General features: G+C 42.6%; 11 protein-coding genes across 15 annotated transcripts in view; 6 read left to right on the top strand and 5 right to left on the bottom strand.

Annotated features, from left to right (window-relative positions):
- The window catches only part of asic1b (acid sensing ion channel subunit 1b), a 66,383-nt gene extending 50,178 nt beyond the window's left edge, over positions 1–16,205 (bottom strand). The window contains exons 1-2 of one of the 2 annotated variants that reach the window (XM_089011232.1): positions 15,573–16,205; positions 11,176–11,371 (exon numbers count right to left, since the gene is read on the bottom strand). In XM_089011232.1, coding sequence (XP_088867358.1) covers positions 11,176–11,371; positions 15,573–15,934 — 558 coding nt within the window. In that variant the 5' untranslated portion in view covers positions 15,935–16,205. The remainder of the gene's footprint in view (positions 1–11,175; positions 11,372–15,572) is intronic. The other variant, XM_089011233.1, reaches the window with a different exon arrangement.
- Positions 16,206–33,355: 17,150 nt separating this feature from the next.
- On the bottom strand, positions 33,356–36,099 carry LOC148889830 (uncharacterized). Its single transcript, XM_089011240.1, has 3 exons — positions 35,978–36,099; positions 35,729–35,811; positions 33,356–35,007 (listed from the first exon to the last, which is right to left on the bottom strand). Exons 1-3 carry the CDS (start codon positions 36,061–36,063, stop codon positions 33,695–33,697), a joined length of 1,482 nt encoding a protein of 493 aa, XP_088867366.1. The 5' UTR covers positions 36,064–36,099; the 3' UTR covers positions 33,356–33,694.
- A 493-nt stretch (positions 36,100–36,592) lies between these two features.
- On the top strand, positions 36,593–42,714 carry LOC148889829 (uncharacterized). The gene is made up of 3 exons (XM_089011220.1): positions 36,593–36,940; positions 37,355–37,627; positions 38,774–42,714. The coding sequence occupies exons 1-3, from the start codon at positions 36,910–36,912 to the stop codon at positions 40,651–40,653; spliced, it is 2,184 nt and encodes a 727-aa protein (XP_088867346.1). The 5' UTR covers positions 36,593–36,909; the 3' UTR covers positions 40,654–42,714.
- A 946-nt stretch (positions 42,715–43,660) lies between these two features.
- LOC148889828 (elastase-1-like) lies at positions 43,661–47,461 on the top strand. The gene is made up of 8 exons (XM_089011244.1): positions 43,661–43,782; positions 44,464–44,561; positions 44,649–44,749; positions 45,363–45,488; positions 46,082–46,218; positions 46,293–46,435; positions 47,124–47,273; positions 47,350–47,461. Exons 1-8 carry the CDS (start codon positions 43,743–43,745, stop codon positions 47,359–47,361), a joined length of 807 nt encoding a protein of 268 aa, XP_088867370.1. The 5' UTR covers positions 43,661–43,742; the 3' UTR covers positions 47,362–47,461.
- Positions 47,462–50,629: 3,168 nt separating this feature from the next.
- LOC148889827 (elastase-1-like) lies at positions 50,630–58,056 on the top strand. The gene is made up of 8 exons (XM_089011243.1): positions 50,630–50,681; positions 51,023–51,126; positions 53,846–53,946; positions 55,171–55,296; positions 55,894–56,030; positions 56,942–57,084; positions 57,670–57,819; positions 57,960–58,056. Exons 1-8 carry the CDS (start codon positions 50,642–50,644, stop codon positions 57,969–57,971), a joined length of 813 nt encoding a protein of 270 aa, XP_088867369.1. The 5' UTR covers positions 50,630–50,641; the 3' UTR covers positions 57,972–58,056.
- A 114-nt stretch (positions 58,057–58,170) lies between these two features.
- On the bottom strand, positions 58,171–65,858 carry rdh5 (retinol dehydrogenase 5 (11-cis/9-cis)). The gene is made up of 6 exons (XM_089011242.1): positions 65,724–65,858; positions 64,566–64,636; positions 63,183–63,505; positions 61,920–62,178; positions 61,011–61,174; positions 58,171–59,732 (listed from the first exon to the last, which is right to left on the bottom strand). The coding sequence occupies exons 2-6, from the start codon at positions 64,589–64,591 to the stop codon at positions 59,512–59,514; spliced, it is 993 nt and encodes a 330-aa protein (XP_088867368.1). The 5' UTR covers positions 64,592–64,636; positions 65,724–65,858; the 3' UTR covers positions 58,171–59,511.
- A 323-nt stretch (positions 65,859–66,181) lies between these two features.
- On the bottom strand, positions 66,182–69,266 carry bloc1s1 (biogenesis of lysosomal organelles complex 1 subunit 1). Of its 2 annotated transcripts, XM_089011253.1 has the most exons (5): positions 69,132–69,266; positions 68,629–68,699; positions 68,350–68,422; positions 67,662–67,794; positions 66,182–66,857 (listed from the first exon to the last, which is right to left on the bottom strand). In XM_089011253.1, the coding sequence occupies exons 2-5, from the start codon at positions 68,687–68,689 to the stop codon at positions 66,747–66,749; spliced, it is 378 nt and encodes a 125-aa protein (XP_088867379.1). In that variant the 5' UTR covers positions 68,690–68,699; positions 69,132–69,266; the 3' UTR covers positions 66,182–66,746. The 2 variants fall into 2 exon arrangements, with proteins under 2 accessions (XP_088867379.1, XP_088867377.1); XM_089011251.1 differs by lacking the exon at positions 69,132–69,266 and having other exon boundaries at positions 68,629–68,780.
- itcha (itchy E3 ubiquitin protein ligase a) lies at positions 69,174–88,565 on the top strand. The gene is made up of 24 exons (XM_089011219.1): positions 69,174–69,314; positions 71,793–71,849; positions 72,271–72,412; positions 72,501–72,625; positions 73,437–73,568; positions 74,242–74,290; positions 74,376–74,521; positions 75,762–75,957; positions 77,008–77,103; positions 77,672–77,846; positions 77,932–78,001; positions 79,069–79,153; positions 79,719–79,847; positions 79,925–79,997; positions 80,589–80,660; positions 81,282–81,370; positions 81,456–81,615; positions 82,647–82,780; positions 82,985–83,125; positions 83,230–83,350; positions 84,213–84,317; positions 85,362–85,458; positions 85,547–85,619; positions 85,965–88,565. The coding sequence occupies exons 2-24, from the start codon at positions 71,825–71,827 to the stop codon at positions 86,062–86,064; spliced, it is 2,535 nt and encodes an 844-aa protein (XP_088867345.1). The 5' UTR covers positions 69,174–69,314; positions 71,793–71,824; the 3' UTR covers positions 86,065–88,565.
- A 331-nt stretch (positions 88,566–88,896) lies between these two features.
- pxmp4 (peroxisomal membrane protein 4) lies at positions 88,897–91,755 on the top strand. Its single transcript, XM_089011245.1, has 4 exons — positions 88,897–89,065; positions 89,225–89,287; positions 89,843–90,041; positions 90,632–91,755. The coding sequence occupies exons 1-4, from the start codon at positions 88,953–88,955 to the stop codon at positions 90,899–90,901; spliced, it is 645 nt and encodes a 214-aa protein (XP_088867371.1). The 5' UTR covers positions 88,897–88,952; the 3' UTR covers positions 90,902–91,755.
- On the top strand, positions 89,905–103,835 carry tgm5l (transglutaminase 5, like). Of its 3 annotated transcripts, XM_089011226.1 has the most exons (14): positions 89,905–90,041; positions 93,382–93,564; positions 94,197–94,430; positions 95,075–95,193; positions 95,268–95,396; positions 96,504–96,681; positions 96,769–96,904; positions 97,509–97,612; positions 98,537–98,776; positions 99,657–99,725; positions 99,811–100,011; positions 101,069–101,226; positions 101,291–101,427; positions 102,349–103,835. In XM_089011226.1, exons 2-14 carry the CDS (start codon positions 93,390–93,392, stop codon positions 102,497–102,499), a joined length of 2,031 nt encoding a protein of 676 aa, XP_088867352.1. In that variant the 5' UTR covers positions 89,905–90,041; positions 93,382–93,389; the 3' UTR covers positions 102,500–103,835. The 3 variants fall into 3 exon arrangements, with proteins under 3 accessions (XP_088867352.1, XP_088867351.1, XP_088867353.1); XM_089011225.1 differs by lacking the exon at positions 89,905–90,041 and having other exon boundaries at positions 93,194–93,564; positions 102,349–103,834; XM_089011227.1 differs by lacking the exon at positions 89,905–90,041 and having other exon boundaries at positions 93,195–93,512; positions 102,349–103,833.
- A 1,223-nt stretch (positions 103,836–105,058) lies between these two features.
- eya2 (EYA transcriptional coactivator and phosphatase 2) lies at positions 105,059–132,251 on the bottom strand. Its single transcript, XM_089011241.1, has 15 exons — positions 132,039–132,251; positions 123,859–123,922; positions 122,831–122,948; positions 121,914–122,030; positions 119,605–119,681; positions 119,013–119,205; positions 118,682–118,830; positions 117,439–117,522; positions 114,032–114,121; positions 111,568–111,626; positions 110,753–110,913; positions 109,540–109,654; positions 108,676–108,797; positions 107,971–108,071; positions 105,059–106,536 (listed from the first exon to the last, which is right to left on the bottom strand). The coding sequence occupies exons 3-15, from the start codon at positions 122,937–122,939 to the stop codon at positions 106,456–106,458; spliced, it is 1,458 nt and encodes a 485-aa protein (XP_088867367.1). The 5' UTR covers positions 122,940–122,948; positions 123,859–123,922; positions 132,039–132,251; the 3' UTR covers positions 105,059–106,455.
- Between the last annotated feature and the right edge of the window lie 8,469 nt (positions 132,252–140,720).

Below are 140,720 nucleotides of genomic sequence, written 5' to 3'. Positions count from 1 at the left end.
CACACTTTTCAAGAAAACTAAGAAGACATTGATTTTTGAAGACCACCAAGTCCTGAATGATGACACTGACGGAACTGCGAGAGTGATGTTGTCTAATAAAAACATTTTTCACTGTATGCAGGTGTACCCCAACATCGTTAGCAACACGTGGCGTTGAATGGCGGAAGCATTTTCTGACAAAGCTGGATCCTACTGGACCCTCTGCATCCTGCCCACCACCTTTTCCAGCGACTCCCCTCAGGCAGGCGCTACTGATCCACGCGCACCAAATCCGGTAGACATTTAAACAGCTTCTTCCTCCAAGCCATTAACTCTCTAAAGAGTAACCCAAACCTAACTGGATAGTGCCACCATTTTACTATTTTTTTTGATGATACTAGTGCATTGTGTTCCACTGTAGAAAAATTCCTTGTGTGTTCTACATACTTGGCCAATAAAGATGACTGCTTCTGATTCTGAAACTGCCCATTCCAGTGTTTTTGTCATTGTCACTTGAATTCCAGGACCCACCAAATATTGAGTTTTAGGACGACATCAACATTCAGTAAAGCGTTCGAAAATTTAGACTCTCTTCTTTCATCGAAAAAAAAAAAAAAAAATTCCTAAATGCTATGGATCTGGAGTTATCTGAGCTTGAAATGAGGGTGGCTGTCCAAATTACAATGCAATACATACATATTAGTTCATGTTGCGCTTTAACAAATGCTAAAACTGGAAGAAAGCTCTAAATGGAAAAAGGGAAATGCTGCCCCCTCATGGAAGGGACAAAACATTGCCAGAATGAATGGCAGTGAATGAGTTGATTGTATTCATTAAGAACACGAGCAGTTGAAACGTATCCATGTACTTTTGACCCGAAGAAGCTTAAAGTGGCAACGGAAAAGTGTTTTGGAGTGCTAAGCGTGTGCCCTTCTTGTTGGTATGCTTCACAGCAGCGTCGATGGGGGTGTTGAGGCGCTTGGGCCACCATCTTGCCTGCAGCAAGAACATTTGCTATTCACCCTCTGAGGGTTGTGTCAGCAAACTCTCAGAGGTCAGCAGAAGAATCCAAGGCCACTCCCCCCACTTGAACATGAAACCAAATTGAACAAATACATCATTTTTTTTGGTGGTCTTTTTTTAAAATCACACCATGAGAAATGGGTGCCACGGTTGCATCAGCATATTGGGAACTAAAAATAAGGGCTTGAGGTTTGGTTGATTTCGCATCACTGTTGTCCTGAAGCGCAGCTAAAAGTAAAGGCATGTTGTTTGCTAGTGCGTGTGGTTTAGAAGGAAATGTTGTGGTAGACGATTGCTGCTCATTTAACATGCTGGTACAGTGATACCTCAGCTGACCAACTTAATTGGTTCCCAGAAAGTGTGTGTAAGGCGAAAGGTTCGTCCTCCAAACATTTATTTCCCATAAGAAACCATTACAAATGAGAATAATCCGTTCCCAAGTCCCCGTAAAACATAATTTTCTACTAAATAAGCCTTAAAACTACACAAAATATACCTTATTTTATGTAGAATAAATGAGCTATTGGATTGTATTGTATTGACCTTTGTGACGGTCGTTGATGTAGTTGCCTCCTGAGAATATCCGAGTAAAGTTGCCGTGCTTTCTCTGCAATCATACCCTCACTCACTGTCCCCTGCTAGCTGCTTTTCGTTCATCCAAATCAACAGAAGTTTTTCAACATCTTCTATTGCCTGAGATCGTTGCTTAGACAACACAGAAACACCCTTAGCTACACGTAGCAATGGTCGACTTAGCGTACTGCTACTGGGACGCTAAATCACAAAAACGCACACCTTGTTGGTGTTTTTCGATGATCTCCCTCTTCTGCTCGAACGTCATTATCTTTTGTGTCCTCTTTGGCTTAACACAAGCCTGTGGCGGGGTCTTTTTTGCTCCCATAATAGCAAAAGTACTCCACTCGATAACAAACCACATCCGCACTCAAAGAAAGGGAGCGACGATAACTAGACCGCCAGCCACCATGGCGCCGTGTGGTTTGGTTCGTCCACCGAAAACTAGTTTGTATGCCAAGATTATCTTCTTGCGAATTTAATATTCGTAAGGCGAAAAGTTTGTAAACTAAATCGTTCGTAAGCTGAGGTATCACTGTCGTCCTTTTTGGGTTGCCTTTTTATTTATTTATTGGCATTATGAACAACAACAAAGTCTAACCATAATACATTAAGTGCCATTCCAAAATGTATTCTGGAATTGAAAATATGACCTCGAGCGCCATCCCCAAATTTGTTTGGGAAATAGTAGTTAGTGTATCAACCTCACATTGCAGAGGTGTGTGCCTGCAAATGATGCCTCTTTCAAAAACAAATCCCCATTGCTATATTGGTCTCCTTATTTGCGATATAGGACAATGATAAGGTTAAATAAGTGATGGAATGGGACGAGATGTCTTATTCCCTTTACTTGACGCCCCTTTTCAAAGTAAAATCCGCCTCATTCCTTTTCTTAAAGAATGAGCAAAAGTGAGAGTGGGAAAAGAAGGCGCAGTACATTCTCACGAATGAGATCTCATTTTGCTTTGATCGCGCCCGTAAGCTAATTAACATGAACGCTGTCTCCTCTTTCTTCAAATTGCTATCTCACAGTCTGGCCACCTGACACAATGGGATGTAAAAAGCCACGGGTTTTTCGCACTGGTGCGCTTCTCACATCGTATCGGAGAGAGAGAGACGTTATAAAGAAAAAGGCAGCAGGCGGCCCGGACGCAATTATTCGTCGCCGGTCATAAGAGAAGTCATCGGGAGGTGGAATGGCTTTTAGATTTGCACCTCATCATCAGGCCCGAATGCAAATTACAGTACATGTGTCAAAGACTGTGTCGGTCTTTCTGCATTTACATACGCTGGACACATCCAAACGCAGAAGGTCCAAAGTTTAGGCAGAGGCTCCAACAGATGATGTTCTCAGAGAATGGCGAACAGAGGTGCTGGAGGATGGGCCATCATGGGAGGAAAAGCCCTTACACGGGAGGTACCACCAAACCATGAGCCACCAAACCATCCTAGTAGTAGTAGTAGTAGTAGTAGTAGTAGTAGTAGGAGTTCTCAAGAAGTCCTATCAGTGGCTGGAGAGGGCTGGCCTAAAGGACAGCACAGAGGCACTCATCCTGGCTTCTCAAATTACGGCTGTGTACTGCAAATTTCCCCATTGTTGGGAGTGACCAGGTTGGATAGGATCAGAAATGAGTACATTAGAGGGACAACTCATATTAGAGGATTTGGAGAGAAAGTCAAACTGAGATGGTTTGGACATGTCCAGAGGAAAGGAGAGTGACTCTATCAGGAGAAGGATGCTGAGCCTTAAACTGCAGGGCAGTAGACCGAGAGGAAGACCAAAGAGGAGGTCTATGGATGTGGTCCAAGAGGCCATGAAGGTAGCTGGTGTGAGAGAAGAAGATGCACAAAACCGGGTTAGATGGAGGGCATTGATTTGCTGTGGCGACCCCTGAAGGGAAAAGCCCAAAGGAAAAGAAGAAGAAGACAAGACCCAAGGTGTAGGTTGTGCAAAGATCCAACTCATAACTGCAGGGTGGAAGATGTATACATGGAGCACCATCACCAGGTGACTGGAGTAGTCTACCGAAACATCTGTACGGAGTATGGACTGGCAACCCCAAGGTCAAAATGGGAAACACCTCCAAAGGTGGTCGAGAATGACCGAGCAAAGATCCTGGGAGCCTCAACAGAAATAACGCCGGTGGAGCCAATTGTCGTGCCCAAACAAAAGCAGGTTGCGAGAACAAAATGGCCACAACAAAAAGGACCAAGGACATTTGCGGCTCACTGCTTCATTAGGCGGCCGGTTCATTAAGGGCCCTTTTCACTGCGAGAAAATGATGCTTTTCTGTTATCGGACATTTTCATCATATGACGCTAATGGGCTGGCAGATCCTCTTCAAGTCTGTAATCAGTAATCATAAAAAGGCAGTGATTGCGGCGCAGCTCCAGACTGTGAAGGTGCATCGTAATAACTGTTTACTAGATTTCGCCACGCTGCTGCCGCTACTGCTAAATGCGCCAGGCCTCGTAGTCTTGTTGAAATGACAGCGGGGGGTGGGGATGATGAGGGGAATCGCCAGCCTCTAAGTACATGTGCTCTCACGTGCACAGTGAGTATGCTGAAAACTTTGGTTGAGCTTCTTTTACACAGCAACATTAGGATAAATTGCACAAAGCAAAACGTGTACGTGCACATGTACATGTACATGTATATGCTTTTGTTGGTACAATATGCCTTGTTGAATTGTCTGGATACATTATACAGATTGTACGTCGTGAAATGCAAAAACAAAAAGGAAAAAAAAAAGACTTGAAGCGGCAGTTTTGCTCAGGCTCTTCAGATACAGCTGCCTTTCCAGCAGCTCATGTATTTTGTTTTTCTACTTTCATTCCTTTCGTCACTTTGCTACTGTGAAATGCAAATTTCTCCACTGCAAGACTAATAAAGGCAAATCAAATCCAATCCAATCCAGATGATGTCACTGGCAGACTTCAGGGTCAGCGCCTTTCTTTGTCAACTATTTTGTTTTGTAAACTAAGCTAACCTCCAACTTTTAAACAGCTTCTTTAGATGGTGCAAAAGCAATAACAAATGTCATTGTTGTTTTTATAGCATCATAATCCCAGTGGTGTTACACTTCCTCTTGCACTGTATCCGCATCATAACTTTCCTAAGAAGAAATAAACTATTGATTTCATATTTCAAGGAAACGCAAAGACCCAAGTTTTTGTTGTGCAATATTGATTTTTTTTTTCAATTCTAGGCCGCTTGTTCACAGTCACCTAGTCTGATTTTTGGAGACTCTATCCACCCTTTACCGAGCCGCTGTTCCAATGATCTTTTTGAAAAGACACAACAAGTGCGTCTGGGAAAAATATCATCCTCAACACGCACCATTAGCACTGGAGCCCCACAGGGATGCGTCCTCTCTCCACTGCTCTTCTCCCTCTGCACAAACGACTGCACCGCAACGCACCCCAGGTGTCAAATTCATAAAGTTCGCAGACGACACCACAGTCATCGGTCTCATCAAACGAGTCTGCGTACCGACAGCAAGTGGAGCCGCTGGAGTTCTGGGACTGCCGACACAACCAAGAGCTGAACGCGCTCAAGACGGTAGAGATGATAGTAGAATTTTCCCAAGTGTGAACTAAAATGTGTACCAAGGTCCGTAGCTGGATAGTCTGTTTCAAAACAACAGACTTAATTCCAAACTATTTTATATCGTGCAACCACTAGTTGCAATATAAGTGACTAAATTCAACAATAAACTTTTTCACTTTAGGAACCTATTTTTTACGTTTTAAGACTGAACGCTGAATATTCAGGAAGTCTTGTTTTCGAGTTGATGACGATCCCCACGTGACGTCACGTTTAGAACGCCCCTGACCGAGAAAGCGACACACAATGCATTTTGCGGTACTTTGTTTGGTCTGAAAATTAGACAATTAGCGAAATTAGAAGGAAAACATAAATGACGCGATGGTGAATCGTTGTGTGTTGCACCAAGACTACTATTTGATATTCTCGGACACAAATTCCCAGCAGAACTAGAGATTGGGCGCCATCTTTTGCATTTTCTGGGACACTACATTTCAGTCCAGATGCCATTGACGTCTCGAATTGATACGGAAGGACTCCTTTAATCGATTGCAAACATGTTTGCCTTCCTCTTCACAACTATTTGAATCATATTCATCACTGGATGAGTAACAAGAAAGCCTCTTCTCCCAATCTGAAGCCATTGTTTTGATTCTCAAGCAAGGCAAGACGTCTTGGCGGGACCTTCTGAAACTGGCCATTTCCGGTTTCATTTTGAAGTGGTTTTTGGACACTTTAAGTCATTTTTATTTCTGTTTTTCATTTCACTAAAATATCAGCCTGCGTGTTTTGGCTATTTTAGATGCTATTAAACGTTTTTCTGATGTCAGTTAGGAAAGAAAAAAATGCCGTCGGTTGTCTTTTAAGTGCTTCCTTGCATTTCACCAAACGAAAAAGAAAAACACCTGCCAGGGTATGTTCAAAGTGAAGAATGCACCAATGGGACATAGATTAAGAGAGAAAATCAAGACATGGCTGTTCAGATGACAACTCCACTTCCTCGTGGGAGATAGGGTGTTCCTGCTTTTCTTTTTTTTTTCTCAATACAGCATTCCTCCCGAGACGCCAACATGACAGCACATGTCCCCCTCCTGCCTTACGCGAAGTAAAATCTCTTTTCATGAATAATGCATCTTTCTGCCAAACTATCGTAGCAAGTCGCTCTTGCAGTCATCAATCAGTCGTGTAATTATCGGAACCAAGTTTTAAATGCCACAACCATTCATCATGTTTCATTTTTCATTTTTTTCCTTTAATGAATTCTAAAACATTGATAAACGACAAGGGCAGAATTACATAAGTTTGGACATTCAAACAAAACAAAAAAAAACAGGTAAAACATTCAGTTTCGTTTCAAAGCAAATTGCACTCATTTCCAGACCACCATGTTCTTGATTTAGCCAAAGTGGCTTGCTTGCGTTCTTCATGCAGCACAGACACTCGACTTGTCTTTTTAATTGACAATGTCTGACGAAAGGTAAAGCAGCTGGGCTGCTTCGCAGGGTATTGTTCAGTTTGTAGAACATGACAGTGGAACAACCACTTCCCTGATCGCAATATTGCATCGGCATTGTCTGCTGAAAAATGTTGAAAAGGCGGTGGTCTCATGTTGCGGATGGAAATGGCTGAATACAAAAACAAAGTCTTAGTTTGACAAAGAAAATGTCTTGTTTTGACTAGAACCACATTCATAACTCAGAAACTGCTTGGATGGATTGTTGTATACTAGTTGTACGGTAATAGCAAACGGATTGATGAAAGCAGCTGTGAGCTATTAGAGGAGAATAAAAACAATAGAACACAGGGCGCACCGAGTCAGTGAGGTCGTTTTAAATTTCCTTCTCAAATGTCATTGAATTCAATAACTAATACATTTAACCGGCAATTGATCTGAGAAGTCGCTTCTGCGAGTGTACAAAACTTCCTGATTCTGAAAATATGACCCCAGCTAATCACTCGATCATTCGCAAAGTTACTCCACAAGTTGAAAGAATTCAATTAAGGGTCGAGTTTAAAAACACCTCAAAGGCAAACATGATCATTTGAAAAGCTTGTGCAACAAGATCCGAGATGAAACATCATTTTTTTAATTGATTGCCTCTCATAAGTAGCGCTTCTCGCTCCCACCGATGACTGACAGAGGGCAACGGCATGAGGGGTGCACTCTAAGGATCAATAAACAGTTGAAGCAAAGACAATAGTTTAAATGGAATGATCACAGTATTTACACAAGTCTGATTTACACCAGATCCCTGATCTGGTGTTGGAGGGGGAGCCGAAATGGCCTGAAGGGAAGAAGTGATTAAACAATCGCACATTATTATGTTGAGATGGGGTGGTGGGGGGGGGGGGGGGGGGATCATCAGTCACAATGGGACAATGGAAGAAAATGAAGGTCTTCTGTATATAACTCAACTCAACTCTTGCTCTGTATTTACAGACCACTTTCAACCATCTAATGCTACATACAAAGTGCTATTCATGGAGCAACGATCATAAACAAGCAATAAATCAGTCACAAAGATAGCAGAAATCACCAGGGAGTACAACAGGCTCGATCCCCTCTGAGACTCCGTTTAGTTCTTGGTACTTCTAGTAATGTCTGTTCAGCAGACCCAAAGCGCCGGAAAGGTGTGTAGAGGTGGACGAGATTGGAGAGGCAAGGTGGCGCGAGGTCACTTAAAGATTTGAAAATAAATAATTGGATCTTGTAAAGAACTCTAAAATGTATAGGGAGCCAGTGAATGGGTAGGAGTTATGTGCTCCCTCTTACGAGCATCAGCATTCTGGAACAGCTATAGACCCTGAATGGAGAATGGCTTACTCCAAAGTAAAGTGCGTGACAGTGCTTTATTTTCCGATGTATAAGGTGCACCGCCAATGAATGACATGTTTGAAAATGTTTTTCACGTGGAAGGCACGCCACATTATAATGCACTACAACAGAGGCTGGGGTTACACACATTTTTCTACAGAGGGAAATGGAGTCATTGGCTGCTTTTGTGAGACCTCAATATGACTTCACATATAAAGCATCCCGACATATAAGGCGCATAGTCGTCTTTTGAAGAAAATCAAGACTTTTGGATGCGCCTTATACACCGGAAAATACGATAAACAAGCCGGGATGTGACAAAGGCATGAATTACTGCCTCAAGGTGCTCATTAGTCTCGGTATGGTGAATGGGAGATTGTGGAGTGCAACACTACAATTGTATACACTAATTGTATGCTATCACATTCTGGGTGAGGCAACAGTCGTTTTTCCAAGGAAAATGTCTTACTGGCACTAAAACTAACTATTTACAGAGTACCTTTGATATCGCCCGTCGGCCGCCGAGTAAGACCTCATGTCGGGCGCGGAGCGCTGGGTAAGGTATGCGCTTGGTGGTGACATGTTCCCAGAACCACAATTTAATGAGCCATTCGCAGTTTCACTGTCCACCCTTCATTCCGGGGGACTCTACGCCTCCATTCTGGGGGATTCACGCAACCATTTCGGGGGCTTCACTGTGTCTTAATCCCCTTCCCGTCTGGTATAAAAAGAGGTTTTTATCTTATAAATCAGTTCTTCAATGAGACGGATACAACGGCGGGATTTCTTTGCGCCCATGGCGCCCGCCTGTAGAGAGAGTGACTGGACTGCTTCCTGGCGGCGTTCCATTTCCGTCGAGACATAGGGGATCGTAAAGCGGACGTTACCGCTCACTCCGGTGTAGTCGTCGGTACGACGGCGTCTTTAGAAAGCCCTCCGGAGTATAGAACCGCCGCCCCGCGTCCCTTGTGATTCTGGATTCAAATGTGGCGATTCAAATGTGCCTATGAACAAAACGTGAGCCTTGTTTAGGGCGCCGTTGCATTTGGTTGCGTCGCGTGGTGGAATAATATTTTATGAGCATAGCAGATTTGTGCTTCTCCTGTCACCTTGTGACAAATTCCCCCATTGATCCGAGATAAGTGATGTTACGCAGACAACACATAGCGCCTGATGGATTTATGGCCAGGTGGCAGATCGAGCGAAAGCACTTCTTCTTCATCCTTCCATCAACAACTTGTATTGAAGAGCCGCATTTGATTATGTTTGCGCATCAAAAGAAAAAAAAACACGAGCAATGGCAGATGCACAGTAACTGCCTGCTTGGAAAATGAGTGTCGACTCAATATCCTTTGCTCAATGCAGCGCTTCTTTTCATCCCAAGATTTTTCTGCAGTCTGTAAATCTCGCTCTTCGATAGGTTCCACTTCTTGGTTCCGTTTGTAAGATAGCAAGGACATTTCTCTGTTGTGACGGTTCAAGTAACAGTCGCTTAGTGTAAAGAGGCTATCGGAGGAAGCAGTCACTGAGAACGGATCACAATCACGACGTCTCCTGCTCGGAGGAATTGAAATCTGGTCAAACGTCACTGCGCCATGTCATGAATGTCAAGCGGTGACATGCTATCATCCCGCTCTACCAGGAGGCAACCAGTTCAGCTCATCCTAGTGCGGCAACATGAGTCGACGACGTCTAGGGTTGTGGTTTCTATTTATCAAAGTGTCCTTTTCACCAGTGGATCAGAGACGTCATGGGTGAAATGTGCTCGTCTGCTACAAGCTAAGTTTTGAAATCAAACACACAGCTGTAGCATCCGTTGACGAAAAGAGACTGTCTTACATCTCCTGTCCCACGTAAATCCGCTTCAATTCCAACCACGCCCCATTTCCGCTGAAAAAAAAAAAAAAAGCCCAATCACGCCATAACTGTCTTTTTATTATCTTCTCATGCAGTCGTGACACCGTTTATTGAGAGCTTTCTGCTTTTCTCGACAAATAAGATGCCATTCTCAGATAGCCTGATATGTTCATGTGCGAACCTGGACTCCTTCTACCCAGCGGCGGACTTAGACCAGATGAAATGAACGGCGCTGGCGACTGATGGACGAGCGAAATAGCCAAGCACGATTTACCAGGAACCTGAAAGGTCATCTGAATGTGTAGGCAGTCCAAGGGGGAAACAAATGCTTCTTTACCAGGACTCGGCTCACCTCGAAATGGCATCAGTGCGACAAACACAAACAAATTGCAGCCGAGTGTGCAGCTCAGTTGCTGTGCAGTGCGACCGGCCACGTGTGTACAACACACACACACACACACAAAAATCGACTGTGTAGCCAGTCTCCACAATGACTCCGTTAGCTGCCTTTCCAGTAGCTGTAAGCAGCTTTCGGAGGAGTGAACGCAGTCTGCTGGAAATGCTCTCTTTTTTTGTGCCTTCAAATTGCAGCTACTTAGATGGAAGTCAATCATCCCAAGGTCCATAATATCCTGGGGACTCTTTTGCTTCGCTGCACAGATCCATTTGGAAGCACATTTTGGACATGTTTCCTTATATTTTGGACTTCCCAGTTAGCTTGTTGGTGTACAAGGTGTCCCAAAGGTCCCACATTGCTTTTTTCCCCCCTTTTCTATTTCATTTTAGGTAACTGATGACTGAGAATAGACAGAATAGAACTTATCATAATTAAAAGTTTCATGCTTAGTTGGCCGAACGTGTGTGGCGACAAGGCCAGTTGTATACACGATGGGGCCAGAAAATCTGGGGTCAATCTGAGGTGAACAGGCACAGCCTGTTAAACTGTCATCATCATGTAGGAGATCTGGTCTTGGGAGGGATTTGGGACTTGGTCAACTCCTTCACAGGAAGAGCTCATTAGCCAGGTTACAAATCTTTCAGTTCATGGAAAGAAAACCCATTAAAATGTCTTTGTTCTGTTGGTTTATGGATGTTGGTGCTTGGGACGTCCAGCGGTGTGGTATTCAAATCAAGAAGACTGTGTTTTATTCATGTATCACTTCAATTTGCATATACTCAATACTGTACTAAATGCACTGCACATGGGAAATGGCAACCAAGCACACAAAACTACGACTCAAAGGCCATTTTCAAACCTCACATTCAACCTTTCAAGACAGCGTTGCTCAACCATGAAGAAACAGCCAAGTATCACACGAAAGGCAGCAGAATTCTACGAGGTGCACGTCTGCGTACGCTCTCTTGGCAGTGGCTGACTCACCACTTTGAAGTATTCAGCGCTGCATTCCATGCCGCGGTAGTAGCAGGACAGCAGCATGTCCTTGATGTCGTGGCCCGTCCGATCGTAGAACTCACGCATGTTGAATGGGCGGGGCTTGTAGTTGTCAAAGTCCGCCCTCTCCTTGAGGACCTCCAGAACGTGTTCCTCCACCAAGTGCGGGTCCCGAATCTCATACCTGCACCAGAAAGGTCATAGGTCACCAGAAAAGTCTGTTAGCTAAAGCGTCCCGAGGTATTATTAAAGTGCCTTCATTTCTAATTGAGAACATTACAAAAATATGTGTTGCGATTTATGAGCTTAACTCAATTCAATTCTGAAAAGAATTGCATAATATGATCGCTGAATTCATTTTGTGTGCCTTTTCCAAGACAAGGTAATGCTCGTACAAATGTCAGGTCAAAGCAAAGTGCTCCAATTATTTCCTTTGTGCACGTCGCTGGCCAGCTCGCCGGGCAACGTTAGCCCGCCGCCGAGGTGGCCAAACATCATTAGAAACACCGCACGGCCTCCCTTGACGGGGTTCTCCTTTACGTCAATGAATTGCATCCGCAGCTGCTGCTTTAGAAGCAACGCAGAGCTGCCAGGAGAGCACTTAAGCCACCACTTTCAAAAACACAACCAGCGGCCACAATTAAAGTACACGCGGCCTCCGGAATAATATGGCGGGCGGGAGGTTTTTTTTTTTTTTTTAATATTGCCCTTCGTCTGCTCCCGAAAGAAACGATGTCGAGAAACAGAGAAAGGTGGGAGTCCTTCAATTGGATTTCACTTGGATTTTCTTTCTAGGGATACAAACGAATGAAAGCAGATCTGCATCCGTTCAGGAGACCATTTTCAAGGTACAGATCAGAAAATTCTGCATACGCGCACGGCTGTCATCCAATCAATCACATGTTCTTCCATCATGGTTAATAATAATAAGAAGAAGAACAAGAAGAACAAGAAGAACGAGAAGAACAAGAACAAGAAGAACAAGAAGAGGACGAACAAGACGAAGAAGAACGAGAAGAAGAAGAACAAGAAGAAGAAGAACAAGAAGAAAAACCAGCAACATTTTTGTGATCTGACCAAGCCACTTGGATGAGAAGCGAAACGTCCGACACCTTCAAAGAAGTCCAGCTGAAGAAATTCTTTTCATTGTCTTGTGTGGTTATTATTGTGGTAACAATGTGACATTTTCATCACATCTCCTGTCACTGCCTTGTATTGTTTTATTTTTTTTCGCCCCCGACAATAAAAAAACGAAGAAAAATAGCCAGGGTTACGAGCGCTTTTGTTGGGAGCAAAAGGGTTCGGCCGAGATGCCAGAGAGAGCCTTAAAAGGTTTGGCGTGTTTTTGTGCCGTGTTGTTGACGTCTTCTCCGAGTGGGCCGGCAGCAAGTGAGACAGGTGTCAAAACATTGCTTTGCACTCAGCGTGCCACTCGCGCCATTTTACAGTCATCGCCTTCATTGCTTCCTTTTCTCCAAAACAAACACGGCTTATAAAATATAGAAATGGAGCTCACACCAAGCAAAATACCTCTTTTCCGAGATGCTCCTGTCATGCAAATGTTAACAAACAACAAACAAACAACGACTGCCGTGTTAGCATGGTACCTTCACATCAATGACAAATGCAGGATGTCCGTACATATTTTATCTGATTCCATTTTATTGATTGTGACCACAATTGTCACCTTGTGTCTGTTTACAGGCATAAAATGGAAGTCAACTTTTGCTCCAAATTGACATACAGTGATAACTTGGCTTACCAACTTAATTGGTTCCCAGAAATTGTGGTAAGGCAAAAGGTGTGTCTTCCAAACATTAATTTCCCATAGCAAACCATTAAAATGAGAATAAAATGTTCCCAGGTCCCCATAAAACATCATTTTCTAATTTTCTAAGCCTTAAAACTACACAAAATAAACCTTATTTTATGTATAATAAATGTGCTATGGTATTATAATTAAAGAAATAAACGGTACAGTATAATAAAGTCGTTTTATTGACCTTTGTGATGGTCGTTGATGGCTTGATGGAATGGAGAGGCCGCTTTCATCAGCATTAAACACTTGAGGAACGTAGCCACCTCCTTCCATCATCTTAAGGAATGATTCATTGTAAGCATTGGCAGCTTAATGTCAGAAGCAGCTGCCTCACCATGACGAATGACACCATGAATCCCTGTACGACGCTTAAAGTTCTCGAACCATCCGTGGCTAGCCTTGAAATCGTTAATGGATGACGAACTTCCAGGTTGCCTCTTGACGATATCCGAGTGAAGTCGCCGTGCTTTCTCTGCGATAATTTGACCTAGTTCCTCATCAATTGTGTTTTGTTTAGCTGGGTTGATAGCTTTTTGCATCAAGTGTACAGATGACTTGTGCGGGTTATTTGTGGAGTCTGATTGATGGGATATTTTAACCTTGCAGTCTGCCTTTGAACTATCAATAAAGTTGAAACGAGTCCAAATTTCACTGTTTTCTATCCATTTTCTCACTCACTCTCTGTCGTCTGCCTATCTATTTATTATTTGCAGCTTTGTGTTTCTGTAAACACCCCCACTGCTGCGTTCTTGACCAATCACGTGCGGCTTTAACTGAAGACTGGGGGCGGGGAAAAGAGGACAAAAACAAGTCGGCTGCCATTTCCTTTTTAGGAGAACGGGCTCGGTCGCGAACGACAATTCACTCATTGTGGCGCTCCGTGTGTATCCTGAAAAATAGTTTGTATGCCAAGATTAAATCCTTGTGAATTTAACGTTCATCAGCCGAAAGGTTCGTTGGGTATCGCTGTATTTACATATTTCCTTCTCTTCTCATGTGTAACGTATCCTTTCATCTGTTTGTCCTCCCGCGTCAGTTGACATCACGTTTCATGTCAACCTCTGCAGCCATGCAGCATGTCAACATTTGTTTGCCCACCAAATGTTTCAACACCTCGTCAATCACACACACAGGCATAAGAGCCCAGCGGCCATGCATGCATCGCAGTCTTCTGTCCTTCCTTCTTCCCAGTGCACCTGCAGCCATTTGTCCGGTACTGAGCAGATCAAAACAAATCTGAGGGAGACACGAAGCCCATCTGGGAAAAGTGTCTTTTTTAAGCAGCAAATCATAACAAAAGGAGATCTCGGGACACATTTTTGCCGCTCATCTCAAGACTTCTTATTCGGTGGGAGGCAGAAGGTTTTATCCAACTGACCGTCAGATGGAATCAAAGCAGGGGCGGCTGACTGAAGCGCCATTCGACCTCAAACAACAGAGTGACAGCCAGACTAACACATTTTCCGGCGTATTTGGCGGAGGGTTGCCCATGCCAAGCAATCCAATTTGGATGGCCTCCAAACTGTACACGGAAATACATCTCTTCTGCGTTCTGTGCAAGCCCTCAGTCGTACAGGAGTGGTCCATCGATGAAAAGGTTTCTTCAGACGACATCTGGACTTCTTTCAAGGTGTCGGACGTTTCGCTTCTTATTCAAGACACTTTGTCAGCAAACTAAAGTCTTACTGGTAGTATCGGCCCTATATGTATATATCCCTACTGTCCAGACATGGCGTGTTGCCGGACTCTGCTATGATAGGTCCCTGCTCTCAGGTTGGGGGGAGCAGAGGACGACTCCCTGCAGCTGCTCCACTGATAGTTCCTGTCGTTCTGACTAACGACTGGCCTGATTGCCCCACTTCCTTCCACCGGTATCACCTCGTCAACATTACTAATCCTATGTTCCCTAAAAAGGCTGTTGTGAGACTAATAAAGGCACATCCAATCCAATCCAATCCATATCGGTTTCGTGAAGGATTTAGCTGTTTTATAAAAATGGCTTCTTTGACTGCCCTTTCAAACCATCTATGTTCTTCTTAACCTCATTGTCGTCAAATGAGCGGTTGCTAGCTTTTAGGTGCATATGTACTGCCGATTGAGGACCACTAGAATTATGCCTGCGATGTAGATGGAGTCTTTTTTGGAGAATTTGTCCCTCCTGTATTTGCTGACATTTTTCATCAACATCCATGCAAGTTCAGTGGGGACTACGCCGACTTTACAGTGCAGAAGTAGTAGGTTCTATTCCAGTTTGGCCGCCCGGTGTGCTTACTTTCAACGTTTAGCTTGTAGCAGACGTGCACATTTCACCTTGACGTCCCTGAATCACTGGTGAAAAGAACGCTTTGATTTTCTCCTCTTTCATCTAGAACTGCTTCACACAACAAAGCGGGTGCAGGAAGTGCTGAAGATTGAATGATTGTGTTTTTGTCTTATCCTATTATTTTGTTACCCAAAGAGAGCCATTAAAGCTTTGATGGCTCTCTTTGGGTAGCGCCTCCAAACGCCGCCCAGCATATGGAAAAAGTGGCGCAAGAACCGGTGTCCACAAGCTCACGACGCTCACCTGCCGTTGAGCAAGGCCAGCAGCTCCCCGGCGTGGTACAGGTCGTTGCGCGTCACCCGACTGAAGCGGAAGGCGTTCAGGTTGCAGAAGGTGACCGCGGGGAAGTCCATGAGCGGAGCGGCGACCTCGTCCAGCTTGGTGATGTGCGGGTACTGGAAGTACAAGTGCACGCGGTCCACGCACACCAGAGCCAGCACTCCCACGGAGCCCAGAAAGAAAAGGATCCACAGGCTGCGCTTGACGCACATGCGCTCGTACGTGAACATGTGTGAGATGCCGTGCAGCGTGGAACGGCTCGCAAACACCTCGATGGGAGCCGGTCTCGTGTAGTCCAGGTCCTCCGAGTCCGCTTTCGCTTCCATTCCGTATGAGTGAAGCCTGCTTCGTTCGATATGATGTATGTGAAATTTCGATGAAAACAATCGTCTCGAAGGATCAATCGCGTGTGAACGCGAGCTTCTTTTCCGCGTGGCTGACTTGGCGTGTCACGGTTCCGAGTCTGCCAGTTCACGCCCTGATCGGAACGCGCGGAAGCCGTCGTTCCGCGTTCGACGAGCTCAAGTGCCGATCTCCACCGCGGTCGCAGCCTTCACTCGCAAAATTGAGCCGCCGCTTCGTAGACAATGCGGTGCATTACGGTAGTGTGCCGCCAGCCGGCGGCGAATGCCGCCTTCAAAATAAAAGCGTCTCAAATAATTTCGGATGTGAAAACAAAACGTTTCAAAGGCAATTCCTGGCTGTCGAAGAACACATAAGATTACCCGTAGGGAGAATAAGAACTCTCTAAACAGTGCGAAGAAACGTTCCGACATGATGACGTGATTCTTGATCATTTCGCCCGTTTTTAAAAAGTATCAGGGTTATATAGCTGGAGTGATCTAGTTTCCTTGAGTGTTGGTCTAGTTGAGGGATAACTAGGATTCCTCCTTTAAGCCTGTTTGAAAAATTGACGGAAAATGTTAGAATGCAGGTCAATGTGTACGAAATGAAGTCATTTTCACTTATCGGAGAGCCAGGGTGCGGGATTTAACCCAAGTGTTAGGCTCGTTGAGAGATAACAAAACATCACTTTTAATAATCTTTTGAAATAAGGATGGGGTCAAAATGCGATTTTTTTCGTGATTTTTTCCCCCCCAAAAAATATCGAATCAAAGTGATGTAGAATCACCATTTACTTTTTCGATCTTCGCTTGAAAAATCTTCTTGGCACTGTTCTGAGAGTTCTTATTCTTCCTTGGGTGAAGGTGATCCTTTCCCGACAACCACGAAACCACTTCTTTTACTTTTCTTTTTAAATCCACGCTACTGCCGTGCATATACTGCGTGTCTTGCTTTTATTTTGAAGGTAGCCGACACCGCTCGCTGGCGGCAGACGACCGTAATGTACGTAGTGTAGTCGGCTCACGACTTCAATTTTGCGAGTGGAAATTGGCTTTACCGCAGTCGCAACTAAGCCAAGAATCATGAACGAAAGATGTTATTGTCCAAGAAAGAAATGATGGACTTACTGCGTGGAGGCTTCAGTGCGTTCAGTTGTAATGAATAAAAGAGTATGATATTTTAAAGGTTTCTTTTTTTCCAAGAAGCGCAGATAGGTATATTATTCTGCTGTTTTACAGGCCGTGGCACCAGGAGACGATTTTGTGGTCAAGTGAGCCGCCACTGCGATCATCAATAAGATGCATTACGGTAATTGGCCGAGGTGAGTGGGGTGCGCCACCTTCAAAATAAAAACCCTTAAACTGCAGAACTCTCCTCTCGTCTGTGGCGGGTCTGACTGAATGTGTGTCAATGTACAATATGCATAAAACTACCGTAGGACATCTTAAGTGTGCAAACTCGCTCACCGACAGTGATGGTGGCGAGCATCACGGTTTGCACTGGGAAGGTAAAAATTAAGTTCACAATTCCACACGTGATTAGCGGTTTAGACTCTAAACTAAATTCACGCTCCCTCTAAACTTTAGCGGGAGCACGAATCTCATCGATATTGTGCCGGGTGAGATGAAGACTCGGCTGACACAAGGTTGTTTTTTTTAGCAACGAGCACTTTATTAGCAACCGGGCCACACAAAAACAACTATGCAGATGGCTACATCATACATTTCACAACAAAATGGAAAAGGTCCATTTGACTCTGGATCGCATCCAATAAAAGACAATCGATATGTGTGGGGCTACGGTCCGGCACGGTCCAGATTGGGGGAAAAAAACAACCCAAAAATAAAAAAAAATACAAATAATCAAACTTCCTCTGAAAACAAACTACATTAAAAAGTGCTATTCCAAGTCAAATCCAAAATATCTATGACAAATCCCAAAGTATTATAACCCCGTTGACAATGCGCAATATTTCTGATTCATTCCCAAAAATAACTCAGTGATTTTCACACCAACATTAAACACAACATTTTATGCTCATGATCTCTCTTGATCAACACATTGCAGATGATCACCTCATTGTTAAGGCATGCACGTCACTGGTTTGGACTGTTATAAACCGAGCTCCGGATAAGAAAGATTTTGAAAGAAGAAAATGTCAGATCTTAATGTGATTTTGATTATTGAAAGCATTATGGTTGGATACCTGTGGTGGCCTAGTGTGCCTTGGGGCATCACTAAAATGATTGACTAAATAAAAGTCATTGATGACTGCTCATTTCGCTCCTAATACCTCCGCAAAACAACTTTGGTGACAAATTGAGCAGGAAAAGCTTTTTTCAGCAATGTGAAAGGTTTATCGCCAGCGTGGGTTCTGATGTGACTTGATGACTGCTCATTTCGCTCACACAATTGTGATTCCTAACCTGATACCTCCACAAAAAACTTTGGTGACAAATTGAGCAGGAAAAGCTTTTTTCAGCCATGTGTCTTTTTTTGTGACGCTTTAAAGATTTCTCATAAGAGAATCTTTTGTTACAGACAGAGCAGGAAAAATGTTTCTGACCAGTGTGGGCTCTGGTGTGTATTTTTAAGCTTGCCATCAGAGAGAATCTTTTGTCACAAATTGTGCAGGCGAAAGGTTTATCGCCAGTGTGGGTTCTGATGTGACTTTTTAAGCTTTCCTTCTCAGAGAACCTTTGACCGCAAACTCTGCAGGAAAAAGGCTTCTCATCAGGGTGTGTTCTTGTGTGCTCAGTCAATTGTTCCTCTGTCAAGTACCTTTTGTTACAAACAGAGCAGACAAAAGACTTCTCATCGGTGTGTGTTCTGAGATGAGCTGTCAAATATCCCTTTGAGGAGAAATTTTGGCCACAAACTGAGCAGGCAAAGGGTTTCTCGCCAGTGTGTATTCTTGTGTGGATTGTTAAACCTCCCTTCTGCGAGAATCGATGGCCACAAATTGAGCAGGCAAAAGGTTTCTCGCCAGTGTGTGTTCTGGTGTGTAATTTTAAGGTGCCGCTCTGGGAGAATCTTTGTCCGCAAACTGAGCAGGAAAAAGGTCTCTCACCAGTGTGTGTTCTTCCGTGTAATTTTAAAGTTCCCTTCTCGGAAAATCGTTGTCCGCAAACTGAGCAGGGAAATGGTTTCTCACCAGTGTGGCTACTGATGTGCGCTCTGACGTGAGACTTGCGAGAGAATCTTTGGCCACAAACAGAACAGGCAAAAGGTTTCCCTCTGTGGTGGGTTATGTTGTGTATTTTTAAAAGTCTCTCATCAAAAAATATTTGATTGCAAACTGAACACGGAAAAGGATTCTCACTGGTGTGTGTTTTTGTGTGTATTTTTAAGGTTTGCTTCTCCGAGAATCTTTGGCCACATACTGAGCAGGGAAAAGGTTTCTCACCAGTGTGTGTTTTCGTGTGTATTTTCAAGGCTTGCTTCGCCGAGAATCTTTGGCCACATACTGAGCAGGGAAAAGGTTTCTCACCAGTGTGTCTATTCATGTGTCTTTTTAAGTGGCCCTTGTTGGAGAAACCCAGGCCACACAACGAACAGGCAAAAGGTTTCTCACCAGAGTGTGTTCTTATGTGACATTTTAAGATTTCTTTCCGGAAGAATCTTTGCTCACAAATAGAACATGAAAATGGTTTCTCATCACTATGGCAAATCATATGCCTCTTCAAACTGCTGGCATAAACGTACATTTTCCCACATTGTGAACATTCCCAGCCTTTGTCCGTTTCACATGTCACAAGACCTTCAAAGGTGTTATCATCAGGCCCGGTAGAGCGCGGAGTCGTGTCATCACCACCCAATGGTGGAGCGAAGACGCGGTCTGTTTGTGATCCTCCATCACTTGCTGATGTCACATGTTGACATCTGCTTCTGCCCGGAGGCTCCACCTCTCTGCTCGGCTCACCTTGGCCTGCATCTTCACTTTTTAAAGGCTCACCAGTCAATGAGAACTGGTAGATATTCTGCTCTTCTTCCTCATCTTTGATGGAGAGAGGCTTTCTTTCACCCCCCGTGATTTGGAGGTGCTCTTCCTCCTCCTCTTTGATATGAGTATTCCCTTTGTCCCCGTCTTTATTTTCAGGAGGGTCTGGCTTCTGCTTTTCTTGAAAGTGGGGGCCACTCTTCACTTCTTCCTTAATGTCGGAGGACTCCTGCTCCGCCGGATCAACATCTTCACTGTCATCTTCAAGACCCATGAAGATAAAAATAAAAGGTTTGGCAAAGTGAATTATTACGGTTTAAATTAACATGACAGGTTATTGTTTTGAGTTATACTAGCGGTTTATTGTCATTTAGTTATTACAATGAAAAAGGATAATAAGGCTTGTAACATTCATTTACCATCCACCCATCCACAATGCAGCAGCTATTTCGGCGTTGTTTTCTATTCATAGTGCTTGATGCTATTGTATCGGAGTCTCAACTGATTTATAATTATTTTTATGTACTATATATATATATATATATATATATATTATAATTGGCTTGGTCGATGAAAAGTTTTTTTCTGCCGTCATCTATACTTCTTTGAAGGTGTCGGACGTTTCACTTCTCATCCAAGAGGCTTCGTCAGCTAACTAAAATGTTTCTGGTAGCTCTGGCCCTATACATATCGATCCCAGAAGCCCCCAACCCTTGGGCCGTGGGTCATTTGGTACCGGGCCGCGCAGAAAGAATAAATAATTTACATAATTTACGTTTTATTTATTATCTGAGTCCGAACTATGTTTTATTTTGAAATATGAAATCAAAGCACACTCCCTTAACTCGCGCCTGTTCGAGCCGCTTTGTGAGGAGATGGACGCGGAACACAGACGCCTTCTCTTACACACCGAAATGAGACGGTTATCCCGAGATCGCATTTCAGTGACGTCGCAAAGCTCGCTTACTTGTGCGACATATTCAACCTGCTCAACGAACTCAATCTGTCACTTCAGGGGAAAATGACAAGTGGCTCTTCAAGTTGGCTGATAAGTAGTCACCCATTGGCGGAAGAATACCAAAGCACACGACCGAACAGGGCCCCAGCCGGCCTACCTTTCCACACGGCCTATATCTGAATGGCACACATCGATCGCCTTCACTGATTTTTTTACAGATACTTTTGCTATTATGGGACCGAAAAAGACCACACCACAGGCTCTTTGACCGATTTCATGCGGCTCATCAAGGGCTTTCACGTGACAAGCGTCAAAAATATTTGGCGCCGGCGCTTCCATTTGTCACGTACGGATAGACGGCAGGGGCGGGGCCACGCCTCCCCGCTTCCACACTTGCTGTCAATCCCCTCATCGACAGATACTGCGTATTTATGCCATTATTATACTACTATTACTATTATTATTATTATTATTATTACTATTATGTTGACAACGATACTAGTGCAGCGTGTTCTACCGGAAACAAATTCCTTGTGTGTCCTACATACTTGGCAATAAAGATGATTCTGATTCTGATTTATACGGGTCGCGGTCATCTCGTTAGTGTCGGATTATTGATGTTCACCTCGTATCTCTTCCTGTCTTTCTCAGCTTCGGTGCGTGTGTTGATCCGATCCCAGTTTTTCCCCCCCGCGTACTGTAAATGTCTGCCTTCTTTCGGGATTGTGCCTATTTTTGCACCACCGCCGGTTAGTTTATTTCTTACGATTCCGCTGGTTTACCTGTTTTTGGACCAGCACCATTTGTTACATTAATAAACACCTTGCAATGATCTTCTGTCTCTGTCGCCTGCTTGGGGATCCAAAAATCCCATTTCGTTTTGACGTGTCGGTTACTTTCTGCCTCGTTTGGAACGTGACACCATTCATTCACTATGTATCGTATTTTCATGACCGTAGGTCATCTCATCTCATCTCATCTCTGACTGGTTGGCCACCCCTGGTCTGGGGCAATAGAAGAGGTTGATTCTGTCTGAAGTCTGATGCCCATTCCATCGAGCCATCAACGACCAACACAAAGGTAAATAAAACGACTTCATTTTACAGTACAGTGTATTTCTTTAATTACAGTCCTTATGGAATGTGACTCCTTTCAAACAGCAATTCTCTCCGACCTGACACTCCATTCCATCAAGCCATCAACGACCATCACAAAGGTAAATAAAACGACTTTATTGTACAGCGCAGTGTATTTCTTTCATTACAATAAAAAAGCACATTTATTATACATAGAATAACGTATATTGTTTGTAGTTTCAAGGCTTATTTATTGAAAATTATATTTTATGGAGACCTGGGAACGGATTATTCTCATTTTAATTTTTGGGATACACACTTTTCACCTTTGTGTTGATTTAAGATTCCACTGCTTGAGGAAGCCGCCCCACTGCTGGGTTCACTTTGCACCTCAGCTTCACTTTTTAAAGCGTTACCAGTTGACAGCAACTTACAAATGTACTTTTCCTCCTCCTCCACCTTTTTGATGAGTGGGGGCTCTGGCTCCGCCTCTTCTTGACCGCAGGGGTCCTCTCCATCCACCACTTCCTCCTTAATGCAGTGGAGCTGTGGCTTCTCATCTTCAAGACACATGAAGATAAACACAAAAAGTCATTTTTCATGTTTCAAAAACACATGTCAAACCATGCTAACGTAATCCGACATTTTTTGTCCAAAATTGCTGAACAATCGTTCCACTTGCAAAATTCAAGCACACACACAAAAAAGTAAAAACCAAACACCCGCCCTGCCCCAATACACTGGGAATAAATTATCTAATAAATAAAATGATTGCAGTCAATCCAATGTTGCTGGCTTTCAAGGGCATGTGATGCACAGTGCTCAAATTATTAAAATAAATAAACAGCCTAAAGCAATCCTTCAAATTGTTGCTCTACTTTCTTTTTAAGTTTAAAACCTCTCAATGTCCTTGAAATACAAATTATTTTCGTGATATTGGTCGGATTGGAAGAGATCCGTTCCACACATCAATAAAGCAGAACAAATCCGAAACCTCAACAAGTGTGTTATTTCAGAATTGTTGACAAAACCCAAGAAGTAGCTCTCAGTTTCAAAACCGAGTGACAGAACGACAAGTGGCCAAACCTGCTCTGGGCGAACCAACTCGGGCGTACTCCAAAACAGCGTCGTCTTCTTTTGCTCCATTTTCTCCGAAGAAATCATCCTGGTCGTCTGCTGTCCTTCTGTAGAACATGTTCACGCGGTTGATTACAACAATTCACAATCAGACTTTAACTCCCGCCGGACGACGAAACTTGTTTTGTTATTGTGGTTAGCAGGATAGGCTAAATAAATACATCACATTTGTTGACAAAATAAAAAGCTTGAGCGAATGATTTACAGGACATTAAGAAATGAGGGATTACTGCATCGAGGCGTTCGCTTGTAAATAAGAAAAGAGGATCGGATTTCCAATTATTTGTATATTTTGTTGGTGTAGGATGCGTATCTTGTACGTATTTACAGGCCGCGGCACCGTTCGACGGCAAATTATTACGGACAAAGTCGGTCATACATCAATGATGTGTACAACATGTTCACACAATTTACAATCAAATTTTAACTCCCGCTGGACGACGAAACGTGTATTGTTATGTGGTTAGCAGGCTAGGCTAAATAAGTAGATACAAAACTACATTTGTCAACAAAATAAACTAAGCCGAATAATTTAACAGGACATGAAGAAATGAGGGATTACTGCATCGAGGCGTTCGGTTGTATTTAAGAATAGAAGATCGAATTTCCAATGATTTATATATATTGTTGTTGTAGAATGCTATCTTGTACGAATTTCCAGGCCGCAACACCGTCCTACGGAAATTCATTACGGACAAACTTTGTCACGTATCAATTACGTTCAGGACATGACTACACTGGTATATGTGGATTTAAATGGTGCCTGTTTGGGTTGGCGATTAATTAATTATAATTCCTGGTACCGAAAAAATCGCTCCAATTTATAATCGCTTGTGTTCATGGCAATTCGCGTTGCAAATAAATATGTCCAAATGGTATAGCCGTACTCATTCGCTAAGCTCTCGCACAGCAGCAAACACGAGCTGCACAACATTTCCTGATTTTTATGGTTGTTGTCAAATATACTCAAATGCCCATCACGAATTTTCAGTGATACCTCAGCTCACGAACATAATTGATTTCTAGAAAGTGTGTGTAAGGCGAAAAGTTCAACCATTAATTTCCCATAAGAAACGATTAAAGTGAGAATAATCCGTTCCCAGGTCCCCATAAAACATCATTTTCGACGAATTAAGCCTTACAACTTGACAAAAATATAAAATATTTTCTGTATAATAAATGTTATTGTATTGTAAATAAAGAAATAAACGAAGACCAAAGTCGTTTTATTTACCTTTGTGACGGTAGCTCCGGTGTGTCTTCTCTTCTTTGCTTCTTAGCGGGAGGATCCTTAATCTTTTTTCTGACTAAAATCCTCTTCATTGACACCTCCTGCTTTCTGAGTTGTAAGGTCTTATGAAACTGAGGCATCACATTATCGTTCATCATGTTGATGATTCTCATCGCCACAGTCTTGTCTGAATGGTACTCTTCGATAAAAGCCTGCACATCACTCCACTTAGCTAACATGGTCTGGATGCTCTCGCTTGATGCTGCAGCCATCTTCTCCGCCTCTTTTGACAACTCCTGAATGGCTTCCTTCTGCTGCTTGTCCTCTTGAAGGCGAATTAAATCCTCTGTGCTGAGGACCTCATGATAGTCAGCGACAAGCTTCTTGATGTCACCCGCATCCACTTGGAGTCCCATGATCTGTCCCATGGAAACAATGTCGTTCACAACAACGGTGTCTCGAGGATCAAATCCTTGAAAGTCCCCGTCGAGGACGCATGCGGGCCACAACTTCCTCCATGCTGCTTTCAACGTTTGAATGGTAACATCATGCCAAGCCTGTTCTATCATTTGAACACAATGATACACATTGAAATGGTCCTTCAAATAATCCCAAAGGGTTAGGTCGCTGTCAACGGTCATGAAAAAGCACCGAGTAAACAACGCCTTGGTGTAAAGCTTCTTAAAGCTTGCGATCACTTCCTGGCCCATGGGCTGCAGGAGGGAGGTTGTGTTGGGAGGCAGGAATTTGACCTGGATGAATTCAAGATCACCTTGAAGTTCCTCCTCCAAACTTGGTGGGTGCGCTGGGGCTTTGTCAAGGAGAAGAAGACACTTGACAGGGAGTCCTTTCTCCTCAAGATATTTCCTCACTGAAGGAGCGAAAACATCACGCATCCACTCAATAAACAGGAGACGAGTCACCCAAGCTTTGGTGTTGGACTTCCACATTACAGGGAGCTTGGATTTAACCACCTGGTCTTTCTCGAAGGCCTCTGGGTTTTCTGTGTGATAAACCAACATTGGTTTTATTTTACAGTCGCCACTGGCATTGGCGCACATCAGGAGGGTTAGCCTATCTTTCATTGGTTGATGGCCAGGGACGGAATTCTCTTCCTGAGAAATGAAAGTCCGGTTTGGCATCTTTTTCCAAAAGAGGAGGGTTTCATCAGCGTTAAACACTTGATGAGGGACGTAGCCGTCTTCTTCCACCATCTTGAGGAATGATTCCTTGTAAGCATCGGCAGCTTTATCGTCCGAATTGGCTGCCTCGCCATGACGAATGACACCACGAATGCCTGTACGACGCTTAAAGTTCTCCAACCATCCGTTGCTAGCCTTGAAATCATTGATGGATGACGAACTCCCAGGTTGCCTATTGATGAGATCCGAGTGTAGTGTCCGTGCTTTCTCAACGATCATTCGATCAGTCACGTGGGCCCCTGCTAGCTGCTTTTCATTAATCCAAATTAACAGAAGCTTTTCAACCTCTTCTATTACCTGAGACCGTAGCCTAGACAGCATGGCAACACCCTTAGCCACAGACGCACCCTTAATAGCTTTCTTGTTCCTAAGGATGGTAGCAATGGTCGACTTAGCATACTGGTACTGGGATGCTAAGTCACACAAACGCACACCTCGTTCGTGTTTTTCGATGATCTCCTTCTTGTGCTCGATCATAATTTTACGCTGTGTCCTCTTTGGCTTATCACTAGCCTGTGGTGGGGTCTTTTTCGGTCCCATAATAGCAAAAGTATGGTCCAAAATGTCGATCAAGCAAAAAAAACACGGTCGTACTCAAAGGAAGGGGGTGTTGAAATGGGAGGCCGTGAGCGAGCGTCGGCTTATCGTGACCGCCACCGTGGCGCTGTTCGACCGCGTGCTTTGGTTCCTAGGCCGAAAACTAGTTCTTTACAGAGACTACATGCTTGCGAATGTAATGTTATTGGGGCAAAAAGTTCGTGAGCTTAAGCGTTCGTCTTTAATCGTTATTATTTATTTTATTCTTGTGTTGTAGTACGCGTACAATGAGATATTGTACGAAATTACAGGCTTTAGCACTGCTCTACGGCAATCCATTTCGTACAAACTTAGTAACAAATTAATCACGTTTAAATAATTGATGAAATTTACGCGTGGGCTTAAATGGTGCCTGTTTGGGCTGGCAATTAAAATATTAAAATTAGTAAAGATCGTGGAGAGGGAAGAAGCGGTTCAAAATAATTCGCCGCTAATTTTCAGGCAATTCGCGTTGTACATAAATTTGTCCAAATGTTTTCGCCGTAAATTTGAGACAAATTTAGTCGAACAACAAACGCGGTTAGATAATGAATACACGGGTATGTCTGGGCTAAACTGTTGCCTGTGTATTTTGGAATGGCAATTGAATGTTATTTGTGTGGGGAGTGAATGATCACTCCAAATAGACCATTGTCACCTCTGTTCGTGGTAATTCGCGCTGGAAATGAGTTAGTCCAAGTGGAATTGCCGTACGCATTCCGCTAATCTCTCGCTAACCAGCAAACACCCGCGGCATATTTTCTGATTTCTATTTGTTGTTGTCAAATGTACTCAAATGGCCATCATGAATTTTCTACACACGTACAAAGTTACATAACACATTTCATTCCCGGAATGAAACCGCCCCCCATTGTATTCTGGGTCATCAATGCACTTTTTAGCATTTTTCTCAGCAGCCTATTTTACTAAGTGCTAAAAAATATTGGTGGTGGCTCTGCGGTCCACTGGTTAGGCGATCCTCCGCAGTACAGAGGTCCAGAAGTACAGTTGAGCCCTTCCCGTGTGCAGTTGGTCTGTTGTCAGCCTCACGGACACTCAGTTTTTCTTTCACATTCCAAAAACACGCGTGGTAGGTAGTAATTGGAACACACAATCATTGCAATAGGTTAATAACTTTATTTACACTCACTTGAACAATAATTCAGAAAATAGTTGATTGATTCAAAATCAAGCGATCCATCAATTTGTGACAATTATGTTGATAAATGCTTATCTGAAGTTGGTCATAGATCCACAACGAACAGGCAAACCGTTTCTCACCGGTGTGTGTTCCTGTGTTTTTTTCAAAGTGACCTGAGAGAATGTTCGGGCACAAACAGAGCATGAAAATGGTTTCTCAACACTGGCAAATCATATGCCTCTTCAAACTGCTGGCATAAGCGTATGTTTTCCCACATTGTGAACATTTCCAATCATTGTCCGTTTCACATGTCACATGACCTTCAATGGTGTTATCATCGGACTGGGTCGAGCCTGAAGTCATGTCATCACCACCCAACGGTGGGGCGAAAAGACGGTCTGTTTGTCACCCTCCGTGACTTTGATGTCACATGTTGACATCTGCTTCTGCCTGGAGGCTCCACCTCCCTGCTTGGATCACTTTGGACTGCATCTTCACTTTTTAAAGAGATACCAGTTGAGAGCAACGTGCAAATATACTCTTCTTCCTCCTCCTTTTAGATGTGAGTGTGACCTTCATCCTCCTTTTTGATGAGAGGGGGCTCTGGCTCTGCCTTTTCTTGAAGACAGGGGTGCTCTTCATCCTCCACTTCCTACTTAATGCGGCAGAGCTGTGGCTTCTTATCTTCAAGACACATGAAGATAATCACAAAAGGTTGGGTCAATTCATTTTTCATGTTTCAACTTTGAATTTGTGAATGATTGTTGATATTTATAGCTATGGTTGCAATCAATCTAAAAAAAAAAACACTTTTCCAACCACCGTAATGTAATCTGACATTTATTTTGTCCGAAATTGCTGAACAATCTTTCCACTTGCAAAACTCTAACACACATGCACACACACAAAAGTAAAAACAGATCTCCCCCCCCCCCTCCCATACAGTGGGAATAAAAATGTGGTTTTGCCGTGATTGCAGTCAATCCAATGTTGCAGGTTGTCAAGGGCACATGATGCACAGTGCTCAAATTATTAAAATAAACAGCCTGAAGCAATCCTGCAAATTGTTGCTCTACTTTCTTTTTAAAGGACAACCGACACCTCCGGACAAGTTGCGTCCATCATTTGTAAAATCACTTCAAATGACTTCTACTGAGCGCATTTGACAAAGATTCCACCGCATATAGCTAGATTTTACGTTTTAAGACTCGTGCTGAATATTCATGAAGTCTTGTTTTTGAGTTGACGACGATGCCCTAAGAGAGAGCTTACACAGATGATGCCCTAAGTGACGTCACGGAGGGAACCGGAAAGTGACACACAATGCATTTTGGGTACTTTTTTTTCATCTGAAACACTGTGTTGATCGCGAAATTAAAAGGAAAACGACATCAATAACGCGATGGTGAATTGTGTGTGGCAGCCAATGGCGGTAACACGCATAAAGAAGGTGTAACTTGACACAAATTCCCAGCGGACAAATCAGCCCATTTCCAACGGAGCTTGTGCGCCATCTTGTGCTTTTTCTGGGCGCTATATTGGAGTCCAGACGGCTCAAATTGATACGGAAGGACTTCTTTAATGGATTGCAAACATTTATGCTTTCCTCTTCAGAACTATGTGAATCATATTAATAACTCCGAATCTGAACTCTCTGAAGCTATTGTTTTGATTCTGGAGCAAGGCAGTTTGTGAAGGAGTATCCTGGCGTGACGTCACAGACAAGGGGGCGGGACTTTCTGAATCTGCCCATTTCCGATCTCATTTTGTGACAGTTTTGGGACACTTGAAGTCATTTTTATTGGTGTTTTGCATTTGACAAAAAATATCAGCCTGCGTGTTTTGAGTATTTTAGATGCGATAAAACGCTTTTCTGATGTCAGTTAGGGAACAAAAAAAAATGGTGTCGGTTGTCCTTTAAGTTAAACAAACTCTCAAGATTCTTGAAAGAAATTCTTTTCATGATATTGGTGGGAAGAGCTAGCATCACACGGTCTACTCTAAACACGCCCCATCTTGGTTACATTGTAGGTACGAAGAGACATCAATGAAACGGAAGAAAACCGAAATCTGAGCAAATATGTTCTTTCAGAATTGTTGACAAAACCCAAGAAGTAGTTCTCAGTTTCAAAACCGAGTGAAAGTACGACAAGTGGCCAAACCTGCTCTGATCGAGCCAACTCGGGTCTTCTCCAAAGCAGCGTCGTCTTCTTCTTTTGCTCCGATGAAATTATCCTGGTCATCTGCTGCCCTCCTGGAGAACATGTTCACACCATTGGTTACAACATTCACAATCAGTCTTGAACTCCTGCTGGACGACGAAACACTTTTTTTTTTTTGTTATTGTGGTTAGCAGGCTAGGCTAAATAAACTACATTTGTCAACAAAATAAAAAGCAAGAGCGAATGATTTTACAGAACATTAATAAATGAGGGACCTACTGCATCAAGGCGTTCGGTTGTAATTAAGTAGAGAGGATCGGATTTCCAATGATTGATTTATTTTGTTGTAGAATGGGTATCTTGTACGGATTTACAGGCTGCAGCACCGTTCTACGGCAAAACATTTTGGACAAACTTGGTCACATAGCAAACATGTTCAGGTCATGACTATGGTTCGTGTGGTCTTAAATGGTGCATGTTTGGACTGGCGATTGAAATATTTTGTCCAAATGGTATTGCCGTACTCATTAGTGATGGGAATTGCGGGTCTTTTGGCTCAGCTCACTAAAAAGATCTGGCTCTTTTGGCTCCTCAGTTTTTTTTTTTTTTGTTGCTTAAATTAAGTAACTACCAAAAAGCTCCCATCCCGCGTCTACCACGGATCTTGACCAATCACGTGCGGCTTTAACCAAAGACTGGGGGGGGGGCACAGGGGAAAAAAAAGTCAGCTCCCGTTTCCGGCTCCTGGTTAGATCTCTTTGTTCACTTCAGCGATCCGGCTCTAAGAACCGGCTTGGTCACCAACGACACATCACTCGTACTCATTTGCTAACCTCTCGCCCAGCAGCACCACATTTCCTGATTTTTGTTGTTGTCAAATGTACTTCTTAAAACTACACAAACATACCTTATTTTATGCATAATAAACATGCTATTGTATTGTAAATAAAGAAATAAACGAAGACCAAAGTCGTTTTATTTACCTTTGCGATGGTAGCTCCGGTGTGTCTTCTCTTCTTTGCTTCTTAGAGGGAGACTCCTTCTCCTTTTTTCTGACTAAAATCCTCTTCGTTGGCACCTTCTGCTTTCTGAGTCTTAAGATCTTACGAAACTGAGGCATCACAGTATCGTTCATCATGTCGATGATTCTCATCGCCACAGTCTTGTCTGAATGGTACTGTTCGATAAAAGCCTGCACATCATTCCACTTTGCCAACATTGCCTTGATGCTCTCATTTGATGCTGCAGCCATCTCCTCCGCCTCTTCCTCCTCTTCCTCAGATGACAACTCCTGAATGGCTTCCTTCTGCTGCTTGTCCTCTTGAAGGCAAATCAAATCCTCTGTGCTGAGGACCTCATGATAGTCAGCGACAAGCTCCTCGATGTCATCCGCATCCACTTGGAGTCCCATGTTCTGTCCCATGCAAACAATGTCGTTCACAACAACAGTGTCGTGAGGATCAAATCCTTGAAAGTCCCCGTCGAGGATGCACGCGGGCCACAAATTCCTCCATGCTGCTTTCAACGTTTGAAAGGTAACATCATGCCAAGCCTGTTCTATCAGTTGAACACAATGATACACATTGAAATGGTCCTTCAAATAATCGCTAAGGGTTAGGTCGGTGTCAATGGTCATGAAAAAGCACCGAGTAAACAACGCCTTGGTGTAAAGCTTCTTAAAGCTTGCGATCACTTCCTGGCCCATGGGCTGCAGGAGGGAGGTTGTGTTGGGAGGCAGGAATTTGACCTGGATGAATTCAAGATCACCTTGAAGTTCCTCCTCCAAACTTGGTGGGTGCGCTGGGGCTTTGTCAAGGAGAAGAAGACACTTGACAGGGAGTCCTTTCTCCTCGAGATATTTCCTCACTGAAGGAGCGAAAACATCACGCATCCACTCAATAAACAGGAGACGAGTCACCCAAGCTTTGGTGTTGGACTTCCACATTACAGGAAGCTTGGATTTAACCACCTGGTTTTTCTCAAAGGCCGCTGGGTTTTCTGTGTGATAAACCAACATTGGTTTTATCTTACAGTCGCCACTGGCATTGGCGCACATCAGGAGGGTTAGCCTATCTTTCATTGGTTGATGGCCAGGGACGGAATTCTCTTCCTGAGAAATGAAAGTCCGGTTAGGCATCTTTTTCCAAAAGAGGCCGGTTTCATCAGCGTTAAACACTTGATGAGGAACGTAGCCTTCCACCATCTTGAGGAACGATTCCTTGTAAGCTTCGGCAGCTTTATCGTCCGAATTGTCTGCCTTACCATGACGAATGACACCATGAATCCCTGTACGACGCTTAAAGTTCTCGAACCATCCGTGGCTAGCCTTGAAATCATCGATGGATGACGAACTTCCAGGTTGCCTCTTGACGATATCCGAGTGAAGTTGCCGTGCTTTGTCGGCGATCATACGCTCAGTCACACGGTCCCCAGTTAGCTGCTTTTCATTAATCCAAATTAACAGAAGGTTTTCAACCACTTCTATTGCCTGAGACCGTTGCTTAGACAACACGGTAACACCTTTAGCCACGCACGCACCCTTAATAGCTTTCTTGTTCTTGAGGATGGCAGCAATGGTCGACTTAGCATACTGGTACTGGAACGCTAAATCACGCAAACGCACACCTCGTTCGTGTTTTTCGATGATCTCCTTCTTCTGCTCGATCGTAATTATATTTTGTGTCTTCTTAGGCTTAAAACTAGCCTGTGGCGGGGTCTTTTTCGGTCCCATAATAGCAAAAGTACACCAATCTGGTCCAAAAAGTCGATCAAACAAAAATCACGTTCGTACTCAAAGGAAGGGGGTGACGAACTGGGAGGCCGTTAGCGTGCGTCGGCTTATCGTGACCGCCACTTGGCGCAGTTCGATAGCGTGCTTTGGTTCCTCCGTCGAAAACTAGTTCTTTACAGAGACAATATGCTCGCGAATGTAATGATATTGAGGCGAAAAGTTCATGAGTTTAAGCGTTCGTTTTTAATACTAATTATTTATTTTATATTTTGTTGTCGTAGTAAGCGTATCTCATTGTTCGAATTTACAGGCCGCAGTACTACTCTACGGCAATTCGTTTCCGACTTAGTTATAAATCATAAACGTTCAGGTCATTATTACACTGAACGCGTGGGCCTAAATGGTGCCTGTTTGGACTGGTGATTGAATTATTTCATTTCGTAGAGAAGGGAGTATTGCTAGAATCGCCCTTTGTTCATGGCATTTCGCGTTGAACATGAATTTTGTCCATATGGTACTGCCGTACATATGACACAATTTTCGCCGAACAACAAAATCGTTCAGATCATGAATACACCGGTATGTCTGGGCTACTTTGGTGGCTGTGTATGTTGGAATAGCCATTTAATTTTATTTTTCGTGGTGAGGAATGAATCACTCCCATCAACCGTTTATCGCTTTTGTTCGTGGGTATTCGCTTTGGACATAAGTTTGTCCAAGTGGTAGTACCGTACCCATTCCGCTAACTTCTCGCTCACCAGCTAACATCCGCGGCACCACATTTTCTCCTTTTTTGTTGTTGTCTACACAATCTACTCAAATGCCCGTCATTAATTTTCTACACATGTACAAAGTTGCATAACACATTTCATTCGCAAAATGAAACCGCCCCCCATTTTATTCTGGGTCATAAATGCACGTTTCAGCATTTTTCTCAGCAGTCTATTTTAATACGTGCTAAAAATACTGGTGGTGCCCCTGCGGCCCACTAGTTCGGCGATCTTCCTCAGTACAGAGGTCCAGAAGTACAGTTGTGCCCTTCCTGTGTGCAGTTGGTCTGTTGTCACCCTCACGGGTACTCCGTTATCCTTCCACATTCATTCCAAAGACATGCATGGTAGGTCATTGGAACACACAATCATTGCAATAGGTGCGAATCAAAGCTCTAAAGATAGAGGACACCGATTTGCTGTGGCGACCCCTTGAAGGGAAAAGCCGAAAGGAAAAGATTTCATAGCAATAGGTTTATGACTTTATTTACACTCACTTGAACTTTCAGCAAATAGTTGATTGATTCAAAATCAAGCGATCCATGAATTTGTGACAAATATGTTGATAAATGTGCATCAAAAGTTGGCCATAGATCCTTATCGGTGGCCAATTCTGTCAGCCCAAGTTCAGAGAAATCTGTATCAGAGCCTAATCCAATCGTGGGAAAGTCTGATGAAGCTCTTGGCCGTCATTTGGATGAGTAGATGACAATAATTTCAACACAAAACATAAAAACAAACATTTCACTCTTTAAGGAAGCTTGTAAAAAAACGTGGCTGAGAATTCTGTTATCCTTGGAGTGTGATGTGATGAAGTCTAATCAGATGATAAATCAATGTTTGATTGATGAGTGCGCATTGCACCAACACACTGGTGGTTCTGAGCCTGATACTTCCACAAAAAGCTTTGGCCACAAATTGAGCAGGAAAAAGGTTTCTCACCCGTATGGATTCTTGTGTGTATTTTTAAGCCCTCATTATGGGAGAATCTTTTTCCGCAGAGTGGGCAGGCAAAAGGTTTATCACCAGAGTGTGTTCTTGTGTGCTTTGTTAAGGTTCCTTTCTCAGAGAAACTTTTCCCACACACTGAGCAAGAAAATGGCTTCTCACCGGTGTGGCTTCTTGTGTGTAATTTTAAGGTTCCCTTCTGAGAGAATCTTTGACCGCAAACTGAGCAGGAAAAGGGTTTCTCACCAGTGTGTGTTCTTGTGTGTAATTTTAAGCTTCCCTTCTCAGAGAATTTTTTGCCACAAACTGAGCAGAGAAAGGGTTTCTCACCAGTGTGGATTCTTGTGTGCGCTTTTAAGTGTCCCTTATGAGAGAATCTCTGTCCACAAAGTAAACAGGCAAAAGGTTTCTCACCGGTGTGGGTTCTCATGTGTTTTTTTAAGCTCCCCTTCTCAGAGAATTGTTTTCCACAATTTGAGCAGACAAAAGGTTTCTCGCCAGTGTGGGTTCTCGTGTGTGTTTTTAAATGTCCCTTCTGAGAGAATCTTTTACCACAAACTATGCAGGAGAAAGGCTTCAGAATTCTTGTGTGTTCCGTCATATCTTCCTTCGGAGGGTATCTTTTGTCGGAATGTGAGCAGCCACCAGTGTGGGTCCTCAGGTGTGCTGTCAAATATCCCTTTAAGGAATATCTCCTACCACAGACTGAACAGGCATAAGGTTTCTCACCAGTGTGTGCGCTTCTGTGCCTTCTTAATTCTACCTCGCAAGAGAATCTTTTGCCACAAACCGAGCAGGCAAAACGTTTCTGGTCAGTAGGCGTCCTTTTATGACCTTTTAAGTGACCCTTCTGAGAAATTCTTTGGTCACAAACAAAGGGTTTCTCACCTCTGCTCGGTTCACTTTGTTCTTCATCTTCACTTTTCAAAGGGGCACAATTCGAAGGCAACTCGCAGATATAGCTCTCTTCCTCCAGATTCTTGATGAAGGCGGGCTTCTCTTCATCTTCCGGCGTGTGAAAAGAAATTTCCTCATCCTCTTTGATATGAATGTTCCATTCGTCCTCCTTTTTAATGACAAGGGCCTCTGGCTCCTCCTTTCCTTGAATGCAGGAGTGCTCTTCATCCTCCACTTCCTCATTAATGTTGGAGGACTCCGGCTCGTGCCGCCCAGGACAAATATCTTCAAGATGCAAAACAATAGAGAACAAAGGTTTGGCAAAGTTAATTGCGATGGTGTAACTTTACATGGAAGATATTCTTTATATGTGGTTGATTTTAATTTTATGACTATTACAATACAAAGGTCACAAGGCTCAAACCATTTATTCGTCAGATGGCGTGATTGAGGCTGGCCCCATTTAGGCAAAGAAATGGTCGTGAAAGACCATGGACAAAACGTGATCAGTCCGCCCGCACGCACGGCACACATTGAAAAATAACCATCCAAAATGTGGGAGGAAACCGGAGGACCCATACAGGCAAGGAGGGAGGGGCGGGGGTGTAACCTACACACAAGGTTTGTGCAGGTATCAAACCTTGCACTTCTGAATTGTGAGGCGGATGTTTTACAGTCGTCCACCGTCATGCCACAAAACGCCATCAAAATGACAAATGTGTCGAGTGAATATTATCATACTTGAAATTTACCTTTGTGTGTTTTTGTTGTGGTAATGATGACATCATGTATAATTTGTGTTGTGGCCAATTTCACCATCCTCCCCATCGGTGCCGTGTGATGTGGTGGAAGTATTTTCCGCTGTATTAGGCGCACCCCCAAAGATCTGAGCAAATTCGTTAATTTAGAACTGTGTCTGAAAGTGGTAGTCCATCGCATTAATTAGCGACAAGGAAAGAGTTTTGCCACCCCTCCAATCGAGCGAAAGAACGATTGGTGGTCTAACCTATTCTGGTCGAGTCATCTCTGAACTTCTCGAAAACAGATTCGTTTGCTCCGATGAAATCCTCCTCGCCATCTGTTGTCCTCCTGTACACATTTTCGCACAGTTCATTACGATACATTACAGTTAAACATAACTGCTGGGTGACGAAAGGTGTCTCTTTGTTAAGCGGTTAGCAAGCTAGACTAAGTAAGCGAAAATTTTGAAAAAAATATCGATTTTAAAGTCCCGGAGGAAATGATTGTGACCTACTGCATCGAGGCTTCTGTCCGTTCACTTGTAATTGCGAAGAGGGGATTAGATTTAAACGGGTGCAATTTGTTTATTGAAGTGGACATGAAGCAAAGAACGTATCCGCTGCAACGTCATACGGCAACTCTTTTGGGACAAACATCGTCGAAAAACAAACCTCAGATTACTGCATTTGGCAGTGGTTGTATGAAAGTTGCATGATAAACACTGTAGAGTAGATTCTGAATTATTATTGTCAAATTGTTTTGCAACTAATTGATCATAAACATGCACTAAACACCTGTAATCACCTGTAAACAAAAAATGGCGAATTATATTTTGATTGAGTTGAATAGGAATTGCATGTACAGGTCGCGGTGAAAATAAATCTACGGCAACGTCACTGGAACAAACTTCATTTTAACACAACCTAATTAAAGGTAATAAAATAACAAAACATGAACCATTTGATTGCTCGCGTATATCTAACAAACTGATTCAAGACTGTAAAAAAACGTAAGCGAATTAATTAAATCAAAACATGCTATAAACCATGCACTCGTAATTTTTAACGTTTGTCCAAATAAGTTTGCCGTACCACATCATCGACTGCACTTCAAATTTGACCTTTTCGTTTATGTGCACGTACACGTTGGAATACGCGCTATGACTCGCCAATCACTACTTTGCTGGACAAAACAACGCCCATTAAATAGTCGCTTCTGGTTAAAGTCATCCTGTCTTGGTGCATGTTGAAGTTTTCTCGGCCTATGGTTATCTTCTTTTAGCTTAATTTGCTAGCCGCTCACAAAGAGACGCAGTGTGTGATCTTAAAGTGTTATTTGTGCAGCGAACGTGGCAAGAAGGACAGTCGAGTCCCAGAAGGCATTTTGTTGTGCAAAACAGGACAACGAAAGACAACGTCGACTATTTTATTGGGCGCCGTTTGCAAGATGAAGCCAAGAACCGTACTTCACACAGCAGGTTAGGCCACTTGTTCCTCTCTCAAAGGAAAATAATTAAAAGATATGAAACGATATTCTTGTGATTACCAACGACACATTGACAACAGCCAGGGCCGCGTATATTCATATTGCTGTTATTCTCAAAGGGCCCCATAGGTTGACGCTCCACCTTAGCAAGCGTAAAGCAAGGTCAAAACGGCGAATCTAAATGATTGGAAGTCATCCAAATATCACAATTAAGTGACTTTTCTATCATCTTTGAACCCTATTTGATCATCGATTAGGCGTCAATTAATCATGGCTTGCAGTGAGCCACAAAATGTGTTTTTTTTTTTTTTGCCTCACAAATTGTAATGCTCGTTTGCATCGTTCGAATCTCATTACAGAACACAAGATGAGAATTGCATTGAACAAATCCTCATGTGTCTTGCAGACGTCGCCACAGAATTTTGTCAGGAGCAGCAGGGGCTTCAGGCCCCGTACAGCGGACGCGAGTCCTTCACAATAAAAAAAGAGGAGCATGAACAGAATCCTCACGGCGAAGAGGAGGGAAATGAGCACCCTGACATCAAAGAGGAAAAGGCGGACATCGCCAAGTCATTCTCCACCGGCGTCTCTTTGAAGAGTGAAGATGAAGCTCAAAGCGAGAAAAGTAATGCAGCAACGCCTCCAAGCAGCAGGTTAAGCCAATGCTATAAAACCGAAGGTAAGGCTGGGAAATTCATTGAAGTGTAATCAGGATTTATTTCGATATTGGCTTCTCCACATCCGAATTTACTAAAAAAGGAATACAAATAAAAAGCAAAATGGGCATTTGGTTGTAGTCTGGACCAATTGACAGGTCAAGTTGTTGAAAGAAATCGAGAGAGGTCGCGGGAAAGGAAAAAAAAATGAAGCAAACCCCAGAGACAAGTTCTCCGTGGTAAGCCTGACCCATGTCCTAAGTAGGCCAGCTTCAAAATAAACATTACTCAGCAAATAATAGTTTTGCACTTTTACTTTGAAGTGGTTCCCGGCAGTGCATCCGCGAGCGTGATTCCTCACTAGATTTCCCGAGCTCATAGTCACATCACAAACTGGTGCCATCGATGTCAACAACATGCCCTGAAATAAAATCGTTAAATCACAAATAGGACTCATCTCAATTCCGTCACAATTTATATTCTGCTCACTGTTTGTCTCAACAAGTCAGAGGTCGTGGGGATATGCTGCTACAACTACAACTCAAGATGATCTTTTTTGGATGCATACATGTTTAATTTTCACATTTATCATGATGACAAACTTTTTTTGTCATCAACTTTCAAGAATATTATTTTTTTCTTTTATTTTGTGTGTAAATGGTGGCAGAAAAACCACACCAGCCTATTTTCTATTCTTTAGTCTAGTCTATAGTCTATTATCTATCTAACGAGCCGGATAGCCTGCTAGCTAGCTAGCTATGTGGTGTCTATTAGCTATCCAACTAACTAGCTGGCTATCTATCTAGCTAGCTATTTTCTGTCTATTTGCTATTTAACTAACTAGCTGGCTATCTATCTAGCTAGCTATCTATTAACTAGCTATTAGCTAGCTAGCTTTCTATCTATTTGAGTTATTCCCGGATGAGTGAACGCTGGTGCGTGTGGCTGCCGCTGCTCACCCACAGAAAAAAAACTTATCCTGTGACTATAAAGTGACCTTGAGAGTTTTGAAAGGCGCTTATAAATGAAATGTACTATTATTATTATTATGATTATAAAGTTCCAATTGCCCATAAGTATAAATATAAACCACCATGCGCAAATCCAAAGTTTCAAGTGGGTAAGTGAAATAAGTCAACCTTTTATTTGTGTGCTATTGTGTCTTGAAGATGTCAGTGATGATGTTGGTCCTGGACGGCAGGAACCAGAGTCCGCCCACACGAAGGAGGAAGAGCATCCCTGCATTCAAGAAGAGGAGGAGTCGGACCGTCCTTTCAATCAAAAAGAAGAGGAACCACATTCTGATATCAAGGAGGAGGAGGAAAAGCATCTTCATCCCGAGGAGGAGGAAAAAAAGCCTCCTTACATCAAGGATGAGGAGAAAGAATATATTTTCAAGTTGCTGTCGACTGATGTCCCTTTGAAAAGTGAAGATGAATGTCAAAATGGAGCGATCGCCATCTCAAGTGAACACGTGACAACAGAAGTTGACGGAGGCTCACTGGTGGACAGTTTTGTAGCTCTCCGATCAGATAGCAACGGCACAACGCCACAGTCTCATCATGATGCCAAACCGCCTGAAGGTGATATGACAAAGGAACCGGACAACAAACGTTGGAAATGTTTTCAGTGCCGGAAAACGTACATTTATAAGAGCCGTTTAAAAAGTCATATGATGAGCCACACTGGTGAGAAGCCCTTTTCCTGCTCCGATTGTGGCCAAAGATTCTCTCACATGGTCACTTTAAAGAGTCACCAAAGAACACACGCTGAAGAGAAACCATTTTTGTGTTCAGTTTGTGGTCAGAGATTCGCTCTGAAGGCACAATTGATCGAACACGCAACAACACACAGTCGCGAGGAAGCTTTTCCCTGCTCAGTTTGCAACAAAAGATTCTCCGATAGGAAAACGGTAAACATACACATGAGAACTCACACGGGTGAGAAACCGTATGCCTGCTCACTTTGTGGGCAAAGATTTTCTCAGAAGGGAAGTTTGGGTAGGCACGCAAAAACTCACACTGGTGAGAAACTGTTTTCCTGCTCACTTTGTGGCAAAACATTCCCTCAGAAGCAAAGCTTGAAAATTCACAAAAGACTCCACAAGGATGACAAGCAATTTGTCTGTTCAATTTGCGGCCAAATATACTCTGTTAAGGGAGACTTAAAAATACACCTAAAAACACACACCAGTAAAAAAACTTATGCCTGCTTAGTTTGTTGCCAAAGATTCTCTCTGAAGAGACACTTGACAGAACATGCAAGAACACACCCTAGAGAGAAACCTTTTCCCTGCTCAGTTTGTGGCAAAGGTTTTTCTGAAAAGACACACTTGAGAAAACACACAAGAACGCACACTCTTGAGAAGCCGGCCATTTGCTCCATTTGTGGCAAAAGACTCTCGAATCAGACGACTTTAAAAATTCACACCAGAACCCACACTGGTGAGAAACCATTTGTCTGCGCGGTTTGTGGCCAAAGATTCTCCATTAAAGGACACTTGACGGAGCACACAAGAACACACACGAGAGAGAAACCTTTTGTCTGCTCATTTTGTGGCAAAGCATTCGCTCGGAGGCAAACCTTAAAGCATCACGCGATAACGCACACAGGTGAGAAACTATACGTCTGCTCATTTTGTGGCAAAAGTTTCTCCCGAAAGGAAAGCTTAAAACGTCACACAAGAACCCATACTGGTGAGAAACCGTACTCCTGCTCAATTTGTGGACAAAGATTCTCTATCAAGGGACAATTGACGGAACATACAACTCAACACTCTGGTGAGAAACCTTTTACCTGTTCAGTTTGTGGTCAGAGATTCTCCCGTAGAACAGACTTAACTACACACACAAGAAAGCACACTGGTGAGAAACCTTTTTCCTGTTCAGTTTGCGATAAAAGATTCTCGCGGAAAGGAACCCTATTACGACACACAAGAATGCACTCTGGTGAGAAACCCTTTCGCTGTTCTATTTGTGCTCAAAAATTCTCGTGGAAGTATCAAGTGGAGAATCATAAATGTGTTGGTGAGACAAGCAGTCATCAATGAAGCTTTCTCCTTTCATCTGAGCAGGCGACATCTCTTGATGCTCTATGGATGACTGAATGCTGTTTACTTTCTTTGTGGAACGATAGCTAAAATGTTCTTCTTTTATTACTGCAGTGGACAACTGTGAGTTTATTTTTTAAATATTGTGAGTTGTCATCAGTGTACTATTCGTTTTGTGTTTTCATTTTAGTTCATCAAAATGTCTTTTGGCAAATGTGAGATAAGCCTTTCCCGTATGTTCTTTTGGACAGCAGTGGTTTTCACCCGGGAGCTCTTCCATAAATGCCATTTTTGGCCAGTGCCTTTCTTGTACAATATAAATATATATCAATATCTCTCAAAGTGTCAGGGGACAAGCATTTGTTTTCAGACACATCACATGCAGTTTGTATATTTCTCAAAATGTCTTACATAAAGATGAAGGGGTCACTTTTTAATCCATTCAGGGACAGTTGTTACTACAGTGATTATTATTATTATTATTATTACTGAGGACAGTGAGGACAGACAAATGAAAAATGTTTGATTTTCTAAAAGCCTTTTTGCATGATAAACCTTAGGTTGTCTTTTACAGTTCCCTAGTGTGACGACCTTCTGTTTGTACCTCATCCCTACACAATGTCACAGTGGAGACCCCACCCCGAAAGCCCCGGCTCTATTTTTTCCATATCTGGAATATACAGAGGCAGAATGGCTTTCTTTGAAAGTACAAAAAAAAATGACAGAACAAAAGAAAGCCAGTGAAGGGAAGAGGATTAGAGGGGGGCGGAGGTGAGAGGGAAGCCTTTGTGTAAATAGTTAATTAATTTTATGCAATAAGAGAGGTAATTAAGATTCATTTCTCCTGGAGTCAGATATTAAAAGGGTTAAGGCTTGGCTGGGGAACATTTCGACAACATTCAGACAAATGGAACAACAAAATGTGTTATTACTGCATAAGAGAGTATTTGATTTGGTGAAATCATGTACAAATTGGTGCTTTATGTTGCACAATCGAATGGATGGGTAAGGTACACAGCGAGAAGCTTTGTACAGGAACCGGGTGGCGAGGGGGCTTGGTTGATGCATGGACAAGATGTCCCCCGCCGGCGACAAAATGGCGCAACGTTTAATCCCCCACCTTCTCAGGGCCCCCTCAATTAACACACAGGCCCGATATCGCCGTCATGGCCTGATAAGGAAGTCATTCCAAAGACTTTTAATGACTTCCGGTCTAATTCTGAGTCTTCTGTTCAACACACACACTTTGGAGAGTTTTCCCACTCATCAGCCACCCATTGTTGGGATTATGTGCATCATGATTTTGCTTTAAAGAGAACAAATACATCTTTTAGTTTGAGAACCGCAGTGGAAAAATGATCTGTTCATCTGGCCAGCATTCCAAAGCATCCATTTGGCGTGGGAGGAAATTTTGGACGATTTCCACTTCTCACGCTGGACTTAATGACTGAGGAAACGGGGACACATTATGGACAATGGACTTTTTTAATTGCCCTTATTCACTGATGTATTCGGGAATTGAAAATATGATGTAGAGCGCCATTCCCGAATTTGTTCGGGTTTTGTTTTTTTCTTCTCGTTTGGGTGCCGATAAAGTGCTGGTCAGACCTCTTGCAATGTTTTTTCTTTTCTATTTGTCCATGTTAGCTCTTTGTTCCAGCTTCAGTTGTTGTTAAAGCGCTATATTCATCAATATGTTTGTATTGCATTGCATTTTGGACATCTGCCCTCATTTAAAGCTCAGATAACTCCAGACCCACTATCATTTAGGAATGAACTTTTTTTTTCTGATGAAAGAAGAGAGTCTAAGGTTTCTAACACTGTACTGAATGTTTATGTAGTCCTAAAACTCCATATTCTGTGGGTCCTGGAATTGGAGTGACAATGACAAAAACCCTGGCACTGGACTGGACACATTTTTGCACATTGTCTGCCAGTGAATGAGTTAAATGTGTTACATGCTCACATTATATGATTTATAATACTGGAATTAAAGATGATTGCGCTTTCTAATTCTGTGCTTTTTGTGCATGAGAGATGACACCAAGGCTACGTTTTCCCACGCTTATCTCCTCATGCTCGTCAGTTTCAAGTGGAACTCAGGAGGGCTGTGATGTAATCATTAACCAAGAGTTTGCACGCCGTTTCATCATTTTAAGAAAAAAGGGATCTTGATTGAAAAAAATTGGGCCAGGGTGAAGTTGAGGATAAAATAGGACGATTTGTTTCATTCTACCGTGCTTCCTTCACCCACAATATGTTCCCATATTTTCCATTAGCACGAACGCATCAAGATTGTTCCGACAGCGTGGCTTCGATTTTCCACACGACATTTTAGAAACACGTCAAAGAGGCCCCATTTTCACAGCAAGAGAAAAATAATCAATTAATGGAGTTTTCTTTGTTAGAGGACAGAGATCCGACAGTCATCCGCATAGCAGTGCAAAGGAAATATCATGTTTCCTTAGGATGGAACCCAATGGGAGCAGGTCTAGTGAGAACAACATAGGCCCCAAAATTGAGCCCTGCGGAACACCACATGACAGAGGGGCTTAAGATTGAATGACTATGTCTTTGTCTTGTCTTATATTTTGTTTTCTTTGTTGTTGTTTTGACTTCAAGACGGCGCCGCGAGAGTAGCTGCCTTTCCAGCAGCTCCTGTATTTTGTTTTTCTACTTCTTTCTTTCCTTTCCGATTGCTTCCATCACTTTGCTGCTGTGAAATGTAAATATCTCCACTGCGAGGCTAATCAAGGCAACTTGGATAATAAGTCGATGCAACCATCCATCCATTTTCAACATCCAGGGGAAATCATGCAAACTACGTTTTGTGCCGATATTTTTCTCCTTTCCTCAACTTTCTGGAAAAACAGCTGTGTGACTCATGTCATGACTCCGATACCGTCTACGTGCCTTGGCCATAACCAAATGTGATAAGGCACCGCGGGAAAGGCAACAGGTGCAAAAGCTGGACAGCGCAAGCACATACCCGCATAAATGAATACCCAAAAAAGTGAAGGTTGAGCTGAAGTATAAAAGAGGCGGAAAAACGTTTGTGCCTCTTCAGAAACGTTGGTGACGCTTCAGACATGTTGAGGTTTTTGCTCGTGGCCACTTTGGCAGCCCTGGGTAAGAGAGCGACAACACACACACACGCACCCACACACACATTTGCATATGCTCATCCTCTCACTTTTTCTCTCCATCATTCTGTCACCTTGTCAGTCATTTTAAGCTGATTGAAGTAGAAGGAAGTGCAGCGAATTTGTCATGATTTGCAAGCTGCTGGTGGTGGTGGACCCCAAAAAAGCAGGCAGGAGTAAGGAAGCTGTATTTGCCAAATTGTATCAAATAAAATGGACAGGAAAAAAAATTCAAACAATAAAGCTATCAGAACAAAGGTTCAAAGTAGCAAACAAAACCAGGAGTTAACCTGACAGGGTGGCAGTGGTGGTGGAGGTGTACCCCAAAAAAAGCAAGCAGAAGGGATGAGTCGGATGTATTTGCCAAATTGTATTAAATAAAATGGGCAAGAACAAAATCTCAAACAATAAAGACATCAGAACACAAAGGTCCAAAGTAGCAAACAAAACAAGGAGTTAACCTGACAAGATGAAACAAACAATGATCCGACACTGAATGGTCATGCCGGGAGTCCTTTTAACTGCCACTGATTAAATTGACCCCCCACCGAAATGTGACAGAATTATTCACCCCCCCGCTCCCTCTCTCTCTCTCGCTCTCTCTCTCGTGCAGTCTTCCAGACAAAATGAAAACCAAAATGTCTCCCATGTTATTTATCTTCAACAGTGCTGGCTGAGCTGGAGCCCCAGCCCAGGTACCTGGAGGACGTTTCAGAGAGGGTGGTGGGAGGCGAGGTGGCTCAGCCCAACTCTTGGCCCTGGCAGGTAAATGAAGCTCAAATCGACGCGCATTTCTGCAGATGAGGGTTACAGTATACGTCTACACATAAATTGTATCCCCTTTCCTATTAGATCTCTCTTCAGTACAAATCTGGATCCAGATTCCACCACACATGCGGAGGAACCCTGATTGAGAGAGAGTGGGTCATGACTGCTGCCCACTGTGTGGACAGGTAGCAAGATCAGTTGATATTAGGCACCATAACTTAAGTCATTGGTACATTAGATGTACTTTTTTCTATTTTACTCCTCTAGCACCGTTGTTTTAAATCTCACAAACCACTCGATTGGATTGGTATTATTTGGAATCAATTATTTTGTATTTTTATGTACCGTCTAAGGCGCATCCAAAAGCCTTGATTTTCTTCAAAAGTTGACCCTGCGCCTTATACGCAGGTGCGCCTTATATGTGGAGTCATATCAAGCCACGAGAGGTCTCACAAATCTACGAGAAATCTCCTGTCTAGCTTTAAAAACGTGGCAGCACTAGAAAAGCTATGCTAGCATAAGCACTGTAGACGAGCCAATGGTAGCCTATTGTCGCAGAAGTGGACAATTCACAACATTTGCAAGTCTCAAATGTGTCTGTCAACGACCTGTCCGTCCTTCATCCGTCAATCCTTAATTCAAGGCCAACCCAACTGTCATCAGTTAGTCAGTCTGAAGCTAAATCGGTGCGCCACTGCCATCTTTCATCAGTTTGTCACTCCGAGTTGGTCAAACTCTCGAGCAGAGTTGCTCTCGACTGACTGATTTTTTTTTCTCCATCCATTTGTCCCTGATCAGCCGTAGGACGTGGCGTGTGGTTCTTGGCGAGCACGACCTGAACAGCAACAGCGGCAGGGAGCAGGTGATGAGCGTTAGCCGCGTTTATATCCACCCAAGATGGAATTCCAACAGCGTTGGCGCTGGGTGAATATCATTTTTGCCTTCCATGTTTATATTTGCCAGTGGCGGGCCGCGCACGACACTCCTAGGCCTTCAGTAGTGCTATGTCTGAATCATTCCACAGCTGTGAGTGTGGTGTGATTTACTACACGTCCACTCGAGGGTGCCGTTGGCCAGGAAATAACGTGTGAATAAACTTAAGAAACACTGTCATTAAACTGTTCGAATGTTTACTGTGAACGTGCGAATTCATGATAACCTCATTAAATTGCAATATTATTTGATATTTTTGCTTGCTTCGAAACTCTCCAACCTTTCTTAATGATGTCAGTCTTGAATATCTGCAACCAAATCCATTTCTTCTCCTCCTTCAACCATTGTGGCTTGGCAAAACCGCAATTAAATCAACACAAAAATATATTTGCTTAATATAATATATTTTGATTCAAGTTTAAAAACAGTCCTCGAGTATTAAATACTGAAATAAAAAGATAAATACAACTAAACTGGTTTGGGATCGTATTTTCTTCACATACCAATCGAGACAGCCTACATGGACAAAGATGTACTTTCGGAGTTCTTATGTTCATTTTTTGGACTGGATGTGGTTTGCGCAGCTATGACATCGCCCTGCTGCGTCTGTCTGGAGAGGCCACTCTGAACTCTTACGTGAAGTTGGGCTCTCTTCTCCCCGCTGGCGAGATCCTGCCCCACAACAACCGTTGCTACATCACCGGATGGGGACGCACCTCCAGTGAGTGAGCCGTTTGTTCACCTTCTCACTTTTTCGGCGCTTCGGTGACCACGCCGATTGATTTTTCTGTCCAGCCGGCGGAAACCTGTCCTATCAACTGAAACAGGCCTATCTTCCCGTGGTGGGTCACAAGACCTGCACTAGTTCTAGTTGGTGGGGCGGTGGCATCAAGACCACCATGGTGTGCGCCGGTGGTGGCTCAGAGTCTGGATGCAACGTGAGTGCCCTTAAGAAGAATAAGAATCAATCATCGCAGAAATCGCATCGCATGCTAGCATTAGCACTGCAGACAAGCCAATGTGAGCCGTGGCTGCTATTGTAGCAGAAGTGGACAATTCACAACATTTGCTAGGCCCAAATGTGTCTGTCGGCGACTTGCCCATCATCGGTCAATCTTTAATTCAAGGTCAACCAAACCGTCACCAATCAGTCAGTCTTAAGTTAAATGGGTCCGCGACTTTCATCCGTCTGTCACTCCGAGGTAATTTACCTTCAATTGTCAGAAATAAACTAGCGTCCTTTAGCGACGTAAAGATGAGCCTTACAACCACAATTCAGGCTGTTAGCATGATGTATTTTCTGGTGTATAAGGCATATCCAAAAGCCTTCATTTTCTTCAAAAGATGACTCTGCGCCTTATACTCAGTTGAGCCACAACAGGTCTTACAACTACCATCAGAAGCCGCATACTCCATTTTCCCTGTAGAAGAAGTGGTACGTAACCGCAGCCTCTACCGTAGCACCTTATAAAGTTCCATCAGAGACATCCAAAAGATGCGCCTATTGCTGACTTTGATTGCAAAAGAGGGAAAAATGCGAAAAAATGGCAGCTGATAATTCTGAGCGTATGCCAAAGTCTTGGTCTAATGATTGACCAGCATTTGTCATTTTTGGCCCCGTTTCAGGGTGATTCTGGCGGCCCCCTCAACTGCCTGGTGAACGGAAAGTACTACGTGCACGGTATTGCCAGCTTCGTCTCCGGCTTGGGATGCAACGCTCCCAGGAGGCCCACCGTCTTCACCCGCGTTTCCGCCTACAACGAATGGATGGATTCGGTGGGTGACCGTCAGTGACTTTCACAATTGAGTTGAGATTATCTACAGTTGAACGCAATATTTCTCTTGTTCGCAGATCATGATGTAAACAAAGGCAGCCGTCCAAGAAACAGAACATCCACTCTTGTTTGTTTCGTCCATCGTTGGTCTTCCATAGGAGTCACTCAAAATAAAGCTCATATACGGAACTTTGCCTGATGACTCCATTGTTCACATAAACTCGTTCACTGCCATTCCCGAATGTATTTGTGAATTGAAAACATGAGGTGGAGCACCATTCCTGAATTTGTTCGGGTTTGGGTTTTTCTCACGGAGGTGCAGATAAAGCGCTGGTCAGACCTCTGGCAATGTTTTTTTTTCCTTCCATGAGGGGGTAGCACTTCCATTTTTTCCATGTTAGCGCTTTGTTCCAGCTTCAGCTGTTGTTAAAGCGCTATATAACCCAATATGGATTGTTTTGTCCAGCCGCCCCCATTTGAAGCTCATATAACCCCAGACCCACATCATTTAGGAATGAACTCTTTTTTTCTGATGAAAGACGAGCGTCTAAGGTTTCTTACGCTGCATTGAATGTTTATGTCGTCCTAAAACTCAATATTCTGTGGGTCCTGGAATTCGAGTGACAATGACAAAAACCCTGGCACTATAGGGTGGACACATTTTTGCACATTGTCTGGCAGTCAATGAGTTGAAAATAAGAGAATTTTGCAAACGATCTTCCAACAATAATGTTCTGTCGCTGTTTCTCCAAAAACGCTTTCTTTTTCTTTTTTTTGGGGGGGGGAGCCTTCATCAGAGAATGTTTACCTTTTTAGTACAGTATTTTATACATTATTTTATGCATGAAATTGCACATTAAAATGCTGACCAACACATAAAAAGCAATGTATATCTCAGAAAATGTTAAGCAAAATGGCAAAGACACAAATAACATAAACATAAATGTAACCCAGGCTAATTGTACGTTCGTAAAGAAAAGAATTATGAATAGGATGTTTTACCTTTGTGGTGGTCAGCAGAAGGTGCAGGTGGACGGAGGAAAGAAATGTATTGTTTGGAAGGAGAGTCCCCTTCCATAAAAACTTGATGACTGGGCTACAGGATGTTCTTTTCTCTTCAAATATCTATCCAATGACACTTGCTCTCACTCCCACAGTCACATCACTAGATTTCACAGCCTCCTCATTCTTTAATGTCGTACTTGATCGTAGATTTCGCCTTGCTGTATTCCCTACCAGGGGTGCTCAATAAGTCCATCGTGATCGAGCAATCGATCTCCAAGGTGCTATTGGTAGATCCCAAGACAAGGTGATGTGACATTTTCAGGAAGTGACGCTTAACAAATCAAGTGGAGTTATTTTGAGAAAAAAAACTCGACGTCAGCCAATCAGCCATCCATTTATTTGATTGCTACACCGGAGAACCAATCAAATGACATCTCATTGAGCGACTCACAGCGAGCTCAAACAACGGCCCTTCGTTGCAAAGTGAACAAGGATGTCGTTAGTTACACCCTAATTTTTCGCTCGGGGTTCCCCCCTCAACGTATGATAGAGTATACACAAGTGGAAGAGCTGGACCAAGTAAGAAGAAAAAGCGTATCACTTTCATACGGAATGAGAGGATGACGTTTTTTCACGATGACATTTTCAGTGCGGTTGTCTCGTCTGCCAGTTATCAGAGTAAACGCAGGTAATGACAAACAATTGACATGATTATATTGCGTTGTGCAACATATGCCGATATACATCAACATACATTGCAATAATCTTCACTATATTTCTCAATAAATATAATGAGTAGATCATTTTGACTTGGTCATTTCAAAAGTAACTCCCTTGATGAAAAAAGTGTGAGCACAGAGCCAGATCAGACAGACACTCGCGCACCTCCTTCATAATTTGCGATTATTTCTTTCTTGAATGCAATAGTTGTACGCACTAGTTTTCTTTTTTAACTTGTAGCAGCACTTACTTTCTTTGGAGGCATGATAAGGCGCTCAAACTCTTCGTACATCTATATTAAACGCGAGAGCAAAACGCAGCAAGTCCGCAGGCGACAACAGTTGGTCACGAAGAGAGCGATCTACACCCGTCCGCCGCTCAGCATCCCACCCTACGCACTCACTCACGCGGCGTACCGGCGTTCGAAATCCGATTGGTGTTCGAACTACGAAGCATATTTTGTTCGGACTCCGATTTGTTGGAACTGTGAGTCGTTCGAAAACCGAGGTACCACTGTATATGTTTGTAAAAGTTTGGAAAGGCACCATTCAGTGTGGTTGCGCTTCATACTCCGGTGCACCTTATACACCGGAAAATACAATTCTCTTTATTTGAGCATAGTATTTGCAAGTAAATGGAGGTAAACTCCATGTACGATTATTCATTTGTCATTTATAACACAACTAAAATGGAACTGCAACACTTGCCGGATTTTCCGCACCCAAAAGCCTTGATTTTTTTTTTCTCCTAAAATGACCCTGTGCCTTATACGCAGGTGCGCCTTATATGTAAAGTCATATTAAGGTCTTGCATCTACTGTCAAAAGCCACAGACTCAATTTCCCCCTTTAGAAGTAGTAGTGCATATCCCCAAAATCTACTGTAGCACCTTATAATGTGGTGTGCCTTATACGTATTTGAAAAACATTTTCATATTTACGTCTGTGTAAGCTCTCAGTCGTACAGGAGTGGTCCATCGATGAAAATGTTTCTTCAGCCGTCATCTGTACAAATTTGAAAGGTTTCGGCCGTTTCGCCTCCTATCCAAGAGGCTTCGTCAGCGAACTAAAGTCTGACTGGTCGTATTGGCCCTTCCGACACCTTCAAAAAAGTACAGATGACGGCTGAAGAAACCTTTTCATCGATTTTCATATTTAGATATTATTTTTGCTACTTTTTTCATTCGTTGAAGGTGAGCCTCATCATCCGGTGCGCCGAGCCAATTACAATTCGGTGCTATCTTGTAGCATAGCAGAAAAAAAGCTAGTAGACAGTGGGTTACTGAATACAACCGCACGCAAGTACCACATAACTATTTCAGATATTGTCATCACATATTAATATCTTGAACGGGAGACTTTATCATGGAGATCTTGGATTGAACAGATGTTCAAAGTCTGGCCCATGTGAAGCTTAATTCAGTCCAGTTAAGACCTCATGATAAAAAAAAGCAGGAAAAACGGAAACCAGATTAAAGCGATTAAGTCAGCACTTCTACAAATGAAACGTTCTGCCCACATGGCGATAAGTGTGAGATCCGCACAGGTGGCGTTGAACAAGTCACGTTGAAGACAAGCCGTCCCGTCAATATAAAAGGCACAAAAAAAAGCAAGCGCATTACGTGTTTTTTCAGGCAACTGCAGACATGTTGAGGTTTCTCTTGCTGACCACTCTCGCCGCTCTGGGTAAGAATCTTTCTGATTTATTCTATAGATTTTTATACATACATGTATAGGAGTCGGTCAACGACCATCACAAAGGTAAATAAAATGACATTTCTTTAATTACAATAAAATAGCACATTTATTATACATAAAATGAGGTCTATTTTGTGTAATTTTGAAGCTAATTTAGTAGAAAAGTATTTTTTATGGGGACCTGGGAACGGATTATTCTCATTTTAATGGTTTCCTATTGGGAATTAATATTTGGAAGACACACTTTTCGCCACCAATGAAGTTTGTAAACTGAGGTCTGACTGTATATTGATCTTTCTCCCCAATTCAACACTTTTTGATGGGCTTAGTACTCGCTGAGCTGGAGCCTCAGCCGAGGTTCTTGGAGGACGATGAAGCTGAAGAGAGAGTTGTCGGAGGCGAGGTGGCAAGACCAAACTCTTGGCCCTGGCAGGTAATGGACACAATCTATGCCAGGCATGGGCAAACTACGGCCCGCGGGCCACATACGGCCCGTTAGGCTTTTCAATCCGGCCCGCCGAACTTGCCCAAATTATAGTACAAACAGTGTCTAAAACTCATGACAAAAAGCTAGCGAACAACAGGGCAGATAACTGAAAAGTTGCCTGCCCCATTTTTCCCAACTTGAAGCAAAATGAGACCAATCCCAATAAGAAACATTGTCACAAAGTATAAAGTTTTTTTTTTAAATCAAGAATGCACCAACTTCAAATGCTACCTTGCTTAATTTACATCAAATGCGCATGGCTGTAAATTTTGCTACAGTAGTCGATTGTCATTGTGGTGCACAATGCAACGTTTGCATTGATTCCTACGAGCCATTAAGCCCCTTTCATAAGTCTCACGTACACTTTACAGTCACGGTTTAATGTAAATTTACGTTTTGTAGCGTCACATATGTTGTTAGCTTATTTTGAATCTTTCTTCTAGTTTGAGGTTCTGTGCATCTATTTTGGAAAATGACATGCAATTGCACGACTTTGTAACGCTTGCGAAAGTCCGGAAGAAAGAAGCAGGCTTCTGATTGGCTGCCGAGCCGAGTATGCAAATTTCAACTGCAGGTAGTCGATGTTTGTGTGCTCGGCGACGGTACACGTGTATTGTTTGCGCGTGACGGCGAGAGCGTCAGTGAGGAGTTTGTTGAGCGCGCGGTCAGGACAAACCATCTATGATTTGGCGGAATTTAACACAAGTAGGTATTATTGAGCTTGAATATTTCGTTGTGTAATAATATGTTTTGAATGTTGAAAGTGATTCCATTTTTCAATAAATGTTGATTTCTTTGCCCCTTCGATGGAAACTTGTTAAAAACAGACGCAATCTTGATAAATCACAGTGCATATGTTATTTTAATCTATTTCCATTTCCTCCTCCAAGTATCTGCGAAATAGTCTGTAAATGCCATATCTTGCATATTCCTTGAGACAAATTTATTAACTGATCAGGGATATTTTTCACATTTGAAAGACAGTTAATAAATTGGGTTGTAGTGTTTTTACTGTGCTATGAGGTTTGTACATACTACATTTAAAGGACAACCGGCACCATTTTTTGTTTTTGTTTCCCACTGACATCAGAAAAACGTTTTATAGCATCTAAAATACCCAAATCAGGCAGGCTGATATTTTTAGTTAAATGAAAAACACCAATAAAAATGACTTCAAAATGAATCCGGAAATGGTCAGTTTCAGAAGGTCCCACCCCTCTGTTCGTGACGTCACGCCAAGACGTCTTGCCTTGCTCGAGAATCAAAACAATGGCTTCAGATTCGGAGAAGATGTTTTCTTGTTCTTGTTCTTCTGAAGAGGAAAGCATAAATGTTTGCAATTGATTCTAGGAGTCCTCCCATATCAATTCGAGCCGTCAATGACAGCAATGTAGCACCCAGAAAAAGCAGAAGATTGCGCCCAAGCTCCGTTGGAAATGGGCTGATTTGTCAGCTGGGAATTTGTGTCAGCGAATATCAAATAGTAGTCTTGGTGCAACACACAACGATTCACCATCGCTTTATTTATGTGTTTTCCTTCTAATTTCGCCATCAACACAGATCAACACGAAGTTTTCAGACCAAACAAAGTACCCAAAATGCATTGTATGTCGCTTTCTCGGTCAGGGGCGGTCCAAACGTGACGTCACATGGGGATCGTCATCAACTCGAAAACAAGACTTCATATATTCAGCGCAAGTCTTAAAACGTAAACTATAGCTATATGCTGTGGAATCTTTGTAAAATACGCTCAGTCGAAGTCATTTGAAGTGATTTTATAAATTATGGACATAACTTGTTCGGAGTATTTCCGGCCCAAACACTCCCTCCAAATGCTCCTGGCCCGGCCCCTCTGTCAAATTTTAGAACCCAATGCGGCCCGCGAGTCAAAAAGTTTGCCCACCCCTGATCTATGCTATCCTCTCCACATTTCCATCCAGATCAAACATGTCAAAAGTGGGTGAAATATCCATTTTCCTTCGATTTGCTTTGCTGTGTAACGTACCACAGGGTTCAATGCCAAGCCCATATTGGATTGGATTGGATGAGCCTTTATTCGTCTGGTAGTGGAGAAATTGACATTTCACAGCAGCAAAGTGATGAAAGGAACAGGAACAGGAAGGAGTAGAACAAATAAATACAGGAGCTGCTGTAGAGGCAGCCACTCTCGTGGCGCCGTCTTGAAGTCAAAACAACAAGAAAAAAACAAAATAATATGACAACACAAAGACACAGAGAGTCATTCAACCTCAAGCACTTTCTGCAATTTCTTTGTTGCATTAACCAGTTGTAGATGAAATGCGAGAGGATCAACGCGTCCTTTTCACCAGTGGATCAGGGACATCATGGTGAAATGTGCATGTCTGCTCCAAGCTAAATGTTGAAAGCAAAGACAAAGTTGTAGCATCCATTGACGAAAAAGAGATTGTCTCCAATCTCCTGTCCCACGTCAATCCGCTTCAATTCCAAGACGCGACATTTCCACACACCTTCCATGCAACATTTCCATGCATCCATCCACCTGCAGACTGTCTAACAGCACCGACTTTGCGAGATAAATGCAACAATAAAATAAGAAGAAATAATCACACGTACCTTTGGTGATTTTCATGTCCATGTAAAAAAAAACGAAACGTTTTGTAACACTTGATTCTATTTTGTGCAGATTTCTCTTCAGTACAAATCTGGCAGCAATTTCTACCACACCTGTGGCGGAACTCTCATCAAGAGAGGCTGGGTGATGACCGCTGCTCACTGCGTTGACCGGTGAGGAACCAAATATGGCTTTTAATTCTCTCATGTTTTTTTCAAGTGTACTTGTAGTTTATGCACTACTTTTCATGAACTCATTCACTGGCAGATAATTTGCCAACATGTGTTCACCCTATAGTGCCAGGGTTTTTGTCATTGTCACTCCAATTCCAGGACCCATAGAATATTGAGTTTTAGGACAACATAAACATTCAATGCATCGTAAGAAACCTTAGGCTCTCTTTTTCATCAGAACAAAAAAGTTAATTCCGAAATGATATGGGTCTGGAGTTATATGAGCTTGAAATGAGGGTGGCGGTCCAAAATACAATGCAAGACATATTTGGTTATACAGACGCTCGCCAATTTACGAACAAGATACGTTCTCAACTGTCGTTCGCCAGGTGAATTTGTTTGTAAGTTGCTTCAGTGCTATATTTTGGATGGAATAATAAATAAAAATAATACATTTCATTTCTAACTCTCAAGGACACTTTACACTCACAGGATTTTTTTTTTTTGTGCGGGTGAGCAGCGGCAGCCATTTGCGCCAGAGTTCACTCTACCCGAAAGTAACACAGCAGCAAAGTTATGAAAGCACAACAGTGATGCATCGGTTTTCGATCCTAATCTGTTCCAGAAACGTGTTTGAAAACTGATTTGTTCAAAAACCGAAACATAAATTCCCACTATAATCGATGTAAAAAAAAATCTGTTCCAGTTCTAAAAACAAGTTTTTAAAAGAACGTTTTAACTATTGTACAGCATAAACTGGATAAACATGTAATAAGGTATGAATATGTTTAAGATTTATACAAGTATGTGTCCGGATTGTATGAGTAACCTGTATTTGTTTGTACTGAAAAATAAAAATGTATACTCTGTAAAGATATGTACTTGTAAAACTGGAGAGAATACGACATATGTTACTACAAAAATGTGATATATGTACCGTTGTTCATAACTCGAATGTTCGTAAATAGGGGAGCATCTGCATAGCGCTTGAAAGGCGCTTATAAATAACATTTATTGAAGCTGGAACAAAGTGCTAACATGGAAAAAAGTGAAATACTACCCCCTTGTGGAAAAGAAAAAAACATGGCTAGAGGCCATAGCCAATGCTTTATCAGCACCCAAGCATGAAAAACCAAAACCCCAACAAATTCGGAAATGGCGCAATTCCCGAATCAATTTGTGAATGGCAGTGAATGAGTTAATCTAAAGTGCGTACGGCTACAGTTCCAGGACTTGGCGTGTGGTTCTGGGAGACCACAATATCAACAGCCACGAGGGCAGAGAGCAGTACATGAGCGTGAGTCGCGTCTACCTCCACCCGAGATGGAACTCCAACAACGTTGCCGGAGGGTGAGTGATAGACATTAAATGGTAGAGATTAGAGAATAAGAAGTGATCCTATTTAAAAGGTGCATGCTGTTGTATGCGTAGTCAACACTTGTGACTCAATACACAAGTGTAGCACGGGCAACCTGGGGACAATCAGGTCAACGGACACAGCAATTTAACAGGAGTCATTTACGACTTGGGGAAGTCCTTACCACAGGGGTAATTTAGGACTTCAAACTCCTTTTCACAGGAAGAGCTCATTAGCCAGGTTACAAACTTATCAGTTCATGGGAAACACAATGTTTTACTGCTTACATCTGTTGGTGCTCAGAACGTCCAGAGGCGTGGTATTCTAATCAAGAAAACTATGTTTTACTAAAGTATCACTTTAATTTGCATGTATTCTCAATAAATAGCTTGGCAGAGGGACGAAGAATTCAGACGTATGTCATAGATGACTGCGTTTCCTGCCGGCAGTAGGGACAATCTTTCTGGTTCCGAGTCTCTGTCCACAGTGTCTGATATCTCTGCCAGTGAGCGACGCTCAGTTCTCCCACATCCCGAAACGCATCCTGAAGCTTCCCATCCAAAATGTTTCTGTCCTGCATTCTGCGTTAGGTATGACATTGCTCTGCTGCGTCTGTCCTCTGAGGCTTCCCTGAACAACTACGTCCAGCTGGGTTCCATCCCTCCCTCTGGCCATGTTTTGCCCCACAACAACCCCTGTTACATCACAGGATGGGGACGCACTAAGAGTGAGTACAGTCATCCCTGGCTACTTCGCTGTTTGATGATGGCGATCACCATTAAAAAAGTGCTAATTCCTAAATGATATGAGTCTGGAGTTATATGAGCTTGACACGAGGGCGGCTGTACAAAATACAATGCAATACATCCATATTGGTTGATATAGCGCTTTAACAACAGCTGAAGCTGGAACAAAGCACTAGCAGAAGAAAAAAATGGGAAATGATGCCTCCTGCTGGATGGGAAAATATTTGCTATCTTTTATCTAGCTACCGAGCTGTCTATCTCTTTGTTATCCATTTGCTATCTTTTTGCTCTATTAGCTATCTGGCTAGCTGTCTAGCTATGTAGCTGGCTATTTATTAGCTCTATGAGTATCTAGCTGGTCAGCTGGCTGTCTGGCCGGCTATCTATTGGCTCTCTGTTAGCTGGCTAGCTAGTTTTCTATCTATTTGAGTTACTTCCGGGTTGAGTGAACGCTGGCACATGCGGCTGCTGCTGCTCACCCGCAGAAAAATTGATGCTGTGACTGTAAAGTGATCTTCAGAGTTTTGAAAGGCGCTTATAAATGAAAAAATGTATTATTATTTTATTATTAAAAAACATTGCCAGAGGTCTGACCAGCGCTTTATCGACGACCCTCCGCAAGAAAAAGTAAAACCTGAACAACAAATCTATTTTGAAATGGCAAGCAATGAGTTCACATTCATTTGGTAATAGTTAGCATTTTCTCATTTTCAGCAGAGTTATAGTTTGAGGGTTAGTGACAAAGTGCTTCTATGGGAACGTTCAGAGTCATGTTTACATATTTTTGTTTTACATTTTTTTTAATTTTTTTTTATGGTAGTTTGGTTTACTTCGAAATGTCCTCCTCTGTTTGGTAATAATCCATCATTTATGTTCCCTGTGCGTGGTCCAGCCGGAGGTCAGTTGTCGTCCCAGCTGAAGCAGGCCTACCTCCCAGTGGTGGACCATCGGACGTGCTCCAGCTACGGATGGTGGGGCAGCTCGGTCAAGAACTCCATGGTGTGCGCCGGCGGCGCCAGCGAATCCGGTTGCCAGGTGACAAGCATCTGCAAATACATTCACAACACACATAAACACCCAAAAAATGGAAGCCTGGCTTTTGTCAGATGATGTGGCTGGGTACAAATATCGACCTTCGCTTGACCTAAGCATCAGTATTAATAATAATAATCGTCATCATCATCATCATCATAATACATTTCATTTTAAGATCCATTCAAAGCTCTCAAGGACATTTTACAGTCACAGGCAAGTATAGGTACGAGAATAAATAAAATACAATCACAAAATAGAATACAATAAATTTAATACAATTAAAAATAGAAACAAGAGATGAATGCAATTTTAAATAGGTGTGTTTTGAGATGGGATTTGAAGGTGGCAAGAGAATTGATGTTATGAATGTTGGGAGGAAGTGAGTTCCAAAGTTTGGTGGCAGAGCAGCTGAAAGCTCTGTCCCCCATCGTACTGAGACGGGCAGGGGGCACACAGAAGTGGAGGGATGATGATGATGATGATAACTTGATGAGGTAAATATTGTAGAATGCCATTTTCTTTTAAATGAACCCAACATTTTAAGTGGGCTTATGTTAGTTGTCTTAACGTGCTCAATTGATTTAGGGTGACTCCGGCGGCCCCCTGAACTGCAAAGTGAACGGCATGTGGGTGGTCCACGGCGTGACCAGCTTCGTGTCGTCGTCTGGCTGCAACGCCTACAGGAAGCCCACCGTCTTCACGCGCGTGTCTGACTACATCAGCTGGATGAACGGCGTAAGTATTCAACTCCTCCATATTATCTTCAGTCAACTAGACCTCGTCGACTTGCGACCATGCTGTTTGTCACACTAGGTTTTTTGGGGAAAGTCGTTTTCAACATAATGATTCACCCTTCTTTCCTTTTTTTTCTCTAGATAATGGGTTGAAAGCAAAAGACAACTGGAGACTGAAGAACGCTCATGGCTGACCTGATATGTTATTCCTTTAGAATAAAATGTTGAACACTTTTAATTTAGCTTGGTCTCATTTTTGGCATTAACATTAATCACTATTTGTTTCTTAAAAAACAGAAAACCAAAAGCCATTCATTTCAGAACGTGATTGCACTTTAGTTGATATATGAATGATTGTTTACTATTGAGTTCAGTTAATTTTTTTGACAGGCGTACAGCCCCACCTAGCGGATGCTCATAAAACATCAACAACACTGGTCAAGTCTCACACTTGAAAACAAAACAAACAAAAAATCACATGAAAACAATCGTCGACTGTCTATCGAAACATGAGCGTTAATAAGTTTTAAAACATCACATTCATAACAGATTAATCCAAATTTGGACCATTGGGGAAACAGAAAGTAATAATAATAATAATAAGAAGAAGAAGAAGAAGATGACATTTGTAAATACAGTAAAGTCTCGTTATATCGATATTCAAGGGAGTCCAAAAAAATATCGATATAACCGGGACTATCGATATATCCGACCCTGTTTGCATGTAATTTTCTCCATGCGTGCATAGAAATAGTATCGATATAAACGGGACTATCGATATATCCGATATCGATATAACGAGACTTTACTGTAATATATCCGTCCATTGTACAAACTGTTTATCCTTATGAGGGTTGTCCTAAAAATATAAAAAGTTTTTTTTAAATTCTTAGGAGTGTGTGTGGCAGTACTAATATCATGAATTAAAAACAAGAGTATTCCTAAATGTATGATGATGGTTATTATTATTATTATTATTAGTAATAGTAGTAGTACTAGTAGTAGTCGTCGCCGTCGTAGTCGCCGTCGTAGTAGTAGTATCCAAATGATTGTGAATGCTGTTTGGGGAAAGAAATTTTTTTCCACCCTAAAAAACCCACATCAAAGTCATGGTCTGTCAGTCGTCGTCTCTCACGTCGTATCAAATGGCAAAAAATGCTGCATGATTTGTTTTTGTGAGCGGACGGAACCTGAGCAGACATCTTAAGAGGGAGGGCAACTCAATACAGCATTAATAATGCAACGCACCCACCGAGTGACAATTTGAGCACTCTCCGAAATCCAAATTTCATTTGTGGTGCATTTGATGTTCAAATTAGTGACATTATGCACCTAACGGATAAATATACAGGTAACATCCGACATGCGACCGAGTTCCGTTCCGACCAAACGGTCGTAAGGCAAAATGGTCGTAAGTCGAAATCCGTTCAAAATGTTGAAGAGAAGAGAGACTCCTCCCCTCTGGTGCTATCACACAGTCGATTGCTGTGCAAGAGTGGGATGCTGGCTGGCCAAAATGGTCGCACAATTTTTCAAAATAGGGTCTGGAGGTCATGCTCGTAAGTACGGGTGGTCATAAGTCGAGCCGGTCGTAAGTCGGATGTTACCTGTATTTGCAATTCTAGACTAGTTCATTAGCATTTCAGATAAGTATCACTCTCTTCACAGCAGGCTCTGCGCCAGGTGTCAGCCATTACACACTCTTGGAGGGACGGGGCAGAACCAGTTTGAGTCCGATATCCACCACGCACGACGGCATGTAGGACAAGGGGATCCACAAGAGTTTGGCGTCCCACCCGGCGCTGTAGCGGGTCCGCGGGTACACGGCGGTCAAGGCGTGCTCCATGCAGCTTGTCACCTTGGTCAAGTCCGAATCGCAGATGGCGTTCATGATCAAGCGCTGGATCCGAATGTCTGCAATTCATCCGTCATTGACTGGTGAGTCGTTTGACTTTATTTTACCTGTAATGCATATTCACATGAGGCTAAGCCCCCCACACACCCTTATCTATCATCAACACACATAATTATAATAATAATAATAATAATAATAATAATCCATTTCATTGATAAGCGCCTTTCAAGGTCACTGTCAAGGTCACTTTACAGTCACAGGGTAACTTTTTCTGTGGGTGAGCAGCAGCAGCCACACGTGCCAGCGTTCACTCAACCTGAAATAACTCAAATAAATAGAAAGTTAGCCAGCTAGCTAATGAATAGCTTTATAAATAGCTAATAGATAGCCAGATTGCCAACAGCTAGCCAGCTAGATAGCCAGCAGATATGATCTTATTTTGCTATTTGTAGCAATTCACATCAACATAACACCACGCCAAAATTATGCGGGGAATATAAGTAAATAATGCTTGTCAAGACAGCGGTGGACCCAGGGCCTGCAGGGCCTTCTCTGCTGGCCTAAAAATATCTGAATCACAGACTGATGTGAATTATATTTTGTCTTTCAATTCTTATTAAATAATTCCAAATTGTCTTTCAGCTTCCTTTTGTTACTTTTGCAAAGCGCTAACATGGAAAAAGGGAAATGCTGCCCCGTTGTGGAAAGGAAAAACATTGCAAGAGGTCTGACCAGCACTTTATTGCCACCCAAACAAGAAAAACAAATTCAGGAATGGCGCTCTACTTGATATTTTCAATTCCCAAAGAAGTTTGGGAATGGCAGTGAATGTCATGATGGCACCTGTGCTGGACGACCAGCACAGGTGCTGGTCGTCCTGATAAGTGTCAGATTGCCACGTTCGGATTGGCGACCAACGGGTAGCGCTGTCAGCCATGCCTGCAGCCTCGCAGGTGTTGGTCGTTACAATCACTTTGCTGCTGTGAAATGTAAATTTCTCCACTGTGAGACTAATAAAGGCATATCCAATCCAATCCAATCAGTGCCGGTCAAAAGGACTGCCGGCACGACCATTCGGCGTCGGGTCATGCTACGCAATTGTATGCATTGTATGCCGTTGTTTCATCTTGGCAGATTTTACTCTTGGTTTTTCTTTTGATACTTTGCATTTTTCTGTTCAGATGATTTTGACGTTTTAGATTTTGATCCCGTTGACTTAATTTCAAGACAATTTCTCAAATCCAACCTGCTTGCCTGCTTTTTGGCATCCACAACTGCCATCACCACCTTGCAAACCGTGACAGTGAATGAGTGAAAGAGGCGAGCGAGCGACTCACACTTGTCCAAGTATTTGTCGCCGTAGCTGGCTTGCACTTCAGGGCTGAGCTGCTTCCACAAACGGTGCAATTCCTTCTCGATGGGCTCCAGGTTAGTCACGGCTGTCTTGAAGAAGCCCGGCTCAATGATGCACACCTTCACGCCAAAATAATTCAGATCTCTCCTGTGGACCCAGTCATCAATCACATGCTATTATTTTGCCTTTGCCAGTTTTGGAGAAAGACAAATAATAAAAATGTGTGCTTTTAAAATAAATAGCCGGAACAAATCTTTATGTTTAGAAAGAAATATTGTGCTAAGTCAATTCGCTTTTTTTTTTTCTGTAATATCGTATAAGAGCTATCTGGCTGGCTAGCTCAAATTGCAGGACCCACACAATATTGAGTTTTAGGACGACGTAAACATTCAATACGAGTGTTACAAACATTAGAATATCTTCTTTTATCCAAAAAAAGAGTTAATTCCGAAGTTATATACCACCACTGTACAAAATACAATACATACATTCATATTAGCTATCTAGCTAGCTTGCTATCTATTAGCTAAATAGCTAGCTACCTAGCCATTTGAGTTAGGAAACATATTAGCTATCTGGCTATCTATTAGCTGTCTAGCTATCTATTAGCTAGCTAGCTAGTTTTCTATCTTTTTGGGTTATTCTGGGTTGACTGAACGCTGCTCAACCACAGAAAAACTGATCCTGTGACTGTAAAGTGACCTTGAGTTTTGAAAGGCGCTTAGAAATGAAATGGATTATTATTATTATTATTATTATTATTATTATGATTAAAAGTTTCTCAGTTAGCAAAACCAAAAAAAAAACCCATAAAATAAGCTAGTAAGAAAAGAAATGAGCTACAATGTCATGTTGAGCTTTTCTATGGCGGATCCAAGAAAAAGGTCGTGACCTGAGACAGTCGGAGAAAGACTCGACGGCAAACTTGGAGATGCAGTAGCCGCCTCCGTTGGCCGCCACCCGGCCGAGGACGGACGCCACGTTGACCACGCGTCCTCGCGCTTTCTTCACCAAAGGAAGGAAAGTGACGGTCATGCCGATCACGCCGTTCATGTTGACCTTCAGCGTGCTGTGGAAGTCTTCCACTTTCATCCACTCGGTGGGACCCATCGGCAGAGAGCGGCCGGCGTTGTTCACCATACCCCACAGCCCTTAAAGGACAACCGACATCACTTTTTTCTTTCCTAACTGACATCAGAAAAACGTTTGATAGCATCTCAAATAGCCAAAACACGCTGTATGATATTTTTAGTCCAATGCAAAACACCAATCAAAATGACTTCAAGTGTCCAACATCTGCCAAAAAAAGTGAGCTGCGAATTGGGCATTTTCAGAAAGTCCCGCCCCCAGTTCGTGATGTCACGCCAAGACGTCTTGCATTGTTGGAGAATCAAAACAATGGCTTCAGATTCGGAGAATATGGAAAGCTTTGTCGCCCTCTGGCGGCTTTTTGGTGCAACACAAAGTTCTCAGACCAAACAAGTACAGCAAAATGCATTGACGTGATGGAAGGATTGCTACAATGTGTCCTTTTTTTTCGGTCAGGGGCGTTTCTTCAGTGACGTAACGTATCATCATCAGAAAAATGGAGGCACCATGCACTTCTATTTGGGTTACTGTTTGGAGAGTTCATGGCGACAAGGGAAGAAGCTGTTTAAATGTCTGCTGGATTGGGTGCGCATGGATCGGTAGCGCCTGCTTGTGGGGAGTTGCTGGAAAAGGTGGTGGGCAGGGTGCGGAGGGTCCAGTAGGATTTTCCGCACCCTTGTTTGGATTCTTGCAGTGTGCAAGTCCTCCAGAGTGGCTAGGGCGGTGACAATGATTTTTTTCCGCCGTCCCAAGTGTCCGTTGAAGTGGGATTTTGTCCATTTTTGTGACGGCCCCGAACCAAACGGTGATGGCAGAACACAGGATGGATTTGATGACATAAGATATGAATACAAATATCAATAAAGAGGTTGAAATGGTTAAACTACATATAAATAAAGTGCTCAGTAAAGGCAGCCATGTACGTATTTCACAATCCTGAAAATACTAAATATGCCGAGGTGCAGGGTTCAATCCCAGCTCCGGCTTTCCTGTCTGGAGTTTGCCTGTTCTCTCCAGCTCGATATCACGGTCTTCCTGTACGGATTATTGTTAACAAGTCGCTCACCATTGTCGCCAACCTCCTTCTTGGTCCACTCCATAGCTTTCTGGATGCTATCCTGACTGGTCACGTCCAGTAGTACCGTCTTCAAGTAGGGCCCCGTCATCTTCTTCAGCTCCTCGGCTCCTCTTTGGGTGAGGCAGCCAGCCAGCACGCGGAAGCCCTTTCGTTCAAGCTTCTTGCACAGAAGGTTTCCGAAGCCTGAGTCGCAGCCGCTCACAAAGACGTATTTGTCGGACACGTCTTCCATTTCGAGACTGTCTCTGTACAACCACGCGGCCGTCCACAACGCGGCAAAGGTGGCGCAGAGGTACAGCCAAGCGTTATCCCTGCACACAGTCAAGATGTACATTTGCATTGTAGACTCTGCATCTTTGGTCAATTAGTTGTTGCTAGGCAGAATTCTTTGGGCATAATCCACCCCAAAATAGAAGTTATCATGTTCAAAAGTGTCATCCTGTTGTATGCACTTTGATATGAACAGACGCAGCCTGTTCAATTGTCATCCTGGGGTAAGAAATCTCGCCTCGGGCGGAATTTAGGACTTGGTCAACCACTTCACAGGAAGAGCTCATTAGCCAGGTTCCAAATCTAGCAGTTTGTGGAAAGGCCACCCGTTAAAATGTCTACCTTCGGTTGGTGCTTGTACAAGGGGAGGACTCGGAGGCGTGTCCATGGGTCGTTCAGGGGTGTGGTATTCAAATCAGGGAGGCTGTTTTGTTTTTTACAAATGTATAACTTATCCACTGGAAAATAGGGGACGTATTTTTATGCATACATATTAACATACAAAATTGTCTACCTCATTGTTAAAACTTCTCTTTCCAATTGTTCGTGGCATCTGCCTATCTATTCGCTACTTATTAGCTATCCATTAGCAAGCTGGCTAGCTATTGGCTGCCGAGCTGTCTAGCTGTTGGCTATCTGGCTATGTAATAGCTATCTATTTGCTATCCATTATCTGGCTAGCTATATTTCTATCTATTTGAGTTACTTTGGGGTTGAGTGAACGCTGGCGCATGTGGCTGTCGCTGCTCACCCACAGAAAAACTTTATCCAGTGACTGTAAAGTGACCTTGAGAGTTTTGCTTATAAATGTAATGTATTATTATTATTATTATTATTATTGAGTGGCTGCCTTTCCAGCAGCTCATGTATTTTGTTTTTCTACTTTCATTCCTTTCATCACTTTGCTGCTGTGAAATGTAAATTTCTCCACTGCGAGACTAATAAAGGCAAATCCAATCCAAATCTTATTATTATTATTATTATTATTATTATTATTATCGGAGGTTTCACATGGAAAAGCTACATTTAGAAAAATGAAAAGGTTAAATGGATGAATTGATGCCAAAACATAACAGTACAGGCCAGCTAAACATGTCTTACCCTAAAAGCTGGTAAACAAAGTCCATGCTTCCTCTGCCTCTCGGCTCTCAATTGGCTTTGTGGTCGGTCACCTGGAGGATAAGCGTAGGAAAAACAATACAATATGTATTATGTCCATTGAAAACTGTCAAATGAAACAAAAATGTCTCGTGTGCAAAGCTTGGCTTTTTTCCATCGACGTGGACGCCGGTGAGTTTATTCTGGCTTGGTGCCACATGAGAAATCTTTGCGTAATGCTCTTATGAAGGACAAAAAGGCATTTGTGAGGTTTGCTGAGGCAACCGCATTGTTTGGAAGTGAACATGTAATGCCCGTGACGGAGCTGCTTACAAGGTTCTCGTAACCAATTACTTTCCAGCCTGATTACTGGGGAAATAAATACAATAAAAGAACACATACCTTCTATATTCGTAACTAAACTGTCTTCCAAAGAAGTTGGGACGTTATGGCAAACACAGATAAACACACAACACAATGACTTGTAAATCATTTTCAATTTAACATACAATATTTCATATTTAAAGGACAACCGACGTCTCCGGACAAGTTGTGTCCATAATTTGTAAAATGGCTTCTACTGAGCGTATTTGACAAAGATTCCAGCGCATATAGTTAGCTAGATTTGACCTTTTAAGACTGGCGCTGAATATTCCGAAAGTCTTGATTTTGATTTAAAGCAGATTCTTTACTTACAGACATTGTCGCTGTTCAAATACCTGACATGTTCCGGCGTTAAAATAACAATTGAATCGCAAACAAAAAGAACAACACATTGAATGATTGTACTGTCTATCAAACATGACAGACAGTGTCCATGAATTGCCAGAAGATAGATACGTATTTCAAATCTCTTACATTGGCACACCACCAATGTGGCAAAAAGTGAACACACTATAATTGTGGAAAAGCATGAAATCATTTAGCTCGTCAAGAAATTTCACAAGCATCAAGAGATGAAAAAAAATATGTTGCACATTATTTGTAGTGGGTCAAAAGTTTTGGACCAGTGAAGTGAAATTGGACAATTTTCTGCAACAATGGGAGCAGCAGTGTCTGGGAATTTAAAGTCATTATTTTTGGGGGGAAAATACATCAAAGAAATACTTTGCAAAATAATATATTAGACATATAATCATTGAAAAAAGACTTCCCTCCTACCTTTTTCCTTGTTTGAAGGAGTGACGGACGTGCCGAAGTGTATCGTTGCGCCCGTGTTTCTGCTCACGTTGCAACCCAAGGAGGCCGCTCAAAAGGGAGGCTTTCACTCGTGCTGCCGTTGCCGCTTTATTATCCCTTAAGACAAGTCCGCCATTGCTAATCCCAAATCCAGCCAGGCATTTGCTTTGTGCACATTTCAGGAAAAATACGGCAAAATGGAACCATTGGGTTCAAGTCATTTAGATTAGCCAACTGCTCATTGCTGGATGTACATTTCATTTCTTTTCTTTCACATTACTTTGGGATCAGTCAAGTGTTCTTTTATTGTGCACAAACACAATTAGGTTTTTATATAAAGGACAGCCGACATCACTTTTTTGTTTCCTAACTGACATCAGAAAAAAACGCTTCATAGCATCTAAAATGCCCAAAACATGCAGTATGATATTTTTAGTCAATTTCATTCATTTTCATCTTTATTTAAAAAATGGCACACACATCATACAGTTAATACTGCCAGACAGAGATAAATCTGTTTTATAAAAATGGACAAACATGTTCCTCCTCTTGATGCACAATACAATATTTATATAGCGCTTTAGCAACAGCTGAAGCTGCAACGAACCGCTTACCACGGACAGGTAATATATGCAGGAAATAAAGTAGTCAAAAAGTTAGTAGAAATGACCAGGGAGTGAAACCAGTGATGCGCTCCTTCTTACGAGTACCGGTCAAGAGGCGAGCGGCAGTATTCTGGACAAGCTGGAGACGCTCCATGGAGGATTGGCTGACTCCAAAGTAAAGCGCATGACAGTCATGGAGCCGAGATGTGAAAAAAGGCATGAATGACTGCTTCAAGGTGCTCATTATAAATAAGACAACATCCTTGTGAGCGGACACATTTTAGATTGCTCCAAAAATCTCACAGTAAGATACCAAACTGAACCTTTTACAATTAAAAAAACATCAACGTCATCTTCTATTATTTGATATTGCTTTGTGACACTTCTATGATGGAAGCGATTATGAGGGAGCTGACTGAAGATGACCCTTGTGTACGTACTCCAGAGCTGTCGCGACGGTCCTCATGTCCATCTCGATGCTGCGGGCCCAGTTCTCCACATCTCCAATTTCCTGTTTAAAAAAAAAAGTGTTCAGTTCCTCCAAATTTGGCCACAGCTCACAATGAAAGCTTTCCATTTTCCCAAGGTGAAAGTTATTATTATCAAAGGAAGATGGCGCTGGACTGGCCCTGTTCCATATCAGATTAGTCACTCCCGATCATCGATAGTCTACCAGATCACGCCGAATATAGCCCACATCGCAGGGTAATCAGTCACTCACTCAGTTAATCTTCTCGAGAAATCCAACAATCAGGCTTTGATCGGAAAAGGGGAGGCGGTGTATAATCTGGTCAAAATTTCAGTGTGTATGTACACTGCTTAAGAATGCTTGCACAACTCCGGTCAAAACTCGTATTCAAATAAGTGCGGTATGCCAACATCGATCATTCGTGCTCACGATACCATCCAGCAAATTTTCCAGCATTCAGGTTGCAGTACTTACTCTAGAATGCCTTATCCGTCTGTCGAAATAAAAGCAGTATTTCAATTATTCCCACTGTATTTCTATGAGTGTTGCATTGATTGTTCCATAGCGGTCGGTAGTGAGGTATTTTATGGAGTCTGCTACTAAATAGTTTAGATCCATGACAGCACACATGTTTACACTCTTGCATTTGTTTATACCACATCTACGATGAAACAAGTCTGTCACACAGTCTCAGCCGCTGACATTTGGGGATTTTCTTTCATAGACAGATACATTTGCACTATCCGTAAAAAAAAATAAAAATGGACCGATTTGACACTTTTGGGTTAGATACTGTGAATAAATTCAACTGACTTATTTATAGGCACATCTGTTTGGACACGTTACCTTCAGGGCCTGATTGAAGCCTTCCACCATGCTGATCCATTGTGCAGTCTGTTTGGAAAACTGACCGGCCTGCACTTGAAGTGTTTTCACCTCGTGGTCGAGCTTGCGCTGGTTGACATATGCCTGGGCCACACTGAAAAAGAGAAGCACATTTGCTCAAAAAAGAGCACAAAAACCTCTGCTAAACTGTCATTGATATCCCTGTCATGATCGGAAGCAGTAAATGAGAACCCTATTGAACCAGAAATGCAAACAGTTGCTCTGTATCAGCTACAATATGACCATAGGAAAGGTTTCATGAACATGTTTGATAAAATGCCATATTACACCATTTGCCCATATCAATGATAATAATTTGGTCAATTATTGTTCGAGTTCTGCATAATCTCTGTTATGTACCACGATGTTCTTCATCACACATGACAGTTTGCCTTTTTTGTATACATTTTGTCAAGTTGACACACATGATTTGCTCTCGTTGGGCACATGCAATATGGCGGACCGGATCTGGCCCCTGGTCCTTCAGCTCTTTCCAAACACTTCTTAACCACATTGTCCCAGTTATGTCCGAAAGTATCAACTCAATTTAAAGCCATCACACCAAACCACCTCATATAAGAGAAGTCACTACTTCTAGATAGATGAATAGTAAAAATATTTCAGGCGGAAAAACATGAGTACTTCCTACCCGACGTTGAGATGGTCCACCAGGGCTTCCGTAAGGCAGGTGGCTGCAGAGATGGCTTCACGTCGATGTCGTTCTGTGAAACGAACAGTTTTACGCAAAGAAAACGTGAAAAGAAAATACCACCATTAGTGGCGAGGTTAGAACGAGGCGTGGTGGGTTATCCCGGTGGAATTTCTTTTTTCGTTCTCAAATATTTTGCATTCACTTTGTCGTGTTTCCAATCAGTTAGCGTCGTGGTCAATCTACTAAATAATGACCGGTCAAGATAGCCCTGCTTACCCTGCAGCTCTTTCCGCTCGTTTTGCTTCGCCTGGTGCTCCTTCAGCAAACGGGACAACATGGCGATTCAACTGGAATTGTATTCAAAGATTGAAACACCGATTGCCAAACAGGCAGGACTGTGCAGGATACCAACAGCTGACAAACAAAGTCACGAGACCATTGCGGTGACGTCACAAACAGGAACTTCCGCGTTGCCCCTGGGAGGAATGTCGCTTTATTTGGATTTGAAAAAATACAAAATATATCGACAATGTAAAACACGTCAAGATGATAGAGAATACACATATCCGCGGTTGGGGTTTTTTTTTTGTATTCGTCTTTAGCGAAACCAGAAAACCCTTCAAAATAAATGTTCTCCGTTACAAACGACGTTCTTCTAAGTTTCCGTGATCATCGAATCAATTTCAAAATCATAAAACCTCTTTTCTTATGTTCGCAAGTTAACATTTTCCGAGTCTTGGATCCATGCACATCTATGGCGTAATACGATCACTTATTACCGTGATTGTGAAAATCTTTCCACCGGAAAATATCCATCGGCTCTTGCTAGCGAGTAGCTATGAGATCTCCGGACCGTGCGTAATAATGGCAAACAGACGGCAACCATAAGGTGACAATTGTAAACTGGAAACGACATTAGGAGGGAGCAGCCCCGTGCCCCCCTCATCGCCTGCCCATGTCAGGTATGCCGTGATGCCGCTTGGGGCTCCAGGCACCATCGATGAAAGTCCCAAGCGCCGGTCGTCGCTAGCACAAATGCCGCGTTTAATGATTGTTGAAACGCAACTTTGTGGGCAATGGAACATTCACGAGCCAGGCTCGGAACTTTGTTTTTGTACGTTTAGGTTGTTTGTCATACATTTCAGAATATACATATAATAATAAAAATAATCGCCATGATTTGTTGTTATGGACGTCAACGTTTACGTCTCTAATAACATGCTAGTCAATTTTGCCAATCGGCAGCAAGCCTCTAGGGGCGAATTGTAATATCTTTGTAGCTAATCGCCATCGCTCACATTTGATCTTGATCAAAATCGACTATTCTGTGAGAACCATTAGCATGCTAGCTTTAGCCCAGGGTGGGATTTTCTATGCAGCTCAAGCAACTCACTCACTCCTCAAAATAGCCAAGCTTAACCCACCCCGTCATTGCATAACCTGTCGTAAAGGCATTATCGCAGTACTCAATGTTGTTTAATATACTGTACGGGACATGAAAAACACACTTTTCACACATTCATGATATTCAATACAACAGTCGAATCACACGCTTTCCGTGCGTAATTTAACGATGCGCCGGTTCCGCCGGCTCCAGTCTCCTTATTTTTTATTGAGACGCCAAAACTGATCACTTATCAATATTTTTGAGTAATACATAAATGTCAACATTTCAAGCCCCTAGGTGAAAAGTTAAGATAAAAACAAACATTCATAATCGGAGTTCACTTCAGGGTTTAAGGTCTAAACCCCTTATATAACTATCTAAATTTTAAACACTGTTAGATGCTTTTCATTCATGACTTTTTAGCTTTGTATGCATCCACCATGTAAGTAAACCGTTCCTGGTCTTTGCCAAATAGTGCTCCACAACGTGTTTGTTATCTATTGTAGCACCTCATCAACATTTGCCACATGGCAATGGGACTTTTATATGATGTAATTGATAACCTAATAGTAATAGGTAGAGAAAAGGAGTCAAAACATATCAGGAGAGCACTCACTAACTGTGGGTACCCTCAGTGGTCATTCAACAAATGTCAGAAAGAAAGAATAGCGAACGAAACTAATAATTCTCAAGATTCTAAAAGGAGAGGAGTAGCAGTACCGTACATTGCAGGAGTTTCTGAAAAATTACAAAGAGTCCTTTGGCAACATAAAATTCCTACTTATTTCAAACCGATAAACACGTTAAGGCAAAAATTAGTGCATCCAAAAGATAGGCTACCAAATGAAAAACAAAGTAATGTAGTTTATTCCATACATTGTAAGAATGAAAATTGTAAAGAGCAGTACATTGGGGAGACTCAACAAATTCTCAAAAAAAGACTTTATCAACATCGCAGGGATAATACTAGTGGGCCTCAATCGGCAGTACATTTGCACCTAAAAGCTAGCAACCACTCATTTGACGACAATGAGGTTAAAATCTTAGCGAAAGAACATAGATGGTTTGAAAGGGGGGTGAAAGAGGCGATTCTTATAAAACAACAAAATCCTTCATTAAACCGGTCTGGTGGTGTGAGGTTCAATTTGGATCGTTCATACAATAGCCTGCTCAGGCAAAACAGGTTAGGCAACTTTCGCAATGCTGATGAGGGTCGTTATGCTGATGAGGTGATACCGGGGGGAGTGGGTGTAATAGGCCAATCGTTAGTCAGGAATGTAGGAACAATCAGTGGGGCCACAAGGGGGGGGTCCCGCGCCCCCCCAACCTGAGGGACCTATCATAGCTGTGTCCGGCGCCACCAGGTCTGGACATTAGGGATATATAAATGGGGCCGATACGACCAGTCAGACTTTAGTTCGCTGACGAAGTCTCTTGGATAGGAGGCGAAACGTCCGAAACCTTCACTTTTGTACAGATGACGGCTGAAGAAACCTTCTCATCGATAACCTAATAGTTGTAAAAGGTTGTGAAAATAGTTTCAAGCAGTGATGACAGAGTTGTTGACACGTTACATAATCTGTTGACACGAGATTGACATTGAGTGGTCATTCACTAGTGACCTCTGCTGTACATTTAAGATCGTTGCAGGTATACAAAATGGAAAGAACGGAAAAACTTGCATGCTGAAAGTCAAGTTGTTCGAGAGTTCAACGTTTGCTTTTTTTTTTGTGTGTGAATGAGCAAAAGAGTTGTATTCAGAATATAGCAAATGTATCTATAGTAACATTCATAGTTAAAACGTTCAATTTATGTTTGGGATTTAATGTACCAAAGTGTTCAATTATATGCAAAAACCCAAAATTTGATTAATTCCTACATTTTTGTTGAGGAATGACGTTTTTTGAAGGGCCTGTTTGTTCCAAGTCAATTTTTCTCTCTTGAACACCAGTTCCCTTGCTTTACTTTCAAAATCGGAGTGTTTGGTCCACGCCTGTCGCCATGTTTAGGTTTATTGTTTATAATAATGTTGCATTTCCATCTCATGTTCCAGTTACTGGTTCTTCGCAGTGTTATGGATGAACGATGAAGGCCCAATTACAAGTCACAGGTATGCTTTTCTTTCACTTATTTTTTTGTATCCGTCATAAAATCAATCGCATCTGGCCCGCTTGTAGAATTAATACATTTATATGAATGTTTCAAATGAACCAAAATACATGCTTAAGGTAGCTTAAATTACCGAATGACCTCCCAGTGCAGAGGCACCAGGTTCAATTACAGTTGGTTCAGGGTGTCCCCCACCTACTGCCTGAAGACAGCTGTGATTGGCTCAATCAGCCCCACGACCCTTGTGAGGATAAGCAGATCGGAAAATGGATGGCTGGATATGGCCTAAAGCTAAAAAAAAAAAAAAAAAAAAAGTTGTTGCATTATTTAGCCCCTTTCAAGATAGAAACTGTGAAAAATAAGCTTTAACTTCAGCTCTTTTGAACAATGATTACAAGATGATGTTTGGTATCCCTTCCCAGTTCTTTCTGCCAAACTCAAGGAAAACAAAAAGAACTGGTTCGGCCCCAGTCCGTACGTCGAGGTAGCAGTGGACGGCCAATCAAAACGGACAGAGAAGTGCAACAATACACACAGTCCAAAATGGAAGCAGGCTCTCACAGTGTAAGTCAGTCTTACGTATTTTTTCAACCTCTGCCTTCATTTTTCAAAGCTTTCACCTTGTCTAAACACGTCTTTGCTTTGCTTGTAGAATCGTGACACCTTTCAGCGAGCTGATATTCCGCGTGTGGAGCCATCAGACGCTGAAGGCGGACATCTTGTTGGGAATGGCCACGCTCCAGATCTGCGACATCCTGAAGGCCAACGAGCTGAAATGTGAGTTTGTTGCCATTGACGACTGTCCGTCAGAAGTTGACCTTTCGCTCTTTGCTAGATTTTTTTTTTTGCCCCCACTCATAACACAAGAGGAACCCAAGTTGCTTGGCCGATGAGTTTTCATAATGTTTTTAATTAACATCAGATACTGGCGCTAGATAACATACTGTGACGCATTCTTTTATTCAATTGGCATTAGCAGCAAAGCTTTTAACTGTAAAATCATAAATTGCTGAAGACACAATCATCGCATCAATATACGTGTGCTTTTCAAACAAATAAGATTGTGTGTTTGTGTTCAAATGTAACACTAGTTCTTCTCTAAACGTATCAGAAAGGGTGGTGGTCATCACACCTTATCTAGAGTTACCGGGACCTCCCAAAAATTCAAACAGGAATGTGTGTGTGTGTGTGTGTGTGTGTGTGTGTGTGTGTGTGTGTGTGTGTGTGTGTGTGTGTGTACTTTCTCTGTTTACTGTATTCCGGTTCTTCCCACATTACAATTTCCATAAAATATACAAAACTACAAAGCATTTTAATTGTTCAGAGGTGTGAATGAATGCGAGTTTGAATGAATGCCTTGGGTCCAAAATCATCTGTCACCTGACCCCGACACGAATGCTGAATTAAATAAGTAAAAAAAAAAAACATAGATGTAAGACTGTACAAACTGTCATCCTTTTACTAAAGCATCTATAAGCATACCAAAATAGCTTGATAATGAAATGTTATGCTGTAACACGTATGGTAAGATCTGAATCTCAAGTTGCATTTTGATAGCGTTTGTTTTTGTCTGTGGTTGTGTCCTCAGTGTGTGAGGTGGTCCAGACGTTGCAGCTGGCCTCTGACAGAGATTCCCGGGATATCGTCGGCGACCTGTCCGTCTGTCTGGACGGCATGCACGTGGACCCGCAAGCCTTTTCCGCAGCAGAGAGAGACCACGGTCAAAAAGATTCTTCCATATAACAACTTCAAAATACAGAAGATTTTTCATGCATTCACTGCCATTCACAAATTTATTCGGGCATTGAAAATATGACGCAGAGCGCCATTCCCGAATTTGTTTTTTTTTCTTCTTGCTTTGGTGCCGATAAAGCACTGGCCAGACCTCTGGCAATGTTTTTTTCCCTTCCACAAGCGGGGCAGAATTTCCCTTTTATTCCATGCTCGCGCTTTGTTCCAGCTTCAGCTGTTCAAGCGCTATACAAACCAATATGGATGGATTGCAGTGTATTTTGGCCACCCTCATTTCATGCTCATATAACTCCAGATCCATATAATTTAGGAATTAACTCTTTATTTGTGATGAAAGAAGAGAGTCTAAGGCTTCTTACGGTGCATGAAATGTTGATGTCGTCCTAAAAGTCAATATTCTGTGGGTCCTGGAACTCGAGTGACAATGCCAATAACTCCAGCAGTCTGGCAGTGAATGAGTTAATAGTCCCGCTGTGGAGAAATTTGCAATCTACAGCCACAAAATCTAAAGATTCAAGATGCTTGTGGAACTAAATTGATTGACTCGAATGTTAAACAACACTAATGCAGTCCAATTTTAGGCCAATGCGAAGAAAAAATAAGTAGTTGACCAAAAATGTCCTTCTTTCTTTTCATTGCAGCCTCTGCCCTAAAAGATGGCGCGAGACCAAATGGAAATATTGGCTACAGGTGGGCATTTTTCTTTTTGAAATACCCTCAGGTCCGTAATATGAAGCATAACCCCGATGACAACCTTATATGGAAACTTTTTTAGGGCCAGCAGAGATGCTTCACCCTCCAGCGACTTGGATGAGTGGGTCATCGTACCTGATGCTCGCACCGTCAATGGCGCCAGCTCCCCTTCCCATTGTCCAGGGGGCATCGGTGACCCTCGATCGGCCCGGCCTTCTTCCGCACCTGGTAAACCACAGAAAAACTGATCCAGTGACTGTAAAGTGACCTTGAGAGTTTCAAAAGGCGCTTAGAAATCAAATGCATTATTATTATTATTATTATTATTATTATGAAGTACAGTGATACCTTGGCTCACAAACTTTTCGGCTTACGAACGTTAAATTCCCGAGAATTCAATCTTGGCATACGAACGTGAACGAGCCCGTTCTGCAAACAAGGAAATGTCAGCGGACTTTTTTTGTCCTCTATGCCCCGCCCCCAGTCTCGGTTAAAGCCGCACGTGATTGGTCAATGGTGGTGGGGGGGGGTTACTGAATTCAGAGCTGCAAATTAAAATAGATAGGCAGACGACAGAGTGAGAAAATGGAAAGAAAGAAAGAGTGAAATTTGGACTCATTTCAACTTTATTGATAGTTCAAAGGCAGACTGTAGACAGGAAGGTTAAAATATCGCATCAATTAGGCTCCACAAATAACCCGCACTTGATACAAAAAGCTATCAACCCAGCTAAATAAAACACAATTGATGAGGAACTAGGTAAAATGATCGCAGAGAAAGCACCGGAACTTCCCTCGGATATCGTCAAGAGGCATGCTGGAAGTTCGACATCCATTGATGATTTCAAGGCTAGCCACGGATGGTTTGAGAACTTTAAGCGTCGTACAGGGATTCATAGTGTCATTTGTCATGGTGAAGCCAAAGCTTTCATGGAATCATTCCTCAAGATGTTGGAAGAGGAAGGCTCGGTTCCTCATCAAGTGTTTAATGCTAATGAAAGCGGCCACTCCATTCCATCAAGCCATCAACGACCATCACAAAGGTCAATAAACCGGCTTTATTATATAGTACGGTTTATTTCTTTCATTACAATACCATAGCACATTTATTGTACATCAAATAAGGTCTATTTTGTGTAGTTTTAAGGCTTAGAAAATTAGAAAGGAGAAAATTGGGTTTTTGAGGACCTGGGAATGGATTATTCTCATTTTAATGGTTTCTTATGGGAAATTAATGTTTGAGATACACACTTTTCACCTTATACACTCTGTCTGGGAACCAATTAAGTTCGTAAGACAAGGTACCACTGTATATATACATACACATTATATATATACACACACATTGACTCCCGCACTTGTAGTCCCGCTGATTCCTAACACTGTATTACCGTCACGTGATTAAGCTATGACTTTTGTTTCTACATTTTTCTCAACCAGTTCTAATCGTACGCTGCTGATCCTTCCAGTTTCCTCCAGCAGTTCGTCTCCAAGCGAGTTAAGCGAGGGTCCAACAACCGATGCGTCCTCTCAGGCATCCATCAGCGGCGGTTCGGATCAGCACCTGAACTCGGGGGCAGCGCAAGTGTCGGCGAGTGGGGCAAAAACACCTGCCGCGGCTGTTCCCAGAGTCTCGGCCATCAGCGGCGGCCCTTTGCCGCAAGGGTACACGCAACTCTCGCTTACACTCGTCACTAATCCCAATCAACCTAATACAGTACCGTGAGAGCTCAGCTTATGAACTTAATTGCCTCCCAGAAAGTGTGTGTGTAAGGCGAAAAGCTCATCTGCCGAACATTTATTTCTCATAAGAAACCATTAAAAATGAGAATCATCCGTTCCCAGGTAGCTAAAAGTACACAAAATATACCTTATTTTATGTATAATAAATGTGCTATTGTATTATAATTAAATAAATAAACTGTACTGTATAGTAAAGTTATTTTATTGACCTTTGTGATGGTCGTTGATGTAGTTACCTCTTGATGATATCCAAGTGAAGTTGCCGTGCTTTCTCGGCGATAATACCCTCACTCACACTGTTACCTGCTAGCTGCTTTTCGTTCATCCAAATCAACGGAAGTTTTTCAACCTCTTCTGTTGCCTGAGACCTTTACTTGGACAACACAGAAAAGCCCTTGGCCACACGTAGCAATGGTCGACTTAGCATACTGGTACTGGGGCGCTAAGTCACACAAACGCACACCTCGTTTGTGTTTTTCGATGATCTCCTTCTTCTGCTCGACTGTCATTTTCTTTTATGTCCTCTTTGGCTTAACACGAGCCTGCGGTGGTGTCTTTTTCGCTCCCATAATAGCAAAAGTATCCCTGATAACAAACCACGTATGCACTCAAGGAAAGGGGTGATGAAAACTGGTCCGCCAGCCACCGTGGCGCTGTGGTTTGGTGTTCTTCCGCCAAAAAGTAGTCCGCCAGCCATTCTGGCGCTACGTGTGCTTCCCGAAAACTCGTTCATATGCCAAGATAATATTCTCGCGAATTTAATGTTCGTAAGGCAAAAAGTTTGTTAGCTAAAGCGTTCGTAAGCTGAGGTATCACTGTATAGCCTTCACGGGTGAACGGAATTTTAATGACTATTAATTTTTGAATGCACGTCCAACTGTTGAGTGTTCCATGACTTTTTTTGAGTGTCATGCATGTTCTGCTTTGGGCTTTGACGGCAGTCACTGACGTGTCTTGTTTTGTCCAGTGCAGTTGGGAGCAGCGAGTAGACCAGAATGGACGCATGTACTTTGTGGATCACATTGAGAAGAGGACAACATGGGAACGACCCGAGTCACTGCCTACGGGGTAAAATGTGCTAAAACAACATTGACAGAGGTCTGGCCAGTGCTTCATTGGCACCCAAGCATGAAAACAAACCCAAAACAAACCCAAACTAATTCGGGAATGGCGCTCCGCATCATATTTTCAATTCCCAAATAAATTTGGGAATGGCAGTGAATGAGTAAAAAAAAATAGCACACTTATGTAGAGAGGGGGAAACATTTTGTCGGTACAGGTTCTGAATATCACACTGAAGGTGTGTTGGATTGGATTGGATGTACCTTTATTTGTCTCGCAGTGGAGAAATGGACATTTCACAGCAGCAAAGTTATGAAAGGAAGAGGAAAGGGAAGAAAGAAGTAGAAAAAAGTAGAAAAACAAAATACAGGAACTGCTGGAAAGCCATCTCATAGTAAAAAAAAAACGAAATAACAAATATGACAACACAAAGACACAGAAAGTCATTCATTCTTCAGCACTTGCAGTACCTTCTTTGTGACATGAAGCAGTTCTTGATGAAAGGTGTTTTAGTTGTAGCACTGTTATTCAAGAAATTGTAGTCAATATCTGATTCAAGCTAACTTGTGCACAGTTGGGAGCGCAGGGTGGACCCCATGGGCCGCGTGTACTTTGTGGATCACATCACCAGGACCACCACATGGCAGCGCCCCACGCAGGAGTCGGTGCGCAACTACGAGGAATGGCAGCACCAGCGCAGCCAGCTGCAGGGAGCCATGCAGCAGTTCAACCAGAGATTCATCTACGGGGTGAGAAGAGGTGCACCCGGAAAAACAAATTGAAGGACTTGAGATGTTGGAAGTAGATTGTGTGTTTGTTTTGTTTTTCTTTTAGCTCCAGGACCAATTGGCTGCCACGTCCAACAAAGAATTTGATCCAATGGGCCCTCTGCCGCATGGATGGGGTAAATACTCGCCATTTCACGTCTTCATCAATTGCAATAAATGTTGAAATGTGTCACAGATGTTTCATCGGACACTGTGGACAAAGGCTCGAACACAGGAAGATTGTCTTTTACTGCCGGCAGGGGACGTAGCCATTCAAGACAGACGCCCAAATTTTACAGCCCTCTGCCAAGCTATTTTATTTATTGAAATCAAATTAAAGTGATACATTAGTAAAACATAGTTGTCTTGATTAGAATACCGCACCCCTGTATGTCCCAAGCACCGACAACTATAAACAACAGAAGGTAGAATGAACTGATCGATTTGTAACCTGGCGAATGAGCTCTTCCTGTGTGGAAGTTTCAAGTCCTAAATTCTGTCGAAGGAAGGAGTTAACCAAGTACTAAATTATGTCCAAGGCTAGATCTCCTAGATGAAGATGACAGGTTAACAGGCTGTGTCTGTTCAAGTTAGTTTGACCCATGCTTTCATTGTGACCTCGAGTCACACATGTTCACTAAGCATATAACATGAAACTTTTAAAGGACAACCGACACCATTTTTTTGTTTCCTAACTGACATCAGAAAAACGTTTGATGGCATCTAAAATACCCAAAACACGCAGTGTGATATTTTGAGTCAAATGCAAAACACCAATAAAAATGACTTCAAGTGTTCAGTGAATATCAAATAGTTATCTTGGTGAAACACACAAGGATTCACCATCACATTATTTGTGTGTTTTCCTTCTAATTTCGCCATCAACACAGATGAACACAAAGTTTTCAGACCAAACAAAGTACCGCAAAATGCATTGTGTGTCCTTTTCTCGGTCAGGGGCGTTCCTTCCGTGACGTGACGTCATGAATCGTCACCAACTCAAAAACAAGACTTCCTGAATATTCAGCGCGAGTCTTAAAACGTGAAATATAGCTATGTGCGGAGTAGAAGTCATTTGAAGTGATTTTACAAATTATGGACACAACTTGTCTTGAGGCGTCGGTTGTCCTTTAAATATGATAACTTCTATTCTGTCTAATTTCTTATCAAAATGTGTTTCTCCTTTTTTTTCTCTCTGTCACAGAAAAGCGGACAGACACAAATGGCAGAGTGTATTTTGTCCATCACCCGACTCGGACAACTCAATGGGAAGACCCCAGGACACAAGGGTGGGTGTGCACGGGGGTTTTACTAATCTTACAAATTATTATTTATTATATTTATTCTAGTATATAACATTTTTATTTATAACATTACAGTACAGTGAGACCTCATCTTACGAACGTAATTGGTTCCCAGAAAGTGTGTGAAGCGAAAAGTTTGTCTGCCAAACATTTATTTCCCATAAGAAGCCATTAAAAATGAGAATAATCCGTTCCCAGGCCCCCATAAAACATCATTTTCGACGAAATAAGGATTAATATTACACAAAATAGACTTTTTTATGTCTAATAAATGTGCTATTGTATGATTTTCCAGATTGTGTTCCACCTTTCTCCTCATTGATAGTCCCGAACACTTACCGAATCCTCCACATTTAGTCTCAGCAATGTTTGCACATTTTTAAATGTTATTTCTGTTTGCGTTTTGTTTGATATGCTTTACACTACTTACATTTCATGTCGTGAAGTGAAGTACAACATTATTGCCGATAAAGTTTCATTTAAAGTCAATGACAGAATGTTAACCATTCGCCACAGTTTGAAGTATGGTATCCCGTCCGGTACTTGTTAGGCTGCTGAATGACAAGCCTCTGCCCGAGGGCTGGGAAATGAGATTCACCGTGGATGGCAACCCTTACTTTGTGGATCACAACAGGCGAACCACCACCTACATCGACCCTCGCACAGGCAAATCCTCACTGTGAGTTGCCCGTTATGCATTCTTGATCTCTGATGTCTTTCACGGCCTAAAATAATTGTCCCATTATTCCACAACAGTGAAAACGGACCGCAGATTACCTACGTCAGGGACTTTAAGGCCAAAGTGCAATACTTTCGATTCTGGTGTCAGGTAAGAAAGGCAAGTCATTAAGCAAGTCCGGGCAAGACGGTTTTATCTAGCATACTTCATTTACAAGGCAACTCAAGCAAAGACACCTCCCATAAAAAAAAAAAAAAAAACATTTTGTAAACATACTGTAATCTCCGGACTGTAAGCCTCACCCAGTACATTTCTCAAGGAAAAAAACATTTTGTACATACATAAGCCGCACCAGTCTATAAGCCGCATCTGCACAAATTGAACTTGAGATATTTATAAAGAAAGACGGCACACAGAAAATGTTTTCAACGTTTCAATAAAATACCTTACCTTTTCTTTCAAAACTGTGCCTGTTACGCGGCAGCAACACAACAAGCATTATGGTAGCAACACAGCCCAAACAGGGCTAATTAAAAAAAACATTCCGGTATAAGTCACTGAGACACGGCAGTAACACAGCAGCAACATATTAGCGCTCGCTAGCAGATCTGGGTACAAAAACATCCCAAGTTACCGAGAGACGGAAGAAACACATTAGCACTCACTAACATGGCTGGTTAAACGTTTTTTTTCCTTTAAGTGGAACCTAATGAGAATATTTGTGTATTTATCCTCACCCAGCAACTGTCAATGCCGCAGCACATTAAGATTTCCGTCACCAGGAAAACCCTGTTTGAGGACTCATTCCAGCAGGTAATGAAAGTCATCCCTCACCACTTCTTCTAATTAACACGAGCCAATGGCAAAATGTAACAGTAGCATTAATAATATATATATATATATATATATATATATATATATATCATAGTATCATAGCAAAGTACAGTACAATATCCGATTGTCTCGTCGAAAGTCAAATAAATCAGGAGGGTGGTGGTATGAAATCAGCATTCATTGTGAATATTTCCTGCTTTATTTATCTAGCTATTTAGCTAGCCATCTCACTAGCTAGCTATTTGCTACCAAGATGATTATTTCTTCTTCTTCTTTTCTTCTTTTTCTCATTATTATTATTATTATTATTATTATCATCTAGATACTGTAGCTATCTATTAGCTATATAGCTATCTAGCTGGCTGGCTACCTATCCAGCTAGCTAGCTATTAGTTATCTATTGGCTAGCTAGCTAGCTTTCTATCTATCTACCTGAGTTACTTCCAAGTTGAGTGAACGCTGGCATGCGTGGCTGCCGCTGCTCACCCGCAGACAAAACCTATCCTGTGACTGTAAAGTGACCTTGAGAGTTTTGAACAGCGCTTATCAATGCAATGTATTCTTCTTCTTATTTGATAATTGATCTGTTTCTTTTGCAAGATCATGAGCTTCCATCCTCAAGATCTGAGACGGAGATTGTGGATCATTTTTCCCGGGGAGGAAGGTTTGGACTACGGCGGCGTCGCCAGGTAATTTCCACTCGGGTCGTGTATCAGTGGGCAACCAATCACAGAGCACGTTTATTCTTCCATTTTATTTGATCTCCGCCTTTAGGGAATGGTTCTTCTTGCTCTCTCACGAAGTGCTCAACCCCATGTACTGCTTGTTCGAATACGCCGGCAAGGACAATTACTGTCTGCAGATCAACCCCGCCTCCTACATCAACCCCGACCACCTCAAGTACTTCAAGTTCATCGGGCGCTTCATCGCCATGGTAACTGCATCGCTCTGAAGTAGAGACAGGCAGTATTTGATGAAAATGAAAAACCATAACATACATTTGGGTCATTTTCAGTTTTTATTAACTCGTTCACTGCCAGACCGTGTGCAAAAATGTGTGCACTCCAGTGCCAGGGTTTTTGTCATTTTCACTCAAATTCCAAGACCCACAGAATATTGGGTTTTAGGACTACCGTGAATAGACTGTTACCGCCTAATTTTGATCCATTTAGGGTTCTATTTTTGTACACAGTACACAGTGTGCTTGGCTGGTTTAGTCTGGTTTAGCGTGTTTGAGAATTTGGCAGACCGCACTGTGTCTTTAAGGCGGACTTTTTTGTTCCACACACCCCAGACATACCTGACAATTTGATGACATGAAAATAGACTAGATGTTAGACTTAGTGGTGCATGTAATACACTGTATACATATCATACATATAATACACTGTATACATAAAGGGAAAAAGACATTGCCAGAGGCCATTGCCAGTGCTTTATCAGCACCCAAACAAAACCCAAACAAATTTGGGAATGGGGCACTGTCATATTTTCAATTCCAGAATACATTTGGGAATGGTAGTCATATCTAGCTGGCTAGATATGGACTGAGAGGCTATCTAGCTGGCTATCTTGCTGGCTAGCTATTAGCTAACTAGCTAATGAGCTGGTGGCTGGTAGAAAGCTAGCTAGCTGGCTGTTGGCTGGGTGGCTATCTAGCTGACTATCTATTAGCTATCTATTAGCTAGCTGGCTAGCTTTCTATCTATTTGAGTTACTTCCGGGTTGAGTGAACGCTGGCGCGTGTGCCTGTCGCTGGTCACCCACAGAAAAACGTATCCTGTGACTGTAAAGTGACCTTGAGAGTTTTGAATGGTGCTTAGAAATTAAACAAATTATTATTATTATTATGATGATGATGATGATGATGATGATGATTATTATTCTTCAATTGGTCTTGCAAATATATTTGCTTGCCCATGTCATGAATAAAATGGCTTTTGCCCTTATCTGTTGTCATCTTAGGCTTTGTTCCATGGCAAATTTATCGACACAGGTTTCTCGCTGCCCTTCTACAAGCGCATCCTGAACAAGCCTCTGGCCCTTAAAGACCTGGAGTCCGTGGACCCCGAATTTTACAACTCTCTCATATGGATCAAGTAGGTCGGAGGATGGGGGGGGGGGGTCTCTGACTTTGAATGCTTATCAATGGCTTGCTTGACGGCCGATCAAAATGAATGGAATATTACACAATCCTTCATTGTTTAGTTTGCATCTATAATTCTATTTACATTGGATGAATTTCTGTCATCTATGATCGTATCGCTTCAACAAGCTAATGCGATGAACGCTGGCTTTCCTAGGGATAACAACATCGAAGAGTGCGGCCTGGAGATGTTCTTCTCTGTCGACAAAGAAATCTTGGGTGAGGTCACCACGCACGAGCTCAAACCGGATGGCGGGAATGTTCAAGTGAGCGAGGAAAACAAGGAGGAGTACATCAGGTGCCATGGTCACACTCCATACGTACAACTTGAAATCTGACGCTAAAAGGTCAAAGGTTAAGGTCAAGGCGGCAGCTCATCCTTATTTTGCGTGCTGATGTCAGGTTGGTGGCCGAGTGGAGGCTGTCCAGAGGTGTGGAAGAGCAGACCCAGGCCTTCTTTGAGGGTTTCAACGAAGTTCTGCCGCAGCAGTACCTTCAATACTTTGACGCTAAGGAACTAGAGGTATTGAGGAATATTGAAAGGACAACCAACACCATTTTCTCATCAGAAAAATGTTTGATAGCATCTAAAATACCCAAAACACGCAGGCCAAAACACCAATAAAAATGCCTAAAAGTGTCCCAAAAGTGCCACAAAATGAGCTCGGAACTGGGCAGATTCAGAAAGTCCTGCCCCCTCTTTTGTGACGTCACGTCAGGATACTCCTTCACAAACTGCCTCGCTCCAGAATCAAACAATGGCTTCAGAGAGTTCAGATTCGGAAAAGATGCTTTCGTGTTACTCATCCAGTTATGAATAGGATTCAACTAGTTCTGAAGAGGAAAGCATAAATGTTAGCAATCGATGAAAGAAGTCCTTCCGTATCAATAAAAGCCATCTGGACTCCAATGTAGCGCCCATAAAATGCACAAGGTGGCGCACAAGCTCCGTTGGAAACGGCCTGATTTGTCCGCTGGGAATTTGTGTCAACTTACACCTTCTTTATGCGTATTACTGCCATTGGCTGCGACCTACAACGATTCACCATGGCGTTATTGATGTCGTTTTCCTTCTAATTTGGCCATCAACACAGTGTTTCCAGACAAAAAAAGGACCCAAAATGCATTGTGTGTGGCTTTCTGGGTCAGCGGCGTTCCTGACGTGACGTCACCTCGGGCATCGTCATCAACTGGAAAACAAGACTTGCTGAATATTCAGCGCGAGTCTTAAAACGTAAAATATGCGGTGGAATCGTTGTCAAATGCGCTCAGTCGACGTCATTTGACAAATGATGGACGCAACTTGTCCGGAGGTGTCGGTTGTCCTTTAAGACTTAACTCCAAATAGCTTTTGCTCACTTTCTCCGCTTGCTGTCTGTCTTGAGGTGATGCTTTGTGGAATGCAAGAGATCGACCTTGTGGACTGGCAGAGAAACACCATCTACAGGCATTACGCTCGAACCAGCAAGCAAATTTATTGGTTCTGGCAGGTTGGTACTGAAATACTTTCTACTCAAAAAAAAAAAAAAAAAAAAAAAGGTAGCAGGGCTACTGAAAAAAACCCTTGTGAGTTGCCCATAAATCTGTTCTAAAAATAGCTCACGAGTGATTTTGATTTCATTTTGACTTGCTAAAAAGAATCAAAATAGGAGATGAATGTTACATTTGTTTATGTATTTAAACTTAAAGGACAACCGACGTCTCCGGACAAGTTGTGTCCATAATTTGTAAAATGGCTTCAAATGACTTCTACTGAGCGTATTTGACAAAGATTCCAGCGCATATAGCTAGCTATATTTTACGTTTTAAGACTCGCGCTGAATATTCCGGAAGTCTTGTTTTTGAGTTGGTGACGATGCCTTAAGTGACGTCACGGAGGGAACGCCCCTGACCGAAAAAAGGACACATTGTAGCAGTCCTTCCATCACGTCAATGCATTTGGCTGTACTTGGTTGGTCTGACAACCTCGTGTAGGACCAAAAAAGAAGCAGAAGAGGGCGACAAAGCTCTGTGTAAGGAATTTATCAGCCTGTGGAAACGGGCTGATTCATTCCTTACACGGAGCTTTGTCGCCATTTTCTGCCTCCTTTTTGGTGCTACATTTCCCGCCCCCAGATACCTCAAAATGGCACGGAAGAAATTCTTGAATCGATTGCAAACATGTAAGCTTTCCTCTTCAAAACGATTTGAATCATATTCATAACTGGATTGCAAACAAGAAAGCATCTTCTCCCAATCTGAAGCCATTGTTTTGATTCTCCAGCAATGCAAGACGTCTTGGCGTGACGTCACGAACAAGGGGGCGGGACCTTCTGAAACTCGCCATCTCCGGGTTCATTTTGAAGTCGTTTTTAGACACTTGAAGTCATTTTTATTGGTGTTTTGCATTTGACTAAAAATATCATCCTGCGTGTTTTGGGTATTTTAGATGCAATAAAACGTTTTTCTGATGTCAGTTAGAAAACAAAAAAGTGACGTCGGTTGTCCTTTAAACCATTCGCTGTCAGACAATGTTTGAATGTGTTTGTTTCCAGTTTGCAAAGGAGATGGACAATGAGAAGAGGATGCGACTGCTGCAGTTTGTGACAGGAACATGTCGCCTACCTGTCGGTGGCTTTGCCGACCTCATGGGTACTTCATCACGTTCTCGTTGTTCATTATTACGATGATTTTTTTTTCTTAATTAATATTTCGTCATATTTTTAATGACTAAATGAAGGAAGCAACGGCCCGCAGAAGTTCTGCATCGAGAAGGTGGGAAAAGAGAACTGGCTTCCGCGAAGCCACACGTGGTACGTCCAGTTTATTTCTTACTTACCTACTGATAATCTCAGTCTTGGCGTTTTCTTTACCCACTATTTGGTGAGACGCTTCCTTGTGTAGCGTCCATTGTTAGCAGACAAATTTGTATTGTTCAATAAAGACAGAAAGAGATGTTTTTATGTTAATGTTGATGTTAAAATTGAAAAAAATATCCTGTGACTGTAAAGTGTCCTTGAGAGTTTTGAAAGGCGCTTAGAAATGAAATTGATTATTTATTGATTTATTGATTTATTTTTTAACCATGTGACCTCATTCACACGAATGACCATTTGTGAGAATCACATTTGTTTTTGATCTTGTGTTGTCCCGCCAAGCTTTAATCGCCTGGACTTGCCACCGTACAAGAGCTACGAGCAGCTCAAGGAGAAACTCATGTTTGCCATCGAGGAGACTGAAGGTTTTGGGCAGGAGTGAGCACAGCACGCTGCAAACTTTTTCCTCACGTCTCCACAGCCGTTCAGGAGCTGCTTTTGATTCCCAAAATCACATCGTCTGTATACAATCACGGTTGCTTCAAAAGATGTCTGAGACCCTTTGAGACACTCGTTAAGCCACGTCAACGTCAACAACTTTATGCTGTGCGAGTGCAAAACAGGCCAGATTCTATGCACACTGTAAGATTTTATTGTCATTGTTTGATTTATTTTTTAATTTCCATTTAAAGGACAACCGACGCCTCCCGACAAGTTGTGCCCATCGTTTGTAAAATGGCTTCAAATGACTTCTACTGAGCGTATTTTACAAAGCCACCAAATATAGCTATATTTTACCTTTTGAGACTCGCACTGAATACTCAGGAAGTCTTGTTTTCCAGTTGGTGACGATTCCTGATGTCACGTCACGTCTGGAACGCCCCTGACCGAGAAAGCGACACACAATGCATTTTGGGTACTTTTTTTCCTCTGAAAACTTGGTGTTGATCCGTGTTGATGGCGAAATTAGAAGGAAAACACAGAAATAACGCAATGCTGAGTCGTGTGTTGCACCAAGACTACTATTTGATACTAGTTGACATAAATTCCCAGCAGACAAATCGGCCCATTTCCACGGAGCTTTGTCGCCATCTTCTGCCTTTTTTGGGTGCTACATTTCTCTCCAGATACCTCAAAATGACACGGAATAACTTCTTGAATCCATTGCAAACATTGATGCTTTCCTCTTCAGAACGATTTGAATCATATTCATAACTGGATGAGTAACAAGAAAGCATCTTCTCCCAATCTGAAGCCATTGTTTTGATTCTCCAGCAAGGCAAGACGTCTTGGCGTGACATCCCGAACAAGGGGGCGGGACATTCTGACACTGGCCACTTCCGGGTTCAATTTCAAGTAGTTTTTGGACACTTGAAGTCGTTTTGCATTTGACTAAAAATATCATCCCTCATGTTTTGGGTATTTTAGAAGCTATAAAACGTTTTTCTGATGCCAGTTAGGAAACAAAAAAGTGGTGTCGGTTGTCCTTTAAGTGTTCTAATGTGACTGATTTCAAGATGTAGCACAGGGTGTTCCTTTCATCTTTTTTTTCCTTCCAAGACCTCACTTTTCCCTGTTTTTTTTTTTTTTTTAATGGTTTGCACATAAACTGTAAGTGGCAAAGTGTGATTGTCCCGGACAGACTTTATTATTTTTTTGAAGTGCAATAGTTTTGTATCTTTACCAACAATCATCCTGATCACTTTACAAGCTAAGTTTAAATTTTTATGTGCTGATTTGATTCATTTTAGGTGTGTGTTTAGTTTTAGTATTTCTTCGGACCAAACTTTACTCAAAAAGGGACACCTTGCTATGTAATATAAATCTATTGGACCTTGTCATCTGTGGATAAATAGCAAATACTTGGCCTGAAAATATTTTACTGATGATGAAGTGTGATCCAATTTGTAAAATAAGTCTTATTCCCACTGAGTGATCGCAATTTAAATACACTTGTTTAATATCTAAATACATATAATTTATGCCGGCCTGGTGGTCGAGTGGTAGGCATGCCGATGTCACGCTGCAGAGGTCGTGAGTTCAATACCTGGTTTGTCCTTCCTGTGTGGAGTTGCATGTTCTCCCCGGGCCCGTGTGGGTTTTCTCCGGGTCCTCCGGTTTCCTCCCACATTCCAAAAACATGCATGACAGGCTGATTGAGCACTCCAAATTGCCCCTAGTTGTGAGTGTGAGTGCCAAGGGTTGTTTGTTTCTGTGTGCCCTCTGCAACCGGTTCAGGGTGTCCCCCGCCTACTGCCACTAAATGGCCGGGATAGGCCCCATCAGGATAAGCGGATCGGAAAATGAATGAATACATGAATATGATTCACACAAATAGTGACTGTGGTTTGAAAGCATAACGCGGGTGTCTCTAGTTTGATAGGGCAACAGCTATCGTTAACTGATTTGTTTCCTCATCAAGGATCAACCTTGCGCACAGTTTGCTAGTCAGCCGTAATGAGAATATACACCCAAACAAAACAACACAAACTGTTAGTAACTATCTTACCTATAAAGTTTTGTACATAAAACGTCATCTGCCTAAACCCCTGTGACTCTGAGATGCTTGATTATGTTTGGGCCACAACATGAGGTACACCTGCACATCTTCAATCAGATATTTTGCCTACCTTCACGTTATTGATAGAAGATATGGCATTTGCATGGTTGAATATCATTGTACAGAAATTCAATTGCAATAATTATTCAACCAAGTCATGTCAAATCAACACAACACACACACACACAATTACAAACACAATTCGCCTCGAATGTAAAGGTGTACCTTATATGTTGGCCGCTATGTTTGTACTGACTAATACTGTGCTACATAAACATTTCATAAACTTGTCTAAAGCGGCATGATTACCTATGACCGGGGAGAAATTGTTTTGTTACTCAAATATGTAGTTGCACCTCAATAAAATGACATGATCTATTTCACTTAATAATTTGAGATTCTTTTATATTTAAAAAAAGAAAAAGAAAAGCTTCATTAAGTAGACTCAGTCTACTTAGTAGAGCAGTGTTGTATGATCCTAATACTACGTATTACAGGTTTCTCCAAATGATGTAACTACAAAAATACGCAGATTTTTTTTACATTTACAATATTTGTGATAGTGAAATAATATGAAGCATGATTATGAAGACCGTTTCGGCATCGTGTTATTTGACTTGGTGTCATGTGACATTCTACCCCATTTGGACGACTGTGGGAAAGGTATTTATATCCGTTTGTTTCACGACGGCACTATTTCGGAGTAACGCCTGGTTATTGTACGTGCGTAACGTCAATTGCTGTCCCCCGAAACTTAATTTTAAAAGGTCATGGCGGTGTCAGAGACGTTGAAAACGTTACTTTATACTGTCAACCACATTTTACAACAAGAAAAATACAAAGCAGCTCTGGCTGTTTTCAAAGGTTTCCGAAATGGTGCTGTGTGAGTGGAATAATTCAATTTCATTCAAAGTAATTAGTATTGTATGTATTCAATGTAAATAGTGTACGGTGTGACAGATCTTAGATGCTTTTGTGTCTGTTTGACCTGATGTTTTTCGTGTATACTTGTACTTAATTTTCCGCCATTTTCTGTGTCCAGATATGGAGCTAAAATCAGAGCACCACATGCATTGGTCATGACATTTTTATTCCGAAGCGGAAGGTAAGATGTCGGCGAATTAACGCAGTTGGAATGGATTTAGAAGAAAGATTACAAAACGGAAAATGTCGTGACTTGATTCACGCTGCTTTCCACTGCATTGAACTTGCTCGGGTTTGCTTCAAAATCAGAATCAGAATCAGAATACCTTTATTCGTCCCGCAATGGGGAAATTTGCAGTCCACAGCAGCAATTGAAGAGGGATGGGGTTGGGGTGGGAGTGAAAGGATAGAAAACAAGATATTCTAAGCATAACAAAATAAAAATGTCAACTGTATACTGTGCAAATGTAGATGTGCAAAAACCGTTCTATAAACAAGACTGTACATAGTGCAGAATCAAGAAATAGCGCACCGATAGACTTAATTGTAATGACACCCACACTGACATTAATTTAATCTAAGAGGAGATAGTCGGAGCTCTTTCACAAATTGGACAGTTTAGTTTCAAGCTTTAGCGCGCAGATAAGGCACAGCTGTTTGGCAAACTAAAGTTAATGTCAGGCATTTGCGTATTTTTTTACTTGTAGTTAAAATGATTCTTTCTCTCTTGTAAAAGTTTGCAGGAAAAACTGCGATCCATTTTGAAGGCCACCTACACACACTCGCGCAACCTGGCATGCTTCGTATTCACCTACAAGGGATTGCAGGCCCTGCAGGTGAAACTGCAGGGTCGCAGTATGCAGTCTCACGCCTTCCTGGCCGCCTGCATCGGAGGATGGTTGGTGTTTGGTGACAACAATAACATCAACAGTCAGGTAGGACGGGCCTTTGTTGTTGTTGTTGTTGTTGTCACAATTTTATACGACAGAAGATTTTGTGTTGAATCTGTAACGCGAGAGCGACTTACCCCATTTCCAACGGAGCTTGTGTGCCATCTTGTGCATTTTCTGGGGGCTACATTGCAGTCCAGACGGCTCCAATTGATACGGAAGGACTTCTTTCATCGATTGCAAACATTGATGCTTTCCTCTTCACAACTATTTGAATCCTATTCATAACTGGATAAGTAACACGAAAGCATCTTTTTCCCAATCTGAACTCTCTGAAGCCATTGTTTTGATTCTGGAGCAAGGCAGTTTGTGAAGGAGTCTCCTGGCGTGACGTCACGAACAAAGGGGCGGGACCTTCTGAATCTCGCCAGTTCCGATCTCATTTTGTGGCACTTTTGGGACACTTGAAGTCATTTTGATTGGTGTTTTGCATTTGACTCAAAATATCAGCCTGCGTCTTTTGGCTATTTTAAATGCTATAATGCGTTTTTACTGATGTCAGTTAGGAAACCCAAAAAACTGTTGTCGGTTGTCCTTGAAGTGAAAGCCCTTCCGCCGTCTGCCGTTGGTTCCAGATCAACATGTACTTGTTGTCCCGGATCCTGTTTGCCTTGTCGCGTCTGGCGGTGGAGAAAGGAGTGGTCCCGCGACCTAAACGAGACCCCTTCCCGCTTTTGGCCACTGTGGTGTGGGGACTGGTCTTGTGGCTCTTCGAGTACCACCCGCACACGCTGCAGCCCTCGCTGCAGTCGTCCATGAAGTACCTCTACCACGACAGCAACGTGTGGCGCGACATCTGGGACTTCCTTCTTTTTAACAAGTCCGGGACTGCTGCTCGCAAATGAAACTTTGACCACTCGTCACTTCAGCAATTCAAAGGACATTGTTCCAGTTGCTAATTTCACTCAATCGCTGATAGCCCTCATGGTTCATTTTAACGCACGGTGCCATATTAAGTTAGTTATCTAGCTAGCTATCTGGCTATCTATTAGCTATCTACCCAGGCTAATGGCTGGCTATCTGTTAGCTATGTTGCCGGCTGGCTATCTAGTATCTCTCTATCCAGCTGGCTGGCTATCTATTGGCTAGCTTGTTGGCTGGCTATCCATTGGCTATCTATGAGCTAGCTGGCTGGCTATCTGTTAGCTGTCTATCCAGGTGGCAAGCTATCTAGTCGCTGGCTAGCTGGCTTTCTATTAGCTATCTAGTAGCGAGCTAGCGAGTTAGCTGGCTTTATGCTGGCTAGCGGGCTGGCTATCTGTTAGCTAACTAGTAGCTAGCTAGCTAGCTAGTTTTTTATCTTTGCTGCTCACCCACAGAAAAACTGATCCAGTGACTGTAAAGTGACCTTGAGAGTTTTGAAAGGCGCTTAGAAATCAAATGTATTATTATTGTTATTATTATTATTATTGTTCACTGCCATTCCCAAATTTATTCGGGAATTGAAAGTATGACGTAGAACGCCATTCCCGACTTTGTTCGGGTTTTGCTTTTTCACGCTTGTGTGCCGATGTTTTTTTCTTTTCCATGAGTATCCAATATGTATGGATTGCATTGTATTTTGGACAGCCGCCCCCATTTCAAGCTCATATAACTCCAGACCCGTATCATTTAGGAATTACCTCATTTTTTTTGAAGAAAAAAGAGAATCTAATGTTTCAAATGCTCTATCTAATGTTTATGAAGTCCTCAAAGTCAATCTTCTGTGGCTCGTGCATTTGTATTGACAATGACAAAAACCCTGGCACTGGACTGGACACATTTATGCACGTCTGGCAGTGAATGAGTTAATATGTACATCATTTAATTGCTGTCATCATACAATGAAAAGACTGATTGAGCTGGTCTTTTGTTGCTTCCTCTGAAGCAACTCTTGGTACCATCCAAAAATGGGCATTTGTCTGTAATCGTACATCCCCAATTCCAAGGAGGTTGGGGCGTTTTTAACTCATTCACTACCAGACGATGAAAGTCACACGGCATCGACATTCAATATGACGATGCAAAATCCAATTCGAATACAAGTTGAAACGTTTGAAAAAGTAACCGATGGACTCATTATGTTTCATCTCATTGTCATCAAATCGGTTCTTCTTTCAATTGAATAGTGGATGGGTGTGACTAGATCAGATTCGTTTGGATAATTAGTAGAAGCAGCAGACGATGCGCACGTGACACAAAAAGCAGCTGGAAAGTCTTGTTTGGTTTGGCCACTTGGATTGCCTTTAAAGGACAACCGACACCTCCGGTCGGACAAGTTGCGTCCATAATTTGGACAATGACTTCAAATGACTTCTACTGAGCGCATTTGACAAAGATTCCAGCGCATATTAAAGCTAGATTTGACCTTTTAAGACTCGTGCTGAATATTCATGAAGTCTTATTTTCGACTTGGTGACGATGCCCTAAGTGACGTCACGGAGGAAACGCCCCTGACCGAGAAAGCGACACACAATGCATTTTGGGTACATTTTTTTCGTCTGGAAACACTGTGTTGATGGCGAAATTAGAAGGAAAACTACATCAATAATGAGATGGTGAATCATTGTGTGTGGCAGCCAATTGTGCTAAAACGCATAAAGAAGTTTTAAGTTGACACAAATTCCCAGCGGACAAATCAGCCCATTTCCAACAGAGCTTGTGCGCCACCTTGAGCATCTTCTAGGCACTACATTGGAGTCCAGACGCCTCGAATTGATACAGAAGGACTTCTTGAATGGATGGCAAACATTTATGCTTTCCTCTTCACAACTATTTGAATCCTATTTATAAGTGGATGAGTAACAAGAAAGCATCTTTTTCCCAACCGGAACTCTCTAAAGCCATTGTTTTGATTCTGGAGCAAGGCAGTGTGTGACCAATAGAGACCTCACGAACAAGGGGGCGGGGCTTTCTGAATCTGACCAGTTCCGAGCTCATTTTGTGGCAGTTTTTGGACACTTGAAGTCATTTTGATTGGTATTTTGCATTTGACTAAAATATCAGCCTGCGTGTTTTGGCTATTTTAGATGCCGTCAAACGTTTTTCTGATGTCAGTTACGAAAGAAAAAAATGGGTGTCGGTTGTCCTTGAAGTATGACAAAAGTTGTGGTGAGTTGGATTCGTAACACATGCCAGTGAGTGTCGGTTTTGCCCTGCGGCCATTTTGAGGTGTGTGCATAACGCCGTCAACGTGTTGCAATTTCACTCAATGGAATTTTGGACGTGGGTGTCAACCACAGCGTTTACAGCTGGAACGCTTGTCACGCAAGCGTCTGTGCATTGTCGACTCCGGAATAACTTCACCGTCAGTCTCCCAAAAGTTTCTTTCCATTTTCCTGGGCAGATTTAAGCATGCACGGAGTGGACTTGGAACTTGAGGAGAACCTGCAGCGCCACCGGACGGCCGGCTTCAGCCACTCCAAAGCGTTGGTGGTGCGCCGAGGGGCCCCCTTCAGAGTCCGCCTGCCCATGAAGGTCAGCCCTTTTGACCCCTACGCTGACACGCTGAGGGTGAAAGTGATGCTCGGTAGGAATATTATTTGATTGATTTGAATTAGCAAGACAAAAACAAAAGACACATTGTGTGTATTTTCCCTATTATAAATTAGAGTTCATTGGCATGTGAAGCTTGTTGAATACATACATAGATATTTACATGTACAGTGATACCTCAGTTTACGAACTTAATTGCTTCCCAGAAAGTGTGTGTAAGGCGAAAAGTGTGTATGCCAAACATTAATTTCCCATAGGGAACCATTAAAATGAGAATAATCCATTCCCAGATCGCCATAAAACATAATTTTCTACTAAATAAGCCTTAAAACTACACAGAAAACAAGCACTATATAAATCAATATGTATGTTTTGCGTTGTATTTTGTACAGCTGCCCCCATTTCAAGCTCATATAACTCCAGACCCGTATAATTTAGGAATTAACTCTTTTTTTGATAAAATAACAAAGTCTAAGGTTTCCTATGCTGTTTATGTAGTCCTAAAAGTCAATATTCTGAGTGTCCTGGAATTCAAGTGAAAGTGACAAAAACCCTGGCACTGGAGTGGACATACTTTTGCACGTCGTCTGCCAGTGAATGATTCAAATCAATATTGGGAGTGTTATATGTGATATTGAAAATGTGTCTTCCTGTTTCTCTCCTCAGGCCGCCTGTACGTGACCGTGGCCGTCACTTTGTCTGCAAAGTGTCCTCCGTCCCGTTGGGGGGCCTTCATGGACCCCGAAGGCCTGGATGTGAGCAACCCATCGGTGTCCATTTACGCCCCGCCTTCGGCCTCGGTTGGCTGCTACACTTTTAAGGTGTCGGCATTCGCTCAAGACAAGCGGAAGTTTTGCGCTGTGAGCAAATTCATCCTGCTCTGCAACCCCTGGTGTCACGGTGGGTCAACTTTTGCTCATCTTGTCGAACGTGTCTCATAATAATCATCATAATAATCATCACAGTAGTCAATTTAGTCCTCCTTTGCTTGTTAGTCTACATGTTGTAGACCAAAGCAGTCGATCACAATTTGTACATTAACTGCACTGTCAATCGGAAATGATGTCTTGTATTTGTGTCTTCATAGTCAGGTGAAACCAGAGCCAGGGTTAGAACAATAGAGTTAATCAGTCTTCTTAGGCCGATACCCTGTAAGCTTAGTCATGCGGTGAAACCAGAGCCACGGATAGGACATTAGAGGTGATCTGAGTGGAGACGTCATCAGATTGGCTGAGGAGGTGAAACCAGAGCCAGGGATAGAACAATAGAGGTAAACAGATTCAGGGAGTGTTTCAGGGAGTGGTCCACTGCTCCCCCAACCTTAGAGCAGTGACCTATCAGAGTACAGGTCTGGTAAGGCCACCTCTTCTATCCATGAAGGATTACCAGCGCAACTTTTGTTTGTTGACGAAGCTCTTCGGATGAGGAGCGAAAGGTGCGACCCCTTCAAAGAAGTACGGATGACGGCTGAAGAAACCTTTTCCTCGATGGACCGCTCTTGTCCCACTGAGAACCTCCACAGACGGTTGTTTGTGTCTTCGCAGCCGACAGCGTCTACATTCCCTTCGAGGACCAAAGGGAAGAATACATCCAGAATGACTCCAGTTTGCTCTTCATGGGGACGGCGTCCAACGTTGTGTCCAGGCCTTGGTCCATGGACCAGGTAGGACATCGCACAAAGTGCATTGACTCCGCGGCGGGTCAAAAGAACGATGTGTCCTTCTTTGTCTTTCCAAGTTTGAGCCCGGCGTCCTGGAGGCGTGTCTTAACTTGCTCAACGTCAGTCCTCAACATCAAGGCAATAAGAAGATGGACTACCTGTACCGCAACAACCCCGTCTACATCAGCCGCGTGGTTTCAGCCATGGTGAGAAGACAATGACGTTAGCGGCCGGGTGTGCCCTCGTGACTCATCGCCGGTGACGAGGTTAGCGTCGCCGCAAAGCAATCGAGCGAGCCCAGAAAGTAGGAACGCTGTCTGTTTGGGATGAACAATGCAAACAAAAAGACGCCTCACTCTGTCCTACACAACTAGAGGTTAACATGTCGACTGGAGGATGCTTTGATTGGAATTTTTTTACAAGCAACTTGAAGCAAAGTCAGTATTTTGCAAAGTCAATATTTTGAGTCATTTTCACCCCCCGCCCCCCCAAAAAAACAACAACAAAAAAGATCATTAGTCATCATGAGGTGTGGGAATGGACCATCACTTGAGCTGGCTACCTAGCTAGCTATCTATTTGCTATATATTAGCTGTAGCTGGCGAGCTTTCGATTAGTTATCGATTAGTTAGCTAGCTAGCTAACTTTCTATGTATTTGAGTTATTCCGGGTTGAGTGAACGCTGGCGCATGTGGTTGCCGCTGCTCACCCACAGAAAAACAGATCCTTTGACTGTAAAGTGACCTTGAGAGTTTTGAAAGGCGCTTCTAAATGAAATGTATTCTTCTTCAGAATCAGAATCTTAATAATAATAATAATAATAATAATATTATTATTATTATTATTATTATTATTATTATTAGCTATTAGCTGTTAGCTGTCTGGCTAGCTATCGTTTAACTATCTAGCTATCTGGCTTGCTAGGTCGCTATCTATTAGCGACTGTCTCCTGTGACTATAAAGTGATCTTGAGAGTTTTGAAAGGTGCTTATAAATGAAAATTAAAATAAAATATATGTAAAAAATTATTATTGTTATTATTATTATTATATTACTGTATCTATTAGCTAGCTAGCTTTCTATCTATTTTAGTTACTTCTGGGTTGAGTGAACGCTGGCGTGTGTGGCTGCCGCTGCTCACCCACAGAAAAACTTATCCTGTGACTGTAAAGTGACCTTGAGAGTTTTCAAAGGCGCTTAGAAATGAAATGGATGATGATGATGATGATGATGATGATGATGATGATTATGACTACAACCGTGTTCGGCATCCTCATGTTTGATTTCTTTTGACTTGTTCCCACCAAACGTAGATCAACTGCGAGGACGACCGCGGCGTGCTGAAAGGCAACTGGTCGGGCGATTTCAGCGGCGGCGTCCACGCCTCCACGTGGACCGGCAGCGGAGACATCCTGAGGAGCTGGGCTCAGTCCGGCTACCGGCCGGTCAAGTATGGCCAGTGCTGGGTCTTCGCCGCCGTCATGTGTACAGGTAAGTCGGCGTGCGAGTCGATGACAGAAACGCCGAGCCTTTTGTCAACGGCGACCGCTCGGAAAAAAAAAGACATCCTCTTTTCAGTCATGCGCGTCCTCGGCATTCCTTGCCGCGTCGTCACCAACTTCAACTCTGCTCACGACACCAACGGCAACCTGGTCATCGAGGAGTTCTACAACGAGATGGGAAAGAAGCTGAAGAGCACCAAAGACTCCATCTGGTCAGCAAATTACTCGCGGACGGTTTCGGACAGGAAACGGGCACCTTTGACACTCGCGGAAGCCGCGCGTGCATCGGCGTTTTCCTTTTGCATTCATCATTTCCCCCCAAAAATGAGCGCTTTATTGAACTTGGTTAGCATAATGCTAAAACTCACTCCAAAATAGCAATTTTGTGGTTGTGAGCCATTGAAACAGAAACAGTGCAGCAACACAAGCAGACACACAGTATAAATAGATTTTTAGTTGGCAACCATTTCCCCAAAAAATGAACGCTTTATTGAACTTTGTTAGCGTCATGCTAAAAGTCAATGCAAAACACCATTGACGGGCTAACGAAAATCGCAACTTTATGATTATGACCATTTGAAATTGAAACGGTGCAGCAACACAAGTAGAAACACAGTATAAAGAGCTTTTTGGCAACCACTTTGTGGTGAAGTGAGTTTTGAAACATGAATTAATAACAACGAGTCATTTTTCTTCCTTAACACATTTGTTGCCAGACGAAGTGCAAAAATATGTCCACTCGAGTGCCAGGGTTTTTGTCATTGAGTTAATGCAAGAAGACCTCAATCATTGATGATTTTATTTGATTTCTTTCAGGAACTTCCACGTGTGGGTGGAGTGTTGGATGACGCGCCGAGATTTGGGCAGCTACGCCGATGGCTGGCAGGCTCTGGATCCCACCCCGCAGCAAAGGAGCAGAGGTCAGCCAAACGTAGCAACGCGCCGACTCCAACCCAAAACCTCACGAGTGTAGAGCAGACCTACGAACCACTCGCGCACTATGTCGCACTATTAGTCTTTAAAGGACAACCGACACCATTTTTTGGTTTCCTAGCTGCAAACTTTTGATCGCATCTAAAATAGCCGAAACACGCACGTTGATATTTTTTGTCAAATGCAAAACGTCAATAAAAATGACTTCAAGTGTCCCAAAACTGCCACAAAATTAGCTCGGAACTGAGCAGATTCAAAAAGTCCCGCCCCCTTGTTCACAAACCGCCTTGCTCCACAATCAAAACAATGGCTTCAGAGAGTTCAGATTCGGAAAAAAGATCCTTTCTCGTCAGTTATGAATATGATTCAAATAGTTCTGAAGAGGAAAGCATACATGCTTGCAATCGATTAAAGAATGTATTCCGTGTCATTTTGAGGCATCAGGGGTGGGAAATGTCGCACCCAAAAAGAGGCAGAAAATGGCGACAAAGCTCCGTGTAAGGAATGAATCAGCCCGTTTCCACAGGCTGATCAATTCCTTACACAGAGCTTCGTCGCCCTCTTCTTGGTGCAACACAAAGTTTTCAGACCCGCCAAGTACAGCAAAATGCATTGACGTGATGGAAGGACATGGAAAGACTGCTACAATGTGTCCTTTTTTTCGGTCAGGGGCGTTCCTTCAGTGACGTAACGTCAGGACTCGTCACCAACAAGACTTCCTGAATATTCAGCGCGAGTCGTAAAACGTAAAAAATAGCTATATGCGCTGCAATCTTTGTCAAATACGCTCAGTAGAAGTCATTTGAAGCCATTTTACAAATGATGGACACAACTTGTCCGGAGACGTCGGCTGTCCTTTAAATTCACAATGTCTTTATTTGTGATCTATTTTTTAAATGGTCTTTTCCCAGGCGTGTTCTGCTGCGGGCCGGCGCCCGTCAAGGCCGTCAAGGAGCGTCGCGTGGACCTCTTCTACGACATCCCCTTCGTGTACGCCGAGGTGAACGCCGACGTCCACACGTGCGTGGTGAGCGAAGGCCGCGTGGTGAGCCGTAGCGTGGACGTCCACAGAGTGGGACCGCTCATCTGCACCAAATCTGTGGCTTGTCCCAGGATGCACAACATCACCGCCACTTATAAAAAGAGTAAAAGTAAGACAAGTGGACAATGACAATGAATATGATTCAAATCGTTCTGAAGAGGAAAGTATGAATGTTTGCAATGGATTCAAGAAGTCCTTCCGTATCATTTTGAGGCATCTGGATTCCAATGTAGCTCCCACAAAATGTACAAGATGACGCACACGCTCCATTGGAAATGGGCTGATTTGTTAGCTGGGAATTTGTGTCAACTAGTTTGAAATAGTAGTCTTGGTGCAACACACAAAGATTCACCATTGCGTTATTTGTGTTTTCCTTCTAATTTCGCCATCAACACAGTGTTTTCAGACCAAACAAAGTAGCCAAAATGCATTGTGTGTCGCTTTCCTGGTCAGGGGCGTTCCCTCCGTGACGTCACTTAGGGCATCGTCATCAACTGGAAAACAAGACTTCATGAATATTCAGCGCAAGTCTTAAAAGGTCAAATATAGCGATATATGCGGTGGAATCTTTTAAAAATATGCTCAGTAGAAGTCATTTGAAGTCATTTGACAAATGATGGGCACAACTTGGCCGGTGGCGTCGGTTGTCCTTTAAAACTACACAAAAACAAGCACGATATAAATCACTATGTATGTATTGCATGGAATTTTGTACATCCGCCCCCAAGCTCAGATAACTCCAGAACCATATAACTTGGGAATTAACTCTCTTTTTCTGATGAAAGAAGAGATTCTTACGATGCATTGAATGTTGATGTAGTCCTAAAAGTCAATATTCTGTGAATCCTTGCAATTTGAATGAAAATGACAAAAACCCTGGCACCGGAGTGGACACGTTTTTGCACATCGTCTGGCACTGACTGAGTTAAATGATGTCATAGCTTCCACATTTGACAACAACACATTTTGTCGTTTTCTTGACAAAACAGGCCGCTTTTCAACACTCTCATCCAATCATTCTTCCCACTCAGACAACTCGACGCTAAGGCGAGGGACAAGTAAGCACCGCCCGCCAAAATAAAATGCGGCCATTTAAAGAAAACCACCCACGTTTGAATTCAACGGTTGATTCTTTTCCAACAGGCAAGCTAGCTGCTATTCTGACGCTGGCTAAAACTCCCGTGGCTGGCGCGGTTATCGTCATCTTGTTGAAGGTCATCAACAGGGAGAGAGTGACCAGGGTGGTGAAGGTCCACGTCAACGCGCAGATCAAGGAATACAACAGCAGCCCCGCCGAGACTTTCTGGGAAAAGCACAGTACGCTACAAGTGGGCCCTCTGGAAGGTACGCCACCCTTTGCAGAAATCATTGGAAATTACTTCTTCTTTTCCTTTCGGCTTTTCCCTTTACTTAGTTCCCTGAAAACCCTTATCGCACAGAACACTCAAAAATCATTTACGTCACGTCATTTCTCCCCTTTGAAATAAATATGAATTACATTTATCTGTATAATCCTCCTTCAAAAAACAAAAAATGTCTTTTTGATGACATGTATAGCATTTGAAAATATTCTACACGTTGAAAAAAAACTGAACACAATTAAATAGAATGTTAACTCATTCACTGCCAGTCACAAATTTATTTAGGAATTGAAAATATGACGTAGAGCAACATTTTTGTTTTTTCATTCTTGGGTACCGATAAAGCACTGGCCCTGGCCTCTGGCAGTGTTTCTTCCCTTCCACAAGGGGGCGGCATTTTCCCTTTTTACCATGTTAGTTCCAGCTTTGACTGTTGTTACAGTCTGCGCGCCATGACGTCCCTTATCCACTGCTGAAAAGGATGCTTTGATACTCTCCTCTTTCATCTAGAACTGCTTCATGTCACAAAGATGGTACAGAAAGTGCTGAAGAATGAATGACTCTCTGTGTCTTTGTGTTGGCACATTATTTATTATTTTTGTTGTTGTTGTTTTTTTTAACTTTCTGTTACTTCCGGGTTGAGTGAACGCTGCCGCGTGAAAAAATATCCTGTGACTGTAAAATGTCCTTGAGAGTTTTGAAAAGCCCTTAGAAATGAAATATATTATTATTATTATATAAACCAATAGGTATATATTGCATTGTATTTTGGACAACCACCCTCATTTCAAGCTCATATAACTCCAAACCCATATAATTTAGGAATTAACTCTTTTTTTTCTGTCTAATGTTTCTAACGCCGTATTAAATATTGATGTCGTCCTACAACTTAATATCGTAATGGGTCCTGGAATTGGAGTGACAATGACAAAAACCCTGGCATGGCGCTGGAGTGGACGCATTTTTTGCACATCATCTGGCAGTGAAGGAGTTAATTGATGATTGAAACTGTCACGGTTGTTCTATTTGCGGGTGCCCAGCGAAGGTCCTGAAGCAGCAGATCCACCCGGCCCAGTACGAAGACGTGGTCGGGGATGACCTGGTCAACCTGGCGGCGGTGCTGGAGGACATGGCCACGCATGAGCGCGTGCTGGCCTTTGACGAGTTCAATGTGGCCACTCCTCAGCTCGTCATTCAGGTATACAATCACACACACACACACACACACACACACACACGGACGGTGCTTTTTTTTTCTTCAGATTGAAGACGAAGACAAATTGTCGCTGAATCGGGAGCAGAGCGCCAGCGTGACCTTCACGAACCCTTTCTCGCATCCCGTAAGCGGCGTCCTGAGCGTGTCCGGCGCCGGCCTCCTCCAAGGCCACGTCAACTTCAAGTAAGGCGCCATCGTCTCCTTCTTCAAACACAGGGAACATCAAAATACTGTACAAGCGTCGCTATAGAAACCGATGCTGTATCTGTCCCCAAAAATGTCAATTGAGTTTCAGTTGGCCGAAAGAGGCAATGATATCGCCGGAAATGGAAAAGATTGACATTATGTATGATGTGGAGCACCATTGCCGAACGTCTTCAGGTTTTCTTTTTTCTTGTTTGGGTGCCAATAAAGCGCTGGTCAGCCCTCTGGCATGAATTCTTATTAACTCATTCACTGCCATTCACAAATGTATTCAGGAATTGAAAATATGACGTCGAGCGCCATTCCCGAATGCGTTCGACTTTTGTTTTTTCTTGTTTGGGTGCCAATAAAGCACTGGCCATGGCCTCCGGGAATGTTTTTTTTCTTTTCCGCGAGGTGGCAGCATTTCCCTTTTTTCCATGTTAGCGCTTTGTTCCAGCTTCGGCGCTATATAAACCAATATGTATGTATTGCATTGTATTTTGGACAGCCGCCCCCATTTCAAGCTCATATAACTCCAGAACCATGTAGCTTAGGAATTAACTTTTTTTTTCTGATGAAATAAGAGAGTCTAAGGTTTCTAACGCCTGATCAAATGTTGACGTAGTCCTATAACTCAATATTCTGTGAGTGCTGGAATTATACTGACAATGACAAAAACCCTGGCATTGGAGTGGACTCATTTTAGGCACATCTGGCAGTGAATGAGTTAAAAGGGGCCCTCTTTGTAACACTATATAAACACATTAAATAAAATAAGGAAAACTAATTTAAACATGTCATTCATTGGGTGCGCCTTATAAAATGGAAAATACGGTACCAAAAAAGGGGTCAGTTTGTGATTGATATTTTAAAAGAGTTATGTTTCTTGTGTGTGTGTGTTTTGTTTTTTGTTTCCAGGATGTTCCCCCTGCGTCCAGGAGGAAGCGGCAAGCAAGGCATCGCTTTCTTCCCCACGATGGCGGGAACTAAGATGCTTCAGGCCTCGCTGACCCTCTCCAACAAGTCCACCATCAGAGGATTCAAGATGGTCTCCATTAAACCTCTTTAGACACAAAAAAATTAACAGTCAAATGTGAATGCTTGTGATTCCGCTTTTGTGTGTGTGTGTGTGTGTGTGTGTGTGTGTGTGTGTGTGTGTGTGTGTGTGTGTGTGTGTGTGTGTGTGTGTGTGTGTGTGTGTGTGTGTGTGTTTTTAATGAGCAAGCTGTGACATCAAATGATTTTTCATCTTAGCCACTCTCAATTCATCCAAGTCAATTGCTTCACTTCACAGTCCTCCATCGTCTCATCTGGTGTGCCGCATGGGTCAGTAGTGCCTGGAAAACGTGGTGGGCAGGATTCGAAGGGTCCAGTCAGATTTAACATTGTATATTGCAATAAAATATCCATCCATCCATTTTCCGGAAATAACAATTATATTTAAGCTTCTGAAATTTCACCTTGACCAAATTGAATGTTCAATAATACAGTAAATATAAATATAAAGTCTCGTTATATTGATATCGGTTATATTGATAATACTGCTTATTACGATACTATGTTCATTTCCCGTGCACATTTCTAGTCTCTTTATGTATAATTAGTTCCGTTTATCACGATTCGTGGTTATTACGATAATCCGGTTACTACGGTGCTCTTTTTCATCTCCCGTCGGCCATTTTGCTATGTTTATATCGATACAAAAGCAGTTTAAGGTGATTCGATATTTGCTTAAGGCTTTCTATACAGTACCACCATTATCGAAATCTATATCGGTAGCGCAGTTGGTTGACCTGGTCGCGTGACTTGGTCACGTGACTTGACGTGAGCAGCTCCCGTGTCTCGCAGTATAGCAGACGGCATTTTGCTTCCGTCTTCAACCATAACAAAACGAAAGAATTGTGACCTCGGAAGGAAATACAAGGCCGTCGTGGCTGTTGAGGAGAATCCAACACGAAATCAGAGCCAAGTATGCCCCAGAAGATTCCCATTATGACGAGGATGAAGAACCTACTGAATACACACCTATTGCAACAAAGACACGAGCGTTGCGAGGTGCTACGGACACGATCTTACTGAGAATCCAGAGAAAATGAATCCGTTTTTTTTCTTAGAAATGTTAAACAAGATTGAATCGTTTGTGTTAAAAGGTGAAAATGGGAAGCAGAAGAAGATTGAATATTTTTTTAAATTGCATGATAAGATGTAAGCGTTGCAGTGTTATGTACACTGTACTGTGTATGAGTGCAATCGTTTTTTTGCAACAATGTTTATTGTTTTGTCTGATGAAGCGTGATGATTTTGAAAATTACTGTACATGCCATTCTGTATTAAAGATCTCCCAGTCACGTAACCTGCTTCCGTGTTTTGAACTGTCATACGCGAGCACAATAAAAAAAAGGCGAAGCAGAGCTCACGTCTTTCATTACTGCTGCAATAACATCTGAAACGTACTGTAATGCCCCTCTGCGTGGCAAATATTGCGCACAATCGCTGCTCGAGCGGGTCGGTCTTTTTAATAACAAAACGGAGCTGTTACGCCACAGCTCAGCGCAGTCATTCTATTCAGGCGCTCTTCGAACCCCGTTGACGGGTCCTCCCAAGCCCAATCACGTCACCAGCTTCCGTGTTGTGACCTGTTTTACCGAGCACAATTTAAAAAAAAAGGCGTAGCAGAGTTTATATACAGTACTGTTGTTCGACCATGGGGAAACGTAAGAATTGTGATATCGGAACGAAGTACAAGGCGGTAATCGTGGCTGTGGAGGACAATCCAACAAGCAAATCCTTCATCGCGAAAGAGTTTCACGTGACGTGCAGCAGAATACTTCATCAACGTAAGTCATGTAAACGGTGCAGTTTTTGTTTTCCATACATGTATTTAATTGTGTTGCATTCAGATATCTTTATCGCTTGCAACAATCGCCGTTTTTCATATGTTTGTACATGCTGGCGTTCGTGGTTTCGTGTGAATAGAACAACGTGAGGATTTTGCACTGCTTGTATTTTTGAAAGGAAATAGTCATTAAAAAAGTGTAAAGACGTTTTTATTTTATGCACAAGTTTATTTTTCAATTTTTCACTACTATATAAAAAGCATGCTAGATACGCAATCCATGAACCCAATGATAAAATTACATGCCATATCAAAGATCCCCCATTTACGTATTGCCCCCACCCTCTTAATGCAGTTCGGCGCAGGACGGATATATCTGTAGTACGGTTATATCGACATTTTTCCGACTCCCGAGAATATCGATATAACGAGACTTTACATTTAAAAAAGGACAACTTTTTACTATCCCAACAAAATCGACGAACTTGAAAAAATCTGCAGGACAAACATTACACCAAGAATACAAAAAGGGTTGCTTGATTTTTGTGAAAAAAGCGAATTCTCGAACTCATGGTTCAGCAGTTTGGTGCCATCCTTAATTGTTCTTTTTTTACACTTATTCTTTTGCACTGAAAAAAATGTCAACTCAAATGTGGTTCTTTTGTTTTGTTTTTCTTTCTTCAACTTTTTGTTATGATAGTGGATCTTTTATTCCGACTAGCACTGATGAAAAATTGTGACCCCCCCCCCCCCTCCCCTCGCTAACATTTAAATAGCGCATCCCTGAGCTAACGTGTGAAAAGAAAAGAGGCCTCCGTACGTTGTCATTAACTTATTTATTTGTCTATTTGAACGGTGTGGAATAGAAAGCATTATATACACATCATCGTTGCTAAGCTGACAGGCACATGCGCTAACAATCCATCTAATTTACACAACAGGTGGAAAGGGGACAGAAAAGGAGGGTTAAAAACCAAAGAAAAAAAAGCACTAACTTTAAAGGACAACCGACGTCTCCGGACAAGTTGTGTCCATAATTTGTAAAATGGCTTCAAATCACTTTGACTGAGCGTATTTGACAAAGATTCCACCGCATACAGCTAGATTTTACCTTTTAAGATTCGCACTGAATATTCCGGAAGTCTTGTTTTTGAGTTGGTGACAAGTCCGTACGTGACGTCACTGAAGGAACGCTCCTGACCGAAAAAAGGACACATTGTAGCAGTCCTTCCATCACGTCAATGCATTTTGCTGTACTTGTTTGGTCTGAAAACTTTGTGTTGCACCAGAAAGAGGCAGAAGAGGGCGACAAAGCTCCGTGTAAGGAATTGATCAGCCTGTGGAAACGGGCTGATTCATTCCTTACACGGAGCTTTGTTGCCATTTTCTGCCTCTTTTTTCGTGCTACATTTCCCCCCAATGTTGCCTCAAAATGGCACGGAATAAATTGTTGAATCAATTGCAAACATGTATGCTTTCCTCTTCAGATCTATTTGAATCATATTCAAAACTGGATGTGTAACAAGAAAGCATATTCTCCGATTCTGAAGCCATTGTTTTGATTCTCGAGCAAGGCGGGACCTTCTGAAACTGGCCATTTCCGGTTTCAAATTGAAGTACTTTTTACACACTTGAAGTCATGTTTATTGGTGTTTTGCATTTGATCATACTGCATGTTTTGGGTATTTTAGATGCTATAAAACGTTTTTTCTGATGTCAGTTAGGAAACAAAAAAGTGATGTCGGTTGTCCTTTAACATCCCAAAACAAGGAAGCACAAGAAACATTTTTTTGTGTGTGGAGGCAATTCTATGAGTGACAATAAATATCTTACATTAAAACTGGTGGTATTTCTCATCGGCTCTTTGATGAAGATTTGACCACACCCTAACCCCGACCCACCAAACAAATATTTCAGGACTTGAAATCAAGAGACGTCATTCTTTAAAGTGAGATGAAGGGAATTAAATAACCACCGTAGGAAGAAAAACCAAAGAAAGTTCCCTGGGATTAGCGCTTGAAGCTTTGGTCCGCTAGCCGCTCATTTTGGTCATTTTCAACATTGAAATTTCCCACCGACTTGACTCAGCAACTCATCGTTAGTTCAAGAGTTCAGGAGTTCCTGGTGAAGGCGGTGTGTATGCGGGTGTATGCGGGAGCCAGTAAGGGTTGAAAGGGTCTTGACGCCCTTCACAGGTAGTCCAGCTCCAGTGCGTGGCTCAGAGCCTCCAGGTCAGCTCGGCAGGACACCCTCCAAAATGGCATGTTTTTCTGAGGACGCACAAAAAGGACACCTTTCAATCAATTCCATTCAGGACCAAAACAACATTTGCGTCGGTGGAACTGTCGCGGCTTGGAATTGAAGCGGGTTGACGTGGGACGGGAGATTGGATTTGCCTTTATTAGTCTCACAGTGGAGAAATTGACATTTCACAGCAGCAGAGTGACATGTGAGACAATCTCTTTTCGTCAATGGATGCGACGGCTTTTTGTTTGTCGTCAACATTTAACTTTCAACTTCCCTTCATCACTTTTCCCCTGTTGCGCTGCTTCCAGATGCGTGTTTTCATATTTAAAAGACAACCGACGCCATTTTTTTTTCCTAACTGACATCAGAAAAACGTTTTATCGCATGTCAAATAGCCAAAACACGCAGGCTGATATTTTTAGTCAAATAAACCAATCAAAATGACTTCAGGTATCCCAAAACCTCTGCAAAATGAGCTTGGAACCGGACAGATTCAGAAAGTCCCGCCCCCTTGTTGGTGACGTCACGCCAGGATACTCCTTCACAAACTGCCTTGCTCCAGAATCAAAACAATGGCTTCAGAGAGTTCCGATACGGAAAAAGATCCTTTCTTGTTACTCATCCAGTTATGAATAGGATTCAAATAGTTCTGAAGAGGAAAGCATAAATGTTTGCAATCGATTAAAGAAGTACATCGGTATGAATTCGAGCAGTCTGGACTCCAATGTCGCGCCCAGAAAATGCACAAGATGGCGTACAAGCTCCGTTGGAAATGGGCTCATTTGTCCGCTGGGAATTTGTGTCAACTTATACCTTCTTTATGCGTGTTACCGCCATTGGCTGCGACCTACAACGATTAACCATGGCGTTATTGATGTCGTTTTCCTTCTAATTTCACCATCAACACGGTGTTTTCAGATGAAAAAAAGTACCCAAAATGCATTGTGTGTCGCTTTCTCGGTCTGGGGCGTTCCCTCCGTGACGTCACTTAGGGCATCGTCATCAACTGGAAAACAAGACTTCCTGAATATTCAGCATGAGTCTTTAAACCTACATGCGCTAGAATCGTTGTCAAATGCGCTCAGTGTTTGCATGCGTGTTTGCACGCGTGTTTGTGTGTGTGTGCGCACGCACGCGCGCTCGCATGTGTTTTGCTCTGACTGAAAAACCTTTGTAAATATTTGACTTTTCTGGCTTTCTTAGTCAAAAAGGTTTCTGACCGCTGTTGTAGAGGACTTGTAGTAAATCACACACCACTTTTTTCAGTCTGGATTGATTCAAAGGTAGCACTACTGAAGGCCTAGCGATGACATCCATTGTTGCGCTCATATTGTGGCAAAACTGGAGTGATGCTGTGATGAATTGACTTGCATTATGATTGTTGATGCGAGAGAAAAAACCGGCGTTGAAGGCCTTTGCTGAGACACGTTTGAAATTGCAAAGTGAGCCCGAGTCACCTTCTTAGCCACCGCCTCCTCTTCGCTTCCGTCTCCGACCACCACGTAGACGGCTCTCCTGCCAAACCTCTGAGAGATACGATCGAAGCAGCTCTCTTTACCTGCCACAGGCGACAATGACGCAATGTCATTTGAAGAAAAGACAAGTATATATATGCACCTAAAGGCTAGCAACCACTCATTTGACGACAATGAGGTTAAAATCTTTGAAAGGGGAGTCAAAGAAGCTATTTTCACAAAACAGCAAAACCCTTCACTAAATCGCCACGGTGGGGTGAGGTTCAATTTGGATTGTTCCTACAACCGACTTCTTAAGCAACTTTGGCTTAGTAATGCTGATGAGGTGATACCAGATCAAATGGGGCAATCAGGCCAGTCGTAGACCCCATACTCAGGCAGGACAATAGAAGTAATCAGTGTCGCCGCAGGGAATAGTCCTCTGCTCCCCGCAATCAGAGAGCAGGGACCGATCACAGCAGAGTCTGGCACCGCCACGTCTGGACATTAGGGATATATATTGGGCCGAAACTACCAGCAAAAGACTTTAGTTTGCTGACGAAGCCTCTTAGATAAGAAGCGAAACGTCCGACATCTTCAAAGAAGTACAGATGACGGCTGAAGCAACCTTTTCATCGATGGATGGACCTGTCCTGTACGGCCGTGAGCTTACACAGACGGACGGAATGCTTTTGTTCTCTTACTCACCAATCTTGGTGGCGCTGTAGATGTTGTCGATGGGAAAAGCTGCCCCCAAACCATACAGGAGAACTTTGGAGAGGGCCGGGACAAGCTGGGTGGTGGTCACCAGGACGTTCACGCAGTTGGGCCTGGAAGCACACGGCGCAATGGAGTCAGCTATCGGGCCTTCAATAGGCAACAAATATGTCCAAATTGGAGCAGACTACTTTTGTTTTGAATTATTATTATAAAAGCTAAATATGTTGGAGAGTGGAGACAGAAAGTCGACACACTCCTGTTCAAACATAGTCAACATAATGGGGGGGGGGGGGGGGTTGACCTGCAGTTCTCAAGGCCACTTTACAGTCACAGGATATTTTTTCTGCGGGTGAGCAGCGGCAGCCACTTATCCTGTGACTGTAAAGTGACCTTGAGAGTTTTGAAAGGCGCTTGGAAATGAAATGTATTATTATTATTATTATTTAATGAGTGGCAGTTAAAAGGAATCCCAGCAGGGCCATTCAGTGTCGATTCGTTGTTTGTTTGCTAGGTTTTGTTTGCTACTTTTTATTCCAGTTTGTGAATTTTTTTCATGTTTTTATCGTTTCAGTCCCATTCCACTCTTCAATTTTGCTGTTGTAGATTGAAAATGTCCCTCTTGTGGGATGATTACGTTGGCTTTCTGATTCAGATACACTCTGCTCCTCCCTCCTGCCTGCCACCACCACCACAACCTTGCAAATCGTGCTCAATAACATTGCCGCCAGAAACGTTTTTTATATTAAAGATGCGGCAATTACAACTGCTGTTTTAGGCACACCAAAAAACATGTTTTTTTTCTTTTTAATGACGTAGTGTATAGCCAAAAGATCCCAAATAAAGTGAATTGACCTGGTGCTGATGAGCGCCAGAGCCTTGAGGGCTTGTGTGAGCCAAAGGTCAGTGAGGACCTCCATCTCCCTCCTCAACTGGAGCCACTCCTCCCGCTTGGGGCTGCCCAGCAAACCTGACCGCCAGGGGGCAGCAGAAGCGTCAACATCACAACGCAAAACACACACACACACTTGGCCGAAACACATTCAATAGATGTTGCAAATGGCTCTTGAAAGGACAAGCGACACCTGCGGACGAGTTGCGGCCGTCATTTGTCAAATGACTTCTACTGAGCGCATTTGACAAAGATTCCAACGCATATTTTGCGTTATAAGACTCACGCGCGCTGAATATTCATCAAGTCTTGTTTTCCAGTTGGTGACGATGCCCGAAGTGACGTCACGGAGGGAACGCCCATGACCGAGAAAGCCACACACAATGCATTTTGGGTACTTTTTTCATCTGAAAACACCGTGTTGATGGCAAAATTAGAAGGAAAACGCAATGGTGAATCGTGTGTCACAGCCAATTGCGGTACCACGCATAAAGAAGGTATAAGTTGACACAAATCGGCCCATTTCCAATGGAGCTTCTTGTGCATTTTCTGGGCGCTACATTGCTGTCATTGACGGCTCGAATTGATACGGAAAGACTTCTTTAATCGATTGCAAACATGTATGCTTTCCTCTTCAGAACTATTTGAATCATATTCATAACTGGATTAGAAGACAAGAAAGCATCTTTTCCGAAGCCGTTGTTTTGATTCTGGAGCAAGGCAGTTTGTGAAGGCGTATCCTGGCATGATGTCACGAATAAGAGGGCGGGACTTTCTGAATCTCACCAGTTCCGAACTCATTTTGTGGCAGTTTTGGGACACTTGAAGTCATTTTGATATGAAATGTATAATTCTCTCTGCTATTTTATTATTTATCATTTTACTTATGGTTTTATTGTTATGTGCTGTGTTCTATTGTTTTTATTGTAAAGTGTCCTTGGGTGTTCTGAAAGGCGCTTGAAATAAAATGTATTATTATTATTTTGATTGGTGTTTTGCATTTGACTAAAAATATCCGCCTGCATGTTTTTGATGCTATCAAACGTTTTTTCTGATGTCAGTTAGGAAACAAAAATAATGGTGTCGGTTGTCCTTTAAATTGCGCATCGCACAGCTTAGGTGTGAAATGAAAAGTGGCCTTCGTGCTTATTTTCCAAAGCAGAGTAAACACCTTACCTCCAACATTATTTTTGTACGTGTTGTAAATCTCTTTGACGCGCCGGTATCGGAAGGCCAGCTTTCTCATCCAGTCCACGCCGCCGTGGACCCCCGAGCCCAAGCACAGGGAGCCGCTTCCCGCTGGGCTCTGGAAGCCATCCGTTGTGAAATTGTATGTGCTGCAATCGCCCCCACCCAAAAAAAAAACAAAAACAACTCATTCATATAAATAACACTGACAGCACAAGTCATCTTTATAATTCATCATCAACAGTCAGCGATTTCTAACTGCATATTTTCAGTGAGACTCAATTCAATTTGCTAGATAGAGAGCTAAATAGATAGCTAAATAGCTAGATAGCTATATACTAGTGAGAAAGCTAGATAGCTAGCTACATCGCTAGATACTAGCTAGTTAGCTAGATAGCTAAATACTAGCTAGCTAGATCGATAGCTAGTATCTAGCTATCCATCTAGAATATCTAGATAGCTAGATGACTAGATAGCTAGATACTAGCGAGATAGATAGCTAAAACTAGCTACATAGCCAGATACTAACAAGATAGCTAGCTAAATAGATGTATATTTCCCATCTTTTCAAAACATTTTTGAAATAGCTCAACGGAGCCACCCGGGCCCCTACAGGGCCGCATGCATCTCGTCTTGGGTTGCTGAGCCCCCGCTGCAGTTGAACAATAAACAAAATGTCCACTGTGAGATCGAATGGAAATGAAAATATGAAAAAAGTTCCACCCGTAAAAAAAATACATGTGATAAAAAAGGGAATTGTGAAGAATGGATGAGAGTGAAAAGCATGAAGCGTCCTTTTGTACCTCAAGTCCTGACCGTTGTCGTCCGATGCCACGTCGTCAATATGAACCTGGTCGCATTCCTAACAACAAGCAAAGCAAAATGGAAGCATCATTATCTCATAATTAGCATCATTATTGATTGAATAGATTTGCCTTCTTGTTTTTCCTCAAAAAGACAAACGGCACCTGTTTTTATTTTTTGTTCAAATACATTTTCCTTTTATATTAAAGGACAAGCGACACCATTTTTGTTTGGTTTCCTAACTGACATCAGAAAAACGTTTGATAGCATCTAAAACACGCTGGCTGATATTTTGAGTCAAATGCAAAACACCAATCAAAATGACTTCAAGTGTCCCAAAACTGCCACAAACCGAGCTCAGAAATGGCGAGTTTCAAAAAGCCCCGCCCCCTTGTTCGTGACGTCACATTAGGATACTCCTTCACAAACTGCCTTGCTCCAGAATCAAAACAATGGCTTTAGAGAGTTCAAATTCAGAAAAAGATGCTTTCTTGTTAATCATCCACTTATGAATATGATTCAAATAGCCCTGAAGAGGAAAGTAGAAATATTTGCAATCGATTAGTGTGGCTGCTGCTGCTCACCCACAGAAAAAAAAAAAACTTCTGTGACTGTAAAGTGACCTTGATAGTTTTGAAAGGTGCTTAGAAATGAAATGGATTATTATAATTGTTATTATTATTATTAAAGAAGTCCTTCCGTATCAATTGGAGCCGTCTCCAATGTAGTGCCCAGAAAATGCACAAGATGGCGCCCAAGCTCCGTTGGAGACGGGCTGTTTTGTCCGCTGGGAATTTGTGTCAACGTCTTCCACCTTCTTTATGCGTGTTAGCGCAATTGGCTGCCACACACAACCATTCACCATCGCGTTTTCCTTCGAATTTGGCCATCAACACAGTGTTTTCAGAGGAAAAAAAAGTAGCCAAAATGCATTGTGTGTGGCTTTCTCAGTCAGGGACGTTCCCTCCGTGACGTCACTTAAGGCATCGTCACCAACTGGAAAACAAGACTTCCTGAATATTAGCGCGCGTGAGTCTTAAAAGGTCAAATCTGGCGAGATGTGCTGGAATCTTTGTCAAATGCGCTCAGTAGAAGTCCTTTGAAGTCATTTGACAAATGATGGCCGCAACTTGCCCGACCGAAGGTGTCGGTTGTCCTTTAAGCTTTAAGCGTAATGTTGGGTTTTTGGTGTGAAGACAAAGCAGGTGACGATGTCCTTGACAGCCTTAATAGGAGCGAGGCTGTGAGCGGCGACACGGCTCAGAGGAGGTAATTGCACCTTTAGGCTTGCCAGCAGTTGTCAGCTGCATGCTGTTCCCACTTAAGAGATTTAACGCCATGCCAGAAAACAATGAGGACAAAAAAAGACAAACACCTTTTGTTGGCTTCTTTCCCAGAAAGCCTTCATTCACGCCCCCCCCCCCCCCAATTCACTCAACTTTATCGCACACACATTATTTGTTTGAAAAGTGCACTTCATCATTGACGAGATTATTGTGCATGAAGTAATTCATTATTTTACAGTTAAAAGCTAGCTTGCTAATTCCAGTCGAATAAAAAAACTGCGCTTGTTTTCTTTCGACAAAGTCATTGTGTTATTCAGTCAAACAATGTTTATTTAACTAATTCACTGCCAGACAATGTGCAAAAAAAATGTCTCAACTCCAGTGCCGGTGCCAGGGTTTTTGTCATTGTCACTCCAATTCCAGGACTCACACAATATTGAATTTTAGGACGACATAACCATTCCACACAGCATTAGAGACCTCAGGTTCTCTTCTGTCATCAGAAAAAAAAGTTAATTCCTAAATGATATGGGTCTGCAGTTATGTGAGCTTGAAATGAGGGCCACTGTCCAAAGTACAATGCAATACACACATATTGGTTGATATGGCGCTTTAACAACAGCCGAACTGGAAACAAAAGCGCTAACATAGACAAAAAGTGAAATGCTGCCCCCTTGTGGAAGGGGGAAAACATTGCCAAAAGGTCTGACCAGCGCTTTACCAGCACTCCAGCAAAAAAAAAAAGAATAAATTCAAGAATGGCGCTCTACGTGATATTTTCAATCCCCGTATACATTTGAGAATGAAAGTGAACAATAAATACCGCAGAAAATGGCAAAAAGACTAAACTAGGAAAATAACAAATAATTCATAAAAACTCATAAAAATAAGGTGACTTTTTTTGTGGTCACATTTACAATACATCCTAATTTATATACTTTCACATTGTGCCGGGTTAAATACTACATGATTAGTAAATAGTCAATTATGTGATTAATAAATATCACGTCATGAATAAATAACATTTTTTTCGGGTTGCATTTGCTTCTGTTTCTTCAGACTTTCTTTCCATGATGAGCCAAATCGTTTTTTCATCTAATTTGATCTAATTTTCTTCTCTAATCAATGATCATTTTGACAATTGATAGATTTGATGTCATTATTCCCCTCAATTTACCTCCAAATCATTGAAGAAAAGTCGTGAATCGGCCAAATTGAAGATCATCTCCTCCATCCATAAACCCAGTGAAACCGCTTTGGACGAATCCTGCAACAACAACGTTAAAAATGACATCTTTTATAACCTTTTCCATACATCAGGCGCACCGCATTATAAGGAGCACCTTCAATGAATGACAGATTAAAAAAAAACTTCCAGCCATAAGGCGCACCGTATGATGTGACGCATAGTCAGCTTTTGAAAAAAACAATCTTTCAAATACGATCATATAATAAGTGGACATTTTGCACAATTTGGGCTTTGGGAATGGGCTTGGGCGCTCGGTCGGCCCAAATGACAGAAGCAGTCGTGCGCACTGCAGATGTGCGCCGCATTGTTTCGAGAGTTTTTGCATCTGCCGCCGGCGGCGCGCTACTCGGCAGAGGCGGCAAGACGCTAGCCAAAATTTGAACGTCAGATTAGCGCCTTCCCATTGACAAGCCAAGTCTCCGTCTGACGGCTGAATCATGAAACAATTGTGAAATAAGCCCCCTTTTGTCCGAAGCAATGCTTGGAAATAATGCGGCGGGAGGGACGAGCGTCAACACGCAGAAAAAGAAAAGAGTCGTGAAAGGTTGAATGAGGTGCCGTTAAAGGATTAACAAAGGATTGTTCTTCTTCTTCTTCTTCTCTCACAATGATGATAATTATCCATAATCAGCCTTTTCCAACATGTAAAAGCCTTTCTGGGATAATTCAAAGGAAGAAAGATGAGAAAAACATCACGTGAGTGGAGCTCACACAAAGGAAGTCCCGCTCAAACGTTTGTTTCATGTCAAAGAAAGTTGGAATTGCAAAAACAGACAAAAACATTTACCGTATTTATTCAAGTATAACGCGCCCATTTTTCTAGCTAAAAAGAACTCAAAGTTTGGTTGCGCGTTATAAACGAGGCCTGAGAAAAAAATCGTATATAGCTATATTTAATGCTTTATGCCTTCCAGGAGGGGGCAGCATTTCCTTGGCTATTCTCAGCCTTCAGTTTGAATTCTCGAAAAGACCCGGATCACGCGCATTCCTTTTTTTTTGGATTGTTGGTTAGCATTACGCTACGCTACGCTTCAATTGCTCGCCTCGCCTCGCTCACACTGAAACGAGTTAGTTAAGCATTGCTAATTTTGCACAATGACCAAAATCCAGAGTTTACATTCAGTGTTTGAGCTGAGAAAAACAAACAAAATTTTATACCGATTTTTTTTTTTTTTTAATTGAAAATGAGGGGTGCACGTTAGACACGTGTGCGCCTTATACTCAAATAAATACGACCTTAATAAGGCCTTCTCAGCTGGCCTGAAAAATATCTGAATCACAGACTAATGTGAATTATATTTCGTCCATGAATTCTTGAATTGAATAATTCCGAATTGGTTTTCAGCTTCATTTGCTTTAGCTTCATTGCTTTTCCCCAGAAGTGCGTTTTCGTATTGAAGCATTGAACCGATCCCATTTCAGCCATCAATAGTTACGCCTTCACGATCAGTTCCGCAGGCCCAATCAGGGTTCGAGTTGGCAAACGAATGCCTGTTGGAAGGCGCCGGCAATGTCAGAGTTTTGGCAAGCTATGATTGGCTAGTCAGAAGCCAATCAAAGTATCGCTAGACACTAGTGATTTGTGCATACTGGCCAGAGCTAGCACACCGTATCTGAAGCAAGCTGCATGAGCAAATACATTTTGTGTGTTGATTTAATCATGATTTTATCAAGCCACAATGACGGAAGAACAAATGGAAAAGTGTTTGTTATCTGCCTGCGTGCTGGATTTGTTGACATTTTCTAGGGGCTAATGTAAAACCACACGATGCTCCCGGAGCCGGAGACAAATGACCTTTGACATTCACACTCCCACCGAGGGACAGTGCGCTATGCGCCATTATTTTAACTTCATTTCTAACGTATTCATCTTCAACTCTTTGCTTCAGATGTGATTTTTTTTTCGAAACGAAATAAAATTGAGTTGAGCGAAGTTGAATTTGTTTGTCACGAAGCAAGTTGAACACATAATTGACAAGTCAGCCAATTGATGTTGTTTTTTTGGACTTGTCTTGACCGAGTGCGAGTGACGTTCCCCGTTCAAGTCTTGAACCGAGTCCGAGTGAGCTCTCTCGCTTCCAGCAGAAAGTCTCTGAGAATTAATGAGAAAAATGTTTGGCATATGAGTCATATATCAACACTTCCCCGGCCATTTTTTTTTCTTCTTCTTCGCTGTCGAAAGTTTGGAAAAATAACGGAAGAGTAAAAAAACAACAAAAAGAAAACCCAAGAATAACAGCGTGCAGCATGAGGCCATCGCCGACCCGACTCTTGAAAAGCCCGTCAGTCAGCCTCGCGTCGAGCCGCAGGGGGACCGTGAGAATTCAAAACAGGCCATTCGGGGCCAAAGACGCACCGGCGTCCGCGCCCAACACCCCACGAACCCCCCGTTGCTCCCGTGTTATGTCAAACATCCCCACTGGCTGTCAATCATTCCGTAGGAAGCCAACATAGCCTAGCGCACCGTCCGTGTTAAGAAAAGAAACATTTTAGCGTGTGAAACGCTTCTCAAAAGTCCGCTGGCCTTTATCCGAGTAGTTGGGAGGAGGTTTTTTAATATTCAGATCGTAAAACCACTAATTAATTCATTAATCCGCCATCAGTAAATTCCACAAAGGCAAATGTCCAAAGTTGTTTTGATCAAAGTTAAAAAGCATTTCTTCTTCTTTTTTAAGGTCTCGAAAGGCGCTTTAAAATAATACAAGCATATTTAAAAACATTTCATAAGATACAAATAGTAGTGTACCATTTCCTGAATGCGTTCACGGTAAAGCAGTTGTGGGACGTGAGGGCCTACAAGGCCTTCTCTGCTGGCCTTAAAATATCAGAATCACAGACTAATGTGGATTATGTTTTGTCCATGAATTCTGACGAACTCGTCGTAAGTCGAAATCCATTCAAAATGTTGAATAGAGATATTTTAACCTTGCAGTCTACACTCTGCCTTTCAACGTTGAAACGAGTCCAAAGGTCACTGTTTTCTGTCCATTTTCTCACTCTCTCTCTCTGTCGTCCGCCTGTCTCTTTAATGTTTAACTCACTGCTGCGTTCGTGACCAATCACGTGGCCTTAAGGGAAGAATGAGGGCGGGGAATAGAGAACAAAAAAAAGTCGGCTGCCATTTTCTTTTTTGGAGAACGGCTCGTTCGCCAACGACGCATCGCTCATTGTGGCGAAAAATAGTTTGTATACCAAGGTAAAATGTTCATCAAAGTAACGTTCGTGAGGCGAAAAGTTGGTAAGCCGAGGTCTCACTGCACTTGCAATTGACCGCACCTGAATTATTCCACGCATGAATGTGAGCGAAGAGGAAGTTGCGAGTAGTGTGATGGTACCTTGCCAAATCTTGAGGAGAAGGTCCCCGTCAGGAGCGAGTGGAAAATGATGATGGTTTCATCCAGGTCCCAGATAAACACCCGCTGCAATGAAATAACACCTTAGCCTTGTAGCTTTAAGCTCACAAGAAGGCAAAAAACAACAACAACATCTGCTCCCTGTCTTTCATGGAACGTGTACCTCAAACATCTGGAATGACAGCTCATCCAAAATGGATGGCGTTTATATTGCTCGCACTCTGAAAAACGATCCTTGATTTATTGAATATTGTATCCAATGGACCTCAAAGGGGGAAACAAGTATCTATTTATTCTGTTTGTACGTATTTTATTTATTATAGGACCTTTGCTTGTCTGTGACTGTAAAGTCTCCTTGAGAGCTTTTAAAGGCGCTTAAAATGTATTATTATGATTATCATATGAACATTGAAAGGGACTTTGTCTTCAAATGGACTATAAAATTATTTTTTTATTTGACCGACAGTAATCTAATAATAATAATCATCATCATCAGCATCATAAATATAATCATAATCATAATACATTTAATTTACAAGCGCTTTGAAATCACCCACGGACACTTTACAATTAAAAGAACAAGGAAACACCAGAATAATAAAACCAATAAAATGATAAATAATGAAGTGGTGGTGAAGTAAGAGAAATTATCAGTCAGGTAGTGATAAATACAGCCAAAAACGACTCATTTAAGAACTATACAATCTCCTTGAGTCAAATTTGTAGGGGTCCTCTTTTAGCTCATTCACTGCCAGACATGCAAAAATGGCGTCCAGTCCAGTGCCAGGGTTTTTGTCATTATCACTCGAATACCAGGACTCACACAATACTGAGTTTTGGGACGACATGAACATTCAATGCAGCGTAAGAAACCTCAGACTTTTTTTTCATCGGGGAAAAAAAGTTTTATGGATCCGGAGTTATATGAGCTTGAAATGGGGGCGGCTGTCCAAAATACAATGGAATTGGTTTAGATTAACAACAGCTAACGCTGGAACAAAGCGCTAACATGGGACAAAAAGGGAAACGCTGCCCCTTGTGGAAGGGAAACAAACATGGCCAGAGGCCATGGCCAGCGCTGTATCGGCACCGCGCCCTTAGATGAATTAATCCACTTCAATTTGTTAATCTAGGACCTGCCTGGGTTTGACTTTCAGTCCAAACCAATGGATGGATGGATTGATTGATGGGTAGGCAAATTGATAGTTACTGCAGCTCTGCTTACCTCAATGTCAGCATCCGAAGGCAGTGCCGGGTCACTGACTTTTTTCCTGCCCCTCAACTTCCCGTCGGAGCCTCTCCGCATGGACGCCGTGCCCCTCTCCCCCTCCTCCTTACCCGGCGCGGGGGGGCTCGGCGGTGGCTGGTACTCTCCTAAGACCCCAAAACACGCGAATCGGTGTCTTTTTCTCGATAATGTCCCGAACCGTCCAAAAATTAGGAAAGTAGCAATATGGTGACATTTGAGCACGTAGCCAAATAGGATGAGAATGCTTACAGGGGGATTTAATTTGACTTTTGGGAAAGTTGATTGTGATCGTGAGGCGCAAACGTACCCGTGTGCGACTCTGGGCTCTGATTGGGTAACATGATGGGATGCTCCGGATGTTGATAGGCTAACGGGTTGCCGACGGAGGCGGGGCCGATGCTGCCGATGCTGCTGCCGCTCAGGTACGGGCTGCTGTAGTGATGCGAGTTGTAATAGGGCGAGTACTGGCTCTGACTGTAGCTGGAATACGATGAAAACTCCTGACAACAATTCACCAGGTTCAGCACCAATGGACACAAATGGAAACACATTTCTACACGGGCTTCTTTGAAAAAAAATCAATAAAGATATATGCCTCATTTAAATGAATGGCAATGTTTTTTATTCTTAGAAAATATTGCAACAAGAGACCTGTTATACTAATCAAGGGAACAGGAAGCCAAATTTAAGAGAGAGAATGAGAGGGAGAGAGAAGGGGAGAGAGAGAAAGAGAGAGAGAGGGAGAGATGGAGATGCTTTTTTTTTTTCTTCCTCCAAAACAAAATGTTAAAATGAGTATTATATATATCTGGGACGTCCTGAGTTTGGCTTGTAAAAGTCCATTTTCTTTCAGGACATGCGGACGGTGAACGCACGCACGCACGCACTCACGCACTCACTTGCTGCGTCGGGTTGAACGGCGTCGATGCGGCGATGGCGTGGCCACCTTGGAAAATACCAGAAGAAATGCCTGCACCTAAAAAGCCACAAGGATCAAATTGATCACCTGATTAGATCAAGATTGTCATCGGCGATAAGGAATCAGGATGTATGAAAGTGTCAGAAACAGCGGCGAGAAAGTCGTGGCTTTCTTCTTTATAATAATACATTTGATTTATAAGCGCCTTTCAAAACTCTTTCAAGGTCACTTTACAGTCACAGGATAAGTTTTTCAGTGGGCGAGCAGCGGCAGCCACACGCGCCGGCGTTCACTCAAGCTGGAAGTCACTCAAATAGATAGAAAGCTAGCTAGGTAGATCATAGCTAGTTTAGCATACTCAGACAACTTAGCTCACTGGGTAAGTGGGGTGCGCAAACCTCTGCATCACAGAAGAAAATAGCCAAAATTGACGGGTGATTGAACTAGCATTAGCCGCTAACGCTCAAACGCCGCACGTTCATTTTCCTTTTGTGGCATAAATCTAGCCTCCCTTCCCTTAATTGTAAACTTTGATGCATTGTATCTCCTGTCATCTTATCGCCTCTGCGCACGCAAAGAATTGCCACCTTTTCGCCACTCCCGTTTGCGTACTCTTGCGTACGGCGCTGTGAGGCGTGTCGACGCAACCGGCTGAGTCGCTGGTGACGATTTATGGCAGCAGCTGGCTTTGTTTTGCTAGCGCAAAACCATCAGCCCTGAAAATCCACTGGCGACAACTGTGTTGGAAATCATTTTCAGTCCACTTCACACACGCCGATAAGCCCGCCTCCTTTCAAGCATTTTTCAAGCATTCATAGCTGGTGGAAATCACGCATCGAACTTCCATTGTGTCCATTTCCAGCCTCTCGTTTTCCTCATTCAGGAATGTTGACATTTGTAAGCGCCTTTCAAAACTCTCAAGGTCGCTTTACAGTCACGGCATCTGCTTTTCTGCGGATGAGCAGCGGCAGCGTTCACTCAACCAGGAAGTAAGTCAAATAGATGGAAAGCAAGCTAGCTAACTTGCTTCTGGTGAATCATTCTCGAGCTATCTAATAACTATGTAGCTAGCTAGCTAGCTAGCTAATAGACTAGCTAACTTGCTTCTGGTGAATCATTCTCGAGCTATCTAATAAATATCTAATATATCTAATAAATATGTCTTCAGGACCAGGACGTGTGCTGCCAACATGGCGATGGGAGCCTCGTTCAGCTCTTTTTGTTTTCTGTCCTGTCGTGTTGTTGGCCTTAGCGGGAATAAATGGGGGTTGGGGGGGGGGGGGGGTGACCCTGAGAAAGGAGGGGGTGGTCTAGGGAGGGACATGGAGACGTTTGACGCCAAGACTCCAGACCGCAGCTAATGGGGAACAGGTGTAGGGGGGCCAGCGAAGTTGGGGGGGGTCACACAAACCGAGACGAGAGGTGAAGAGGGAGACGGACGGACGGACGGACGGACGGACGCACGGACGGACACTCTTTTTTTATTTCCAAAGCAAAACTGCTCAACCTCAACGTTTGCTTGACGCCGCAACCAAACATCTCATTAAATAGGACATAAGACTTGAAAGGCGCTTGTAAACGATATTTATTATTTATTATTGTCATTATCAACATTATTATTATTGTTATCGTTATTGTATTGTTATAATAATAATTTATATTATTGTCATTCTCATTATTATTATGATTTTTATAGTTTTTGTTATTGTTTTTGTTATTATTATTATAAGAACCATGTGACTTTTGCCAACCATTCAAGAATGAGGCTGTGTATTAGATGATATATCCGTTTAACAGTGGCAGATGGTCAAGTCCTGCAAAGCCTTCTCTGCTGGCCTAAAAATATCGGAATCACAGATTGATCTTATCCATGAATTCTTAGTGAATAATTCTAAATTATATTTCTGTTTCCTTTCGTTACTTTTTTAGTCACTAAGAAAGATTCTTTTCTTTCATCGGAAAAAAAAGTTAATTCCTAAGTTATATGGGTCTGGAGTTATATGAGTTTGAAATGGAGGTAAATGTAGAAAATACAATACAATCTTGGTTTATATAGCGCTTTAACAACAGCTGAAGCTGTAACAAAGCACTAACATGGACAAAAAGCAAATGCTGCCCCCTTGCGGACAGGAAAAACATTGCCGGAGGTCTGACCAGCACTTTATCGGCACCCCCGGCAAGAAAAAACCCGAACAAATTCGGGAAGTCACGCTTTTCTACTTCCGAATAAATTCGGCAGTCGCAGCGAATGAGTTAAACACCCTCAGAAATGTGTCAGTCGGGACTCACCGTGTGTGTGCGAGTAGCCGTAAAGGCTCTGAGAGGCGGGAGCGCTGCTGAAGTTGGAGTAACCCAAAAGCGTGGTCTGGCCTGGCGAGTGGCTCAGGCCCTCCTCTGTCTTGATATCTGAGAAATGGAACATTTTCCACCGTGAGACGAAGAAAGGCTCACTCATCTCATCCAATCCGATTTAAGAAATTGGAACGATCAATACCAAGTCGCGCCCAAATACGGACAATTTCAAAATAAAGCCCTGTAAATAACGCACACAAATCTCTATTATTTTGCCTATTAACAGAGGCCATTTTATTTTCCTCACTTCATCCCTGCGTGAAACATGAACCCTGTTATGACGGCAGCGGTTGGCTATGCATGGAGTAGATGGTGCCGCGCTAAAAGGAATACAATACAATACAGCTATGTCAGAGATGTTGGGTCGGACACTGTGAACAAAGGCTCCAACACAGGAAGATTGTCTTTTACTGTTGTTGTCGCAGTCACGCAACACTTTACAGCCTTAAAGTGTATCTTTTTTTTTTTTGTGGAATTGTAACATCCAGCTAGCTAGCTATTTGCTATCTAGCTGGCTAGCTATCTAGCTATATATTAGCTATATAGCTATCTAATAGCTACATAATAGCTATCTAGCGAGCTTTCTACCTCCGGGTTCAGTGAACACTGGCGCACGTGGCTGCCACTGCTCACCAAGAGAAAAATGTATCATGTGACCTTGAGAGTTTTGAAAGGCGCTTGGAAATGAAATGTGTTATTATTATTATTATTATAATGACGGCAGATGTCATGTTTGATGCTGAAAATGATGGTCTGTCGAGCGAGTTGACAAGGAATAGATCCAGTATAAACCTGGCTTCAGGCATTTTGTTTCATTGATGAATCAATAATCAATCATAGTGAGCGGGACTCACTGTAGGAAGGCACCGTGTAGCCTTGCGTGTAAGCGGCGTAGGGTCCGGCGGCTTGGAGGGTGGGGCTATACTGCGTCTGTCCGTACGCCGCCATGATGCCGTCCCCCATCAATTCAGCCTGGGAAACAACAAAGGTTGTCATTCCAGTGCATATTCATCATCATCGTACATTTCATTTCCAAGCGCCTTTCAAAACTCTCAAGGTTACTTTACAGTCACAGGATAAGTACAACTTGTTTTTCTCTGGCCGCCGGCGTTCGCTCTACCCGGAAGTAACTCTAATAGATAGCTAATAACTAGCTAGGTAGCCAATCGATAGCCAATAGCTGCTCGGGTTCAGTGACTTTAAAATGGCTACCGTATTTTCCGCCGTATAAGGTGCAAGACATTCATTTTCAAGGGTAAGGTTGTAAAATACGTACTTCCTTCATTTTCAAAAAAATGCTTTATATTTCGCAACAATGTTGTTTTTTTTTTTGCGATTAGTCGTCTTATTGTGTTTCAAGTTGTGAAAAATGGGGCAGGCAACTTTATGGCCGGGCAGGCAACTTTATGTTTCAGAGTTCCGCTAACTTTTTGCCATGAGTTTCGGCCACGATTTTCCAAATATGCTAAATTAATCTAGAAAGGATTTCCAAATAGCAGCCACACCACATGATGAAAATAGAATGCAAGAATAACTTTTACTCTAAGCGTATTTTAACAATCAGAAATTATGAATGGAAAAAAATACAATCACAAACAGATTTTAAAAAGTATTAAATCACAGTGATCCCTCAGCTTTCGACCATAAGCCGTACCAGAAACGAGTTCGAAAACTGATTTGTTCAAAAACCGAAACGTTACTTTCTATTATAATCAATGTGTAAAAAAATAATCCGTTCCAAGAGGAACGAGAAAGCGTCTCAGCAAGCACGACTGCTTTTTTTTAATCTTGATTGAAAAATACTAAAACGTCTGCTCACAATGTAACGTTACACGAGGATAAGAGTCTGATTTGCATGGATCTCAACCGAGCACGTCCTCACCTGTTTCGCCTTTTTCTGCAGTGAGCACAGATCCTGTTCGGTAGCGTTTTTGTCCTCAGCTCTCCTGTAGTGGACACGCACAAAAAGAAAAAAAAGCATTAGAGCGACTGCTAACGGCATCCATCACCTGCATCGCGTCTCCTCATGAGGGTGTTGAGCTTGTTGCTGCCTTTGGCTTCTGACTTTGGGCAGTTTTTGGGGTGCGCCTGAAAGTGCTTGCCAGTCGATTGCGATGAAAATGCTTTGCTCAAGTGCCTCGTCAGCCCCCACCCACCGCGATCATGTGACATAATCCGCTTCCGTATTGAAATCAGTCTCGTCGAAGCCTGCGACTGAGTGAAAGCATTGTGGGACTTGACCTTGTGACCCCCGGTGGCCCTCTTGACCTCCACTCCACCCCGCCGCAGCCCTGCTGCGTTTGTTTTAGCTTCAGTTTCATCACTCTGCCGCTCAGCTTCCACTTGTTCTTCTTCCAGTGCGCTGCCATTTCCGTGTTTTTTTTTTTTTGCAAACTCCGCCCTTAACCCTCCTGCAGTCTTCGGGTCAAAATGACCCCAGACTGTGTTAACTCATTCACTGCCATTCACAAATTTATTGTAGAATTGAAAATATGTCGTCGAGCGCCATTGCCAATGTTTTCGTTTTTTCTTGTTTGTGCCGATAAAGCGCTGGCCGTGCCCTCTGCCATTGTTTTTGTTTTTCTTTTCCACAGGGGGCAGCATTTCCCTTTTTTCCATGTTAGTGCTTTGTTCCAGATTCAGCTGTTGTTAAAGCGCTATATCAACCAATCAATATGTATGTAATGCATTGTATTTTGGACAGCCGCCCTCATTTCAAGTTCTTATAACTCCAGCCCCATGTCATTTAGGAATTAACTTTTGTTTCTGATGAAAGAAGAGAGTCTAAGGTTGTTTACGCTGCACTGAATGTTATGAATGTTGCATGTGTGACTATAGTCCTAAAAGTCAATATTTTGTGGGTCCTGGAATTGGAGTGACAATGACAAAAACCCTGGCACTGCAGTGGACACCTACCTATTTTCACATTGTCTGCCAGTGAATGAGTTAATGTCCTTTCAGTTAATTCAATCAATGTGGGAAAACTAATTTGACAAATGAGAAAATTCAAGGACCACCCAGCCCACTTTGCCATTGTAAACGTTGCCTTAATCATCTTTTAAATCTGTTTTTTTTTATGTCCTGCTGGAGCTGTTCCAGGAGAACTGATCACCTGTCAATCAGTTAAGTTGAAAGTGTTCCACTGCTGAGCTCCAAGCATTAAAAATCAATCATTTCAGTCAGCCAAGTCCCCTGCAGGGAACAATTATCCATGCGGCTTTTACTGTGTTTACAGTGTCGATGTTTGCCTGTGTGTGTGTGTGTGTGTGTGTGTGTGTGTGTGTGTGTGTGTGTGTGTGTGTGTGTGTGTGTGTGTGTGTGTGTGTGTGTGTGTGTGTGTGTGTGTGTGTGTGTGTGTGTGTGTGTGTGTGTGCGTGCGTGTGTGTGTGTGTGTGTGTGTGTGTGTGTGTGTGTGTGTGTGTGTGTGTGTGTGTGCGTGTGTGTCTGTGCGTGTGTGTTCTGCACTCCAAATGGCTGAACGCCTCAGTGACCCTTCCACTACGTTGACCTTTTTTTATTGAAGCGTCTCCATCAGCGGGCTGACAAGGTGAACCCGCTGGGGCCGTGCTTGCGCCATATGGAAGCCCACCTGGAGGCCTCCATTTTGGACAGACTGTGGGGGGGATTGTGAGGTGTGAGGTGTGTGTGTGTGTGTTCCCGAGCGTGTACAGAGACTGTCATTATTTGCCTGATAAAAGAAAAGACAAAGGACAAAGATCACGGTGACAGTTCCAGTTGAGAGTTTGGGGAAAAAAACCACAAACTTTAAGAACGCATTTATGATATTTGAGTTGGAAATATTACCTCCAAGAAATGGCATTAGTGGCTACGAAGGAGCTAATTGTTTTTGTTTTCCAATTCTGTTGGATGATGCTAACTTGCGGCAGATCGCACTCCTGCCACAAATTGCAGAGAAGTCAAAGACAAATTTGTATTACGAAACCCTCACGTGCAACGTTATTTGGTTCCATCTTGACACCTGACCGCCATGCTAGCAACTTTCTCACGCCGCGAAAGCTTGCGAGTTTATCAACAACAAACCGCCAAGACTAAAAACTTGTCCATCCGTCTGGAGAGGCGACAAATCCCGCGATTTGTGCCTATTTTTCCAACGGGCGGCGCATGCTTCGCTAATGGCTTTCGAGGCGACGACAGATGCCGAGGCGCTGGTCCAACGAACATGAGACCCAATACAGTGGGACCTCGGTTTACGAACCTCTTCCTTGGCTTACGAACCTTTCGGTTTAGGAACGTTAAAGTTATGAAAATTTTACCTTGGCATACAAATGATTTTTCGGGATACACACGGAGCTGCCACAATGAGTGATGTGTCGTTCGCGAACGAGCCCGTTCTTCTAACAGCCGACTTGGTTTTGTCCTCTATTCCCCGCCCCCAGTGGTCGGTTAAAGCCACGTGATTGGTCAAGAACGCAGCAGCGAGGGGGGAGGGTTTACAGACAGAGAGAGAGTGAGGCCGTTCTCCCAAAAAGAAAATGGCAGGCAACTTTTTTTTTGTTTTACTTGTTTGATTTTATTTTTACTATACAGTCCAGTTTATTTATTTACTTACCATACCATAGCACATTTATTATACATAAAATAAGGTATATTTTGTGTAGTTTTAAAGCTTAGAAAATTAGAAAGTAGAAAATGATGTTTTATGGGGACCTGGGAACGGATTATTCTCATCTTAATGGTTTCCTATTGGAAATTGTTTTTGGGATACACACTTTTCGCCTTACTCACTCTGTGTGGGAACCAATGAAGTTTGTAAGCCAAGGTATCACTGTAGATGATTGGCGAGGCACTGAACCTGCCGCAGACCCCTTGTAACTTGACCTCGCACGCACGGTGGCCTCGCCCGACCCCCGTTTCCACTTGCCTAACTCCTGCAACGCCACTAATGACGAGTTCTTTTTCAGACAATGCCGCGCTTTTATCTCCTGGTTGCCCCTCCAAATGATGCCATCAAATCGCTCACTACGAAATGCAACGCCAGTTCATTGTTGCAGCGCCTCGGATGTATTGGAAAGCCAAAGTGGTGTCATTCTTAGATGTTATACGTATGTTTGGATGTTATTGTCGCCTATCCATTTTTCCCCATCATGCCATTTGTCAGGTACAGTGATACCTCAGCCAACGAACTTAATTGCTTCCCAGAAAGTGAGTGTAAGGCGAAAAGTTTGTCTGCCGAACATTTATTTCCCATAAGAAACCATTAAAAATGACAATAATCCGTTCCTAAATCCCCATAAAATATTAATTTCCGACGAAATAAGCCTTGAAACTGCACAAATAGACCTTAATACAAGAGGTTGAAAAACATCTGTTGATTTGGATTAATGAAAAGCCGCTAGCAGGGGACCGTGTGAGTGAGGGTATTATCGCCGAGAAAGCACGGCAACTTCACTTAGATATCATCAAGAGCAGAGGTCCCCAGCCCGAGGCTGGGGGACCTCATTTGGTACCGGGCCGCACAGAAAGAATAAATAATTTACAGAAAATGAAAACATTACCAGATGACATCCCTCTATGACTTCCTCTTGACGCATGTCAAAACGCTTGTCGAGGTCACGTGATACATACCGCTAAAATCAGCCCACCGTAAAACAGCAAAATAATAATACATTTTATTTCAAGCGCCTTTCAAAACACCCAAGGACACTTGACAATAAAAAATGAGTCATTTTATTTTGTTGTATTTATCCGCCGGTCCGTGAAAATATTGTTTGATATTAAACCGGTCCGTGGTGCGAAAAAAGGTTGGGTTTATTATTATGGGATTATACAGTACAGTTTATTTCTTTTATTATAATCCGATAGCACATTTATTATACATAAAATAAAGTCACTTTTGTGTAGTTTTAAGGCTTATTTAATAGAAGATTATGTTTTATGGGGACTTGGGAACGGATTATTCTCATTTTTAATGGTTTCCTATGAGAAATTAATATTTGGAAGACACACTTTTCGCCTTACACACACTTTCTGGGAAGCAATGAAGTTCGTAAGCTGAGCTATCAGTGTAGTTTGAATTCAATTTGGGAATGCCTTTTTTTATTTTTTGCTTTTTATGTCATCATCCATCAACAGCGTCCTAATAATTTATCAGCAGCGAAAACACAGCTGGAGCAACATTTGACGATTGCACACGCGTTGGACACCATCAAATCCAACGAGGGGAAATGAATGGTGGAAAACTGCTGAAGCAAAATTCAGACACCTAAACAAATAGTCTGCCGGCGCCCGCAAGCGCTTCTTACGTTTCGGTGGAAAGTCAAGTTTATTATCTGTGCGTGCGGGTGGGAGGGGGCAATGGGGGACAAGGAGGTAAGGGGGAAACTGTCGTGAATCGGAGGGACATCTGTCGCCGCTTGTCATTTTCAAATTCTTAAAATAATTCCTGGATTTGTTTGTTAATACCCAATGTTGGAAGACATGTTTGTTTCTTTTACTTTTGTTCATTCGGTCATGCACTGTATCCAAATGCCTTCACTCATTCACTGCCATTCCTGAATTTGTTCGGAAATTGAACATCGGATTTCGAGCGCCATTCCCGAATTTGTTCGGAAATTGAAAATCTGACGTGGAGCAAAATTGCCAAATTTTTCCGGGTTTTATTTTTTTCATGCTTAGTTGCCGATAAAGTGCTGGCCATGGCCTCTGGCAATGTTTTTACCTTCCACAAGGGGTCAGCATTTCCCTTTTTTCCATGTTAGCAATTTGTCTCAGCTTCGGCTGTTGTTTAAAGGACAACCGACGCCTCCGGACAAGTTGTGTCCATAGTTTGTAAAATGACTTCTACTGAGCATATTTGACTAAGATTCTACGGCATGTCGCGATATTTGACCTTTTAAGACTCACGCTGAATATTCAGGAAGTCTTGTTTTCCAGTTGATGACGATGCCCTAAGTCAGAGGTCCCCAACCCCTGGGCCACGGACCGGTACCGGTCCGTGGGTCATTTGGTACCGGGCCGCGCAGAAAGAAACTCTATATATATATATATATATATGTCTCTCTACCTGTCTCTCTCTCTCCCTCTCTGTCTTTCTCGGTCTGTCTCTCTCTCTCTCTGTCTCTCCCTGCCTCTTTCTCTCGCTCTCGGTCTCTTTCTCTGTTTCTCTCTCTGTCTCTCTCTCTCTTTCTGTCTGTCTCTCACTCTCTCTCTCTCTCTCTCTCTCTTTGTGTCTGTCTGTCTCTCCTCCTCTGTCTGTCTGTCTGTGCAAACAAAAAGTAAAAATGAACCAAGTGAACGCTTGTAAGTTTCAAAAAGTCCCACGTTTGTAAGTGGAGGCACCGCCGTCTCGTTACTATTGGGGGAGGCAATGAGTAAGAAGGAACGAGTGAGTGTGATGTGAGTCACTCCGATTGGACTAAGCCAGTCGGATTGAGATGAAAAAGAGCCAGCAGCTCCCTGTGAAAATATTGATCATTCCACAAAGGCTTGGCTTACGGTGGGGCTTGGAATTCATTTGTGGTGGGGTTTTTTTTATTTTTTATTTTTTTTTTGGGGGGGGGGGGGGGGGGGATTGAATGTCTTACAGGATGGGGACTTTTCACAGCGCCAACGTTTTACACGGCTTATTCACTATTTATTTGGGACGGTAATAAGAACCGTAAAGGGTGGTGGAGGCTTTCGGAGGGTAGTGGGCTGAGGTGAGCTGAGGTGGAGTGTGTGTGTGCGTGTGTGTGTGTCTGTGTGTGTCTAGGGGGGTCGGAAAGGGGTGGGGTGGGGGTGGGGGGTTGTGATGGAGGGCAGAAGGACTTCCCGCTGCACAGTCCATAAACTTGAGGTCTGATGTTATTAGGAGACAAACCGCAGCGCTAAATTCAACAGCGGCCCACGTCGCAACACCTTCAATATTTGCACACCTTGACACACACACACACACACACACACACACCGCTATTATGTGGGTGTGCCTGTGCGTGTGAAATGGTTCTAGTCCACAAGGAGATTTCATGTTTGAGCATCTGTCACACTACGATGAATACGATCCTACAAATGCGGATGGAAAACTGCAATATTAGCAGTACTTTAATTTGACTTGTTCACATTTAATTCTTCATTAGTTGTCATAAAGTGCACAGATATTAATTAGCGCCGTTTTGCTTCATTATCTCTTTGATCCACATAGAAACTCTGTTTAAAAAAAAAAAAAAAAAGCTGCTATACATTTGCGAGGTATGCAACATCTACACATTTGAGTTGTTTTGTTTGACAGTATGTACAGAGAGCTCTATTTTCTTTCTTTTTATTCAGAAGAAAATAAACATTTTTTTTGTTGTTGTTGGACTGCACTTCACATGAAATAACAATACTGGAGTTGCAGTTCAAACATATTGCTTAATACAATAAAATGCAAAACAATACATATTGATTTATATAGCGTTTCAACAACAGCAAGGTTAAGGTTAAGCGTAACAATTTTGCTGTCAAAAAAAACCACAGTTAAAGAAATCAAATAAAACAACATTTCCTAATAATAAAAAACAAAATCAAAGTTCCTCACAATATACTGTCATTTCTTTCTCTGAAAGTAAAATAAGGCAACGAAAGCACAATTCGAAACACCTCGTTGTGACGATGACCCAAACAAGTGACAAAAAAGCATCAGATTCATGAAAATATTATTATGCATAAAAATGTAAAAATCTAAACATGATTTTGATGATAAGATAAATGTACTGGGCGCTGCTGTTGCGGTAAAAAAAAAACATTTGCGTGGAGATGAAAGATGCTCATATAAAAGACACTTTAAACTCAAATCTGCTTGTTTGTCATATTAATATAATGATCATGTTTTAGATTGACATTCATGAATTAATAGGTAATAGTAATAATAATCACAATTAATAAAGTAAGAGCTACTGGGAAGTTGTCATGAACATGACCAGTGAGGCTCCCCTAATGTCGTTATTAAAAGGCGCTTATAAATGAAATGTATGATGATGATGATGATGATTATTAATGTTATTATTATGATTATTATTAATGAGGGTCCCTGCGCGCAGGCTGAGGCGTATCAAGTTTGCGTTTTAGTGCAACCTTGCATAAGGCCAGTTTTTATTCTATCACACTTTTCAAGATGTTTCAACATTTCATACAAATATTTTAGATGTGAAATGATTTGGATTTTCCTGAGGTTGTATATATTTTTGGGGGGTTGGATCAGTACTCTACTGTGGCCCAAAAGCTTGAAATGAGCCACCGCTGAATTGTTCGGGTGGGTGAAATTGGTGAAATGAAATGTATTATTATTATTATTATTATCTCATCTCATAAGTGATAGCAGTCATATTTATGATGCCATTCTTGTTTCAATAGAACATACATAAGAGTGCGAACTTACATAAAAGTGAGTTTTTAATCAAGCAATGTTTTCATGAATGCCTGATAAGAAGAAGAAGATGAAGAAAAAAAAACCATTCTACTACAACTACTACTGCTAATAATAATAATAATAATAATAATAATAATAATAATAATAATAATAATAATAATAATAAAAATAATAATAATATAAGAAGAAGAAGAAGACAAATAATGATATTAATAAAAATAAACAATACTACTACTACTACTATGTGCTATTATGTGCTTTGTTTTATTGTTTTTATTGTAAAGTGTCCTTGGGTGTTTTGAAAGGTGCTTGAAATTAAATGTATTATTATTATACTACTACTAATAATAATAATAATAATAATAACAATAAGAAAAATAAACAATACTACTAATACTAATATTACTAATACGACTAGTACTACTACTACTACTACTACTACTACTAATAATAATAATAATAATAATAACTACCAATAATAATTTTAATGATGATAATAATAATTGAAGTTGATAGTTTGCATAAAAATGGGTACAATGCCCGAAGAAATGTCGTCGGAGAATTACCAGGTGGCAATTTAAAAATCATTTTGAGGTGCGACCGCAGGTCATCGTGGAAAGACGCGGCTGTCTTCGATTTCATCCCCACGATTTCATCAACACTTGGCGAAAAAGTCAACGAAGAAAATCGTTGGTGAACACAGTTTGGACGCTTACCGTCATCCCATGCGTGGACTTTGTTGGAGGGCAAATCCGATTATCCATGTGCAAAAAAAAAACAAACATTCAAAACAAAGAAAAGAGAAAAAAAGGAAGACAAACAACAGCGTCGGTTGCGGCGGCGTGTCCGTGGCGAGGTCAACTGCCAAAGTGACAGCTTTCCACGCACTGCTCAAGCGACTGTTGCTCGAGCCGGAGTGCCGGAGTGCGTGCGGCGTGTTAGCTTTGGCCAAACTCAAACTGTGAAGTCAAAGTGAAGTGAATTCACGCACTTCTCTGGCTGCTCCTCCCTCCCTCCCTCCCTCCCTCCCCCCCTCTGGTGCGCGCGCAGCCTCCCACATCTTCGTGCCACCAATTTCTTCTTTGGTCTCCTCCAATCTTAGTTTGGGATCTTTTGTTTGCTTAAGAGCTCTTCAACTTGTCGCTTGTTGACACAGACGTGCGTCCACACGCCACATTGAAACCTTTGTTAGTTTGTGCCAAGTCACTGGCAGCCACGTTTGTGCGCGTGCGTGTGGCCGCTGCGCCCAAAATGACCTATCAAACACTGTTATTTCGTTTTAATCCATTTAGATGGATTCCCTTTTTTGTTGTACGGGATACTGTATGCTTGTGAATATCTGTCATGGAAATATAAAAGTGCTGTTGGTTGCTATATTGGGCTCGAAAAGTCATGCTGTTTAGACATTTTTGCGTAGTTGGATTGGATTGGATCGGATCGGATTAGCCTCTATTGGTCTAGCAGTGGAGAAATTGACCTTTCACAGCAGCAAAGTGACGAAAGGAAGAAGTAGAAAAAGAAAATGCAGGAGCTGCTTGAAACTGTCGCGGCGACATCCTCAAGTCAAAACAACAACAAAGTAACAAATAATGTGAGGCAACACAGAAGACGCAGGCAGTCATTCGATCCTCAGCACTTTTTGCACCCTCGGTTGATGTACGAAGCAGTTCTACATGAAAGTGGAGAGGATCAAAGCGTCCTTTTCACCAGTGGATCAGGGACGTCTTGGTGAAATGTGCATATTTGCTACAAGCTAAGCTTTGAAAGAAAACATCAAGCTGTCGCATCTATTGATGAAAATAGATTTTCTCACATCTCCCGTTCCATGTAAATCCGCTTCAATTCCAAGCGGCGACAATTCCACATACGCATCAGCGCTCTGTGAAAAAAAAAAAAGCACAATCGCCCTAGAACTGTCTCGGCGTGACAGTCAAATGGCACCGATATTCCACCCGATCAAAAACGATGCTGGCATATTCGTGCCGCCGCTCAGCGCAGCAAACGAAGAGCTCGAAGGCCATCACCCGGACGTACGGGGGCGAGATGTCAAACACTACGATGGGGTTCCCGTCACAGGTCGCACACCTCGGCCACCAAAGATTGGACAATGGCCCCTTCCGCGAGGAGCCCTGATGCGGACGTCGCTGCCTCTCGGCCCCGTTTGTCCCCATCGTACATTCTGCAACGTGAGAAGCGACGTCGCCGGAGAACCTGCCGTCGAGGACTCTCCAGGAAGCAGAATTTGGGGACAACAGGATGGCGAACATCTCGCCATCCTGTGGTCGCGGAGACAAGAGGGCGACCCCCTTGGGGGGCAAAGGTGGCAGGGTGGTCCGAACGACAACACCGTCCGGCACATCCGGAGTGACGGATCACTTTCAGCTGAAAACTGAAGATAAGGAAATCCCTATGAAATATCATCCTTTTCTTTTTGGGAGGATTCAGCACAAAAAAATAACAGGGGACAATTACATTTGAATTTTGGACTTGTAGGTGAGTTTATGTCTTCATGTCCTTTCTAAAGACACGTCCGTGTGAGCTCTCAGTCATACAGGAGTGGTCCATCGATGAAAAGGTTTCTTCATCATCTGTATTCTTTCATATTTCGCTTCTCATATATCATAAAATTTGCTGGTAGTTTTGGCCATATATATATATATATACACATCCCTACTGTCCAGACGTGGCAGTGCCAGACTGTGCTATGATAGGTCCCTGCTCTAAGGTTAGGGGGAGCAGAGGACTTTTCCCTGAGGCTACACTGATTACTTCTATTGTCCTGACTGATTACTTATAATAATGATAATGATAATACATTTTATTTTAAATGCCTTTCAAAGCTCTCAAGGACACTTGACAGACACTTCTCTTGTCCTGCTTGATTATCATTTGCTCTGGTATCACCTCATCAGCATAACTAAGCCTTTGTGGTAATGATCTCAGGAGTGTGTTGCAAGAACGATCCAAATTAAACCCCACCGTGGTGATTTAGCGACGGGTTTTGCTGTTTTATAAAAATACTTTGACGAAGACACAGCGCTGAACTTCAGTCTGAGAATGTCCCTACAAAGTACCAATTCCTGGCGTTTTCTGTTCAAAACATTTTCTCATCATCATCATCACAATAGCATCTTTGAAGTGACGCCTGAAAGGAAATCTGCTGCGCTCCAGCGTTGACTCGCACACTTGACATGTTTTCCATAAGTCGTGTAGAAAATGACGCCAAATCAGGGGAAGTACTCTGACCCAGACACTCGACGCGGGGCGCACAGGCCGACAACGGAATGCGCGCAGGAGAAATAAAAGCCGCCATTGTCTCGCTCTTCCTCCAATCGGCCATCTGTCCATCATCCTGGCAGCTGGAGCCTCGGCTCAGCCACCATGCGTCATGCACGTTCTCCGCGCAAAGACTTGCGCTTTGCCATTATAGTGTGTAAAGACGCCAGAGGTTTCAGGCTTAGCATGTTGAGCGGCACTGTCGAGACGGCCAATTCATATGAACATGAGGGCAGGGGAACGTCACGTTATATGTTATGCTGTTTAGCATCACGTTAATCGATACAAACGTTTGAAAATCACAAATGCCTCTCAGAATAAGTACCGTGGTGTTGTCACTTTGGTTCAACAATACTTTTACAGACAAAAAACAAAATGGAAACGTCACCTCGCTCAAGATGGTGGCGAGCGTATCTCGACGTCCTGTCTTGATGATGACACTTGGTGGGAATCAGTTTAAGGCCCTTCGTCCGGAGCTGATCAAGCAAGGACTGGCCGCAAATGATCCCAGGTGTCGCGAAGGACCTCAACTCCTTCATTGTACGAGGTGGCTTACAGGTGATTATGACCTGCACTTTGTCTGTATGTGGACAAACGTCACCATGCTCAAGTCTGTAGCTAGCGTATTTCGCCTTCTGTCTTGCCTAATGACACAAGGTAGGATTCAGTGGCAGGCCCGTCGTCAGGAGCTGGCCAAGCAAGGACTAGCCTCAAATGATCCCAGTTGTCGCTAAGGACCTCAACTCCTTCATTGTACGAGGTGGTTTACAGGTGATTATGACCTGCACTTTGTGGACAAACGTCACCTTGCTCAATTCGGTACCTCGCGCATCTTGCCTCCCGTTTTAGCTAATGACGCTTGTTGGGATTCAGTGTCCGGCCCGTCGTCTGGAAACGGCCAAAGACTTAGCCCAAATGATCCCAGGTTTCGCTGAAGATCAGACCACATCATCCAGGTTGGCAGATCTGCCTTTTGGCTGCTCATCTTCACCGACTGGTGTTGAAAAGTCGCATGTCTGCTTTCCCCACCGCGGTATTACAAAAGGTCATTAGCAAGGCAGGATGGGGAAGGGTATCCATTGTCTGCCATCAAAATTAGGAACAAAAGCAAGAAATGCTAGCTTCATATTTTACAAGCATCTTGGTTCTGGAACATAAATAGATCAGTAACGTGGACCTACACATACTTACTCTAGCCCCGCCACCCTGCATGACAGACCCAATCCATGCCCCCCCCCCCCCCCTGTGTCTCTGGAATGTGGGAATGATTGCCTTAATTTTGGAAAGCACACGGCTTCCTTTGGTTCAATTTTCACCCAAGCCATAAAAAGGAGGGGGGGGGGGGAGAAGTGGTTGTAAGGGGTCAGCAAGAAGCCATCTGGTTTCACCATCGCTACAACTTTAATGACCAGCTAATAAAAGTTCAATTTGAGAGAAATTACAACAGATGTTCAGGACTCGGAACACAGTCGGGTGAAACCTCAGACTGCGGGAGCTGCCCCGACGCTTTGATATATGGCCTAATATTACTAATGTTTCTCCACTTTATGGTATATTAAAGCGATACAAAACAGTGCCGAGTGAGGGCAGGGCGGGGGGTGGTGGGGTCCCAAAAATGGCTGTTAAATATGAGATAGTAAAACACTCGGTGTAGGCATACTGATAGAAAGGCTAAAAGTCAAACAGCAGCAAAAATTTGTCTCATCCAAGTTATTTATGCCATTGGTTGTCCGGCCTCGCCGTATTACTGCGTTTTATCGCCCTATCAAATGTTCTTTTTCTCGCAAAAAGTACCTCGAAAAACAGACATCAAGTTGACTTACTCGCTGTCTGACAGTATTTAGACAAGACCGAATGACGTTGTAACTTTGAATAAGTCATTCTTGGACATTTGTTTTTTATTTCAATGAACTGCCACAGGTGAAGTTATTGCGGATTTTCAGCCATCAGAAGTGCAGAGAAGTGAGCGCTGTTGTTCAAAATACGTCGGCTTCAAAAGCAGCCATCGGGCAAAAAGTAGGCGGGCAACAGTCAAGTGACAACAATTGCACTGTCGATCAACCAGGGAAAATCGTACTGGACCCTTTGCACCCTGCCCACCACCTTTTCCAGCGACTCCCCTCAGGCAGGTGCCATCGATCCAAATCCAGCAGACATTGAAACAGCTTCTTCCCCCGTCGCCGTGAACTCTCTAAACAGTGACCCAAATATAACGGTATAGTGCCTCTTTGGAGTTTAGTTTTACGACGATACTTGTGATACAGAGAAGGCCTTGCAGGCCCTGACAGTCCACCACTGATAGACATCTGAAATAATCTGCTTGGTGATGATTACACTGACAAGCAAAATAAATATTCAGATATTTTAAGGCCAGCAGAAAAGGCCTTGCAGGCCCTGACAGTCCGCCACTGATAGATAGATAGATATCTGAAATAATCTGCTCTTGATTTGCTGTGCTGAGCGGTTGCGTTTTTTTCGGCGGCGCGAATATGCCAGCACTGTTTTTGATGGGGAGGAATGTGGGTGCCATTTGACGGTCATGGCTGGACAGCTCTTGGTGATGATTACACCGATGGGCAAAACAAAACAACAACAAAAGAATACAGTGATACCTCGGTTTTCGACCATAATCCCTTTCAGAAACCTGTTCGAAAACCGATTTGTTCAAAAACCAAAACAGCACTTTTCATTAAAATCAATGTAAAAAAATCTTAATCCGTTCAAAGTCTAGAAAACAACTTTTTAACTATTTCATCGCATACACCGAATAAAACCTTAATAATAGAGCAGGTCATGTGTAAAATTCTATAAAGACAAACGTTTATTTTCACACATTTTTAACATCTGTCCATAAAAATCTCTCTATCTTTCTGCCACGAGGCATGTTGGCGAGTGATGCATTCAGATGGTTGAGAACCAAATTTCCGTTGCATAAAAAATGTGACATTTTTGCAAAAAAAACATGCAAAGAGAAGAAAGTCAGCAGACTCTGAAAACACTCCCAAATATTGGCCACTCAGTTTTTCCGTTTATGGCGTGTTGAGTCAGAGTGCTACGCAGCCGCCACTCTGTCCACTGGCACGGGGAAACATGAAGATCTGCCCCGAGGACGTTCAAGCGGATATTTCCGCGACAAACATTCCTTGAAAAGACTTTCTTGCAACCATCTTACACTTCCCGCATGGGCTGAGAAATGCGTCAAGCGGCCGTCCCAAGACTTTCTCACGCTTCGACAGTCAAACTGTCACGTCTCGCTTCACTGCAAATATCAAAAGCAAAAGTGTGTGTGTGTGTGTGTGTGTGTGTGTGTGTGTGTGTGTGCGACTCCGGAAGTGAAAAGATTGCTGTTCCTTTTTCACAACTTGTCAATCACAAGGATACTCCTGAAGTCATCGCTTTGACTCCCTGCGGTGAAGTAAGTCATGCTTTGGGTTTTCCTCAGGTAATCGATTTTCCTCCTGCCCACCAAAAATAACAACATTCAGCGAGAGTCAGGCGACCAGTCCTGGGTGAACTCTGCCATTGGGCTAAAGTCAGCTGGGACGTTTTCCAGCTCACAATTGGCTTTAAAGGACAACCGACGTCACTTTTTTGTTTCCTAACTGACATCAGAAAAATGTTTGATAGCATCTAAAATAGCCAAAACAAGAAGTATGATATTTTTAGTCAAATGCAAAACACCAATAAAAATGACTTCAAGTGTCCAAAATGTGCAAAAAAAAAATGAACCCGGAAGTGGCCAGTTTCAGAAGGTCCCGCCCCCTTGTTCGTGATGTCACCCCAAGACAAGACGTCTTGGGGTGACATCACTTTGCTGGAGAATCAAAACAATGGCTTCAGATTCGGAGAATATGCTTTCTGGTTACTCATCCAGTTAGGTATATGATTCAAATAGTTCTGAAGTAGAAAGCATACATGTTCGCAATCGATTAAAGAAGGTTTCGATGAAAAGGTTTCGTCAGCCGTCATCTGTACTTCTTTGAAGGTGTTGGACGTTTTGCTTCTTATCCAAGAAACTTCGTCAGCAAACTAAAGTCTTACTGGTAGTATCGGCCCTATATGTATATATAGTGTCCAGACATGGCGGTGCCGGACACTGCTATGATAGGTCCCTGCTCTCAGGTTGGGGGGAGCAGAGGACTACTCCCTGCGGCTCCACCGATTGTTCCTATTGTCCTGACTAACGACTGGCCATTCGTAGTCAGTTATTTTTTCACCAACGTTACAAAGACTTTTGTTGCCGCGTGGGAAAATGATCCAACATTGCACGCCTTTGTGTTTTTTTTGACAAATGTGCAACGTCATGTATTATTTGTTGACTTGATTGACACTTTGCACGTCGGCCCGCTCGGTGATTGATCATCACCTTCTTGAATGCAAAATAAAGCAAAAAAAAAATGTCCGCCATGCAGGCTGCGTCGCTCACATGATGGATGAGCTCCTGGGAGAATTTTGGCCTCTTGGAACCAAAACACACGCAGAGTAAAACACAGCCCCTGTTTTTTTTTTTTTTTTTTTTTTTTTTGGGGGGGGCGCACCTCCCCAAGGTGAGAGAGGATTTCAAGTTGAGGGCTTTTGAAGCGCGTTCCCACGGCGGGCGAGAATACGACGAGGCGTCCAACATTGCGCCGACAAAAACGAGGTGTGTCATGAGGATTGAGTTTCTCTGACTCACAAATACCTTTGCAACAACAAAGCGCCATTGTTTTGTTGACAAGGCTGGCAGCATGTTTTGTTTGTGGGGGGGGGGGATACTCTGTGGATTGTGTTCCTACGGGGTCATTCGGTTTTTTTTCTAAAGGGAAATTAGGGACCATCTTCATGACGCCTATCTGTTACCAATCATTCTGATTCCGATTGACATTTGTATGACGACGCAAATTGCTATTTTCTCGTATACTGTGACTGTGAAGTGACCCTGAGAGTTTTGAAAGGCACTGACAAATGAAATGTATGATTATTATTTAAAATCCTAATAAATCAGAAGTGAGCTATTGAAGATGCAGTCACCGATTAAAGGGAAGATTAAAATTGGAGGGCTGAGTATGTCGCTCAGCAGCAAACTATTTAGCCGCACATCAATCGTCACCTGTTGACTGACAAGCAAGAACGCTGAGGACTTCCCCCGCCACAAGAATTGATCACCCCTAATTATATTTTCACACGTTGACCTTTCAGTCAACTAGTTTTTTTAATATTTTGTTGGCATTGCTAAAAGACAGACAAGGAAGAAGCTTGGCGCTAGTTGCTAGTAGCTGCCTGGTTTGAAAAAAAAGATGTCCACACTTTCTCTACTGCAGATTTGGTGGTTCATTAATTCATTGAGTGCCATTCCTGAATTTTTCGAGATTTTTACCGTAATTTCTAGACTAAAGGTGTGCCGTAATGGCAAAATGTAACAGTAGCATAAAAAAACCCACCAGCAATAAAGTAAAGTACAATGTCCAGTCATCTTGTCGGAAGTAGAATAAATCAGAAGGCCGATGGAATGAAATCAGCATTTAGTGTGAATATTTCTTGATTTATTTATCTAGCTATGCAGTTATCTAACTAGCTATCTCACTAGCTAGCTATTTGCTCTCTATTTGCTGTCCAGCTGGTTGGCCAGCTATCTAGCTAGCTATCAGTTATATAGCTGCCGAGCTGGCTGGCTAGATATCTAGCATGCTATCTATTGGCTATCTATTGGCTAGCTAGCTGGCTTTCTATCTATTAGAGTTACTTCTGGGTAGAGTTATTATGATTATTATTATTATTATTATTATTATTATTATTTTATTATATAGCCATCTGGCTAACTAGATAGCTAATAGATAGCAAATAACCAGCTAGCTAGCCCACACAATCAATACAGCATTAGAAACCTTAGACTCTCTTCTTTTATCAGAAAAAAAGTGGCGTTTTTTCCTGTCTGTCATCTTTGCAATGATGTGATGTAAAACAAGGTTTTTCGAGCGCAATCATACCAGCGCTGCGGCGAAAGGAGACACTCCAGGCCGCTGTTGTGCTAACGCAAGCGTACCAAGTAATCAAATGAGGGGGGATTTCCCGCTAGCCAGAGACCAACTTTTAATGACAAACATCTCATGAGCGGACCGTAAATACGTAGAAAGATATGACAT

The sequence above is a fragment of the Hippocampus bargibanti genome, linkage group LG12 (genome assembly GCF_051943395.1).
Source record: "Hippocampus bargibanti isolate YZ-2025 linkage group LG12, ASM5194339v1, whole genome shotgun sequence".
Taxonomy (NCBI): domain Eukaryota; kingdom Metazoa; phylum Chordata; class Actinopteri; order Syngnathiformes; family Syngnathidae; genus Hippocampus; species Hippocampus bargibanti.
This window is presented reverse-complemented; position numbering and strand designations above follow the sequence as displayed.

Coding starts and splice junctions, on each gene's coding strand:
- rdh5 (XM_089011242.1), bottom strand. CDS start 64,591: ATGGACTTTGTTTACCAGCTTTTAGG. Junction 61,175..61,919: donor TCTTTCTCCGACTGTCTCAG/GTCACGACCTTT, acceptor CTGGGTCCACAG/GAGAGATCTGAATTATTTTG. Junction 59,733..61,010: donor CGACAAATACTTGGACAAGT/GTGAGTCGCTCG, acceptor GATGAATTGCAG/ACATTCGGATCCAGCGCTTG.
- tgm5l (XM_089011226.1), top strand. CDS start 93,390: ATGCACGGAGTGGACTTGGAACTTGAGGAGAACCTGCAGCGCCACCGG. Junction 99,726..99,810: donor GACGCTAAGGCGAGGGACAA/GTAAGCACCGCC, acceptor CTTTTCCAACAG/GCAAGCTAGCTGCTATTCTG. Junction 101,428..102,348: donor CAAGGCCACGTCAACTTCAA/GTAAGGCGCCAT, acceptor TTTTGTTTCCAG/GATGTTCCCCCTGCGTCCAG.
- LOC148889828 (XM_089011244.1), top strand. CDS start 43,743: ATGTTGAGGTTTTTGCTCGTGGCCACTTTGGCAGCCCTGG. Junction 44,750..45,362: donor GCTGCCCACTGTGTGGACAG/GTAGCAAGATCA, acceptor GTCCCTGATCAG/CCGTAGGACGTGGCGTGTGG. Junction 45,489..46,081: donor TCCAACAGCGTTGGCGCTGG/GTGAATATCATT, acceptor TGGTTTGCGCAG/CTATGACATCGCCCTGCTGC.
- LOC148889829 (XM_089011220.1), top strand. CDS start 36,910: ATGAAGCCAAGAACCGTACTTCACACAGCAG. Junction 36,941..37,354: donor AACCGTACTTCACACAGCAG/GTTAGGCCACTT, acceptor TGTGTCTTGCAG/ACGTCGCCACAGAATTTTGT. Junction 37,628..38,773: donor CCAATGCTATAAAACCGAAG/GTAAGGCTGGGA, acceptor TGTGTCTTGAAG/ATGTCAGTGATGATGTTGGT.
- pxmp4 (XM_089011245.1), top strand. CDS start 88,953: ATGGCGGTGTCAGAGACGTTGAAAACGTTACTTTATACTGTCAACCAC. Junction 89,288..89,842: donor TTTTTATTCCGAAGCGGAAG/GTAAGATGTCGG, acceptor CTCTTGTAAAAG/TTTGCAGGAAAAACTGCGAT. Junction 90,042..90,631: donor ACAATAACATCAACAGTCAG/GTAGGACGGGCC, acceptor CGTTGGTTCCAG/ATCAACATGTACTTGTTGTC.
- eya2 (XM_089011241.1), bottom strand. CDS start 122,939: ATGGGGGACGGCATCATGGCGGCGTACGGACAGACGCAGTATAGCCCC. Junction 118,831..119,012: donor GAGCCCAGAGTCGCACACGG/GTACGTTTGCGC, acceptor TTGGGGTCTTAG/GAGAGTACCAGCCACCGCCG. Junction 117,523..118,681: donor CTTCGGATGCTGACATTGAG/GTAAGCAGAGCT, acceptor ATTTCATTGCAG/CGGGTGTTTATCTGGGACCT.
- itcha (XM_089011219.1), top strand. CDS start 71,825: ATGAAGGCCCAATTACAAGTCACAG. Junction 74,291..74,375: donor AATGGAAATATTGGCTACAG/GTGGGCATTTTT, acceptor AAACTTTTTTAG/GGCCAGCAGAGATGCTTCAC. Junction 83,351..84,212: donor TTGACGCTAAGGAACTAGAG/GTATTGAGGAAT, acceptor GTCTGTCTTGAG/GTGATGCTTTGTGGAATGCA.
- LOC148889830 (XM_089011240.1), bottom strand. CDS start 36,063: ATGTCCACTTCAATAAACAAATTGCACCCGTTTAAATCTAATCCCCTC. Junction 35,812..35,977: donor CGGACAGAAGCCTCGATGCA/GTAGGTCACAAT, acceptor AAATGTGTACAG/GAGGACAACAGATGGCGAGG. Junction 35,008..35,728: donor AGATGACTCGACCAGAATAG/GTTAGACCACCA, acceptor TGCATCTTGAAG/ATATTTGTCCTGGGCGGCAC.
- LOC148889827 (XM_089011243.1), top strand. CDS start 50,642: ATGTTGAGGTTTCTCTTGCTGACCACTCTCGCCGCTCTGG. Junction 53,947..55,170: donor GCTGCTCACTGCGTTGACCG/GTGAGGAACCAA, acceptor GTACGGCTACAG/TTCCAGGACTTGGCGTGTGG. Junction 55,297..55,893: donor TCCAACAACGTTGCCGGAGG/GTGAGTGATAGA, acceptor ATTCTGCGTTAG/GTATGACATTGCTCTGCTGC.
- bloc1s1 (XM_089011253.1), bottom strand. CDS start 68,689: ATGTTGTCCCGTTTGCTGAAGGAGCACCAGGCGAAGCAAAACGAGCGG. Junction 68,423..68,628: donor CGAGCGGAAAGAGCTGCAGG/GTAAGCAGGGCT, acceptor TTCGTTTCACAG/AACGACATCGACGTGAAGCC. Junction 67,795..68,349: donor GTGGACCATCTCAACGTCGG/GTAGGAAGTACT, acceptor TCTCTTTTTCAG/TGTGGCCCAGGCATATGTCA.